This window comes from Rattus norvegicus, chromosome 9, assembly GCF_036323735.1.
Source record: "Rattus norvegicus strain BN/NHsdMcwi chromosome 9, GRCr8, whole genome shotgun sequence".
In the NCBI taxonomy this organism is placed as follows: domain Eukaryota; kingdom Metazoa; phylum Chordata; class Mammalia; order Rodentia; family Muridae; genus Rattus; species Rattus norvegicus.
Genome location: NC_086027.1, coordinates 21,563,150 through 21,705,122, shown reverse-complemented (window position 1 = coordinate 21,705,122; position 141,973 = coordinate 21,563,150). Strand labels below are relative to the sequence as shown.

At 48.6% G+C, this 141,973-nt stretch overlaps 4 protein-coding genes, 1 long non-coding RNA gene and 1 other non-coding gene across 12 annotated transcripts; 3 read left to right on the top strand and 3 right to left on the bottom strand.

Moving 5' to 3' along the window:
- Positions 1-1,386: 1,386 nt before the first annotated feature.
- On the bottom strand, positions 1,387-9,405 carry Rpl7l1 (ribosomal protein L7-like 1). The gene is made up of 7 exons (NM_001399334.1): positions 9,077-9,405; positions 8,263-8,371; positions 7,263-7,423; positions 6,361-6,498; positions 5,114-5,223; positions 4,758-4,977; positions 1,387-2,819 (listed from the first exon to the last, which is right to left on the bottom strand). The coding sequence occupies exons 1-6, from the start codon at positions 9,115-9,117 to the stop codon at positions 4,769-4,771; spliced, it is 768 nt and encodes a 255-aa protein (NP_001386263.1). The 5' UTR covers positions 9,118-9,405; the 3' UTR covers positions 1,387-2,819; positions 4,758-4,768.
- On the bottom strand, positions 3,902-4,032 carry LOC120093043 (small nucleolar RNA SNORA19). The gene has a single exon (XR_005489584.1). It is a non-coding gene; the product is annotated as a small nucleolar RNA SNORA19 (small nucleolar RNA).
- Positions 9,406-22,137: 12,732 nt separating the features above from the next.
- Positions 22,138-107,237, bottom strand: Bicral (BICRA like chromatin remodeling complex associated protein). Of its 7 annotated transcripts, none has more exons than XM_039083177.2 (14): positions 107,194-107,237; positions 85,128-85,223; positions 78,756-79,036; positions 52,101-52,146; positions 51,588-51,636; positions 51,440-51,508; positions 45,379-47,052; positions 35,796-35,913; positions 34,217-34,317; positions 32,198-32,256; positions 31,015-31,160; positions 29,908-30,002; positions 29,120-29,222; positions 22,138-25,808 (listed from the first exon to the last, which is right to left on the bottom strand). In XM_039083177.2, exons 4-14 carry the CDS (start codon positions 52,139-52,141, stop codon positions 25,027-25,029), a joined length of 3,237 nt encoding a protein of 1,078 aa, XP_038939105.1. In that variant the 5' UTR covers positions 52,142-52,146; positions 78,756-79,036; positions 85,128-85,223; positions 107,194-107,237; the 3' UTR covers positions 22,138-25,026. The 7 variants fall into 7 exon arrangements, with proteins under 7 accessions (XP_038939105.1, XP_038939106.1, XP_008765068.1 ...); XM_039083178.2 differs by lacking the exon at positions 107,194-107,237 and adding an exon at positions 107,143-107,161; XM_008766846.4 differs by lacking the exon at positions 78,756-79,036 and having other exon boundaries at positions 107,194-107,217.
- Positions 53,433-62,225, top strand: LOC134480555 (uncharacterized). The gene is made up of 2 exons (XR_010054935.1): positions 53,433-53,568; positions 56,158-62,225. It is a non-coding gene; the product is annotated as an uncharacterized LOC134480555 (long non-coding RNA).
- Positions 107,238-107,462: 225 nt separating the features above from the next.
- On the top strand, positions 107,463-108,651 carry Tbcc (tubulin folding cofactor C). The gene has a single exon (NM_001108200.3). It carries the CDS (start codon positions 107,485-107,487, stop codon positions 108,505-108,507), a length of 1,023 nt encoding a protein of 340 aa, NP_001101670.1. The 5' UTR covers positions 107,463-107,484; the 3' UTR covers positions 108,508-108,651.
- A 17,397-nt stretch (positions 108,652-126,048) lies between these two features.
- Positions 126,049-141,353, top strand: Prph2 (peripherin 2). Its single transcript, NM_013021.2, has 3 exons — positions 126,049-126,750; positions 137,502-137,748; positions 140,744-141,353. The coding sequence occupies exons 1-3, from the start codon at positions 126,170-126,172 to the stop codon at positions 140,954-140,956; spliced, it is 1,041 nt and encodes a 346-aa protein (NP_037153.1). The 5' UTR covers positions 126,049-126,169; the 3' UTR covers positions 140,957-141,353.
- The last annotated feature ends 620 nt before the right edge of the window (positions 141,354-141,973 follow it).

Below are 141,973 nucleotides of genomic sequence, written 5' to 3'. Positions count from 1 at the left end.
TGTGTGTGTGTGTGTGTGTGTGTGTGCGCGCGCGCGTGCGCGCAGGAAAGGGGTTAACACTTGAAATGTAAATAAAATAACCAATTAAAAAACTAGTAGTGGGGTTGGGGATTTAGCTCAGTGGTAGAACGCTTGCCTAGGAAGCGCAAGGCCCTGGGTTCGGTCCCCAGCTCCGAAAAAAAAGAACCAAAAAAAAAAAAAAAAAGAGAGCACTGGGGCTGGAGAGATGGCTCAGAGGTTAAGAGCTCTTCCAGAAGTCCTGAGTTTGATTCCCAGCAACCACATGGTGGCTCACAACCATCTGTAATGAGATCTGATGCCCTCTTCTGGTGTGTCTGAAGACAGAGACAGTGCACTTACATAAAATAAATCTTAAAAAAAAAAAAAAAAAAAAAGAGCACTGACTGCTTTTGCAGTTAAATTCCCAGCAAAACACATAACTCACAACCAGCTGTAAGAGGGATCTGATGCCCTCTTCTGGTGTCTGAGGACAGCTACAGTGTACTTCTACACATAAATCTTTTAAATCCTGATTGTTGGAACAGCTAAGTCAGGTAGTGCGAGCAGAGGCAATCTGAGAATTGGTGCCCCTTGTAGGCTTTCACCTCCCATCATGCACCAGACATCCCAGTTAAGCTCTGGTTTGGCCAGATGCCTTACCCACTGAGCCATCTCCAAGGCTGAAAAGAATTGTTTGGAATTAAACCCAGGATTTCTGAAGGAGCATCAGTGCTCTTAACCTGAGTCGCCCTTCCACTCCCCTACCCCAGAAGACTTGTGAAACCCTGTCAGATGCTTTGGGGCTGGGTGAACAGCTTTTAACCAAGAGCTGACCTTGGGCCCCCTAAAGTCTGATTTTGAGGGCAGTGTCTGATAGGCCTTTATTACATGGATCTGTGTCTGCCTCCACATTGACACCACACCAAGCTTCCCTGTAGTCTTTCAGACAGGCTCAGTGGCTGTTTCTCCATAGTCTATAAAACCCAAATGGCAGGCAGTATGCTAGCTGCGGGAATGCCTATCCATGTAGTTAAGTAGCTAGTACATCTGGCTGATAACCAGCAATATGGACAGCAGAACGTCTTGTTTTGGGGGTTTCAACTCATTGTTAGGGGGCAACACCACTTGTTTTTTTGACAGTCTATTTAACCCAAGCTACCTTTGAATTTGTGGTCCGCCTGGCAGGCATCACCAAGCTTAGAATAAACCACTTTACCTTTGGGGCCCGAAGGCACATGCTAAGAGGACTTGCTTCTGCAGAAGGCCTAGAATTGGCCCCAGCCCCCACAGGAACCTTCACTTGTCAGTATATCTAGCTCCAAGACATGGGGACAGTTTCTGGCTACTTTGGGACCCACACTGATGGCACATACTCACACACAAAAATAAATTTTAAAAATCATCTTTTACTATATAGAAAAAACCCTTGCTTTAAACTCTGAGCAACTAGAAATGGAAGACTTGGCTCAGCTCATCCAGGGGCTCTTACACAGCAGACAAGCACCACCAACACTGCAGTGCTCCCCAACTTAGTAAGATCCAGGACTCATTTCTCCAAGACTGCAATGCATTTTTGGTCACCTCATTTCCCAATGCCCTACAACAGTTACCACTGATATCCCAAGGCCCCATGAAGTCAGGGTTATAGGCAAGCCCAAGGGAAGCATGTGTTAGGAATGTGGACTCATGTGGGTTTTAAGGAAAGGCAAGACGGGAATCCTTAAGCCAAGGGCGAAGTTTAGGGGGCGTTTCCTGGGTATGGGAAGTTTAAAAACAATAGTCTTTCATATCATTGGTTTTTGTTGGTCTTTAATATTTTCTCTGTGTGTAGCCCTGGGTATCCTGGAACTCTGTAGAACAGGCTTGCCTGGCCTTGAACTCAGGAGATCTGCCTGCCTCTGCCTCTCAAGTGTTGTGACTAAAGGTGTGTGCCATCAGGCCCAGCTAAACACTATTTCGTAGTTGAAAACAAGTGGTTGAACTTCAGTCCCCTCCTGTAGCACAGAACAAGACTAACTTCACAGACCAATGTGCATAGAAAAACAGGCTGTCCTCACAAAAGACTTCCGTGTGCCAAGAGGGTGTGTGTCACCGTTGTGGAGTTCCAAGCACAGTGTATGGATTTATGCTTGTGTTTTTCTAAATCCTGAGCTACAGGAAAGGACTGTCACTGCAGGTCAGGGTACAAATGCTGTTACACTGATCAAGGGCAGCAAGCCCCAGAGGTCCCAAAGCGGTTGTAACATGGCCTCACATAAGACTGAGCACCACCATTGTTGCCTTTCTGCCTGAGGAACAAGCCCCCAGGCTTATACACCAACAGCTGGGGGTGGGCGTGGGTTTCAGGGCGGGGCGGAGGCAGGGCTGCTGTGGAGTTTAAGGCTAGCCAGGGCCACACAGGAAGACGTTGTATTGAACAAACCAACCATCTCTGACAAAAATAAAAAGTAAAACCAAGACCCTCTTCATCCAGATTCAAGTGTGCCCCTTGGTCTGCCCCACTGCTTTAAGAGTCTTGGAGGGCGTGGGAGGGATACTTGGGCTAGTCGCTCACCCAACATTAAACACCGAGATGGAAGGAAGGCAGGGCAGTTCTTTCCTCCACAGCTTGTGCGGATCTCAGAGACGGGCAGCCAACTGGAGAACAATCGCCCTGTTCCATGAACTGGTCCCTGCTAAATGTCTTCGATGCTCGCACACCCTACTGTGGTTCTCCTGGCCCTTTCCTTCAGTTTTTGAAGGCAGAAAATAATCTTCTCTGAAGATACTTGGTAATTTTATACAAACAAAAGCATTTCCAATTCATGCTTTTGGAAAACCTAAGGAAGGAAAACACAGTTGTGTCGACAAACCAATGGCAGTCTAGGACTGAGAGCAACAATAGCGGTATACTGCTCCAGGCTGACCCCTTCAACAAACCAGCTAACTGCTCTTCAGTCTTTCTGAAATCAGCTGATTGATTTCTTCTCCACTGGAGGCTAAATGTCCACAGCAACACAGACGGTTTCTAGCCTGTGACCTAGCAGTCAGAGCTGTATTAGGGTCTGTCCCAACAGGTCAACACGCGTGTTCCTGTCTTCCAAGGACTCTCAAATTCCAGCACACACAAGCTCTCTCCTTGCAGTACTAGGTCTACGAGCTTGCATCCTTAGCCAACTGTACCTCCAGCTCACAGGGACTTCTAGGTGACAGCACAGCCCACCAGAAGTCAGACACGGTGCTGACAAGATGGCTCATTAAGTAAGACTTCTTGCCATGAAGACTACCCAAATAAAGATTCTCAGAACCAATGAAGGAGAGTGCTGGGTCTGGCATGGCCTTGGTGGGGACAGAATGACATGGCTCCCGTCTTTGAGACAGAGCCAGCAGGTGTGGGCTTCCACAAGTGTGGTGGTCACTACTGGCGAAAGACCTGTTTGCATAAATGTCTGTATAATAATTTATACTTTTCAGGAACGTCCTCTCAGTTAACATTAATGATTCCATGGTAATCTGAGACAGCGTGAGTCTGGGAGGTGAAGGTGTGGTTAATGTCTCAGCAAAATGTCCTGATCTCGGGAGTTGGGGATTTAGCTCAGTGGTAGAGCGCTTGCCTAGGAAGCGCAAGGCCCTGGGTTCGGTCCCCAGCTCCGAAAAAAAAGAACCAAAAAAAAAAAAAAAAAAAAAAAAAGTCCTGATCTTCAGGACAGCCTGAAGGTTGTGGATAAGGACTCTAAATACATGGTTCAAATACATGTTAATTTAAGGCTGGAGAGATGGCTCAGCTGTTAAGAGCATTGACTGCTCTTCTAGAGGTCCTGAGTTCAATCCTCAGCAACCACACGGTGGCTCACAACCATCTGTAATGAGATCTGGTGCCCTCTTCTGGTGTGTCTAAGGATGGATATAGTATACTCTTTCTTTTTGTCTGAAGGGGACTGGCAGAATTACTATATGCAGTTACTCTGCTAATGAACCTTCAACTATTAGTATAGCACATAAGAATTAACACTGCTCCCACAGTCAAAGGAAAGCAGGTCAATGAATGTGCAGTAGTATACCCATAAAATAACAAATCTTTAAAAAAAACATAATTTCTCAAGAAGTAAAGATGCAGTATGAATTACAGGAGGGGCCTATCAAACCTAAGGGTACAAAAGCAGCTCTACTGTAAGCCAACTTGTGAGAAAGACAGTAAAGAAGGGGACAAATGTAGGGAGTGATGGTCACAGACCCCACCCAGCTAAGGTTTTGTTGTTGCCACTGTTTACGATGACAAAAGCTGACAGGTTCCTAAGTCCAGGGTCAGCTGGAGACAGAGCAAGGTTGGGCCCAGCAGTGGTTGAGATGGTGATGGGATCCCACCAGCTGGCTTATTGTATGTGCTTAACAGAGGTGGGCAGACCTCTGAACTCTTTTGCAAAGTAAAAAAAAAAAGCCATTTGCTGTCTCCTGAAAATTAAGGAGCTGGGGTTATGGGTGCTGACTCTGGAAACCTGGAGTCAACATCTGGACTGATATGTAAAATAGAGTTGTCCTTATCATCTGCAAGAGATGAGCTATCCAGTCAGTCTCAAGCAGAGAACAGAGCCACCTGGGGATCTTAGGAGAAGACGGAACAAAGAAAAAGGTGTCTAGAGTAGAGCAAGGCCACAGCTCCGACCCAGCACTGACTGTGAGCAGTCTGTTCCTCCGCTCCCACACACCCCGTCCGTAGCCCCTCTCAAAGTCTTTGGCAACAGGAGCACTGGCTGTACTGTGGCACACGCCGGTCTCACCTGCTCCTGCTCTAGTTGAGCTGCCGGATGAGCTGGTTGATGCGGTCACCCCGGTAGCCAGGCGAGCCCATCTCCTTGAGGAAGCCCACTCTATTCTTGGTAGCATGACGGGCCACAGAGAGGTGGAAAGGGCACAAGAATGAAGAGATCTGCTGGAAATGCTTCCCAGGGAAGGCAATTTCATGGATGAGGTCTTCCAGGCAAATGACACCAAACTGCCCTGAAAAACAAGAGGGTATCGATCCCCTTGTTCACTACTAGCCGGTACACAGGAAAAAAGCTGGGCCTGTAATGTGAGGAACAGACCCTGGGTCCAAATCCCAGCAGCCACCAAACCCCCATGCTGCAGCACTCACCCAAGTGCTCCTCAATCACTGTGTTGTCGGTCAGAGGGACAGTCTTATTGTTAATCTTTGCTTGTCCACGCTTCAAGATGAGTTCTCGGACAGACTTCAGATTTGGAAATCTACACAAGGCACAACAGAGACACTGGCCATTAAGAACAAGCTGAGAAGAGGTGTCAGCCTCTCGACCCGGACCTCCCACAGGCAGGGCGTGGACTACTGAGTGACAACTGAGAGGAAGAATGAAAAGCACAGTGGCTCAAGCCTGCAATTCCAGCACCTGAGACAGAGGCCGGAGGGTCGTGAGCTATCTATACAGGAGTCTGAAGTGAGCCAACTGAAAAGCCCAGCACAGGCTTAAGAATATAATTAGAGGGGTTGGGGATTTAGCTCAGTGGTAGAGCGCTTGCCTAGGAAGCGCAAGGCCCTGGGTTCGGTCCCCAGCTTCAAAAAAAAAAAAAAAAAAAAAAAAAAAAAAGAATATAATTAGAAACTTAGGCATTTTTTGAGATCAGGTCTTATGCTGGCCTCAAACTTGCAGCAATCCTCCTGCCTCAGAGGTTTTACACCAAGAGGTACACAGCTGTATTTGAGTGAGGACAGCTATGAAGCCTGCTAAGTGTGGACACGGCTTCCCAGCACCATACCTTGTACCTTCACAGGACATATGTCCATGAGCGATACTAAACTTCTTCATGTCTGTCCTTTGGTGTACAGGGATGGGAGGCCCAAGACACCATGCTCAGTTCTAAAATGTGTTTTTCTTTCTTTGAGAACATCTTGCAGCAGAATGGCTCAGGCTGGCCTGGGATCCACAGCAACCTCCCTGCCACAGACTCCAAGTGCTGGGATGTAGGTGTGAGCCACCACACTTGGCGACGATCACTATCACGGTGGCTTCAAGCACTAATCTCTGTGTCATTCATTTTACCTTCTCTCTCTCTCTCTCTCTTTTTTTTTGGTTCTTTTTTTCAGAGCTGGGGACCGAACCCAGGGCCTTGCGCTTCCTAGGTAAGCGCTCTACCACTGAGCTAAATCCCCAGCCCCCATTTTACCTTCTCTTAACCGACAGCCGAGTAAGTCCCAAACACTTGGGGCATTATCAGCATCACTGACCTTCCCAGGTTCTAAGGCTCTTTATTTCTGGTGACTGGCCACAGCAAAATGGCCAACACACAGCATGAACCTTGGAAGACAATACCCTGTGTGTCTTACACACTCAAAGAACGAGGTGATTCACGTGGGAAAACGGTACTTACCCCCAGGTCACATAAGGCTCCACTGTGCGCAGCATTCTCATACTCTGAGGGGTGACCTTGACAAAGACGCCACTGAACAACTTCTTCAGGCCAAGTTTCATGATGGTGCTCTTTACCAATAAACTCACTCCTTGAATCCTGAAACCAACAGGCAGGCGTCTGAGCTCAGTCTACGCTGGTCTGCTTGCAAGCAGCTCTGACACCAAGACTGCTAAATAGAATCCACCTCAGAGCTCAAGAGCAGTGGGAGGCAGGCTGGAAACAGACCTCGGCCCATTTTGTGGAGCAATCCCTGGGTGCTACAGGATACAGTTCCTGATGGACTGGGGGGTTGGGGGGGATGCTAGGCTATATGGTCAAGTATGTCTACCCGAGGAAGCCAGATTGCTTCAGTAGGTAGGCAGTAAAAGCAGGGAACATAGTCACAGCAGATCTGAGTCTGACATCAGAACCAGGGAAGCTTGAAGAGAGCAGAGCTCAGAGTTTTAAACACAGAGGTTTTACACCAAGAGGTGCACAGCTGTATTTGAGTGAGGACAGCTATGAAGCCTGCTAAGTGTGGACACGGCTTCCCAGCACCATACCTTGTACCTTCACAGGACATATGTCCATGAGTGATACTAAACTTCTTCATGTCTGTCCTCTCTCTGTGCTTCAGTGTTGGGGTTAAACCTGGCCTACTTTCCTGTCTTGTGTCAAGCTGTGGTTCCTACTTTAGAAAGGGTAAGAGCCCCACCTTCGCCCTGAGTGTCTGCGTCACTGAACTTATGTCACCTGTGGTCCTAACTCTGAATCCTACACAATCTACTGTAACAGGTTAGGCTTTATCTCCCTACAGAGACATCAAAGTTGAACCAAAAGCTCATCTGCCCCCGGGACCCTGAAACACACTGGTACTGTACCTTTCCATGCGTATAACGAAGGCCAAGGAGTGTTTATCAGGGACCTCCAAAGCGCGCGGCTTCACTTCTAGTCGCCGGACACGCACCTTGTCTCGTTGCTGCCGCCAGGAATCATGCACGAAAGATTCTAGTCGTCTAAACCGGAATTCTTTCCCTTTTCTCTAAGGTAGAGAAGACAAATATCACCATCTCTTGCCTTCCACAATCAACCCAGGAGCCATTAAAAAGAGAGCTCATCTCTCCCATGTTCTGCAAAGGGGGGCAAAACTCTACATAAGGGACACACGAGGAAGCCAAGGTGGAACTGAGAAAGCTTAAGACGTTATGAAGAAAACTTTGTGCTGTAAGTTTATATGCTGGTAACATTTACAACAAGTGTGTATGAAACCCAACACTAGATTAGGAATCATTAAATACAAGAGGGTTTTCTTCTCTTTTCATTCAAAAATCTTGTATATACTATGTGCAGAATCCACACATACACAGACTCTAAATAAACTTTAAAAATTGTTAAGATACTTTTGGTTTGAGACGGGTTCTCACTGTACAGCCAAACTCTCCATTCTCCTGTCTCAACCTTCCAGAATGCAGAAATTGCCACAGTTCAGTTGGCAGTTTAATCTCAGCATTGCAGAGGTCGAATTAGACTGATCTGTTAGTATTCCAAACCGTATATGCAGACCCTGTCTAAGAAGCAAACAAAAAAAAAAAAAAACAAAAAAAAACCCAAAAAAACAACAACAACAACAACAAAAAAAACCAAGAACTTTTTTCTCCCAAATTTGGTGTTTTACCACTTAATATGAATTTAGAAAATGTCTTCACTTTTCCCTTAAACGCCATTCTAGCATTTTGCTCACAGAAAGATGTAGGGTAAATCTTTGCTATATGGGAGAAACCAGTGAGGGATCTGCTAACAAATCTAGTTCAACAAACATCCTCTAGTAAAATCCATCCACCTCAAATCCTAATATCCCTCTTCCCTTGCTCCCAGATTTACCTCTCTCTTTGCCAAAAGAGCCTGCTTTGCCTGAGTGGCTTTGAGCGCTTGATAAGCCTTCCTCTTTTTCAGGAGATTTTCTGGAACCAAAGGGATCTTTTTTCTTTCCCTGATAAAGAAAAATTGACATCAACAAAAATTACTAAACCAACATTCAGGGCTTTCCAAACCAAGTCGAGATCCTGGTCTTCCTGGGACCTATGGTTTCTGATCAGTCTTCACCATGGACCTGTATTACTTGTCCCCAAAAACCTTTGGTCTCTGGGTTCGTTTTGGTCCATAGAGCTTTAACAACTATAGCCTGTCACAGTCACTAGCGGCAAGGAAACACTAGTAAAACCCGCAAAGGGTTGGGGCTGTTACAGATCCACCAAGAGAGTAGTTAGTCAAGCTAGGGTGAGGTGGGGGAGACACATGAAAGTAGGAGGGAGACTTGGGGAGAAAGAGCTTGGTGGAAGACAGGGGGTGGGGGGGGAAGAGATGGTAGGGGGAGGGGATAGGATCAAAATAACACTATGTGTACGAAACTGTGAAAACATATGGTAGCCAAGTTGAGCGAACCAAACTCTGGCACTCTCCAGCCACTCTCCCCTCAGTTCCTTTCCTCGCTGCATCAAAAGTCGCCCCAGATGTCCTATCCACCGTCGAGGAGCCCTACGGTATTTCAGTCCCCATCTTTATTGCGTAATATGGAGCCTTTTTCTTTCCTTTCCACAGCCCACAGTATCCTTTTGTAGCACCAAAGTACAAACAGAAGGGATGGCATCGGATTCTCAAAGCCCCACTAGAGAGATTCAAAGACCAACACACTCACCCTTCCTCCGCCATCTTCCCAGTGCTCCAGCTACTGCTCATGCGCAGTCTCACCAGGCAGGGTAGAGAGGCCCGCCTCTATGTCTCCTTGATCATAGAGACGGGACTCTCGCTCACGCTGGAGGACTCAGGCGGCCTGAGATTCCTTAGCGGCTGTGAGGTTCTGAGAAATGGTCTTGCTAGCCCTGATTCCAGCAAAAACTGGAGGAGTTTCCGTCACATTCCTTCTAGGTTTTCTAGAGTCTGACACCCGTCTAGATCCAGCCTTTTTCGGTTAGGAATGTAGCGCCTCGAACACGGCCGCCTGTCAACGAGTTAAAGGCTTCCCACAATGCATCTGCAGCTTCCACTACAGCGCCGATGACACACTTCCGGCACGGGCTCTACGGAAGTGGACAGCCTTGCTGCTGTGATGTTTTTAATCCCCGGAGTCTCGAGGGACCGTCTTGGCGCTCACACTTGGGTGGCGGTTATTTGTGGAGGATTTGGGGAAATAAAAATGTGTCTCCTACTCTGTGAGCCTTTGAATTTCTTACCTCGGGTTTCCTTATCAGTACAATTAATATATGGGCGTTCCCAGTAGCCGCTAGGAGGCGCTTTGAGATTTACAAAGTATTAGCACAAGTTGGGTAAACAGTCGAGCCTAGAAAGGGTTCATTTTTCATCTCAGCTATTTCACTTGTTTAAGTATCGCAGAATTTACTCACGTTGCCACATTCTTGCACAGTGCCTTTTTATGCTCTAGCCTAGGACAATGCCATTAACAGCACTTGAAGGAGTCGCCACCGCCTTTATCCTTCTACACCTTTGGCTTATGGGCAGGAGACTATTTCCTCTGTGTCTCTTCTACACATCACTACAGTGGGACTCTGCAAGGAATTGTTAAGTACCCGAGGATTGGTGCGTCATGTTGACACACATTAAGAAACTAGTCCACTCAGAACGCCAGCTGCTCATTACCAGATGAATGTCAACGAGGATTAAAGGCTTGAGAGATGGTTGAGCTATTAGAGGACCCATGGTTGGTTCCCAGCACCTACATAGTGGCTCCCAACCATATGTAACTCCAATTCTAAGGGATTCATGACCTCTTCTGCCTCGGGCACCAGACACACCGACATACATGCAGGCAAAAACATGCATACCATTCCCAGTGGGGAATTTTGCTGTTCATCTCATACTTTTTCTTTTTTTTTTTTTTGGTTCTTTTTTTCGGAGCTGGGGACCGAACCCAGGGCCTTGCGCTTCCTAGGTAAGCGCTCTACCACTGAGCTAAATCCCCAGCCCCATACTTTTTCATTTTTAAAGATTTAATTAATTTACTTTACTTATATATGAAAACACTGTAGCTGTCTTCAGATACACCAGAAGAGGGCATCAGATCCCTTTACAGATGGTTGTGAGCCACCATGTGGTTGCTGGAATTGAACTCAGGACCTCTGGAAGAGCATTCAGTGCTCTTGACTGCTGAGCCATCTTTCAAACCCTGGTTCTCTTGGGGTTTTTTTGGTTGTTGTTGTTTTTGTTTTTTGTTTTTTTTTGTTTTGTTTTGTTTTTTTGAGACAGGGTTTCTCTGTGTAGTCTTGTCTGTCCTGGAACTCTCTCTGCACACCATCTGGTCTCAAACTCAAAGGTCCTCCTACCTCTACCTCCTGAACACTGAGATTAAAGGTGTGAGTCACCACTTCCTGGATCACCTCATATTCTTTTGATTTTAGCTTAATGCTCTAAAATTTTTGTTCAAGTATAAATCTCATCTTCATATTTGTAAGATTATTGTGTAACTTTCAGTATCTCAAGATTTATAAGCATATTGGGTACAATTAAAAACCTGAAACAAAAGAGTTAGGGGTTGTAACAACCAGGTTGAGAGTAAAAAAAAAAAAATCTATATAGGTAATCTTAAAGGAAACGTGTGGCTTGTCACTGTCTTAGCTGATGTTCCTACGTAGGGACAGAGGCAGCCATCTTTGCTAGGGTTGGAAAGGTTGGATTTGGTCTCGTGACCTCATTACCACCTTTTCCAGTTTATATTTTGCTTTTTGGTTTTGAAGGCAGGCTATCTCCCTCTATCCCTGGCTGTCCTGGAACTCACTCTGTAGATCAGGCTGGCCTCGAACTCACAAGGTCCACCTGCCTCTGCCTCCCAAATGCTGGGATTAAAGGTGTGCACCACCACTGAGCTGCTCCCATCATGATTAAAAGTAACCAAGGGCAAAGCCAACCAAGAAACAGCTCCTTCTAGTGTAAGACTCAAAGTGAGCCTTAGCTGCCGGGAGACCCCCAAATGAGACTTGAGAATGAGGTTTGATGCAAAAGCAAGAGGTTTATTGTTCCAGCATGCTGGTGTCGTCCAGCACCCAAAGGAGAGGAGAGGGGACCCTTCTCTTTCATAAGCTTTGTATGCAAATTTTGAGGGCAGAGTCTAGCAACAGCAATTAGGCATGTAATGATTGGTGATCCTGGTGACTTTTACATTAATTGGCTGGGCAGGGAGGGGGACTCAGGGACCCTCGATAAGGCCCAGTGGGAAATTCCGAGTCAGGACTCTTTCTCAACCACATGGCATAAGCAACTTCTTCTAGCCATCACACTCAAACCAGAGATTTCTCCATTATTTTTGATCATGCTAACAAGCTTCCCCTTCTCTGCCCATCCCACAATCCCTTCTTTTCTGATCTGGCCTTTGCTGTCAGTCTCCTTATCTCAGCAATGGGTCACCCAAATCAATACCCTCAGGCACCTACTTTGAGCCCACTTGCAACCCTTAGTATCCCTGTTTCTCCATGCCACTCTGCCGTGGGAACCCCTTTACCTTCCCCTACCTGGTCTAACCCAACCATGGTTCTCTGTCTGGAGGAAGTCACCCAGGTGAATGGCTTGGTCTGAAGGCCTCTAGGGGCTTTCGCCAGCCTTACCCCCCACCCCACTCCGGGCAAGGCTAGGTTGAGTTCCAACTTCCTGCCTTAGGTCGAGCCTAGTTCCATTCTCCACCCACAGGAACATTCTTGAGTAGAAAATTCTCAGAATGTACCAACTAATGCTTGCTAGCCAGTAGATTTAAAGGTCAATATGCTTAGCCAATAAGTTTGAACTGTAACTGAAAGATCCCCATTTGATATTAGTGCAGCCATTTCTTAAAAATGAGAATCTTTTAAGGTGGCCCTTGCTTAGCCCCTAGACATTAGACAGTAGACCAGAAAGTACAGAAAGCACATTCCTACCCCTTCTCTAGGAAGCTGCCCGACCATAAGAACAGATGGTATAGATCGTATTCACTGCAGGGCAATTACAAGAGAGGAAACATCTCTGGGAAGCTGACTGACCACTATAGATTGTGCCCCAGGACAGGAAAACCTATATCAAGTTAGATGTCCTTGGTACTGACATAGCTATAGCCTTGTCCTGGGAACTCCAGAAGAGAAACATCTGCCAAGTCAGATATCCTTGGTCCTTGTCCTGGGAACCCCAGGATGGGAAAACATATATCAAGTCAAACATCCTTGGTACTGAAATGGCTGCGTTGATATGGTTGCGGCCTTGCCCGAATTCCAGGACGAGAAACATCTGCCTTGTCAGTTATCCTTGGCACTGAAATAGCTGAGCTAATGAAACTGTGTAATCTTAAATGAATATTTAAGCTGTACATTTCTGCTGTTTGAAGCTCTTCACATCCCTCCAGCGTGAGAACCGTGTCCAGCCCCAATGCATTGGTATCCCAAAGTAAACCTCTTGTTTTTACATCAAGACTGAGTCCTGCATGTTTGTGGGGTGGTGGGTGTCCTCAGGGTTGGAGCGAAGGTCTCCTCAATCTGAGGGTCTTTCATAACCTTGCTGAGGTAACTTGCACCCCTAGGAAGTATAAAAATTGCTTGTAATAGCTGTTCAGGGTCAACTTCAGGTCACCCCCCTCGAGGGACTAATTGAGGATTGACCTCGGTGCACTAGAAAATAAACCTCTTGCTTTTGCACAGATCTGTGCCTTTGTGTCTCAAAGGGGTGGGGGTGGGGTCTTAAAGTAAGTACCACTGACCAAGGGTTGGGGTCCTTTTTTTTAAAATTTTTTCGGAGCTAGGGACCGAACCCAGGGCCTCGCGCTTGTTAGGCAAGCGCTCTACCACTGAGCTAAATCCCCAACCCCAAGGGTTGGGGTCTTACAGTCAGTGTACACACATGCTCTACTCATTAAAAGAAAAATCTCAAAGAGAAAAGGGCCCATTGCAAGGGTCCATGATTTGCCAAAGAATGATACTAAACTCAATTAGTATGCAAAGGGGAAGAACATTTTATTCTATAGAAGCCCAGCATACTGGGGTCTACCTTCAGCGAGATGGAGATGCTCAAGTGAGCTCACAGGCCCAATTTAAAGCTCATTAGGGGAATTTCAGGGAGGGGTAGGTGACCTTTATCTTAATTGGTTGGTTCTCTATCTAGGAACATTCCAGAACCATTGCTGGGAGGTTTAAGGGGTTTTTGGGATTGGGACTGGAAACTTTCTGGGGAAGCCTGGAAACTGTTGCTGACCCATTGCCCTTGCCTCAGGCCAGGTGTGGGACAGCTACCGATGACAGGGCAGTTCCTGGTTGGGTGCCTGAAGCCTTGAGGCAGGGGGGTTGGTGGTGGTTAGGGGTGAGGGGGTGAGGGATGTTTCCAGTTATTGACTTGCCTAGTTCTTGGAAACAGGATCTAGGCCTAGTCTCCTGAACTGTCATTTTGCTGCCTGTCATGGCTCAGTCCTCTTACTATATATACCAATGTTGGGAGCGATGCCCTTGAAACCCTCCATTATTGATGTTATTATTATGGTTAGAATTAAGTATGACTAGGTTCATGGAAAATCCCCAGCCAGCTGCAGAAGACTAATACAAATCTGGTGGTTAAGATGAATAATGATGGGGCTGGAGAGATGGCTCAGCGGTTAAGAGCACTGACTGCTCTTCCAAAGGTCCTGAGTTCAAATCCCAGCAACCACATGGTGGCTCACAACCATCAGTAAAGAGCTCCGATGCCCTTTTCTGGTGTGTCTGAAGACAGCTACAGTGTACTTAATAAATTAATAAATCTTTTAAAAAAAGGATGAATAATGATATGATAAAGTTCTGACCTTGCTGAGAAATACATCTGATGTCAAGATGCCCAATGTGATGACCTGTAACCTTCTGAAAAACCAACATCTTGCTGACTAATAGATATGACAAACCCGTGACCTTTATAACATCGTGTTAACGCCAGTCAGTTGCCTGACCGCACGAATATTGTGTCCTTGGCCTGTGTAAATGTTTCACACTTCCCCCTGCCCTCTGTTACCCCTGTTATGGTATAAATTCAGCCTTGGGAAAAAATAAAATTGTCACATTGATCAGACTCTTGTCTTGGCGTCCTTCTTCGTGTCCCTTGTCCCCCATTCTCTTCCAGGAACCCTCTGCACCCTCGGTGACCTACCAATAGTTCTTCTGCGCTTTATTAAAGAATTACAGTAGAGGGCTGGGGATTTAGCTCAGTGGTAGAGCACTTACCTAGGAAGCGCAAGGCCCTGGGTTCAGTCCCCAGCTCCGAAAAAAAGAACCAAAAAAAAAAAAAAAAAGAATTACAGTAGATTACAAATATATTACCAATCTTACAACCTTACTTTCCAAGACGTTTATGATTCTTAGCAACAAGGTTCTTCCCCAGGATCGTAGTCTTCCAATGACTTTTGATGACAATCCAGTGACCTTCTCCCTTGAGGACCGACCTCAGGCAAGTCTGGGACCAGGTTAGAGCACATACAGGCAAGTCCAGACACCTTGCCTCTTGGTCTGTCTCTGTGAGCCTGCCCATAAAGAGCTACTTCTCCTGACATTATGGCCAAATTTAAACATCTAGAGAGAGGCCCCCAAAAACCAGACAGGGGCCAATCTGATACAACCCACAGCAGGGTCTTTATCCTAGCTCATCCCTCCCCCCAACACACTGCCATCATGCAGGATGGTTTTGGTGGCGGGAGAGCCCCGAATGTCTATGGACTGAGGCTTTATAGTAAGCAGCAAGCAGGGAGTACGTGTGCAAGCATCTAATTGGAAAGCTACTGTGGTCTTTAACATAATTGGCTGGTGCTGGGAGTCCTATCATAAACCTAATTTCTGCTTCCCTCTCTGTATGGGTGGTCCTTAGGGAGGGGGTAGGTTGTAACCTGGGGGTGCAGGTTTGTTGGGGGAATAACCTAGAAATACTGGTTTTGTTGAGGATTAGGCTAGAGACTGGAGCTAGGCTGAGGTTTTATTGGGGGTTAACTTGGAAACTAATGCTAGGTACCAGCCTGTTAGTTTACCTGAATTCAAACTTAGGTCAGGTTCTCTAAAATGGAGTCTGAACTTAAAAGATTTGGCCTTTCAGGATCCCTGAGTAGTCATCACAGTACCAGGGCAACACAGATCCCCCCTTCTAGGCAATGGTGTCATCTACTTGGTCCTGACAGATGTTTGGTGGAGAACAGCCTTATTAACCTCACCAAACCCCAGCACTTAATTATATCCTCTTATTGGGACAGGACCTCTTAGTCAAAGTGGGGGCCTTTATCTCCTTCGCTCCCCCAATCTGCTTGAGCGTAGGATCACCAATTATTCTTTTCCTTCTCCTCCAAGTTACACAGTCTGACACACCCTGTCCCCATCAGCTTTCCAGGTGGATCCCGGAGTACAGGACACCCAATCCCCATCCAGCCGAGCATAATCCTTCCCTCATCTAACTACAAAATCCTTCCACACCCACCCAGGGCAAAAGCAAATGTGTGCTCCCCCCGTCCTGGTTGTTGGAAGGTTTTGAGAGTGCCGATGGGTCGGCTGTGTCTCTAAGTCTTGGAGCGAGCATGGGAGTCAGATGAGAATGGGTCAGGCTCAGGGGGATGTGTGAACTGCTTACTTTGTTTCTGACCGGTCTTTGAACCTGTGAGCTTTTCTGTGCTCATTGGTTTTGTGTTTGTGTAAAGACCTGACTGAGACAGACAAAGGAGAACAAAAGGATTCGAAGGAACTTGCTTTGCCATGACGGCTCTCTCGGGAATGGTTAGATGGAGAACGCAAAACTAAGCTGGGCATAGTGGTCCATGCCTTTAATCCCAGCACTTGGGAGAAAGAAGCAGGTAGTTCAAGGCCAGCCTGGTCTACTAAGTGCTTTCCAGGACAGCCAGTACGACATAGTGAGACTGTCTCAAAACAAGCAACAAAACAAACAGGGTGGAGAGATGGCTCAGCAGTTGAGAGCACTGACTGCTCTTCCAGAGGACCCAGGTTCAAATCCCAGCACCCACGTGGCAGCTCCCATTGCCAGTAGCCCCGACACACAGAGATGCAGGCAAACACCAATGCACATTAAACAACAACAACAACAACAGCAGCAGCAACAACAACCCTTAAAGCAAGATTTGCAACTCTAAGAAGTGTCTAAGAATGTCACAGCTGGGTTTTAAGGTAAATGCAAATTGTAAGGGTATAAAAGAGTCATCTAAGGTAATAAAAAATGTTTCTGATTTCTTGCTCCCCTAGGCTTTTGTTATATTGATTGGAAAGGTTCAGGAAACCTATACTCCATGGTTTGGCCAGACCACTCACATGGTGCGGTCTGGCTTGGCCAAGGCAGGGACAGTATGGCATGGTTCCTGCCCCTGGGACAGAGCCAGCAGGGTGCGGGACCATGTGTGTCAATGGTCATGTGTGTAAGGCTTGTTGCTCCTCCTTCAGGAAATATTCTCCCCGACCAGGTTAATGACTCCATGATAATTAGAAATAACGAGAGTCAAGGGTGTGTCTACGTCTCTGCAAAACCGTAAACACCAAGACCTTCAGGACAGCCTTCAAGGCTGAGGGAAAGAACTCTGAAAACAGGAGTTCAAAACATATAATTTCTCAACTATGCAAAATATAAGGACACAATATGAATTGTGTAAAGAGCTTCACAGATGTAAAGGAGCAGAGGCGGCTGCACTCTGAGCCAGCCTGTCAGAAAGATACTAAGGAAGGAGATAAAGAGTTAGGGAGAGTTGGGGGTTGGGGATTTAGCTCAGTGGTAGAGCGCTTGCCTAGCAAGCGCAAGGCCCTGGGTTCGGTCCCCAGCTCCTAAAAAAAAAAAAAAAAAAAGAACAGAAGAGTTAGGGAGAGTCGATCCCAGGGTTGCAAAGACAGGCAGATTCCTGAGTTCAAGGTCAGCCTGGGACATGAGTTTAGGTCCTGGCCCACACCTGGCTTATTGTCTGTGATTACAAAGGTAGACAGATTGTGTTTGCTGTCTCTAAGAATCAAGGGGCTGGGGGCACGGAACGTTGATTTAGACGGTAATCAAAAGAGAACCTGGGGTAAGGACTGAATTGATATGTAAGTAAAGACTGGGCTTCTGGTTTGCATGAGATGAGCTCTCTAGAGAGGTCTTGGAATTTGCAAGAGAGCTGGGGAGAGAGAGAGAGAGAGAGAGAGAGAGAGAGAGAGAGAGAGAGAGAGAGAGATATCATGCTTTCTGGAAGGCTGTCTCAAAAGAACATAGCCTGTCAGCTTGTACCCCACATCCCCACATTTTGAGTTGCTCTCAGGCTACTCCCAAACACCTTTGCACTCAGGAACCCCCTTCCCAAGCAGGGCACTGAGGCTCCTCACCAGCATACTGCTGGAAGGAGATGCTTTTTCCTATAACATCTAGACATATGGAGACTCCTCTCATAGGAGATATGATGCATATTCAGTAAAGCATTTGTCTTAGGGTTTTATTGCTGTGAGGAGACACCATGACCAAACCAACGCCTATAAAAGAAAACATTTACTTGGGGCTGGCTTACAGTTTCAGAGGTTCAGTGCATTATCATCATGGCAGGAAACATGGCAGTGTTCAGGCAGACATGGTGCTGGAAAAGGAGCTGAGAGTTCTGCATCTTGATTCACAGACAGCAAAAGGAGACTATGTCACCGGGCTTAGATTTAAAATAGGAGACCTCAAAGTCTGCTTCTACAATGGCGCACTTCCTCCAACAACGAGGCCACACCTAGGACTACTCCCTCTGGCCACGCATTCAAACCCACAAGTCTATGGGGCCACGCCCATTCAAACCACCAAGGCACCCTACCTTTTATGAAGAATGGGGAATCTTTTATACCCTAATTAAGGACCCTTGACATCCCAGATGGGAGACAGGAGTCATTGGTAAACTTTGCTATAGAATATATAGACATGTTAGTAGTGGTCCAGTGCTCTTCAAAGGCGCTTGCCTCTCTAACATCACCCCTTAGACAATGTTGATCTACGATCCTGTCACACCATCTGGGTTCAAACCTTAACCTCCATGTATCAGCTACTGAATATCACTCTCCCTGAGCACTTTGCAGAATGTTGGTTGAGTGTCCCTCCTGGGTCAACTTTGCAACCATTTGTGGCCTCACCCGTTGTCTTGTTGCACTCTTCACCCTGATGCCCATTAATTGCTCTATGTCAAATATCACTACCACCCCCTTATCTGTCCCACATCTCTCTTTGGTATCACAGGCTTCTTTAACTCCTCGGGAACATGGTTTGTGGACACACTGGCTTCCGCGAACTGCAGTAATACCTCGGTACTACCACCCAAACTCTAGACCCAAACATTTGCAACGCCTCAGCTATCTTCGTGACTACATACAGCACTGCCTACTCACTAGGTAGTCAGAGACTTGTGCCCCGGTGCTCCTTTTTCCAAACCAAAAATGATCCAGTGACAAACCCTTGCTGCTGCTTCCTCTCACGGGATCCATAGAAGCAAAGCGTGACAAACCAGCAGTTCAGGTCATACCCTTTCTCCAAGTCCTGGGCATAACCCCTGGTATGGCCACAGGAGTGGCAGCACTGACTACCTCCCTAGCTTTTACCATTGTTTTCCTTTAAGTTCATTGGATCTCCAATTGGTGGGTCATTCTTACCATCCAGGGTCAAAGAGACACACTGCCCGCTGTAGTGCTACAAAATCAGCAAAGATTTACTAATGGCAGGGAGAGGTGGCTTTTGCTTCTGTGTCAAACCAGTCAGGTATAGTGAAAGTTAAGATCCAACACTCAAGATGGATCTCCAGAAAAACCATTAAAAACAGCTTGACGGGCTGGAGAGATGGCTCAGTGGTTACGAGCACGGGCTGCTCTTCCCTAGGTACTGAGTTCAAATCCCAGCAACCACGTGGTGGCTCACAACCATCTGTAATGGGATCTGATGCCCCCTTCTGGTGTGTCTCTAGACAGCAACAGTGTACTCACATACATAAAATACATAAAATCTTAAAAAAAAAAAGAAAAAGAAACGGCTTGATGTCTGGGGCCAGTGGATCACCAACAGTCCAATGTGGAAGTGGATACTGTCCTTCTGAACCCCCTTCTCCTTCTCTTAATCCTACTAGACACATTCTACTTTATAAACTTGTCTAGATTTCTTCAACAAGAGATCCAAACCAGACTTGGAAAAATCAGTTGCTATTACAAGATTACCAGCCCCTAACTGGAGCCAGAGGGCTATGACATTCCATTATATCCTGATGCTGAAGATCAAACTTCCCAAGGACTTCACCACCCTCATCCAGTAGGAAGCAATCTAACGACAACGTCACACACTTTTCCCAACTCCATCCCTCAAGGCACTGGAGTAGCCAGGCCTTCTAACTGATGGCGTCCATCCACCAAGCCCTGACCTCCAGGGCTGACTCTTACACTCTTCCCCAGCCCCTCAAGACACAGGCAGCCAAGCCCTGCTCTACACAGTCAAAAGCCCAAGGTCAGGACTTTGAAAACCCACAAATGCTCCAACCTGGAAAACTCTACCAAGAAACTATATACGACCTGCATCCTGTTCAGTTCCCTGCTGCTTCTTGCCCAAGCAGAGGCAGCCATACTCTTGTGCCTTTTTAAAAAATATTTAGTATATATTACAGATGGTTGTGAGCCACCATGTGGTTGCTGGGAATTGAACTCAGGACCTCTGGAAGAGCAATCAGTGCTCTTAACTTCCGAGCCATCTCTCCAGCCCCCATTAAATCTCATGTGAGGTTTGTTGTGCTGTGTGATTTTGTGGTATTGCTTGGCTCCTGAGTGCCAGGATACCTTTCCCCTCAGAGCTGCAACACTTAATCCGTGGCTGCTGCAAGGAACTGCTGCTTAAGCCTTCCCTCTTCAGCTGGGTACCAAAGATGTTCTGCCTCGAAGGGAAATCAGAGCTGAGGCACAGCCACGCTCTGGAGTCCTAGGCTACTCCCCACAGGACAACACAGTGTCCTGCCAGTGCAGTGCTGTGCCAGGGTCTCCAGCTACAGAGGAAGTTTCTATCTTTTTTTTTTTTTTTTTCGGAGCTGGGGACCGAACCCAGGGCCTTGCGCTTCCTAGGTAAGCGCTCTACCACTGAGCTAAATCCCCAGCCCCAGTTTCTATCTTTCTTGATGTTTCCCCCAATAGCCCACTGGCTGCTCTCTCTGAACCAGAACTACCAAGATGCCATTTTCTAAATGGTGACCGCCCTAAATCAAACTGGGGCTTTCACTAGCCTGACAGAAGCCTTGGGTCACCTCTGGGCATGCCAAGGGAATACAGGCACTTTATCCCTAACAGCAATCAGATGAGCCTTCCTTTAAAAAGATGTACCACATTATTATTATATTTTATTTATGTTCATGGGTGTGTTTTCTGTATGTATGTCTGTGTACCACTGCATGCCTAGTACCCTCAGGGGCCCTGTTACCCTAGTAACTGGAGTTACAATGGTTTTGAGCCATGTGGTTGCTGGGAATTAAACACGGCTCCTCTGAAAGTGCTTGTTTGGTGAGCCATCTCTCTTGTCCTTTTTTATTATTATTATTATATTATTATTATTATTACTATTATTATTTATTATTGAGACACGGTTGGCTTGTCATGTAGATAAATTTGATGGTCTCAAGCTCACAAGGGATCCGCCCGCTTCTGTGTTTGTCTGTCTCTATCGTGCCTGTAGCGGCTAGATGGCATCGGATCCCCTAGAGCTGAAGTCACAAGTCGTTCTGAGCTCCCCAACATGGTTGCTAGGAACTGAAGAGCAGCCAATGGCTGAGCCAGCTCTTGAGTTTCTACTCTTCCTATTTGAAGCTTCATTCCCGGGGTGATCAGTGCCCAAAGCAAAGGGCCTGAACAGGGGCCATAATGCGATGTTGGGTGCAGACTTACACTTGGCACTGAGAGAAACATGACCTCAGGGTAACACAGTAAAGGACACCAAAGGATCTGTGACATTGCAGCTTGTGCCAGGATGAGGAGACACTGCCCTGACGTCCACTGGTCCCCGCTGAGTCTAATCTACCTCACGGAGCACAGGACACCTTGAGTCAGCTGTGCGTGCAGCCGTGGATAAACTCGAACTCCTGCTTCTCTTGCCTTTGGCTTCAGTGTCATGGCCACAAGCAAGTATCCCTGCTTAGGTGTTTATGGATGGGATCAAAGGACTTCCGAGTGTGGCAGGTAAGCACTCTGCCTCCTGGGCTGCTGCTGAGGCTGAAGTGCCCGACCTTTGCTTACAGCCACCATTAGGGCAACTAATCCCCCAAGGGGCCCAAGTGTCAATTCTAAACCCCGAGGGGGAAACCAGTGGGTCTAATCCCATTCGTGAGGGGCGTCTTAGGGCTGACATTACACAGAGGATTCCATTACGCATGCTCACTACAATCTGGTTAATATGGGGATCAAAGAGAAAGGTGACCATTCTAGAGGAAGTGTTACATGAGATTAATCTTTTACCCCTTAGCTTTTTCCTTGTCCCTGGAAAACCAAATGAAACTACTGAAAAACTGAAACAAATGCAAACCTTCCCGCACAGGCTCCATGATGCCGTCCGGAACGATTCCCACTGTCCCTAAGGACCCAGGTGCCAGCAGGGAGGGAGGCCTGACACGTCCGAGAGACATTTCACTCAGCAAACTCGGCCTACCCTGTGACCGTGGGGAGGCTGGCCGGTTGGGATCCTGTCTTCCCAGTGAAGGCCGTTTCTGACTATGCCCACTGGACACTTACCCGATTCTGGTTGCAGGAACCGTTCCTGGTTGCAAAATGAAGACAATCACAGTTACATTTTCCCAAATCTTTGGCTGTATTGCAATGGTTGTTTCATTCTGTAATCTCCAACTGAACATTTCCTAACCATGGATTAACAATATAGGTACTGACTGGTTTAACAGTATTTATCCAACATAACAAAATAAACTGCAATTTCTTATACTTTTTTTTTACAAAACATTTTATAAATATTTTTACAAAATGTATACAAAGCAATTTCAAGTGAGACATACTATACAAATGAAGGTATTTAAGCAAATAAAGCCCACACCACACTGACAGTGAGTGACCGTCCTCGGAGCCGGCCAGCCTGTGAGGCCTCCCAATCTAACAGAGCCCACTAAATTCTCCAGAGCTAAAGGATTTCCTTATAGTAATTGCCACTTCAAAATTTGCTTCATCTTTAGGCAGTACTTAAGGACACAGAAAATCAATGCGTAATAACAAATTCATACTTTTCCACAACAACAAACAGATTAAAAACAAAGGGAAGGAAAAATGATTTTTGTTACTGAGCACGCGTTCTAAAACTCAACTGACTAATGACCCTGAACCACCAACCGTTGGCCACTGAGGCAGAGCATTTCCCTTCACCAGCGGGGGCTCGTGAGTGAGTTATGACCCATGTGGTGTAACCTGATCACAGGAGTAAAATACACTTTGTAATCTTCATTTGTCATTATCTAGAGTCTTTCCTCCATAGAAAGTAAACTTACATACAAGGACACAAAAATTTACAAGTTTCATTTTGGTACGGTAGGCTCTCGGTGTGTGGGACCAATGTCAGGGATGAGAAGCCCTGTGATTTGACAGACAGGAAAGAAAGCTGGGGCTGGAGCGGGAGGGAAGAGGTAAGGAATATACACGAGACTTCTTAAGAATTCCACTGATTTGCAATAATTAAAGTAATTCATCACTAGCCGTGTGCAGGCGGTCATGAGGCTATGAGAAGAGCCTGTGACGCCAGAGAGAGCAGGGCAGGCTGGTAACCCAGGGAAGCCCAGACAGAGTCCTAACTGGCACATAACTCATCTTTCTAATGTGTTACAATACAGGAAGGAAGTCAGCAACTTGGATATTGGCACAGAGAAGGAAGAAAAGGGCAACTCTAAGACAGCCCAGAGTTTTCTGTTTCGGTTGGCTGGGTTGTGGGTGGGAGAAGGTACATTGCTCTCAAAGGCTGTCTGTCTGTCTCGCAGAGTTTGTCTATGTAGTGGACACAGGGGTAGAAAGGGTCCACACACTCTGCTATTTCTCAGCTTTTTTTCTTGTTTGGCCTTGAACCTGTGACTCCTGCTTCAGTCACCTGACTGCTGGGATTACAGGTGTATGCCAACATGCCTAGATTGCTGCTGTGTTATTTGAAAAAAAGATCAAAGTCAAAATCAAAAGCCTTCCTTTCCACTGCAGGCCAATCTGGAAAAGAAACACTCCACATGATGACCGAAGGGACAACTGCGTTGGGGGATGACGAAGCAGAAATCAACGGGTACATTTACACAGCCAGAGGGATGGCCGGAGGGAACGAGCCCTCACAGTAACCAAAACGACCTCCGATCCCCGCTGACGGCTGGGGTGGAGGTGGTGGGGAGGCAGCAAACAGCAGCACCATGACCTGTTACTACGGCAGGAAGAGAGCCAGTAGCAACAGAAGCATCATGCCTGGTACAGGCCCACAGGAGCGGAAAACAGGGAACGCTCCCCGCAAAGAACATAAATAAAAAAGAGGAAGGCTCCACGGGTGAGCGAGGAGCACCCACGGCGAGGCGGGGCCAGGACATGCCCGTCTCCTGCCTCAGTTCCTTCCTTTAGTGGCCTGCTGGTTGTGACCTTTGGTTTACTGTGTTTGGGAATAAATGACACACTGCTGACTACTATTCTCACAAACGAGGCCAGCGAACCCTTCAAAAGCGTCAACTGAGAGAGCACAGCGTGATTTTCAAGTTGAAAGCCTTTTGATCCTTGGCTGTGGGCTGAGGGAGAGGAGACACAGAGGCTAAATGGAACGGAGTCAGCAACACTAAAGAACATAGGTTACGTTGCCTTTACCCGGTTATAAAACGCAAAACTCTTTAAGCTGCACGCACCAAGACCCTGGGGGCTCCAGCAGCCTCCCCAGCTTGCTGCCTTAGAACTGGCTCCCATTGTTCCCTACTGAGCTCGTGAGAATTTCAAGGCGTACACCTGGGGTTAAGAACAGAACATTGGCAGACAGAATTCAACATAAATATGCTTAAAAAAAAAAAAAAAACAACAAACCCAAAAGGCTTTGCTTCAGCAGCGTCACACAGCACTGGCAGTCTGAGGGTGCTCTGCGCTGTGCTACTGGCGTCTAAGGCCAGGCCTGTGGGGTTCCAGGCAGAGCACTGGCTGTCACTGCTCAGAGGGCCGAGCATGGAGGAGAGTCATGGGGTCTTCCCTACGCAAATACCCTCTCCCCCAAAACAGAACAAAAGCAAACCACTACTTTGGAGCTGCAGTGAGAGAGTCTTTAAAAAAGTGGCTTCTATCAGTCCTGTTTGATTTTTCTTTAATAAGTCTGTTCTTTTGAAATGACTTATGATTGTCAAAATGTTACCCAGGGCCAAGTGTACTGTGGTCTCGAGTGACAGTGCTAAGAAACAAACCACAAAACAAATTAACCAACAATGGCCATAAAACTTCCATGACACTTGAAATGTGGAGGGCCTATCGGACTGCTTTCTAGAGAGGGGGGTTTACTGAGGGTCTCTCTGCAGCCACGAAGACATGTATTGCTCTTCAAAAGAACAGGGTGGAGATTAGAAAGATAACCTGTGACGGAGGACCAAGCAGGCTGGGGACAGGAGACGTTTCCATTTGCTTTGCTGGGAGAGAATGTAACTGGTCCAGGGCAGGGTCTGGGGGAGGACGGCTGCTATTAACACTCTAGGATACTATTTACAGCTGCTTCTAAAATGGAGTCCGTTTCTACAACGCCTTCGCTGTGGTCCGGGATGAACTTTTCCAGGCAGTTTTCCTGCGAAGCCATTGGAGAAAAGCTGGGGAAGTCCAGGTCCACCGCGCCGCTGGCCGCTGGGTCGTTCTGCGGCCGCCCCGCATTCTTGAGTTCCAGGATGTTCTTAAAGGTTTTCTCTAGGCTCTTGGTGAGCTGGAGATCTGGCTGGGGTTCACCCGACCCTTTCATGATGTCTGTGTGTAAAACCTCATTCTTTGGGGAATTCCTCAGGGCTTTGTCCTGGAAGGAGTCGAGGCACGGCATCTCCATGTGCGAGCTGGCCAGGATACCCGGGAGCTTGCTCTCAGAGCCATGGTCTGGCCTGGGCAAAGTTTTGCGGTGGCCTTCAGGGCCTGGAGAGCACCCGCTGGCCTTGGCAGGGTCCCTCCGGCCGCCCTTGTCCTCAGGCGGACCCCGGTATTGGCCTAAGACCCCTTTGTCAAATTTCAGTGTTCTACTGTGGCCTTCTGACTTTTTAGAAATGTTTCCCTCTGCAGAGACCACTATGTGGTTAGGCACTAGATGAAACTGGTCATGATTCGTTGCTTCTGCCACGCCTGGCTTGGCTCGGTCTCTGCTTTGGGCCCTGGGCACCTGATGGAGCGAGCTGGTTTTGCTGCGATGCTGGTCACTCCTGTCAAGCGGTGTCTCAGGTGCAGCTTCGTCAAGTTTAAAGGAACAACAGAAATCGGCCTGAAAACCCTCTGGAAATGAGATCAGAAAGAGCTTTAGCGGTCACAGGATTAGCGCTGGGCAGTCTCTTGATTAAGGGCGGTCCTACAGTAGTGGCTAGCCCCACCCCCTGTCCTCTTCCCGCCCACTCCACCTGAGACCCGGCCCACAGAGACACAGAGATGATTGGAGTGTCTTCAAGTCCCAAGGCTCTGGGGCCAGCTTCTCCACAGGAAGCCGCACGCAAAGGAGGTACTCTCCCAAGTGAATTATTACAAGCCTACTGCCCCCAGTGTGTGAGAACTGACTGCTTTAAAATAAAAGTTCTGGCTGCAAGCTGCTTCCTTCCTGAGAGCAGTGGGCTTTGTGGCAGAAGGGGATTAACACAATCTGTCTCTGAGTGACCTTTGTTTACAGACAGGTGAGGATCATAAAACAAATGGCAAAAAGGCACAGTTATCTGCATGGAAGGACAGCAGGGCCAGGGCATAAAAGAATGGTGGTAAAAGAAGCATTTGTGAGGAGTTGAGGTAGAGAACACAGCAGCTATCGAGATAGGCCTGAGGAGTGTTAAGGAAGGAGCAGTTACATCTAGATAACCAGACAGGACGCAGAGCACCGATCACACCTCCAATCCCAAGCTACTGGGACAGAGGCTAAGACGTAAAGAGAGGAGTCCCATCTGGTTGACACTGGCTACACAGCTCTCACGAAGGGCATGACAAACTGACACAGTCATCACAAGCTATTTTACCAAAGACAGAGATTTCAGTTTCTCAGAAAAGGGATAGAAACAGATCTTCTAACATTGCCCGCCTGTGAGATTCCTGGTACATACCCAGTATTCCGTCCACATGCTACCATTCCTAGCACTGCTCAGTGTATTTATAAACGCCTTAGCCAAGGTCTAAACAGAATCTTTACATTTAACTGTCAGTGAAGAACAGCTAGGCATGGTGGCTCTTGTCTGTGTGCCAGCACTGAGGCAGGTGGATTACCTTGAGTTCAATACCAGTTCAATATCATGAATTGTGGCATAGCTTGAGCTTCAGAGTGAAATGTTATCTCAACAAACAACCAAAATGACAACCCAGACTAGAATACTGGGGGACAAAGGCCACGCAGCTGTCAGGGCACTGGCTGTCCTTGCAGAGGATGCAGTGTGGTCCCCGGCATTCACAGGGTGGCTCATGACCATTTGTGACTCCAATTCAAGGAATCTGATGCCCCCTTCTGGGCTCCGTGAGCATGTACGTGGTACACACACCCACACACCCACACCCACCCACACACACACACACACACACACACACACACACACACCCACACACAGGCAAAACAACCTTATACACAAAAGTTAAAAAAGCTAAGCACACACCTTTAATGTCACTTGGGAGGCAGAGGCAGGTGGATTTCTACCTGAGTTTGAGGCCAGCCTGATCTACGTAGTGAGTTCCAGAACAGCTAAGACAGAGAAACCGTGTCTCAAAAACAAACAAACAAACAGAACAAAAAAAGACAAGGTGTTGGAGGAAGGAGACTACAGCCAAGGAACACAGCAGTGCAGCCGTAGGGAGGAGCCCACTGAGCCCCCTGAGGTGTGAAGCAAATGCACTCAGACGTTACTGAGCAAGATAAGAACTGTAGGGATTCCATTGGTGTCTCAAAGGAGCACCTGCTGTTCTACCAGAAGACCTGAGGTCACGGCACCCGAGAGAGAGAGAGAGAGAGAGAGAGAGAGAGAGAGAGAGAGAGAGAGAGAGAGAGAGAGAGAGACAGAGAGAGAGACAGAGAGAGAGACAGAGAGAGAGACAGAGAGAGGCAAGAGCGCGTGTGAGAACGAGTGCGCTCACACAACTGAATGTAACTCAAATTCCAGGAATCTAAAGCTCTCTTCTGGCCTCTGAGGACCCCCATATGTGGCATTCAAACACACACAGACAAAAAGTATATCTATTATAATATATGTGTGCATATAAATAAACCTATAACACACATAAATCTATCACACACACACACACACACACACACACACACACACACCTACCTTAAACACCCAGTGTCTTAAGGAGCTTGCCACCCAGTCTGATGACTGCAGTCCAACCCCAGGACCCACAAGTTTGAAAGAGAGAGCCAACTCCCACAGGCTGTCTTCTGACACACACATGTATACTGACATTGTATCTTTCTCTCTCACCCATACATTTTTTAAATTAAAAAAAAAGTATAAATGCTAGGATGCTATTTAAAAAAACTCAGAATGTAAAATCCTATTAGCATGTGACTTCTAAAACCATTTGTTTTTTACATTTATTTATTTTATTTATGAGTACACTGTAGCTGTCTTCAGACACACCAGAAGAGGGCATCGGATCCCATTACAAATGGTTGTGAGCCACCATGTGGGTGCTAGGATTTGAACTCAGGACCTCTGGGAAAGCAGTCAGTGCTCTTAACCATTGAACCATCTCTCCAGCCCCACCTAAGACCATTTTTATAAATAAATCCACGTGAGGCCTAACATTCCATGAGATCAACCTGGGCAATATACCTAAGTGAGTGAGGCAGGAGCACCCACGTGTTAGAGCTCAGGCCTGTGAGGTGGCTCAGAGAGAGGAAGCTCCCTCTGCAGGCTGGAGAGATGGCTCAGAGGTCCTGAGTTCAATTCCCAGTAACCATGTGGTGGCTCACGACCATCTGTAATGAGATCTGATGCTCTCTTCTGGTGTGTGTGAAGACAGTGACAGTGTATTCACATATATTAAATTAACCAAGCAACCAATCAATAAATATATCATTTAAGAACTGAAATAGAAAAAGATTTAAAATAAGCATTTAAAAGGGCAGACTTGGAGCTGAGCGCTCACAACTTTCATCCCAGCACTTGGGAGGCCATGAGTTCAAGGATAGCCTGGGCTCCAAAGCCAGACCTTATGGGTGGGGAAAATTGAAAGTATGCAGGAGGTGGGACCCTGGTGGGATAAGGGAAAAGTACTTGGCTCATAATCAGGGACTTGCTTCCCTGATGTTTCTAACTGCGGCCTGCAAACAAGGGCTTTTCCTTATGTACTGAGAAGCTTCTGGCTTAATTTAGTTCTCAAAGACTAGAAAGACGGGATTTGAAGTTTAACGGGGGAAAACCAGACACTTAACTGAATGAAAATTCCAGTTTGGATTTTGTGGACTAGAATCATTCTTGGTATATTCACATATACTCAAGTGTGTCCCCAGAATTCACCTTCTACCTTTTGGACTCACCAAAGGTTGGTTCACACAACTTCCCACTCTGCTGGGGAACTGTCACAGCCTACCTGTACCCTACCTGTACCCTGATGATTCTTACCAGGATCTACGAGCGCCAGACGCTTGTCCCGTGACAGGGAAGCTCTTTCCTCCTGGTTGAACATCCTATCAATCATCACCATCTCTGCAGAGGGGTTGATCCTCTGAAAAGGAGAGGGGACAGTCACTTCAGAAGCTCTGACTGCGTGATTCAAAGCTCTGGGTTTGGGGACGGAATGGAGCAGGGTAAGTGAGAGGGAGCATGGCGTCCACATGCTCTCAAGCCCCCTGCTACCCGATGCTCTACACACCGAATACTATTATCACATTTGCTGTTGTTTTACAAGGGTCTCATGGAGCCTAGGCTGGCCTTCGACTTGTGGCCATCACGTGCGTCAGCTTCCTGACTGCTGGGATTGTGGGTATGGGCAGCCATGCCCAGCTGTGCTTGCGGAGCCCTTCTCAAACAACAGAGCTAATCTTTAGAGACAGGGTCTCACTATGTAATCTTGGCTACCCTCAAACTCACTACTATGCAAACCAGGCTGGCCTTGGATTCACAGAGCTCCATCTGCCTCTGTCTCCTGAGGGCTGGGATTACAAGTGTGTGCCACCATGCCTGGTGAGGGAGTCTCTTGTGATGGTTCAGAAATTCTGTATCAGAAATGGCCGTAAGTGACATTAACTGCTGTCCCTCACAGTGATGGCCAAGTGTGCAGTTTTCCTTCAACCTTAAACATTTCTGCTTTATAAACTGTGCCCCGGGTGTGAAGTCCTGGGCCTTTCCTTCTCAGTGCCTTGGGGCTGGCTGAGCTGCGCAGGCAGCCATGCTGGGAAGCACATGTTTACCATGGCGTCTTCGAGGAGCAGGGATCTGTATTTGTTCAGCATAGCGTGGGTCCTTTTGAGGAGCTGAGTGGCGACTTCTTCAAATTCACTGTCCACTTTAAAAAGAATGCAGGGAGAAAACAGTAAGGGAGAATCATCCATAGACTGGCTGGCCCTCTGTTCCCGAGACTGATACAGACTCACTCCAGCCAATGTGCAGCAAGCTTCCTTCTTAGAGAGGACTAGCACCTTGCGTAAGCCGCCTGCAGATGCCTGGGGTTCCTGCTCGGCATGTAGTAAGGGAACGCACTCTAACTGTTGAAGCTGCTATAGGGGGGCCGGGAAGAAAGAGCAATGGGCTCTACCCTCTGGCTGATGGGCTAGTTCCCGAAGCCTCTGTCCCTTCGCGGAAGCAGTGACAGGAAGAGTGGAAACGGTGAAGACTGGGCTGAGAACACACAAACCAGGCCACGACACCTGGCACGTCATGACCTCTCAGGAAAAGTTACAACTCCCCATCCACTCTTCCTAGAATCTTCCAAATATTTGCTGTTGAGTCTGGAGGCCACTCACCAGCCCTCCTAGGAAGCCCCAGTGTGTCAGGAAATCAGAGGTCCTGGGAGGATCAAGACCATGACAGTGGAGGAAGATGACATCATGGAGAGCTTGGCAGATGGGGGGAAAGCAGGGTAGCACCAAGTCCCTACTACTGGACTTATTCACAGAACAAACAGGTAAAGGGACTGGGGTGGGCGGGGTTCTCCGTGGTTCTTAACTTTCTTGTTGGTTTCCCAAAACTGTTGGTCCTCAGACATTCAGACTTGCTGGGGACCTCAGGGAGCTGCTAACCTGTGCAACAGCTAAGGTGGAGGTCATTTGCACTGCAAAGTCCCTGGTACAATGCCACACGACCTATATAGTCAGCAGCCTCAACTGTGCCTCCCAGTCACTGCTGCCCCTGTGCGAGCAAGGCACTGCCTTTGGAGATGCCGTTCTGGGACTGTTAGGAACAAGTCGCACCTTACCCTCGGGCTGGGGTATTGAGTAACAGAAGACAAGCCATGCCTGTGATGGGCAGACTCGTCCCAGGCAGGGTGCCGCACTGTGTTTCCGGACTGTGCTGCTCACCTTTGCTCAGGTCTTCCTCCGTGGGCATGGAGCCTTGGCACACGTGGTAGGAGAGCAGTCTCTGCACGGTGTCAGTCAGTGATCGGAACTGGCTTTTGTCGGGTGTCACAGCATGGGCTTGGTCCCTCTGTAACTGCTGGAGGATGCTTTAAGAGGGAAACAGTGAGTGTTCAGCTAAGGCCACGTTAGGAAACTCATAGGTCAAGATATTTATCAACGGTGCCGTTTCTGTAGTACGTTTTTATTCTGTATGTTGTTGAGCTATGACCCTGACCTCAAAACCAGTAGTTTTTCCACCAGGTCTCAGTGTGTGAGAGACCACGCAATGGCTGACCACTGGCTAGCAACTCTCAGGCCAACACCACTAATTTACATACAAACCGTCTCTCCAGAGAGCCTCTGCCTCTAAAGACAGGGACTCACTTCAAGAATAAAGGAAGATGGGGCTGGGGATTTAGCTCAGTGGTAGAGCGCTTACCTAGGAAGCGCAAGGCCCTGGGTTCGGTCCCCAGCTCCGAAAAAAAGAACCAAAAAAAAAAAAAAAAAAAAAAAAAAAAAAAAAAAAAAAGAATAAAGGAAGAGTGTACTTTATCTCATCTACGGGTCCTGGTGAAAGCAAACTATAGGAAAAGGTGTTGAAAGTGAATCAGTACCCCCGCCTCTTTTCCTGTGCGAGCATGTGTTAAGCCCCACAGCCCGCACACGTAGAGGCCAGAGAGCAGCCTGCAGGAGTCGGCTCTGTCCTTCTACCCTGTGGGCTGCACAATCTGAGCCACCTCTGGCTATCACTTGCTGGGCCATCTCGTGAGGACCCGATCACTGCCTTGTTTTTTGAAACAGGTTCTAAGTGGCCTGGACCTGGCTAACAGGCTCGGCCAGCCGAGATTCCCAGGGACCCACCTATGCTCGCCTCCCAGCCTGGGATTAGAGGAGCTGGCTGGCTGCTGTGCATGGCTTGTTTTCCATACGTCAGAGACTGAACTCTGGTCCGAATTTGCCAACTAAGCCATTGCCCAGCTCTCAAATTCCTTAAAAAGAAAAAAAAATTGTAGCCCTGGCTGGTCTGTCATTTGAAGTACATTTTTAAAAGGAGGAGAAACTCAAGCACTGTGAGTGAGGTGTGTAGTGTTTAGTGAACACAGCCCTGAGGTACTCTGAGGAAAAAGGAATGGAAACAACTCACAAAGCTCCTTTAGTCAGCTGTTTGGCAGCAGGCCTCTTCTGTCCTGAATGACTGTCCACCTAACGAAAACACAGGAAAAAATAATCACAAAATATACTTACAGGGAAAGGTTACTGTCCTCCAAGTGTTTCCCATTATCTGTCAACAAAGACTTCAAAATGCATCCTGCTAAAGACAGAGACCAGCAAGCACACCCACTTCCTAGTAACACAGAGAACCAGGTATGGCTACCGACAGCCGGGCAGCAACTTTAGTTTTTGTTTTCAAAGACAGGGCTTCTCTGTGTAGCCCTGGCTGTCCTGGAACTCAGAGATCTGCCTGCCTCTGCATCCCCAGTGCGGGGACTAAAGATGTGTGCCACCACTGCCCAGCTAGCAACTTTTATTAAGCTATTGATCAACAAATTTAGGGTAAGAAACTAAGGTCTTAGAGAGGTAAACACGAGGCGGCTTTCCTGCCTTTTTAAGACTAGCAGTCTGGAATGCCTTGAGATTTTACACAGTACAAAGTTGGGTCCAACAGCTACAGAAATGGCTTCTTTCGTGCATTCATGACTGGTCCTTATATAAAAACAAACAAAACCCCAACCCTCCCCTATCACCATGAACAGGCACACTTGTTTGTTTTTGAGTTAGCCTTGCCTTGCTGTGACCCCTGGCTGTCCTGGAGCTCATATAAGTCAGGTTGGTCCCGGTTTGTGGGACAGGAACCCCTCTGCCATGGCAACTGTTTTGATTTTCCTTTGTGGAGTGCCAGGGATCGAACCCTGGGACATGTGCTCACCAGGTAAGGGTTAATTACTGATTACACCTTGTGAGTGAGCGGAGAGCCACCGACTACAGGTGGCATCTTCCCATGGAGTGAACAAGGAGGTAAGTGGGCACTGCCACTTTCAGTTTCCTGGCTGAAGACACAACCCGGCCAGCTGCTTCCCACTGCGGCCATCAGCATGTCCCTGCCAGAGACCACCCTCTGCAACAGGGAGCCGGACCGAACCTTCCTTCCTTAATTGCTTTCGTCCAGGATTTTGCTTTCAAAGCTCTATAATCTGCAGCCTTAAGAGTGCAGTGTTTTAAGTGGCTAGCACATGCTGGCTACTGTTCTCTCTCTCTCTCTCTCTCTCTCTCTCTCTCTCTCTCTCTCTCTCTCTCTGTGTGTGTGTGTGTGTGTGTCCTGCACTCTTGGGACTCAATCCCAAGGGTGTAGAGTCTCGGCAAGTGCTTTCCCACTGAGCTATAGGTCTGTTGTTTCCTTTCTGCTGCTGTGGTAAGACTTCTGATCAAAAGCAAGTTTGGGGAGAAAAGCATTTCTTTGGCTTACAGTCTCAGGTTAAGGCCCATAGGTGGAGGAAGTCAGGGAAGAAACTAGCAGAGGCCGTGAAGAGACACTCCTTGCTGGTCTCTTCTTCAGTCGCAGGCTCAGACTTAGCTTTCTTAAACAGCCCAGGTTTACCTGCCCAGAAAATGGTGGCACTCATAGTGGGATGGACCCTCTGTCGACTATGACAGTTAAAGAGAGTTTCTTACAGACATGCTCACTTTACAGAGAGGAAACCTCATCTCTAGGCAATTCCTCAAGGCTTCTGTCTCAGATGACTCTAAGCTGTGCCAAATTGAGAAAACTAGCTAGAACAACTCATAATCAAGCAAGCACATCCATCTATCCATCTGTCCATCCATCTATCCATCCATCCATATGTCCATTTAATATATGTAGGGTACTGGTGTGCATGGCTAGGCATTAAACCCAGGGCCTTGCCCATACTAGGCAAGTGCTCTACATCGTAATCTATGATGGGTTCACAAGGCACCATAAACACATCAGGAACAGCTGTGAGAGATACATCCTGGAAAGGACGTGACCAGGCCTGGCCCGGGGAAGGTCTTCAGCATCCACACTGTGACAAGTGCTTGGAGGCAGACTGGTGGTGTGCACTGTGCTCGATACCAACCACCAAGCCTCCTGAGACCGCACACTCTGCCTACCAGTCAGGAATGGCGCCTGCAAACAGTTTCCTACCTGCACGGCTGTCTGGCTCGGGGAAGATCCAACTGAGTTTTCCTGCTGTGGCTGTGTGGTCCCCAAGGGTGCTGGCATAATTTTGCTTCCACAATCCTGTCCTGTTAGAATGAACACAGAAGACGGAAGTCAGATCCAGCATGTGTTCCGAAAGGCAGTTCTTTTTTTTCTTCTTTCCTTTTTTTTTTTTTTTTTTTTTTGATACGAGGTCTCACTTTTACCCCCATCTGGCCTGGAACTTGCTGAGCAGACCAGGCTGACTTTGAATTTACAGAGACCTGTCCTGCTTCTGCCTCCAGAGTGCAGAGATGAAAGGGCTAGATCACCACAACCAGTCTGAGAGAATTTCTGGATGAATACCTGTTGGGAGGACGGGAGTGGGGGACACCGGTCTCTCGGCTGTGGAGGCAGAGGTAGGCACTATTAAACTCTGGCTGGGTAATAGAACCAACTTAATCCCAGGTAGTGACAGAACTTCGTCTCCCTCTGACAGATACACGTCAGCCTGTATCTGTCATGTCATAACCCACCCAGGCACCACACTTTGTATCAAATGGCAGGGTAGGTGTGTCTCAGTGTTTTCACTTGCTCAAGGCTGTGCGGGCAGAGTCCAGTGATGGCAGGAAACTTGGTATTGTCATTTTTATGGCTCAGTAACTGTTTTCTATATGTAGAGGACAGTTCTTCCTCACCAGCCTAAAAGATGATTCCTGGAGACTACCACCACTTGAAAAAGCAAGCAGCAGGGATAAAGGTCACGCAGCCCAGACAGGCAAAGGGCGTGGACAGAGAAGGCCATCTGGCTGCTGACTGGTTCAGACTGGATGGATCAGGAGTGTGGTTTTTTTAAGACTAGATCAGAAGGCTGAGTCTGGGGCTGAATGACTGGGTTGACAAAGGAGGAAGAGAAGCAGGCAGGACAGAAGCAGAGTGGAACAGGGCAGGGAGGCAGGCAAGGTGGAGAGGCACAAAGCCAGATTAAGTTAGGGGCTGGCTAAGAGACTGCCCCAGCAAACAGGCCAACAGACTTATCCTGTACAGATGTTCTGGGTCTTAATTATTAAACCTCAAATGGGAGCCCAAAAATACACCTGCTGGAAGGGAGCTCTAGAGCCTTTTATTTAACCATGTGTCGAGCTGGTAAGAACAGTCAGTCGCTACACTCATCCTAGTCAAAAGGCTGCTTGTACTCAGTATGGATGGAGTCCAGCAGGTGGTAAGGGCCTTAAGACAGGATACAGCCTACAAACACACACACGCACGCATGCACGCACACGTGGGGATAGTCACAAAGCTGTGTGCCTTGCATAGCCAGGACTCATCCCTCCTCAGAGGCACATTTCTCTATGTAACTTACTGTCATAACTAATGGTACCCTGCAGCCACAGGGCCACACTCTATTCTCTGGGTGGGAAGGGAACAGAGGAAAGGAGTTATCAGGGAGAACTCAGTGATTAGGCAAGATTCAAACAGAACCACTGAAAACGGAGGTGGGCAGAGCGTGCTCCAGCGTGGGCAGAGTGTGCTCCAGCGTGGGAAGACGGGCAGACTGCAGGGTTATCTGCAGCAGGCTCCTCACCTGGCAGTGCTGTGCTCAAGAGCCCAGGGATCTGTGGTTGCCGCAGGCTGTCTGTGGTCTTGGACGTGGGAATGGGGGTGGGAATGGGGGCGGTCTGGTTCAAACACTTCTTCGGAGCCTGTAGAACAAAGAACCAAGAAGGATGTTAATGTATTGTTTTAAGTCCTAATAGATTACTTTTTAAAAGATTTATTTCACGTATATGAGTGATTTGCCCTTGTGTATGCACTGTGTAGGACCGACAACAAGCCCTCTGGCTCTGATTCGTTTAAAGACTATGGTGGTCTGAATGAGAACGGACCCCTAAAGGTCCACTTGGTCACCATGGAGAGCACGAGTATTTGATTTCAGACCTGGGACAAGGCCTGAGGTGCATATTTTACATATCAAAGCAGACTTCCCTCCAGGGGCTGGGCTTTTCCTCCCTGAGAAAGAATCCAGACCTTTGATTTCCTAGCCTTCTTGCTGTCTTCTCTCTTTGTGTGCAAACCCTTCTTTCTCTCTTCCCCACCCCCTTCTTCCCATGGTGATCCCCCCTCTGCCCCCCACCACCTTGGTCCTTGGGACCAGCTTCCCAATAAACCTGCATTTCATATAATCCAATCTGGCTCGAATTGGCTCATTCCACCAGTAGAGAAATAACTTCTCAGATGGGGCCTTGTTGGACATGTGTCACGGAGGTAGGCTTGGAGGTTCCAAAAAGCCCATTCCCTGCCTAAAATTTCTGTCTCTTCCCACTGCCTGTAGGTGCACCAGGCCTGCTGCATGGCACCAAACTTCCCCACCATGATGTCAGTGGACTGAATCTCAGTCCCGATTCCGCGCTTCTGCATTGCTATGATCATGTCTCTTCACAGCAATAAAACACTGATTAAGACAAATATTGTGACAGACCAGTGATACGGATCAGTTAATAAGAGCGCTTGCCTTATTAGAACCCTGGGTTCTGACTCCAGCAGTGCATAAACCCTAGAAAATGGCACACTGATTTTAGCCCTTGGGAGAAACAGGAGGATCATAAGTTCAAGGTCATCAGCTACTCAGCCAGCTCAAGACCAGCCTGAGATACTAGAGATCCTCCTAGAAATTTTGCAGTCCAGCCTGGGCTACAGAGTAAGACAGATACTGTTTTGTTTTTGTTTTTTTTTCTTTTTTCTTTTTTTCGGGGCTGGGGATTGAACCCAGGACCTTGCGCTTCCTAGGCAAGTGCTCTACCACTGAGCCAAATCCCCAGATACTGTTTTTAAAGCAAAAGCAAACAAAAGTTTCCCTGACTCCTGATCTTCACAGCTCCCACCCTGTCAGGAGCCTCTGTTTCTAAGTTGTCCATGCCTACGACCACACTTCCCCCCCCCTCTCTCTATAAATATATATTCATATATTATGTATGTATGAATGTGTGTATGTATGAATGTATGTATGAATGCATGCATGTATGTGTATTTTCCACATTTATTTATTTAAAAGTTGTATCTTATTTTAAATTATGTACATGTGCATCTTGCATATAAGTCAGTGTCCACCTAAGCCAGAGCTGTCAGACGGCCTGCAGTTGGGGTTATAGGTGGCTGTGAGCTGACCCCAGCTGAGTTGCTGGAAGGCAATCTCAGGTCCTCAGCAAGGGCGGTAGGGCTCTTTACTGAGTCATCTCTCCAGCCTGGTTCCCCTTTAAAAACTGTTGACTTATGCTAGGTGGTGGTGGCACACCTTTAATCCCAGCACTCAGGAGGCAGAAGCAGGCATTTCTGAGGTTGAGGCCAGCCTGGTCTACAGAGTGAGTTCCTGGACAGCCAGGGCTACACAGAGAAACCCTGTCTCAAGAAAATGAAAACAAACAACTAAAACAAACAAAAGCCAAACAACTAAAACAAACAAAAGCCCCACAAAATCAATTAGTGATACTGTGTGTGTGTGTTTGTGTGTGTGTTGTGTGTGTGTGTATGAGTGAGTCTGTGTGTATGCAAGTGCATGGTTGTGTACACATGGTGTGCATGTCTGTACATAAACTCAGAGGCCAGAAGAGGGTGGCAGGTGTCTTTCCTGTCACTCTTGGCCTGTTGCTCCAAGGCTGGAGTTCTCTGGGCTGCATCATAGCCATCCTGTAGTTTCCACCCCTCAATGTCAGCATGTGTTGGACTTTAGGCTCCCCACCTGGAGAGCCCAGCCCCCAGCCCTTGTGTTTACACAGCGAGTGCTCTTAACCACTGGGCCATCTCTCCAGCCCTTCTGTTTTTCTGAGAAAGGGCCTCATTGTAAAGCCCAGGCTGGCCTCAGTGTCCCAAGGTCTAGGTCTTCAGGAGCTCTACTCCTTCTCTACCTACAAAAAGAAGTTATTTCACCAGTGTCCCAAGTGTCTAGGTCTTCAGGAGCTCTACTTCTCTACCTACAAAACTCCCCGTTCATCCCCGTCACTATGACAGCCTCAATTATAGTGTACACACTGCTCCATCAATTCCTTTGCGTCCATACGTAGGCCCTCACTTTTATGGCTTGTTTAATACCAGCCGTCCTTTGGCTTCCTCAGGTTGAATGAGCACACCTGAGACTCAGGAACTTCTCTAGAAGTAAGAATGCTCTGTTCTCTCCCTCAGGGAACCTGAATGTCACTGTCAGGATCTGTGCCATCCTTGCTCCTCAACCACGCATGGTAGCCATGCGTGAGCTCTCACTCCACTGTTGGATTCCATGGACTTACCGCCATGTCCACCACTCCAAGGCTAGCACGGTCCTCACTACTTCATACTTAAGTTAATGTGTTGGCTTTTTTGGGATTTTTTGAGAAAGGTCTCACAAAGTCCACGGTGGCTTCAGACCTGCTTTGTAGCCAAGGCTAACCTTGAACTCCTGATCTGGTCTCTACCTGCCAATTCTTAAGAGCCAGGACTGCACACAGGTGTGTGTCCACACCTGGACTGCACACAGGTGTGTGTCCACACTTGGTCCATGACACTGGTTGTTTTGTTTGCTTTTGAGACAGGATCTCACTAGGTAGCCCTGGTTGTCCTATGTAGACCAGGCTGGTCTCAAACTCAACAACATCTGCCTGCATCTGCCTCCTGAGTGCTGGGATTGCATGCTCATCTGGCGTAACTCGGCTTTGACCTCTAAGACCCACAGGATAGGCACCTGACACACCTTTCCCACCCCACATCTTATCTCCTGGACTTGCTTTCCTTGCCCATCTTCTCTTCCTGGCTTTCACTTGTGATTTCTCCTTTCTGGACCAGTCCCCACCCAGACCCTCTGTCTTGTTGGCCTCTGCTGCCCTTTGGAAGGTCCCAGATCAGCAGCCAGCAAGAAGGCTCAGCAAGTGAGGGCTCCTGCCCTCAGGCTTGATAACCGGAGTGTGGTCCCTGGGTCCCTGGGGCTTGGGAGGGGAGAAGAGAACCGGCTCCTGCGAATGGTCCTCTGATCTGTATCCTCCCTGTGGCATGTGCGGCCGCACTCTCTCATAATAAACAGTGGACAGTCCCCGGCCAGTCAGCACTGTCTTCTTTGCTGTCCCATCCTAACACATGTCCATTTGGGACACAGTGTGTGTAGACTGGCTTCTCACTGATCCTGGAACAAGGCTTTATGTTCTAGTGCCTGACGTGTGGCAGTGCTCCGTGCTGAGTACAAAGTGGGGTCATGTGCTTAGTGGTCAGTACAAATGACAAGAACAACAGGTGAAGAGATTCCAGAGGAAAGGAAAACAGTCTCTGAACTCCCAGCGGGTCTCTGGGTGGGAGCACAGGGAGGAGGGCTGCTGAAGCAGGATGGGAAGCGGAAGATTGATACCAGAGCATAGGTTCACAAGCACCATGTGTCCCGTCTACTCAGAGGACCATAGGGGACCAGAGACCTTGAGTGTAGGCCAGCGATGTGTGTCTCCTCTTAGGAGTGGGTAGCTCCCAGAGGACCTGGCTCAGGTCACCAGGCAAAGGCTTTAGGAGGATTAGTGTTGTGGAATCGAGCTGTGAGGAAAGGCTGAAGGCACATCAATCACTCTGACAAGGAACACATCTATGTCTAATGAGGTGACACTAGGGCTGTGCCGACTGTGGGAATGGCTGGCCCTATGCCCTCCACCCGAGCTGCACTTTGGCATGTCTTGGGAGCTTCTGGAAAATGCTGGTGCCTGAAGTGCTTGCTTCAGGCTGTTGAAATCAGAATTTGTGGGGATAAGGGGGGCAGGAATGTCCCCCAGACGCCTCTACTGCACAGCTAAGCTCTGCTTTTCCTGACCTGAAGACAGGCTTAGCCACAGCTGCCTACTGACAGGGCATAGGCAAGGATGACTGGCTGGGCTTCCTCCCAAACGCCTACTTCCCCAGGAGGGCTACCTGCAGCCTGCTGCAGAGTGACTGTGGGAAGGGAGGGAGAGGGGAAGATACCTAGCGGCCCTCCTCCTCCTCTGTGCTGTGGGACTGTCACAGGGCTGCTTATGTGCAGCTTCGAGGAAAGGATTAAAAATAATCTGTTCAAGTCCCAGCACTGTCTTGGTTACTGTCAATATCTCTTCACTCATGGAGAGAATGTTTGAGAGATTTTCACAGAAGAGTCTCAAGCTGGACGTGGTAGTGTCTGTCAGCTGTGGGGAAGAGGAGGCAGGTGGATCTCTGTGAGTGTGAAGCCAGCCTGAGCTTATTAAAAGGGAGGAGAAAGCAAGTCCGTCTAGCTGGACATCTGCAGACACAGGAGGCAGGAGGGAGTAAGGATGGGAGAGAGGCAGGGCTGGAGACCAGGACAGAACTCAGGTCGCTCGCACCTGCACCCTCACACCCAAGGCCATGAGAGTGGGTGCATGCTGGCTCATGGGTCTTGAGGAATTTTAGATCTACTAAATCTTTTGGAGCTCTGAAAAGGTTTGGCCCTATCATAGTTTTGGCTTGGTCACTGACATTTTGATCCAGTCAGAAGACAGCGTAAAGGCTTCGGCTCAAGGGGCTCATGGAGGATGACTGGGTCTCAGTTTGAGGCAAGGCATTCCCAACCAAGCCTTCAGCAGGGAGAAGTGCTTAGTGCAGTAGGAAACCTGTCAGGGTGGAGGGCCTGTGTGAGGGGCCCCAGCGGCTCACCCCTTGGGGCAACTGGAGCATCGAGGGGAAGGAAAGAAGGATATTGGAGGTGTGCACCTGACTGTCTGGACTGGGACAGAGTTGGGAGGCACAGATGAACAGTCGGGGCCAGGAGCTCCTCTGGGCCACACCCAATCACTGGCTCAAGATTCAGGCTTATTACGCTGGTTTATCTACTTTGTCCAAATATTTATTTTTACATTTGTGGGGTATGGGGAGGACATGCTACACGTGTGTGGTGGTCAGAGGGACAACTTCTGGGACTAGGCTCTCTCTTTCCAATGTGTGAATTCCAGAGATTGTACCGTTACCTACTGAGCTACCGTGCAGGACCTCAAGTCTTTTCAAAAATGCTGATTTGGGGGGGGGGGTGAAGTGGGGCTGAATATGGTATATGACTTAAAATTAATCCTAGCACTCAGGAGGCAGAGGCAGGCAGATCTCTGAGTTCAAGGCCAGCCTTTTTTTTTTTTTTTCTCGGAGCTGGGGACCGAACCCAGGGCCTTGCGCTTGCCTAGCAAGCGCTCTACCACTGAGCCAAATCCCCAACCCAAGGCCAGCCTTGTCTATAGAGTGGGTTCCAGGGTAGAAACGTCAGAGCCCCCCCCTGGAACTGGAGTTATAAACAGTTGTGAGCTGTCCCAGGGGGGTGCTGGGAATCGAACTCTGTAAGAGCAGCAAGTGCTCTTAACCACTGGGTTGAAGGTATAAACCACCAATGAGCAAACAACATCTGAATTCTGGGTGGAAATCTATTGTAAAGTGTATTAATGTCTTTACTCAAAGAAATCTAACATTATTTGACTTAGCGCTAAATCTCTTGGGGCAGTAACAACACGAAAGTCAGGAAGCCCCTGTTCTCAGAGGGTGCTGAAGAAGTTACAGGCACAGTCAGTGTTTATAAAGGACTGAGGCGGTGCAGAGGAAAATGTGTTTGTTCTTGTGCACACCATACAGGCACGCAGACCCTTAGTACAAGTAACACAGACACTGCAGAGTCTGGGCTGTGGGAAACAGCAGGGGAACAGTTTCCTGTTGCCTTCCAGTTTCTGTGGCTCTGCAGTCTCTGCATTCTAGAGAGTGGGAAGCAGACTCAGCCCAGGCTCCAGGCTCTGTTAAGCAAGTGGTGGCTGGAAAGCAGGGGAGTGAACATCCTGTTCTCTGTGAGCGTCTGGAGCAGGCTAAGGACCTACCCACACTGATCCAACACCAAGAAATGCAGTCCTCTTGGGTGTTAACAATTAAAAGTATATGACTATTACGTGTGTGCACGTGTGGGCTGGTGTGCATGTGTGCCAGTGTGCATGTGTGAGGTAAGAGGACATCTTTGTGGAATGGCCCTCCCCTCCTTCTACCTTTGCATGGGTTTCAGGGATCAGTTCAGGTAGCTAGGCTTGCTTAGCCATTACTTAACTGTTGAGCTCTCTCACTGGTCCATACTATTAACCATATATGTTATTAAGTGCTGGATGATGAGACTGGAGAGCTGGCTCAGTAGTTTAGGGCACTGACTGCTCTTGCAGAGGGCCAGAGTTCAGTTCCCAGCATCCACCTCGTTGGCTCACAACTGCCTGCAACTCTAGCTCCAGGGGACGGGCATCTCCAGCTACCTCAGGCACCCGTGCTCATATACCTATCCCTACACAAGCACACACATCAACAAGTTAAAAGTAATAAGGCAAATCTTTAAAAAACATTTGCTAAGTTAAAACTTTAACAAACATACACAGTACATACTTCTGATAATGGCGGGGTTTTTTTTGTTTGTTTTGTTTTGTTTGTTTTGTTTTGTTTTGTTTTGTTCATTACAATAGTCTGGGATTTCTATAGAAAATTACGCAGCAATTCTCAAGTGGAGTCACTCTTGGTGCCATGGATTTAACGGCTGGTGACCTAGTTATTGCCCTGCAGTGCGTGCTGCCCCCAAAGCTCTGCCCGCATCCCTTCACTGCAGGACGGAGTTCCCAAAACCTCCAGAGGAACACCCTGGACAAGATACCAACGACCTACTCCCCTCATCCTGAGAAAGTCACAAAAAACTATTCTGAAGCTTCTAGGAGAGGCTTCTTGTTAGCTTCATATACAAGGAATTGGGGAGTCAGCCATATGCTCCCCCCACTTGGGGGGGAGGGGAAATGGCGAAGCTATAGGTGAAGATAATCAATTATAATAAAAATAAAGCAGATCATATGTACTATCTCAAGTTGCATAATGGAGTGCAGTGTCCACAGTGCTTCAGAGAACAGCCTGTGTAGCCATGTCACGTTAAGTACAGAGGCTGTGTCACAGGGAATCTAAAGGTCTAGCAAGAATGGGGCCTGGGGGGCTGGAGAGATGGCTCAGCAGTTAAGAGCACCCGACTGCTCTTCCAGAGGTCATGAGTTCAATTCCCAGCAACCACATGGTGGCTCACAACCATCTGTAAAGAGTTCCGATGCCCTCTTCTGGTGTATCTGAAGACAGCTACAGTGTACTTAAATATAATAAATAAATAAATCTTTAAAAAAAAAAAAAAAAAAAGAATGGGGCCTGGGGAGATGGGGACCGGCAGACTGGTGATGAGCGCGTGACTATTTGGTACCAATCTGTATTTTATCGTCGTACAGACTATGTTTGAGTCAGGGTCTGTAACTCTTGGCCCAGGCTGCATAGAACTTATGACAATCCTTCTCAGCCTCCTGTGTGCTGGAACACACACCAAGGATCCATGGATATAAATGATACCAGAGGAGAAGGGAAACCACCGGAAAACACGATCAGTACAGAACAGCTATGGAAAAGTCCCCACCTGCGGACACTGTGGTAGTGACAGCCACACCTGGGGACACTCTAGTGACAGTCACACCTGGGACACAGTAGTGACAGCCAGGAGTGGCCGCGGAAGGCTAGACTAGTGTAGTCCATCTGAGGGAAATCTGTGTATCTGCAGAGTCTCAAGCATTACTATATTGTAAAAAACTGGGTCTCAGGTAGCCCAGGGTAGCCTCGAGTTCACTATGAAGCCAAGGCTAGTTTTGACTCCTGATGGTCTTTCTTGCTTCCATCTCCCAAGTGCTGGATCACGGGTGTCCCCCCTCCCCCCAGCAGAAGGAAGCACAGGGCGAGACCTGGCAGACAGCCAGTGCTCAGAGTTAACAGTTTCAGGACAAGACCAATCACATGGAGTCTTGAGGACTCAACATCTGAGAGCCCTGAAAATTATAAAATTATCCCCTGAGTTCACTCACAGTAACCCAACCCAGGGACACCATAAAAAATAACAGCTTTGTATTTTTCCAAAACTTGAGGACAAAGAATGACTAGGGAGCACGCATGCGTACATACGTACACACACACACACACACACACACACACACACACACACACACACACACACGGGCTGGCGATATCTCATGATATCTTAGACAGTCAGGGGGCTTGCTGCCAGGTCTGAGCTGAGTCTACTTCCTGGGGCCCAGGCATGGTGAGGAGAGGCCCCATCAGCTCTCCTATGACCCCCACAGTGCTCATGGCATGAGTGTATACCATCCCTCCCTCCAAAATAAATAAGTAGTTGTGCTAAGAAACAAACAAGTAAAAGCAGCAGCAGCAGTCAGGAGAGCCGCTGGAGGCTCTGGAGCTCGGCGCCGAAGAAGAAACAGCCGTGACCACACACACCAGATGCAAGGGCCCTCCTCCTCCTGCAGCCCAGTGCAGACTATAGTAGTTAATATTTGTGAAGTCAACAAAAGCTGAGTCACCTGAGAAGAGAGAGTCCCAGTTCAGGAACCGCTTCCATGAGACGACTGGCCTGTAGGCAAGTCTGTGGGACATTGTCTCACCATTGATGTTGGAGGGCCCAGCCCACTGTGGGCAGTGTCATTCCCTAGGCAGGTGGTTAAGAAACTAGCTGAGGAGTGGGGCCTAGTGGTGCACACCTTTAATCCCAGCACATGGGAGGCAGAGGCAGGGGGATCTCAGTAAGTTTGAGGCCAGCCTGGTCTACAGAGCAAGTTACAGGACAGCCAGAGCTACACAGAGAAACTCTGTCTTGAAACAAAACAAAACAAAAACTAGCTGAGCAAGCCATAGTAAGTAAGCCAGGAAGCAGTGCTTCTCCGCCCTATGCACTGAGCCTGTCTCCAGGGATCCACTCTGAATTACCACACTGGCTTCCCTCATTATGGACTCTGGCGTGAAGTGTAACCCGCTCCTCCTCACGGCGCTCTTGGTCCTAGTGTGTCATCTCAGTGGTAAGACGGTAAGCTAATACAGCAGCCCTGCACAGCTTGTGTGTCAATGTCAGAGGGCCACCGAGGGGCAGCAGCTGTCTTCTACCATGTGGGCCCCAGGGGTCAGACTCAGGTCACCTCACTGGCCCCAAATCCAATTTGATTCCAGATTTTCACTGTAGAGTGGCTAAGGAAGAATGGCCAACCATAAAGCAAAGACCCTAAGTTCTAAGTACATGTCCTCTAAGGTGACAACCGTATTTGAGCAAATGCAACAGGAACTCCCCTGTCACACATGTGCCTGGCACTGACCTGACAGAAGAACTGCTGCTGAGTCCCCGGGGTGCTGCTCAAGGTGCTGGGAGATTTGGAAGCAGAGACTGGAAGACGGTGGGACACACTGACGGGTACCGGAGTTCTGTTTGCCTGTGTCAGCTGGTCTCCCGTAAAGTTTGATCCTGATGCCCCAGACTGTACTGCAGGCCCAAGAGTAGGGTGGGCAGTACTAGCTGAGCTGACGGCGGGGAACCGAGCAGGTCCTGACATGCTGCTCACCGAGGCCATGGTGGCGAAGCCTGGCCTTCCTTGGGAAACACTGCTCTGCCCAGGCGACAGGTGTAGCACAGTTGGTGAGGCCTGCTGCAAGGGCATCTGTCCTCCCACGATCTGAGGAGAGGCATGGTTGACGATCACTGGGCTTCCAGAGGTGGCAAAAGTCTGCCCAGACACCAGCTGGACAGCGGCACTCTGGTTGTTGAGCATCTGTCCGGCATATGGTTGGTTGGTCCTGAGCATGTTAGAAGAATTCCTATTCAACATGACATGCTCTGAGGCCACTTGGCCAGAGATGAGCTGGGAGGGCTGAGTCTGAACAAGTTGCCCATTTATAGTCTGGACATGGTGGACCGAGTTGGAGCTGACAGAAAGGCTTGTGGGTATAAGGAACTGACTTTGGGGTGTGTGAGGCTGGCCCATGGGGGAGTGAATAACAATGCTGCCCCCTGCGCTGCTCACCGCCTGTGAGGTGACAGGCTTCCTCGCGTTCTGTTGGTTGACAATGTTCACAGACATGTGTGGACCAACCACGGAGCCCTGGGGCGAGCTTGCAGAGGCGAAGGAGATCCCTTGCTGGACGTGGTGCTGCTGGAGTCCAAGGCTGTTCACATTGTATGTACTCTGCTGACCCATCTGGATCGGCTTTGGCTGGATATTAATTGGGACTTTATTTGAATTTGGTGCGAGACCCCTTTGAATAATGATGTTATGCACAGGTAGAGATGCTTGAAAATTTGTGCTGTTAAATGGGACGGTGACAGGCTGTGCTCCGGGGCTGGAAGTGGGGTTCCCAAACAAAGAGTTGCCGTTAGGAGTCTGTCTGTGAACCAGAAGCCCCCCACTCACACTGGACGGGGCTTGCTGCCCACTGCCTTTCAATATGATTTGAGAGCCATCTAGGTTATTAATAGTCATCATGGAAGGCTGATTACCAAAGGACCCGATTAACTGAATCTGACCGGAGCCACTGATCTGGCTGCTATTGGGCAAATGCTGGCTGGGAACACTGATCCCCACGTGTTGCATAAAGCCATGCTGTACACCCACTGTATTGCTTGCAAACGATGCTCCGACAGGCACGTGAGTCACCCCGATAGGCTGCAGTGTCTGACCTGAGTAATTAGAAACATTAGAAGCCTGAGTAAAGGATGCTGATGAAGAAGGATGAAGCTGGGCTTGTGCAAACTGTTGGCTCGAGCCTATACTGGCATCCAGATATGCCTCTTCTGCCAGCGTCTGTTCAGTGATATTAGCCTCCTGCAAGGATTTCTGAAGAATGTCAAAGGGTTGGTCCTCACTGAGATCAGGGAGAGGAGAAGACTCAAGTTCATCTTCAAGAAACTGAAGGCTGCTTGCAAGCGGCAGCCCGTCACTGGGCCCTTCTCCGAGCTGGTTACTTACACCTTTGAGGGATGACTTAGGGTCAGCGTTCTAAAAAGCAGAAACAGTGTGTTACAAGGCACATCTAACCTTCAGAAAAGACACTCATAAATCCCACTGCTGAATAAATAAATGTGAATACAAAGTTTAATGATAAGGTTTCAGGGCATGCTGATTTTATAATTGCTGTTATGTTGAAACAAGGTCCTGCTCAGGCTGGTCTGGAACCTGCAGTCCTCCTGGAAAATACAGCTTTCTCCAAACCACTTACTTTCTTTCTCCTGTCTTATTTCTTTAGTTATACTGACTAGTCTGTATGGCTATTGCTTTGACAGATGATTTTATAGGGAACATACAAAAACCTAGCTGAGGTGAGGCTCACGTGTGCTATCTCAGCGCGGACGCTCAGTAGGGATGACCAGGAATTTGAGGTCAGCTTGGGCTGACACGCAGGGTGAGGCCAATCTGAGCCACATTGTGAGACTCTGTCCCACACATAAAGACAAGCTAGACATGCTGGCGCAGGCCTTTAAACCCAGCACTCTGGAGGCAGGAGAGCTCCGTGAGTTAACACCACCACCACCCACCCCTGCCCCCCAAAAAGGAAAAAAAGCATGACCCAGTAGCTCAGAGATAAGAAGTAGATCTCTAGATGCCCTTAGTCATGTCATGTGCCTGTCTACATCTAGTTTCTTGTTTTGTTTTTGAGGCAAGTCTTACGCTGTAGCCCTGGCGTCCTGGAACTCACTATGTAGACTAGGCTGGCCTTGAACTCACAGAGATCCATCCGCCTGCCTATTTCCTGAGCGCTGGGATTAAAGGTGTGTACCACCAGTGCCAGCTAGCCTTCCTTTTTGAGGGGGTGAGTGGGGGTGCTAAGGATTGAACCTGCAACCCCAGCGGTGATATGAATTCCCAGAAATACTTTTTCAGGTTGTTTCCAAGGTTTTATTGGGATTCAGCCCAGGGGGTATATATCCAGACCACCGTACACCAAGGAGTCAAAATGGGTTTGAGGAGCCCTGGGTATCACTCTACTAGATGTCCAAGAAGGTATCTCTACAGTCCCCAGAAGACCAGAGCAGACCAAAGTGAGTCCCATGTAAAATGAATGCCCTTCTGACTTCCTATAAACATTTACTTATTAACACTCTAGTAGTTGGGAAAACTATCTCAAACTAAAAACAAACTCGGGTAATTCCAAAGGAAAAGCCACCCCTTCCCAGATATGCATGTGTGTGTTAGTTATGTCCTGAAGGAACCCCCAGGGAACAGACAATGCATTGGAGGCCACAGTGCAGACCCAGGCGGGGAAGCTGAAGAGAGTAATAGGAGCTAAGACACCTGCAGGGCCCTGCCATCCTCTGTGGCACGGACAGGAAAAGGGTTTTTTAAAGATTTATCTACTTATTTATTTTATTTATATGAGTACACTGTGGCTGTCTTCAGACACACCAGAAGAGGGCATCGGATCTCATTACAGATGGTTGTGAGCCACCATGTGGTTGCTGGGAATTGAACTCAGGACCTCTGGGAGAGCAGTCAGTGCTCTTAACCACTGAGCCATCTCTCCAGGCCTAGAAAAAAGTTTTAACTTGCTGTTCTGGAAAAGGAACCAAAGACATCATGCACGATGAAGGCAAGCTCTATCTACCACAAGCCCCCTCATCCCTCAGGAGTGATTCTGCTCTGTGTACTATACTATAGTCAAAAAGAAACAAAAAGAAAAGGAAAATTAAAAACAGACTGACCAAGCATTCTAGTCCAGTGGTGGTGGCGGTGGCAGTGGCAGACACCTTTAAATATCAACACTTGGGAGTCAGGGGCAGGTGGATCTCTGAGTTCAGGGCCAGCCTGGTGTATAGAGTGAGTTCTAAGACAACCAGGGCTACACAGAGAAACCCTGTCTCAAACAAAACAAAAGAAATGAAATAAATGAAAGAACGAACGAGTATTCTTGTGTGTGGTGGCACACACCTTTAGATCCCAACACTCAGGAGGCAGAGGCAAGCAGATCTCTGTGAGTTTGAAGCCAGCTTATAGGTCTATAGGGCTATAGAGAAAGACCCTGTCTCAAAAAAAAAAGAAGGAAGAAGAAAGAAAGAAAGAAAAAAGCCTTCTGATTTGCAAAACTCTGCGCAGTTCTGAGTCTTCAGCTGGTTGAGTATCAATGGCTGGATGATTAGACAGAAGAGCCAAGGCTGGGCTACCTCACGGCAGGTCTGAAAGAACCATTTGAGAGGTAGTGGGAAGAGCAATTGAGGGGCTGGAGAGAGGGCCCAGTGGTTAAGAGCACTCAGTGAAGGAACCCCTGGGGAACTTATATGTAATGAGTACATCTTTAAAAAGAAAAGCAAAGCAACTGAGAGCCAGGCGGTTATGATCTCTGGAGCAGTGTCAAGGCAGAAGAGAGGCAGGGCGGCCGGCACCCACAACTAGCATGTAGAAGGTCAAGCCTGGGAACTGCTGAGAGTTGGGGGTCATAATGGACTTAGAATGAGCCCAGCCTTAAAAGAGAAGACAGGACGGTGGTGGAGCACCTTTAGTGCTAGCATTTGCGAGGCAGAGGCAGGCGGTGTCTAAGTTCCAGGCCAGCCTGGTCTGCACAGAGAGACACCATCTCACGAGGCTGGGGGTGGGGTTTGGGGATGCAGCTCAGTAGGTAGAGCACTTGCCCAGCATGCATGACGGCTGGAAATGGGTGCCCAGCTCCAAGACAAATAAAAAGGCCACTGAGTCACAAGACTTCCAGGACATCAGCACTGAGGCTTTGAAGCCACCAAAACAGGTCAAGGTTCGTTACATGATGTGATCAGATAATACCACTGAAATACTCGAAAGACTTGAGCATGTCCACAGACTGTGTAAGCCATCGAGGTCCCCAGATGAGGGACACAAGGCTGTAAGGGATGATGCTGAGTCCGTGTTTGGTGACTACATAGCCAAGTGGTCTCTATGAACCGCTGTAAGGTAGTTTGTTATTGTGTTTTCCTACTGAGAAAATAGAATATCATTGAGATTTACAAACCTACCTATGATCAGCATAACTCGTGAGTGTCAGAAGGACAAAGGTTTGGGCAGTCCCATAGCAGACCGTCACGTGTAGAAGAGGAACGCAATGGAAAAGATTAAGGTCATGTAAGTTTAAAGAGCAGCTCTTCATTGTGTGTGCATGGTGTATGTGTGCATATATGGTGTGTGTGTGTGTGTGTGTGTGTGTGTGTGTGTGTGTGTGTGTGTGTGTGTATGTGCATGGTCTATGTGCATGGTGTATGTGTCATGATGTATGCATGATGTATGCATGTGTGGGCCTAGGTGTGCATGGACAGGGACCTAGGTGTCCTGCTGCCTGCCACATGCTGTCTGACTTCGGTGAGCCAGGGCCTCTCACTGAAGCCGCAGCTGGGCTGGCTCCTGTCATGACCCTCAGCCCTGCGGTGGACGCACTTCCGCAGCTAGAAGTTTTATGTGGGTCCTGGGGATTTGAACTCAGGTCCTTCTTCTGGCCCAGCAAGTGCTCCCACCTTGAGGCCTTTCCCCAGCCCCTAAACACAGGGATCTGAAAGAGTCTCCAAGTAAGACTCTAAACTTTCCCATCTTGTCTACATGCCTAGAGCTTAATAGTCTGTGCTGTAGAGGCTGGGGCCTGAGTCAGAATCCTAGCGCTGCACCTCTTGGCTGTGTAAAAATCTCTCTGGGCCTTGGTTTCCTTGTCTATAAGACCGAGTTAATGGTAAAACCACTTCGTGCAAGTACTGTGAGTATCAAATGCAGTCTGTACGAGCAAGTGGTGGTCAGCACCTTTATCTTGGTTTTAAGATTAACATTATTTGTAAGTAACTATAATTAAAATGTCTCCTTAAAGCAAGATTCTAAACATTCTCATGCGCCTTCCTCACATCACAACACTGTCATTTCAGGAGGTTAAGGCCTTAAAAAGCTGGCAGTGCAGGGCTGGAGGGACAGCTCCGTAGGCGAAGGCTCATCACAAGGTCTGAAGGCTTGAAAGTGATCCCTGGGACCCACTGGGTGGAATGAGGCAACCAGCTCAAGGTTGTCTGTCCTCCTCCTGACTGCTGCACACACACATGGGCCCATACGTAAGCCCTCCTACACACATACACAACATAAATGTTAAAAACAAGAAGAAACTGGCAAGGTATGTGTCTTTTTTTTTTTCTTTTCTTTTCTTTTTTTCGGAGCTGGGGACCGAACCCAGGGGCAAGCGCCCTACCACTGAACTAAATCCCCAACCCCTAAGGTATGTGTCTTGAAAGCCTGATCCTATAACAAGAAGAACACTGACATATGGGTTTTTCCTCTCCTGTCAATTACAAGGTGAGGTAATGATTCTTAGCACTCTACGGAGGCAATTAAAGTCTCTCCTGTTAGGTTTCCTTGAGAGAGAAAGGCTGCAGGTTCTGTTTTCAACACTCACCGTGGAGTTGGCGAAAATTGAATTAGAATTGGCTGCAGAATACCCTGCGTTCGTCACGTCATCGCCGCTCTGCAAAGTGGGAATTCAATATGGCAGTTACTGCAGGGTGTGGAGAAACGAAAGCCAAGCCTGAGACATTGTCACTCACCGATTTACTGCTAGGTCCGTGCAGAAAATAGTTCAATGCTTGTGGGTCTCTAGAAAGAAAGAAAAGAGAGGGAAAACAAGTAAATATTGCTACTTCTATTTAAATATGTCGCTGATATTTCAGTAAGGCAAAAAGAGAACGACGTACTAGCCTGAGTAAAATCTCCCCATTCTGACCATTTCTACAGCTCTGCCTCCTGAAAGCACCTACTGTTTCAGTCCCGGGCATTGAACTCAGGATCTTGCTCAGGTGAGAATGCTAAAACTAAGCCACACCCTGGCCCTGGGTCCTTCCTGAGACTTACTAAAAGATAACAAGTAAAACCAAAAGGAATGGATTGCTGTGTTATGGCCCGTGTGTAAAACTAACTGCCTGTCTGTCCCAGAGCTGTGGCCACGGTAAATGATTATCTTTTATTTTAAGAGCCCAGATGCTTCAGAGAGCTACTGAGTTCGTTTTGTTCCTCACACCTCACACAAGTGGTCCACCCCAGGTTCCGCAAGAGCATCTTACCCAATAAGATCGAGGAGACAGGAGTCATCGTCATCATCCATGACAACTGCAAGGAAAGAGGACAGTGAGTCTGAGCAGAGCGACTGGCAGTGTGGACGCAGCGGGGCTGCTGCGCGCTGAGCCTCCTTCTGCAGAGGAACTGTCATCATGGGAGCTTCCTCTAGTCGCCTGTCAAGTTTGCCATTTGCAAAACGTTGTGGCTGTTGGGCACAGTCATTTGCCAGAAGTCCTGGCTACTCAATTAGGACTGAGAAGGGAAGGGAACTTGAGTCTAAGAGTTCAAGGCCAGCCTGGGCAACAGCAAGATCCCCAGTTCATAAATAGTAAACACCAAATACCAAATACAACCGAGCAAGCCAGGTATGCTGGCAAACACCTGTGATCCCAGGAGTTGGAAGGCAGAGACAGGAGGATCAGGAAGTGAAGGCTATCCTTGCCTACATGACAAGGTTAAGGCCAGCCTGGGCTACATGAGATCCCATGTCAAAAACAAAGTTAATCAAAATAAAGGTAGAAACTATAAAATTAAGTTACTTGGATACGTTTTTGACTTAAAGGTGTTTTCACTGTAAGTCAGTTTTCAACTTAGAGGTCCAGAGGCTCACACACATCTAAGACAGCTGTAGCCACCTCCCATGTGCAGACTCCCGAGAGGACCATGAAGGACGGAGTGACGCCATCAAATGGAGAATGAGCACGGGCAGAGAACAAATTTTGGTTTAGAAAAGCTCTCAGACTCTTAAGTCTTTCAGTGTTGTAACTGGATACTTCTAAACACTGAGAGCAATTCCGATTTCTCAACATATTTTGATGATCTCTAGGAAGGCAAAAAGCGGGTTCTCTCCACATCTGGAGACAGACCAGGAGGCCGTGTGGTGCAGGCCATACGGGCTCCAGGAGCGGGGCCTGAGTGCTTCCCAGTGCAGCAATACTGTCTAAGTTCAATGCTGAATAGTCCATAGCTGGACCAGGAATGTTTAAAGTAGAAACTGCAGCCCAAGCTCGCCCCACTGCAGCTTGGAGCTCCCTCTCCCTGCCCGCAGCAGCCACACGCACAGCCAGCATAGCTCTGGCCCAGACTGTAACAACTGAACAAATTCCAGGAGTGGTTCTCCCCGAGAGCCAGTCAACTTACACTAGTGATCGACACCTGGCAACCCTGCTTCTCACCCATTTCAAGCCATGCGTGGAATAATTTACATCACAGAACGCCAGGGCCAAGAGTTCTGGAGCAGTTGGAAAGGGCAGTTGTGAACGGCAGTTGGACGGAGGAATGAAATCCTGTAGAGATGCCCAGAGGAGGGGCATGCCCAGGGATGGCAGAGGGAAGGACGAGTCAGACGGAGAGATTTTTCTCTGTTCAAACTCCCTGCTCCCATTAGTTCCCCCAAACCAATCACAGGGCTAACAGATGTGGAATTCCCTCCTGCCGGGAAGGGCGCTTTCTCTGCTCTAGAAGAGTGGAAGGGTAAGTTTCCCCGAAGTGGGACCCTCCTGGGGGTGCTGGATTGGCAGGGTTGCTGAGTGGCCAGGCTGATTTCAATCCACCGAGCAGAGCGCAGGGTGAGGAGAGAGGATGGGTGAGGGAGATGGAGATGGGAGAAGTGAAGCAGAAGAGGCTGCTGGCCACTGAGGCTAAGAGCAGTCAGCCATGAGAAACGGGCTCTTTAGGACCCAGGCTGAGTCATTTGAGGTCATACTGGCACCGATGTTCCTGCACACATGACTTCTGGAAACAAGACTGGGAGGGAAACAGGAAAACTATCATCAAATGGATATGTGATCTGTTACACAAGCCAGGCATGGTGACATGATGACATCTGTGTTCTTAGCCCTTGGGAGGCAGAGGCAGAGGCAGAGGCAGAGGCAGAGGCAGAGGCAGAGGCAGAGGCAGAGGCAGAGGCAGAGGCAGAGGCAGAGGCAGAGGCAGAGGCCTGATGCACGTTTAAGGACAGCCTGGTGGTCTACCTAATGAGTACCAGGACAGCCTAGGCCACATACAAACCTGCCTCAAACAAACGCCACTAAAGAGAAGACATGTCCTGATAACAGGCAGGCATTAGCCATAGCTCGTGTCATTGTAAACCCCGCCTCCACCCCAGACGTCACAATCACACGGAATAAACTGTCCAATTATGATGTATCTTTTGGCCTATAAAGAATATGTTATTTCCTTACTTTGACATGGCTATTCAAATGAAGGATCCCTGTATCCTCATAAAGTTTTTTCTTTTTTCTTTTACTTGAGACTGAGCTTCACTATGTATCCCTGGCTAATTTGGAATTCACTGTGAAGACGCCCCTGGCCTTGGCCTGAGAATGCTGGGATTACGAGCATGCGTGATCATGCCTGCTCCTTCTGAACTTAATTTTTAAAATCGAAGCTCAGACTCGGTAGCCCAGCACACATGAAGCCTAGGTGTGATCTTTCCAATCACAAAACCACAGCATCTAAGGCTCTAGTACACAAGGACTGAGAATACTGTGAATGTTACTTAGGAAACGGCTCATTGGGTAAAGAGTTTTATTCTTAGCACCCAGATATGGTGGCACACATGGTGATCCCAATCCTGGGGTGCACAGAGGCAGGAGGATACCTGGCACTCGCTGACTTGCATCGAAGCATAACTGACAAGCTCCAGATCCTGTCTTAAAAATAAAGTGGGTTCCCCAGCTCCGAAAAAAAGAACCAAAAAAAAAAAAAAAAAATGAAGTGGGTTACTCCTGGGGGCTGACACTCAAAGTGGACTCCAGCCTACACACACACACACACACCCACACACACACACCACGCACACCACACACACACATACAGTACACACACACTACACACCACGTACACTCTATACACATACACTTTACACACCACACACACAGTACACGCTCTACACACACTACACACCACACACACACAGAAAAACGTGTGAAAACTCTCCCTCCCCCCACAAAATATGTGCACACCCTCCCTGCTGACACCCTTACCTAGCTCCTCTATTTGACAGATTCTGTGAGGGGAACTCAAGCCTTTGCAAAGGGCTAACCACATGGTCTCTCCCGATAGCATTCCAAGGTCGAGGTTGTAGAGTGTGAAGTGAAGGGCTGCTCATTAAGTGGTCCTAATAGAACAATTAGACATACAGATTTGATAATTGGGGGTGAAGCCAGGGTACGCAGTGAGCATTCTGTCCCCACGTAAACAAGTGTATACTATATGACGAACTTAAGTTGGGATACAGTCTCCTCTACTGAACCACTGTCACTTGTCAAACACTTGATCTGAAAGACAGCCCAACCAAGGCTGGCAGCCTTCTTGATCTGTGTGTAGAAAGCTATCAGCTTTCATAGTCAGGGGACCCTGAGAATTCTACTTTTTAAAGGGCCACAGCTGGCAGTGGTGGTAGACGCTTGCACTCCCAGCACTCTCCAGGGAGACTTAGGTGGATCTCTGTGAGTTCAAGGCCAACCTAAGCTACATAGAGATCCTATCTCAAACAACAACAGACGGGCCTGGGAGAGGTCTCAGTGGGTTGAAGCATCTGCCACACAAGCCTGGTAACCCGAGCTTCACCCACATAGCACACACGGGGTAGAGAGGAAAAACCAGCTCCATAAAGGTGTCCTCTACCCACTACACGTGCACTCCCCACAAGAAAAACAGAACAAAAAAGGTTCCCCAATTTAAATCGATTTATTTTCATTTTGTGTGCATGAGTGTTTGCCTGCAAGTACGTCTGTGCACTGCATGTGTGCCTGGGGTCCGAGGAGGAGGCCAGAGAGAGTGCTGAACCCCTTGGCACTGGAGTTCCAGATGATCTGCCAAGTAGGTGCTGAGAGTTGAACCTGCGTCCTCTGAAAGGGCAGCAAAGCACTCTGGAGCCTTCTCTCTAGCTCCCCAACTGAAATGATAAATTAGCTTGTTTAGTGTGTGTTGTGTGCATGTCATGGCCCATGTGTGGACAATGGAGTCAGCTTGGGCCTCCTACCATGTGGGAGCCATCCCTGGGCCCTCTGAGATCCGTGCTCTGTGGAATCTTCCTGGTTTTGTTGTTTGTTTTAGGTTTTTTCAAGGGTGGTGTAAGGGGCTGAGGAGAAGCAATGGAAGCCTTGGAAGGTAATAAGACAGAACTTCAACTTCTTTACCAGGGGAACTTTGCAATCTAAAGGTTAGTGGAACTATTCCCCTCCCTTATTTTGCCCTGTCTGGTTTTGGTTTTTCTTGTTTGTTTCGTTTGTAGTTGTTTTGTTTTGGGTGGGGCAGGGGAATCACATTTAGTACCCAGTGTCACATCTTTTGTAGCGTCTCATCTGCTAGATTTACCCAGATTTCTCATTTACTTCCTTCCCTCTCCTTCCTTCTCTCTTTGCGATAAGAGTGTCCTGTAGACCAGGCTGGACCCAAATCCAATCTGAAACCCAAGATGACCTCGACCTCCTGATTCTGCTTTGCCTTCTGGAGAGCTGGGATTGCAGGTGTGCACTCCCACCTCTGGCTGCTCGAGAGGTACCAGGGAGGTACCCCATTAGAGCAAGCAGACGGGCAGGCAGGCATTCTACCAGCTCGGCTACAGTCCAGCCCTGGCCTGCTGTGTTTTTATTTTCAAACACTGTTTTCATATCTAGAAGGTTAGAACTGTGTGAGGGCACTCTCTAGGGTGTGTGTGGGCAGAGGATAAGCTTAGGTGTTGTCTCAGATGCTGTCCTAAGGCTGGTTGAGTACTTAGGCTGGCTGTCCAAAAAGGCGGGATGTGTCTGTCTGTTTTTCTAGGGCTGCGACTACAGGTGTGAGGCGCTGAGCTTGGCTTTTTGGGATGTTCAAGGATGGAACTCGGGTCTGTGCTAACACTGGGTCTTTTTTTAACCTTCATTTACTGTATTTCATTTCCCCTCTGTGGTCTTGGCCCTTTCTGTGGTGCTGCAGATAGAAACCAAGACCTCAGGCTCGCTATGCATGCGCTGTCACTGAGCGCTATCCCAGGCCTCTCCTCTAAGGTTTTAAGCTTATGTAAAGTAGTGGTAACCATTTCCCTCCACAAAGTCCGGCCGCCATTTACTGCCTGCTCATTATGAGTGGCATTTCTTGCTGCTTTGATCTCTTTTCAGTCTTGACTGAATGCCAGGCAAATATCTCTTTTTTTTTTTTTTTTTTTTTTTTTTTTTGGTTTTTCAAGACAGTTTCTCAGTGTAGCCTTGGCTGTCCTGGAACTCTGTGGACCAGAGTGGCCTTGAACTGACAGAAATCCTCCTGCCTCAGCTTCCTAAGTAGCTGGGACCACAGACAAGGGTGGACATAGTAGGCCTCACATCTGTGTATGTTAAATTTATATTACCAGGTGCTGAGTATTTTTTTTAATAAAAAACTATTTTTGTGTATGGGGCTTTTCCTGAATTATTTTGCCTGTTATGAGTACCTAGTACTTCGATCTGGTCCTTGGAAATTGTGAGCCATCATGTGGGTGCTGAGAACTAAACCTGGGTCCTCTGCAAGAGCAGCCAGTGAGTGCTCCTTAAGAAGCCGCCTCTCCACCTAGGTGCGGGGCATTCTTATGTCCATATAGATACCTTTCTGGTTTAGGATGCAGTGGAAAAAAAAACCATTTTTCTCCTTCTAAATCTTGTGGGTTTCTTGTTTGTTTTTGTCTTTTAAGACAGGGTCCTGGAATTCACTATGTAGATCAGGCTGGTCTTGAACTCACAGAGATCTGCTTATCTCTTTACTAGAGTGCTAGGATTAAAGGCATCCACCACCATGCCTGCCTGCTTTTAAATTTTGTTTGTTTTTGTTTTTTTGAGACAGGGTTTCTCTGGAACTCCAGCTGTTCTGGAACTCATTGTGTAGACCAGGCTGGCCTCAACTCAGAGATCCTCCCGGCTCTGTCTCCTGAGTTCTGAGTGGGAACTTCGATGAAGCTTAGGATGATTTTTGAACTGATCTTTCTATGCACCGCCACCTCTGGGTTACATGGTTCTGGGGAACTTTCCCGGAGCCTAGTGTACTAGTCAATGCCTCTCCTGGGCCACAGTCCCAGTCCACGCTTCTTAATTTTACTTTATTAGTATTTATCTTATTACCCTTATTAATATTTATTAATATATGTTAAATTTCAGTAGGGGACGGCTTGTGAAAGTCCACTGTCTTCTCTACTGTGTGGGTCCTGGGGATTGGAAGCAGGAAGCTCGACCTGCTGAGCCATCTTACCAGCCCCTCGTTAATTTTCAATAGAGGGTTAATTTAATTCCAGTCTAGACTGAGGCCCTTCTGCGTACTTAACTTGATGCCCCAGGAACTACATGAGTTAGGAGGGAGCTTCGTGTGCAGCTGGCTGTGGTCCTTTTGGCTGGTTCCTAAGACCTGTGGGTCACTAACGCTAGGGACTGAGTAGAGCATTTGCCTAGAATGAATGCATCAGGTAGGAGCTAAGGAGGGTCACGTCCAGTCCCCAGGAACTTCCTCTCCACCCCCACACCCTTAACTACCAGAAGAAAGAGGCAGTGCAAGTTTTCAGAGTGTGTTCTCTGTGCAGCACTTTCCTGCTGCCCCACTGTGTGCCAAGGCCTCACAGGAAGCTGGGCACTTAAAGGCTCATCACTAACTTCCCCTCTCAGGGGTCAGAACTTTGTGCTGCCTCAGACCTAGTGGCTAAAGTCTACTGTTTCATGTATTATGTTCAAAGAGGAAGAGCATTACATTAATTAATTTGTGCATGCATGTGTGCACGTGTGCGCAGCTATGTGCATGCCACACAAAGCAAAGGTCAGAGGACAGCTTCGGGGCGTCAGTTATTTTTGTTCCATGAGACAGAGGAGACAGAGCTCCCGTCTTCAGCTTGGCAGCCTATACTGAGCTGCTATGCTAGCTTTCCAAGCTTTAATTGTTTCTTGTGTAGGTAGATAAAGCCACCACCGCTCTGCAGTGTTTTAAATGTGTTTAGTTTCTTATCTATCTTTGTGGGTGTGAGCATGGGGGCCTGCATTCCTGTGCCCAGAAACTAGGACAGCGGCTCTCTGCCGTTCCCACATCCCATCATATTTGAGATGGGCTCTCGCACTAGAACTAGTTTGCCATTTCAGCTGGGATGCCTGGCCAGAGAGCTTCTGCACTGCCTTGGCCTCTCTCTGCCTCAGGAGCTTCTAGATCTGCCTGCCTCCTCCCTGGCATCCTTGGGGTTACAGGAACACATAGCTACGCCCAGCATTTTACTCCGCTGGTTTCATCTAGACCTTCATGTTTACACAGTAAGTGCTAGAACCGCTGGGCTATCTCCTTAGCCCTCCTACCCCTGAGGTTTCAGTTAAAGAATAAAATCACTTTAAGGGAGCTAGATGTGATGATGTGTGCTCCTGTCTATAATGTCAGCCAGAGGGAGGCTGAGGCAGGAGACTTGTCTAGAATTTGAGGCCAGCCAGGGCTACCTAGTAAGTTTTAGTCCAGCTTGGACTGAGAATAAGAGTTTGTCTTAACAGGAGCCAGTGGCCTCTGAGCCTTGGCTGCCACTCTGGAACTTCCTTGGTGGGAGGAGGGAGCTGATTTCTCCTAACCACCAAATCCCAATCGTGGTGTACCGAGTTCCAGCATATTCACACAAGGTAAATGTACCCGAAACTCTGAAAAGTCAGGGAGCATGGACTGAAATCAGACTGTCCCCAAGAGTGAGGACGGGGCACTTCCTCTTTGACTGTGATGGAGCTTGGGAAACGCAAGGCTTCTTGTAACGTGGTCAGTAATCATGTTCAGGGCTATAAGAAGATCCAACTCCTACTGTTAGCCAGGTACTATATGAGGGGCCTGGACATCAAAGTAGGACGCCATGACATGTAATGAAGGCAGAAAGCTAGCAGGGTTTTGTGGCACAAGCCACTGGTCACAGCACTCCAGAGGGAGAGGGTGGGAGGCTCTCTGAGTTAGAGGCCGGCCTCGTCTGCACAGCAAGCTCTAGGCCAGACAGGGCTCTATACAGCCTAAGAATCTGCTTGAAGGGAAAGGTAAACACAATGCATGTTTTATAGGACTGAGAACTTTACCCACTGTATAAGGAACTGTTTCCAAAGGGCACCCAGAGCTTGTTAGGCAATGCCCACTACTCACAGAATAACTCATTTTTTTTATTTTGTTATTTTGAGCAGGGTCTCTCCACATAGCCCTGGCTGTCCTGGAACTCACTATGTGGATCAGGTTGGTCTTGAACTCACAGAGATCTGCCTGCCTCTGTCTCCAAAGCAGTATGATCAAGGGCGTGCAGCACGGGGCCAGCGTCAGGATGAGTTGTACTTTACTGTCATTTAGGATGGTGCTGGGCTGGCAGGTCTGTAGCTACAGGATGTCACCCACTAGGGTGTCTGCTGCCTCTAGGGAGCTCATTGCCTTTTGAAGGAGGTACATGGAAGCTGGCAGGATGGCCCAGTGGGTAAAGGTGCTTGCCACACAAGCCTGGCAACCTGAACTCAATCACCAGCGCCAACTGCACGGAGCTGTCGTGTCTCCAGGCGTGCACTGCAGCTGGTTCGCCCCTTCCCCGTCCCGGAACACTCTCCTCGGCCTGATTTCCCTGACTTTTCCAGGTGAGCTGACGAGAATCTTCCTGGACTGACACCGGTAGCAGGGGTGGAAGAGAGGAGCTGTCTCCAGTGGATGGAAGTCAGAACAGCTCCGAGGACACGGAGCAGGCAAGACTGTAGGTCACCCAGGCGGCAGGCACGGGCTGGTAAGCAGGACGACTCATTGTCTCACTGTCCCTCCAGGTTAATTCTGTTCCAGGGAGCGAGGGATACCAGGCTTGGCCAACAGGGTACAAGCAGCGCTGTCCGCGGACCACTAAGGACATCAATACTCCATATCTAGTAGCTGGTCTTTCCCACCTCGTTCTACCTCAAGCACCAGATTTCTTATGAAATATGACCCCGTGAGTTAGAAAAGAACATGACTGTGTGTTCAGTTGTAGTCTGTGGGAGAAGACAAACTAAACTGAAGTTGTCAGGGCAGGAGACAGGACTGGCAGGTGTGACGGTTTGAAGAATGGCCCCACAGGCTCACCAGGGAGTGGCACTATTTGAAAAATGATAAGGATCAGGAGGGGTGGCCTTGTTTGAGGAAGTGTGTCACTGGGGTGGCCTGTGGACTGGGATGTATCTCAGCTCCGGCTCCAGCATCACGTGGGCTGCAATGCTCCTAGCCAAGATGATAATGGACTAAGCCTCTGAAATTGTAAGCAAGAAACTAAATGCTTTCTTTAATCCCATGCAGCAGGGAGTCAGGCAGTGGCCAGCAGATCGCTGAGTTCAAGACCAGCCTGGTTCATAGAGTAAGTTCAAGGTCAGTCAGGGTTACACAGAGAAACCCTGCCGGGGGGCTCAGGTCGCCTTGGTTGGAGTTCTCACTGATGGAACAGTGACAAGAGAGCAGGTGAAGTGCTTACCTACAGGACTAATATCCTGAGACTCAACCCACAGCTCTCAAGAAACTAGACAGAGCTGTGCACATCTAGACTCCCACTGTCTCCCTGGGGAATGGCCAGAAGTTCATGGCCAGCCAGTGAACTGAAAGAGACACTGTCTAAAACACAATGCAAGTCAAGGCCTGACACCCAAGGTTATCCTCTGGGACACATATTCAAAGACACATATGCATCACACACACAAGGAGGAGGAGTCAGACTCAATATGCTTGCCTCCGGCTTTGCAGTTACTGTTCAGTTAAAGACATACATGTTCACTGTGTCACCAGCTAATGGCCCAGCAGAAGGGGAACGTAGAAAAGGCTAAGACGGTGACTCTAACAGTGGGCAGGCAGAAACCTCTAATGCCGTGTGGTTTGCAGGCCTTTTAAATTACGTCTTGACCAGGCGTGGTGGCACACACACTAATCCCAGTACCTGAGAGGCGGAGGCAGGAGGGCCACAGTAAGTTTCAGGCCAGCCTGGCCTGCATAGTGAGTTCCGGGTTAGACAGGGATCTATAATGAAACCTTGCCTCAAAAACAATTTAGGCCCTCTGTGGTGACATGCGCCTTTAATCCCAGCTCTTAGGAAGCAGGCAGACCTCTGTGAGTTCACAGAGAGTTCCAGGGTAGCCAGGGCTACACAAAGACCCTGTCTTAAAAACAAATAACAAAATTAATTTTAAAAAGCAAAAGGAAATCCTGTCTGAAATGAAGAGGGAGAGTAATAAGGCTAATATACTAAGCACCACGTCAGCAAAACCAAATGCACCCCACGTGGGCAGCAGAGAGGCCTCGCAGTCTAAGGAGCTATAGGAGCAGGATTGTGCAGAGGATGGGGACCTACAGGAGACGGGGCTCATTTGTTTTGGAGAATGCTTTAAATATAATAAAGGCAATAAATCTTACCTGCTACCATGTCTAAGTTTTTCTATTATGTTTACTTTGTGTGTGTGTGTGTGTGTGTGTGTGTGTGTGTGTGTGTGTGTGTGTGTGGTGCATACATGGGCGTCAGAAGACAGCCTGAGGGAATCAGTTCTCTCCTTACCTGGTCCTGGGTAAGGAACCAAGTTGGCAGGCTTGGCAGCAGACGCCGTTCCTAACTGAGTTATCACATTAGCTCCTGTTTTTTTTCTACTTAAAAAAAAAAAAAAAAAAAAAGACACTGTTACGTGCTGTCAGGGAGGCGAGCTGCCCCACCCAAGCCTAAAGTTCACTGAACACATCAAAACTAATGAGGCAGCTCCAGGGTTGGGGGGTGGCTCAGTATGTAAGGGACTTGCTGCCTAAGCAATGGTGATTGAGGTCAGATCTCTGGGACCCATGGAAAACAAAAACTAAACCAGACACAGGTAGACACTGAGCGTGCCTAAAAAAACACGAGGAAGGGTAAGAGAGAAGTCCGTGTGACAGTAGCCCCAGATCTCTGCACACCCACACATATGTGTGGCATACACTACATGCACACACACCCAAAATTAATTAGGGGCTGGAGAGAAAGAGCACCAGCTGCTCCCGTAGAGGACTCTGATTCAGTCTGCAGCACTGACATGGCAGCTGACCGCCATCTGCACTCCAGCCCCAGGATCTGCAGCTCTGTGGATACTGTATGGGCATGGTACACAGACACTGTATGGACACGGTGCACAGACACTGTATGGACACGGTGCACAGACACTGTATGGACGCGGTGCACAGATACTGTAGGGACACGGTACACAGACACTGTATGGACACGGTGCACAGACACTGTATGGACACGGTGCACAGACACTGTATGGACACGGTACACAGAAATATATGCAAGCAAAACATCCACATATATCAAATAAAATGGGAAAAAATTAATTAAAAAGATTTCATTCTAACACTTGGGAGGTAGAGGCAGGAGGATCAGGAGTTGGAGGCCAGTCTGGGCTGGACACCCAGCCTCGGAGGGGAGAAGGCCAGAGATGGAGCAGTTCTAAACAACAGTGCTTTCTGTGGTGAAGCCCTGACTGGTTACGCTCGCTCTTCAATCCCACTGCTCTGTCAATGAGTACCATGTAAAATGTCTTGGCTTTGCAGCATGTTCCAAGGAAAACAGCCCTATGGAAACAACCAACAGACAGAGGAGTTGCTGAGGATTCCCCTTCCTAAGGGCACCTCAAGGAGAATGTGTGGCAAAATCAAGTTTTAAAGGAGAAACATGAGAGGACTTTTAAACAAAAGTTTAAAATGATTTAGCTTGTAATGTAGCAGGACAGAGGCCAAGGAAGGGTTCTGAGTTCAAGACTGGCCTGGGTCACGAAGTAATCATCTTCCATAAACAAAGTAGTAACAGGCTGAGCCTGCTGGCTACACCTTTAATCCCAGCACTCGGGAGGCTGAGGCACCACTGAGAGTTCAAGGCTAGCCTGGACCACATGGGGAGTGCCAGTCCACCCACGGCTATAGTCCTTGCTTTCACACATAAGCACTCAGGGAGTTGGGCATGTTAAATACACAGGCTTGCTCCATTAAAGGAAGGGATGTAAAACCTGCTTCCACGCAGAAGGCCAGGAGCAGACGTGCTTAATGAATGAATGGCCTAGTAACCACTGCACTATGTGGCTGCGAGCACAGCAGACCCCTCCCAGGCCCTTGTCATGAGCCTGTCCATCTACAGAGCCCACCTTTATGGAAGATGTCACATGTGCCACATCTCACTACACTACACGTAGGGCTAAGTTCATTACCACCGGGAAAAGTCTCATGCTTTAATATGCCTCAAGTAAACTGCTCGGCCAGGCTCTCACAACACACACACACACACACACACACACACACACACACACACACACACACACACACACACACACATGGCCGCAGAGTGAGACCCTACCTCAAAATAAGCAAAGAAATCTAAAAGCCACAGGACAGTGAGTGGCTCAGCAGACAGAGGTGCTTATGACAAGCTTGACTGTGATGCCCAAGACCTCCATGGTAGGTAGAGGTCTCCTACCTGTTATCCTCCCTTCTCTAGTATGTGCAGCAAATAAATGTATTAAAATATTTGAAAATAAAAGTATAATTAAACAATCTCTAAGTATAATGAGGATAGTAAAGTCAGCATTTCAAACCTCGGAGGAAAAGGAGCATTATCAATCAGAGTTCCTAGCATGTGCTTGCCGAAGGCACGGAGTCTAACCTGAGGAAGACTAGGGGGGAACCGCGTCTTTCTTTGTTGAGATGGGGTTTTGCTCAAGTGACCTCCCTGGCAGGCTCCTCAGTAGCTGGACTACAGGTAGATGCCAGCACACCAGGAACAGATACCTTATGAACCAAACAGCAGCGGTCCCACTGGAGAGACGCTGCCTGTGCACCACAGGCCTCTCTGGGCCTCCTCTCTGTGGTAATTTACAAGGTAAATTGCCCATCTGCTGGATGAAAGTCGCTTCCCACGGAGCCTGCCTTCTTCCCCAACTCCTTTTCCTGACTTAGCAGCTCCCAGAAGGCCAAGCGTGGCTGTCCTTTCCAACACAAAGGTTACAGGGAGAGCTACTGAAAGTGTGAATTTTCTAGCAGCAAGTGTGTGGGGGCTGGGGGTCACCCAGGACTTGACACATGCCCAGGTACACAGCCTGCTCTGGGCTGCCTCCTAGAGCCCCACTTTAAAATCTCTTGAGGGAGGGAAGGGGAGGTAAGTGTGTGTGCTCTCACACGGGCATGCGTGCGGACATCATGCTTGTGTGTGAAGTCAGAGGACAGCTTTTTGGAGCTAGGAGGCTCTCTGGCTAGCTGCTGCACTGCAGACCCAGGTCACCTGGGATGAGGCACTCTCCTGTCTCCACTTCCCACCTTACCTCTGGAGTGCTAAGATTACATGTGCACCCCCACATCTGCCTTTTCACAGGGTGCAGGCAGTAAGCCCAGGACTTCAGACTCCCGGGCAAGTGGATTTACACTCTGAGCCACTTCCCTGATTCAGTGCCCCAAATTTCTAAAAGTATAATTATAAGTAGCCCAGCATATCTAAGATATTAATTAGAACATGTAGTTAAGGGGTTGGGGATTTAGCTCAGTGGTAGAGCACTTGCCTAGCAAGTGCAAGGCCCTAGGTTCGGTCCCCAGCTCCAAAAAAAAGAAAAAGAAAAAAAAAAAAAAAGAACATGTAGTTAATATACTTACAAGATACTTTACATTTTTTCAAGACAGGGTTTCAAGACAGGCATGCAAATTTACGAGATCCTGGTCTACAGAGAGAGTTCCAGGACATCTAGGGCTATACAGAGAAACCCTGTCTCAAAACAAACCACACACACACACACACACACACAGAGAAACCCTGTCTCAAAACAAACCACACACACACACACACACACACACACACACACACACACCCCAAACCCAAAAACCAAAACACAAAAACCAAAAACAAAGACCAAAAATTTTTTTTGAAGAATTGAGCTGAGCATGGTGACACAGGCCTGCAATATGGGAGGCTCACAATGGAGAAAGGCTCAAGACTAGCCTGAGCTACATACACGCAGTGAGACCACTGCCTCACCGAGAGGAGGGGACGTGGGGAGGCCTGGAGAGGCTCAGTGGTTCGAACCAGTTGCCCCTGCAGAGGTTTCCTTTGGTTCCCAGCCACTCAGAGCTCACAACTTTCTGTAACTCCAGATCCAAAGGATCTGACACCCTCTACTGGCCTCCGTGGTCACCAGTCATGAGTGATGCCACACACAAAACCAATCTAAAATAAAGCAGGGGGAGCGGCAGGGAGGGGGGACTTGTTAGAAGGATATGAGTAAGGCTGGTGGACCTCAAGGTCATAAGACCCTGGGTTCCACCTTTCAACTGCAGAGAAGTAAAGAGTGGACAATATCCACCCCGAGTACCCCTACTTGCTTCTGCAGATTGAACCCAAGGCCTCGTGTATGCTAATAATGCTCTCCACTGAAATGCATCTGGAGCTAGGTCAGGGGTGAGGACCGTTCAGTCATCACAGAAGTAACATCTGAGTTTGCCCAACTTGGAAAGCGGTGCGGCCTTGTCTACCCTGTACCGCTTGAAGGCTCCCGTGAACTGGCCTTAGCTTAGAGTCCTCCTACCTCCTCTTCCCGGGCACGGAGATGACGGGTGTGCACCACCACACCCAATTAATGTCACGCTGGGACCAGAGTTACTCAGGAAGGCCTGCGTGTCTGCTGTGTGTGTATGGTGGGTCTGTATGGCCGCAAGTGTGAGTGCATGTGTATGTGCATCTGTAGGCATGCAAGTGTGGAGGTCTGAGGTGGTTACCAGACCCCTTCCAAGATTAATTTCCATTTTTATTTATTGAGGCAGTGTCCTTCAACTGAACCTAGAGTTTGCCAGTGGCGAGACTAGCTAGCCAGCTTGCCTTGGCGTGTACATCTCTGACTCCTGGGTTCTGGGATTACAGGTCACTGCCAGCCCAGTCCACATGGCTCTTGTTTTGGGGGCTGGTGACCCAGAGTCCAGTCCCCATGCTTGCACACAAATGCTGTCATCTCATTTGCTGGGAACTGGATTTTTTGGTGGGTGAAGTGAATGAAGTCTACAATGTTTCCCACCTAACACACCACTCTGCAGGAAGCTCGGGAAGGACAAGGAGGGAAAACCTGAGGCAGATTTCTTCAGGGAGGTGGGGAGAACACATGTCTGTCTGGTCCCAATGCGGTTAGCTACGGTGATTTCTGGTTATGCTTCCAAGTGACTGGCTTGCTTGAGAACCGATTTTGTGACGTGCAAGTAAAAGCTTTTAACTGTTGGGCCTTCTGTTTAGTGCGCAGCCCAGCCTTCTCTCCTGCGTACACTCTTTCCTTCCACTCAAAGCTGTCCCCTCACAGCTGCCTCTCTCAGTCAATCCCTTTGTGTGCCATTACACTGGGGTGCCCACTGAAAAGGCCCTGCAGCGCTTGAGGGGAGAAATGCTCCTGCAGCGCTTGAGGGGTGCCCGTGCACATTAAGGAGCAGCCACACTGACAGGACGGGGAAAAGCTACTCCATCTCTCAGGTGAGGACAGACAGAGGTCCCTCTGCCTCTGCTTTTTCTTAAAATGTGTCCCCTGTCCCACAGAGAGTACCCCTTTAAAACAAGCTCCTCTCGGAGAAACTCCACTCCCATTACTGTAAAGGCCAACTCCCTCTTTCCTGCTCTTCTTACACAACTGAAATGGCCTGCACCGGCTCTTTGTGTGCCTGGTTCCCAGCCCTGTGGAGCCACAAGTGCAGGGCTCACCACTCATGCATGCTCTGTGCTCAGCTTGCACTCCACTGTCTGCTGGCACATCTTTCCTCCAGAGCCGCATGCTTGCCTGCTACCTCGTCCAGATCTCTTCCTACCTATCACAGCCACATACACTTCCATCACCCCTCGGCACGCTATGAACCTTACTCAGCTCCTCTGCTTGTCCTGAGGAAGGTGTAGGTTAGGATTCACGGGAACACCCTGAATACTCCCAAGAGGACCTGATAGACCTGCTTACTGCTTGCTGAGTGAATGAACGAATGACGGCTGCTCCCATGCCACCCTAACGAAGGCTTTCTCTGTCCTGACTGTACTTCCACTTAGCCACAGATCACAGAGTCATCCTCCAAGATACATGTACCCCCAAATGCTCTTTCAAGTGCTGTGCACACACACACACACAATTAATACTTAGTATTTAATGGGGAAGAAGGGCTCAGGAGATGATCAGGAGTAAAGGTGTATCCAAGCCTGATAACTTGAATCCCATCTCTAGAATTCAAAAGGTAGGAGAATCAACTCTCACGAGTTGTCCTCTGACCTCCACTCTGGAACTGTTGCTACATACATATACACACATACATACAAATATACATACGTACATGTAATTTTAAAATTGCAAATCAATATCGGATGGGGCTGGGGTTATAGCTTGGTAACACATTTTCCTGGCATGGCTTCATCCCCAGTACCAAACCAACCAACCAACCTATCAACCAAACCAACCAACCAACCAATCAACCAACCAACCAACCAACCTATCAACCAAACTAACCAACCAACCAACCAACCAACCTATCAACCAACCAACCAACCAACCAGCCACTTATCAACCAACCTACCTACCAACCAACCAACCAGCCAACCAACCTATCAACCAACCAACCAACCAAACAACCAACCAACCTACCAACCAACCTATCAACCAACCAACCAACCAATCAACCAATCAACCTACCTACCAACCAACCAACCAACCAACCAACCAAACAACCAACCAACCATCCAACCAACCAACCTACCTACCTACCAACCAACCTACCAACCAACCTATCAACCAACCAACCATCCAACCAATCAACCAACCTATCAACTAACCTACCAACCATCCAACCAACCAACCAACCTACCTACCAACCAACCAACCAACCTACCTACCAACCAACCAACCAACCAACCAACCAACCAGCCAACCCACCAACCAACCTATCAACCAACCAATCAACCAACCAAACTATCAACCTATCAACCAACCTATCAACCAACCAATCGATCTATTAACCAAGAGAGCGAACCCCATAGAACAATGGAAGAAAATTTGGGTTATTTAAAACTGAACGTAAAGACAAGGCAGTCTCATTGTGTAGAACAGGCTGGCCTTGAACTCAGACATCCTGCTGCATCTGCCTCCAAGTGCTGAGGTTACTATGCCTGACAAGAATGGAAAATGCTTTGAAGATGAATATATACAATCTCAAATTCATTGTGGTCAGGATGACCTGGAGCCTCTGGTCTTGCTTCCCAAGTCCTAATATTTCAGACGTGTACCACCACGCCTGGTTTATGCTGAGCTGGAGACTGAATCCAGACCGTTGCTGGACTGCTATGGCAGCTCACTGGACTACATCCTCAGTCCCTTCCTGTGCACACCTCTAGACAACTTATCCCAAATACAGTGTAGCTCTCATATTGTACTAAGAGATGATGAGTCTAGGGGTTTTCTCTGAGTATTTCCCCCTGGTGGTTAGTTGAATCCATAGGGGTGGATCTGGACAAGCTGATTGCATTTCTCATGTGTGTAGTGTGCATGTGTGCCTGCATGTTATGTGTGTAGATATGTGGCACTGCAGTCTTGCTGCTCTCCATCTTATCCTTTGGGGCAGGGTCTCAACTGAGCTCCCTAGTGTCCCAGTCTAGCCAGCCAGCCTGCTTTGAGAACTTTACCTTCCAACGTCTAGAATTACAGGGGGGCCCGCCCAGCATTTGACCGGGTTCTGGCTGACCCAATTGTGAGGCAAGCAGCTGATCCACAGAAGGCACCATCTCTACAGCCTGAGAGAGGGATATTTTTTTTTTTTTTAGATTTATTTATTTATTATATATAAGTACACTATAGCTGTCTTCAGATACACCAGAAGAGGGCATCAGATCTCTTTACAGATGGTTGTGAGCCACCATGTGGTTGCTGGGAATCGAACTCATGACCTCTGGAAGAGCGGTCGGGCGCTCTTAACCGCTGAGCCATCTCTCCAGCCCGAGAGAGGGATATTTTAAGGGCATTAAATAATCACTAAGGTACCTGACGCTATTTTACAATTTTACATTCAGGTAAGCTCTCTAGGCCCTCTGTTTCAAACATTGCCTGTTACACTGTTTCAAGTCCACCATGTACACCACATATGCGACAGATGTTTCTGCTGTTTTAGACAAGGGTCTATGTGGCTTGGTTGTTCTGAAGGTGGTCATGCCTGGAGTTCCAGAGTTCTGACTCCCTCTGCCTGCTAAGTGATTATAGGGGTGTGACATCACACTTGGACAAAGGTCCTACTTGTAAAGAGAAGCAGACTCTGAAGTAAAATAGCTATTAAAAAAAGGGGCTATCTGGAAAGCCAAATACAGTGACTTCTGTTGTAGTCCCAGGACTTAGGGCTAAGGCAGGGCTGCCAATAGTTCAAGGCCAGCCTGGGCTGGATAGCTCATGAAGGAAAAAAGGGGGGAAGGGGGTTAAAGAGCAGATGTGGCTCTAAACACAGTGGCAAGGCTTCTATTTTTCTTTGTGTGTGATCTCACCTAGAGGAACCCCGGGCAGACTTCTGCAGTTTTTAATGTCAAATGTTCACAGATCAGAATACAAACAGGAGTAAGGATTAGCCTACTTCTAGAATACTTACTTGCACTCCTAGGAAATCTGAGTTTTATAAAGAAAAGATGGCTTGCTTCTTTTATATTAAAAGTTAAAAGTAAGGCTGGGTGGTGGTGGTGGGTGGCTCATGCCTTTAATCCCAGCACAGGCAGAGGCAGGCGGATCTTTGTGTCTGAGGTCAGTCTGGTCTATAGAGAGAGTTCCAAGGCAGTGAGGACTACACTGAGAAACCCTTTCTCAAAAACAAAAAAAGCAAGCTAAAACAAACTTCAAATCAAAACCACAAAACTGTGGTAGCAATCAAAGGCGTGTAACTTTAGTTCCAAAGGATCTTTGAGGCCCTCTTCTGGCCTCCCCCAAGGGCTGTATGCATGTGGTGTACATACACAAATGCAGGCAAAACATCCATACATGTGAAATAAAAATATGATCTCAAAACCACAAAAACAAAATATACTTTCTTTCGGAGCTGGGGACCGAACCCAGGGCCTTGCATTTGCTAGGCAAGCGCTCTATCACTGAGCTAAATCCCCAACCCCCAAAATATACTTTTAATCAGGCACAAATGTGATTCCAGGATTCAGGATGCTGAGGCAGGAGGACTTTTTTGAGGCCAGTCTCTTGGGTGAAATAAGTTCTAGGCCAGCCAGAGCATCAAATGGTCCTTGTCTCAAAACAAAACAGGTTGGGAATGAATGTGACAGGCAAGCCTGAAGCCCTGGGCTTGATCACCAGTAAACACCCAGATAAGCTGTCAGCTCAGGCCTATAATGAGACCATCTCCAAAACTACCTTACTGCCGAGACCCACTGGATATTAAATTAGTCATGATTATGGGAGTCTACTGTGGTATGTGTGTAGAGGTTGGAATTTGGGGTTGGGGATTTAGCTCAGTGGTAGAGCGCTTGCCTAGCAAGCGCAAGGCCCTGGGTTCGGTCCCCAGCTCCAGAAAAAAAAAAAAAAAGAGGTTGGAATTTGAGTCTCTCCTTCCACCCCGGGACACACAGGTGTCAGATTCATGGCAACTGGTTTTTACTACTAACCGTCTCATCTCAGCAGCCTTGATTTTATTAAAAACACACACACACAAAACAGCACCACAGGGACCTGGCTAAGGTCAACTTTACCTTGTTCGACCGCAGAGTTCTCAGGTGTCTATAGTGTGCTGGTTGTAGATTAAAGTTTAATAGGAATGGTGAAATGAGATTCACGGACTCCCTGCAGCGACCTTAGGCAAGTCGGTTGCTTTCATAATACAGAAATTAGGGATAGAGTCCAATTCTTCTGAGACTTCAGCAGTATGCTTTTGAGACAGGCTCTCACCATGTAGCCTTGTGTGGCCTAGAACCCAGTGTAGACCACGCTGGACTCAAACTTAAGAGATACTCCTGCTTCTGCCTCCCTGAGAGTTGGTGTGCGCCACTGTACCAACTTTAACATCTATTAAATGGCCATCGGGGTGTGAGGCAGAATAAAAGTCTGACAAATAGTATTTGTGAAATGCTCACATTCTAGCCAGAGACAGAGTTGAACTCCTGATGATTGAAGCAGCTGGACTTGGTGGACCGGAAATAAGCACTTGGAGAGGGAACACCTGTCCTGACTTATGGATTCAAAGGTTCTGCTAATGCAATGTTTAATGTGTTTGTAGCTAGTGAGCCAAAGAAGCCACAAGAACAGAAGTGTCCAATTTACAACTTTATTAAGAAAATTATAATTAAACAAGTCACGACCTTTTAAGAATGTGGTTAGGACTAAGGGAGATCTCAGGACTTTCCCTGAATAGAAACACACATGGGTAGAGAGAGCAGTAAAGACCCAGTGGACCCTCCCAGCCCCAGGGCCCTCTTCTCCCACCTTCCCTAAGAGCCTGGGTGGGCACTACGAATGCTCAGTCTGGCCAGCACAGCCTCACCCTGCACTCCAATTCCAACCAGCCATGTACACGGTAGCCCATCCTAAGGCTTTCCTTTAAGCATCTTTTCTGCCCCTCGATGGACACCACCCACTTTATCAACATTACTCATCTGGAGAGGTCTGTTCCAGACATGCTGCTGCTCAGTGGCTATTTCTTTTACCCACTATTTCCATCAGACTAGGACACTTTCCACAAATGCGTCCTTTCTCCTTATATTCAGGCCTTTTTAACCTCCATCCCTAACAAATGATTCTGAATCTTCTAAGATGGCAGGAATCTGTTTTGAAACCCCCCCCCACCCCCAATTTCCCTCTACTGTTACTTTGTAGCCAGTTCAGAGGACAGGAAACTGAGGAAAAAGTAACACCAGCTGCTTCAAAGACAAAGTAGCCGGTTAAGGGTTTATACATTTCCACTGGCATCCTTTGGATACTTTCTTCCCTCCACTCCTCCCTCCTCCAATGGAACTGTGCAAAGATCAGAAAGTCAGCACACTTAGTGGTCAGACTCGGGACTCCAGCCAGCAGCCAGCACGTTTCTTAGGTCCCACTTGCCCTGCAGCCCAGATGACCAATTTCCTTCTGAAACCAGTCACCACCTGTTCTTCCTAAAGCAGGCTGGCTGTGCTTTGGGTTTACACACCACAGCCTTCCTCCCGCTCCCTTCCCCCTCTCCCACAGTTACACTCCCTTTAATCTGCGCTCACTTTGTCTGCCTTCACTCCACTCTCCTCCCACCCTGACAGACCTTGTTCTTAGATCTGAAATTCTCTGTCACTTTCTCAAGAATCCTGCCCCTTTATCAGACTTCCTGTTTTATTAATCTCTCCCTCTTTGGTAGACACTCTCAGCTCAAGTGAAAATGAATTTCTGGGATGGGAAAACGGCTCAGGAGGTAAAGCACTTGCTGTCCAAGCCTTGGGCTTGATCCCCAGAGCCATTTGAAGATGGAAGACCTGACGGCCTCCACACACACAGCTCTCCTCACTACGTACACAGAATGAGAATGCAATCATTCGCCCATACACATTCTTTGAGCCCACTTCCCCCAAGCACTGCTGGACTTACACTGCAACACCCTGCAGCAGCCCTTCTACCCACACAGCAGAGAAGCTACTTGTCAGGGTGGTCAGCCTAACTTTCACACTACTGTCCTTTCACAGCTTGTTCCTAGCTGCTCCTGTGATCACAAATGGCCTGGCCGCTCCCAGGACACACCTCCCATCTACAGCCCAGTGAGTGACTTCCAGCAGCCCAACCTCAGTACCCACAGGTACCATATGCATTCCAGTGACCATCCCTTCCAGCTAGCCCTCTTTTGCTCTTTTCTCCAATTGTAAGTGGCACCATCAGCCATTCAGGGCTTGGTCCATAAATGAGAAGGCATTCTTAAGATTCCTTCTGTCTTGCAGAGCCAGCCTACCGTGCACACCTCTCTCATCCCTACCTTGTACCCTGCAGCCATATTGTCTATAAAAAATATGAGCATCGGGGCTGGAGAGATGGCTCAGCGGTTAAGAGCACTGACTGTTCTTCCGGAGGTCCTGAGTTCAAATCCCAGCAACCACATGGTGGCTCACAACCATCTGTAAAAGAGATCCGATGCCCTCTTCTGGTGTGTCTGAAGACAGCTACAGTGTACTCATGTATCATAAATAAATACATTTAAAAAAAAAAATGAGCATCTTTGCACCGGCTGTCCTAGGACTCAGGAAGCTGAGGCAGGAGGATCACATGAACACAGTACGTGAGACCAAAGTTTCCGCAGTGGAATGCTCCTTGGCAGGCACTCAGCCCTGATTTCAAATCCCCACCCCTCTCCCTTGGGCCCCTGCTTCAACTCTGCATGGCTTCTCACTGCAATTAGGACAAAAATCTAAAATCTCCCTAACTGGCCTAATCAAAGCAGCCCCAGAGAAGAGCTGCAACAACCTCTTCCTTCCAGTCTGCACCCTACACAGGCTCGGAATGTCAAACTCTGCTGAGATGTCTAACACAAGTTTATTCAAGTTTCAGCTCACGACATCTCAACAAGACTTACTAGCCAAAAAGGGTTATTCCCTTTATAACTTCCTGCTTACGTTTTCTCCCACTGCCTGTAAATTCCATGAGTTTAGACATCTTATTTTAAATTCCACTCAACATTATTCTTTCCCTATATGCTAGATTATTTTAGAGAAACCATTGTTTTAAAAGCTTTTTTGGATTTTTGCCAGACAAGTCACTTTAAAACAAATGTTTACAAACTTTGGGCTTTTTGTTTGCATGTATGTGTAAACCTATTTTTTTTTTTTAAAAAAAGATTTATTGGGGTTGGGGATTTAGCTCAGTGGTAGAGCGCTTGCCTAGGAAGCGCAAGGCCCTGGGTTCGGTCCCCAGCTCCGAAAAAAAGAACCAAAAAAAAAAAAAGATCTATTTATTTTATGTATGTAAGTACACAGTCACTTTCTTCAGACACCAGAAGGCGGCATCAGATCTCATTACAGACGGTTGTGAGCAACCATATGGTTGCTGGGAATTGAACTCAGGACCTCTGCAAGAGCAGTAGGGGCTCTTAACTGCTGAGCCATCTCTCCAGCCCATAAACCTATTTTTTAAGTTGCATGGCTGCCCTGCCTACTTGGCCTGGCTGGACTTGAAGGCGGGCAGTTATTGGCCTAACTCACTCTCTGTTTACTTCTTTTTTTTTCCCCACTCCCACTCCCCTCTGTTTACTTCTTAATCTTTCCTCTTGAGTCACCTTGAATTCTAGGAACAAGCAGGACTGATAAACATCCCTGTGGCATGGGCCTCAGGGACAATGTGCCTGCCTGAAGGGGTGCCCAAACCCAGTCACTATGGTGGTGGGGTGACTGGTTGGAGCAGAAGCAACTTGTAGCTTCAGAACCAGATTACACCTGAACCGGATCTCCTGCATTCCACCCCCACCTCATGCTTTCCTGAATAACATCAAAACCAGCTGGGGATGGAACTCTGGATAATGTCAACACCTGGAAGGTGGGTTCCAGGTCACTGAGTCCCTTGACTGTCCCTGTCTCAATGAGTAAGCTTTTCACTATTTACTTGCCTTTTAATGGCGTAACGGAATGGGCATGGAGGGGTCTAGCCTATTGGTACTGCCAGAGCCAGGCTTTTGCCCTAAGTACTCCAGTAATTGGGCCACAAAAATGGCCCAGGGAAAAGGTGATCTGCCACAGACTAATGCCCCAAGTTTAATCCTCAGGATCCACGTGGTAGAAAGGAAATGCAGTTTAAAAAACCCTCCACTAACGTTCAAACTCAGTACTAATATTTTAAAATCTCAAGATATCTAAATTTTCTACAAGAAAATGTTTTAAATGACTTTAATACATGGCAGGAAGGGGAAAATAATGAGCAGTCACACAAACCAAAATATGGACCTCAAATCTGATGTTTCAATCCCCCACCCCAAAATGTACAGTCTAGTTCTATATCGGCACTTACTAGCTTTCCCTGAGGGCTCTCAAACAATGGACTCTCATTCTGACTTCTCCCCGGTGGGGCTGGAATTTCAGTCCTGAGGAAGAATGCCAAGCTAAAACTGAACACAGCCTCTCTTGGTAAACAATGGAGATGACAATCTGGTTTTTAAAAACATCTCCCAGTTCATTTTGATGGTCAGATTAAAAAATTAAGTATGGAGCTTTTGGGGGGAACGCAATTTTTGCTGCTTAAAATGATACCACCCTCAACTAGATTAATAAAAACAGTATCTCAGGATGATAGAATAAACCTCAAGTATTTAAAGCACTAAACACTTTCTGGAATAAAAGTGCTCAATGTGTGGCCGGATGACAAAGTCCCTAACACCCACTGCCTACTGCTGTACTCAGAACACAAAGAGCAAAGCCACTGCTACTTCTGCCCACCAGAAACTTAACTATTTCCATCTCGGGGTGACTCCTTAGCTTTTCAAGCTGCTCTCTTTTCCTTTAACATTCTAAGATCTCTACACACCTAGCTGTATTTATGTACATAAGAAAACTTGTTTTTTACAAAGTGAAAAAAGTGCATTTTTAAGCTTATCTTAACTTCTTCACATCAGAGATTTTAAAAAGTCTTATTTTTGAAGTACCCTGAAGGCCCAAACCAGAAGTCACTTGCAACCATCTCGTCCCCGCATTCTGAGGACCAGATCCGGGTCTGTTTTACGATACAACCGACTGAACATAACCGGATTAAATGAATACTTGGGCCACTGGGTTACCGGAAGGCAGACCGACCCTGTTCTTGGCTTTGTTAGCTGGGGCTCTAACCCCCAATAAACAAGAAAACGAAGGGTCCCAAGTCCTGCCCTCGGCCGGGCCTGAAAGACCAAACCGTCCAGCCCAAGATCAAAGGAGAAAACACGGGGGAATGCGGGGAGACAGGGAGGGAAGCCATCAACCAAGGACCCCGACCGCATCCCACTATTTTCGGCCTGAGACAAATGACAGAAAGCAAACCGCCGCCAACTCAGCCCCTTCAAGCCCCAACCCAGCGAGCCAGCCTTTTGGGTCAGGGGTCGTGGTGGTCGCACGGGTCTCCGCGGCCTCGGCTCCATCCTCCGGACCCGGCGGTCCGCTCCTGGCTCCGGGGCTCCCCGGCTCCGCGGCTCCTGGCATAGGCCGAGCTTCCACACCGGGCGCCGCCCGCGCCACGAGGGAAGATGGCGGCCGCCGAGGAACTGCGCCACCAGCCCTGGCCACAGGCCAGGCCCAGCGCCATCTTAGCGTCCTCCAGTCCGCCGTCCCCACCCCGAGAAGCCGCTTTCGGGGCGACTCGGGAAGGGGGACCCTGAGAAGCCCTCTGGGTCGAAAAAAAAAAAAAAAAGCAAAAAGAAAACCAAAACAAACAAAAAAATCACCAAAACACAAAAAGCGCTCCCCGCCACAGTCCTCGGTCTCCCGGCCCGCCGGCTGACACGGGCCTCGCAGGCGGCCTCCCCACGGCCGAGCGGAGCGTGCAGCGGCCTGGGCCGCGTCCTCCGCAGGGCCTCGCGGCCGGCCGACAACCGCTACGGCAGGCCGGGCTTGCGCCACGACCCAGGCCCGGATGAGGCCCAGGGAGCCCGCGAACCCGGCACTGCCTCGGCCCCGGCCTCCCCCACGGCCCCGGCCTCTCTCCGCGGACGGGTGCGGCGGGAAAGAGGGAACCGCCCGGGTGCAAATGGAAGCGGGCTCTCGGGCCGGCCCCGCCGCCTCCCTCCCCTCTCCTCCGCCGACTCCATTTTTTTTTCCTTCCCCGAGAAGCAAGAAAACGCGACTCCCCACCCCAGAGCCTCGGAGGAGGCGAGTGGGAGAGAAGGACCGAGGGGGTGTGCGGAGCCGCGAGGGGAGGAGATTGGGAGAAACTGATTTTTCTCGCTCGGCCGCCGTCACTCCAGGCCCTCCCTCGCCCCCTGCTCGCGGCCCCGCCGCGCCGCCGTCCTCCCCTCGCCGAGCCCCGCTCCCTCCTCCGCGGCTCCCCGGGCGGCTCCGGGGGGCGGAATACACACACTCGCGCACACACACTCGGCGCACACAACTAATTTGAAAGCGGCTCAATCAATGAGTCATTAAAAGGCTTCCCTCCCCTCCTCCCCTCCCCAGCGCCAACCGCCACGCCGCCACCTCCCCTCCTTTTTTATCCCACAACCCCCCCCCTTCCCGGGCTCTCCCACTCCCCGCTCCAGAAATTTGCATCCGCGGATGGGGGGGGAGAAGGAAGAAAAAGGAAGGGGGGGAAAAAGGCAGGCGCCAGGCCCCCCACGCGGCCGCGGCGCCCCCCGGCCCGGCGCCGCCGCCCCCGGGCCGCCCGCGCCCCCGCCCGAGACACTGAACTTGGTCTTCCCAGGGCCCCGGCGGCGCCGGGAGAGGCATCCACACTAGATTCCCCTTTTCTCCGTGTCCATTAAACATCCACCCACCACCATCACCCACCCACAAACCCACCCCCCCCCCCAAAAAAAAACACAGCCTTAGCCAATAGCTCTCTGGGCTGAAACCTAATATCCTGGTTTTGGCAACTCGGTGTTTAATTTGCTCCTCTTTCTTTTCTGTCTGGCTGGAGATCTATCTCCAGCTCTCCTCCTCTCCACCCCCCCCTTCTCCTTCCCTCACTTCTCCCCTCCCCGAAGGAAAAAAGAGGCAGAGGAAGGAGGTTGTGTTTTTTTTTTTTCTCCTTGAAATTTTTATCACAAAATTATAATACACTCAAAGGGAAACTCACCGTCATGAAAAAGCAGTGCCTTGTCAACGGGGTTTCTGCGCCATCGCACCAGGGGCGGCGGCGGCGGCGGCGGCGGCGGCGGCGGCGGCGGCGGGCGCGGGGCGCGGGGCGCGGGCGCGGGAGCTCCAGGCCGAGCGGCGCCGGCCACACGCGCTCCGCTCTCTCTCTCGCTCACCCCCGCGCCGGGCGGCGGGCGCCCGCTCCCCGCGCCCGCCCGGCCTTCATGCTCTGCGCCCGGGCAAACGGCTCGCCTGCTCGTCTACCTCAAACTTCGGTCTTGCCTAGTTTTAAAAAAAAAAAAAAAAAAAAAAAAAAAAAAAAAAGGAGCAGCAGAAAGATTAGGATTTCTTTAATTAAAATTAAAAAAAAATTTTTTTTCAAAAGAAGACCAAGCTCATGGCGTGTTGATTTCTGTTTCTTTTGAGAAAAAAAAAATGGGAGTAGGGGGACTTTGAAATGTACTGGGGTCGATTCAAGAAACAGGTTTGTTTGTGTATCCACCCTCCCCCATCTACAAGATGTGAGTTGATTCTCCTTAGGGGCCCTGTACACACACACACACACACACACACACACACACACACACACACCAGTTTTAGCTTAAATTGGAGGAGGGATAAGCAAAAAATGGTTGAGAAACTCCAAATAGAACCATAAGAAATTTTTTTGCATATTTATTTAAAAACTAACGCATCCATTGACTTTAACTTGGCAGATACTGGGTTAGCCTTAAGTTTCTCATGTGCTACTACTAAACTTTACAATATCCCTTTCCACTCCGAAATGCTGTGCAATCTTATCTGTGAAATCTTAAGATTAAAAGGGAAAATAAAACTAATGACTAAGGAGAGACGCTAAGTATTCCCTGGCCTTCTCTATTTAGACTATCGTTTGTAGTCATGTTTGTGGGGTTTGCATTAAATAACTTCCATTCTTAAAAAACGAAGCTACAAAACCCTTTAGCACCCTTTGGTCCAACCATAATTACCACCTGTTTTAAATTTCAAATTGTTGACACTTCTTAAACCGCCTAGTAGTACGCAAAACATAAGTGTTCATTACCAGAGTTCTGTGTAGCCTAACCACTAATGCCCAAATGCCCACGAAATATAGCAAGGGGTGGGGGGCCTGTTGTCACTTGTTTTAAACAAATAACAGAAATAGGCAACATGTGAGTTGTACAAGAATGTAATTCAGGTTTTAAGATACAGATTTAAGCCTTAATTTTTTTTTCCTGATATTATTTAAAGTTAGCTGATGAGGTCTTTTTTGTTGATAAACATATATCGGGTAAGTTCTAAATAAAATTATCCCCAGATCTAAGTTCCTTTTTTTTTTTTTTTTTTTTTTTGGTTCTTTTTTTCGGAGCTGGGGACCGAACCCCGGGCCTTGCGCTTCCTAGGTAAGCGCTCTACCACTGAGCTAAATCCCCAGCCCCCAGATTTAAGTTCTTTAAAATACTGTTTGGATTCTATATCCTTTCCTAGGAATCAAAACCAAAGCTTCAGGGCAAAGGTGGAGGTGATATCCAGTGAGTGGTAGAGCGTAAGCACGTTCTGCCTGTGGGACATCCTGGCTCCAGCCCCAGCACATGCACAAGTGCTTTATGCACCTTGCTTACTTATGTGAGCATAACATCACACTACAGTTTGTCAAAGCTGCTACGGTATGCTGCTTCATTCAACTTCTTTTTCAAAAGCAAACCACCTCACGTTTCAGTGACTGGCACTCCATCATTCTACATAATGTGGGCTTGGTATTTAGACCTGATGATAGATAGATACATAGTATCTATCATTGAGGGTTTTTTCTTAGAAGCCTTGTATGTATGTATGTATGTATGTATGTATGTATGTATGTAGTTAACTAATTAATTTGCTTTGAATTCAGCAAATGCTTCCCTGGACCTTGCATATATTAGCATTTCTTTACACTTGATGGTTGGACCAACCAGTTTTCTAATTGGCTTGGGAACCTTTAAAACATGTTTTAAAGTGCCTTTGGATTGGTAGGAATTTAATTAGAATGCCCATGAAGTGTGCGTTGCGATCTGGGCAGAGTAAGCGGTACAGCTGGTGTTCCAGGTTGCCAATGAAACATTAATGGGTTTCAGGAAGATAGCCTTCCTCATTGGCCAAAATCCCAAGCAAACCAGAAGTCTCGCTTTAAATCTGACCTACCACTGCCCAGATTTGATCATTGGACAATGTGTGTGTATATTCCATGTAAACATTTTGCACCTCATAAATATGCATTATATAAAAAAAAGCTATTACATAGCTTTCGAGAACAAAATTAATTTTTAAAAAGATGACCTAGGGCACTGCAGCCTTTTTAGTGTAAGAACAGTGGTGTGTGCTGAGTGGGTACTCGAGGCACTTTGCTATCATTCCCGTCATCTGTCTGTCCAGGTCATCTGTCTGTCCCAGTCACCTGTCTGTCTCAGTCACCTGTCTGTCCCGAAAACTTGCCCTGGAATCTAAGGAACCTAAGTTTTAATGACTCTGGCTTTGCAGATCGGCTCTCAGCACTTTCACGGATTTGTATGAAGTCACTAACCTACTAAGGACTGACGGGAGAAGCCCCACCTGCTGGTTCCAGAACTTACCCCTCTCTCAGGTCTGACAAGTATCTTGGAAAAGTGTAGCCTTGCCGTGTCGATGTCATACCAGTCCAGGGGAGAGGCACAGGCTGAGGGGCAACCCTTAATTAGTCCAGACCTACTCAGAGATGGCCAGTTGTCAAATCTAATTTAAGTCTGGGGGAGGGGTTTGCAAAATACTGGGACAGCAGAGGGGTGGGCCTCAGCCTCCAGACATGCTTACATTTGTAGGCATGCCCTAATTCTGTGGACTCACGGGACTAGAACAGCAGTTTAAACAGGGAACATGCTTAAATTTGCTTGTAACATTTCAAACTCTGTTGTAAGGGTTTTGGAATCTAAGTTAAAACTAAGAAACTTTTTAAGAGGACGTGTTTTTCCTCCAAAGAGGACCATTCTTTTTCTTAAAAAAAAAAAAAAGAAACAACATTGTTTCATTTTCTATATACAGGAGTTTTGTTTGCATGCTTGTCTAGACCACGTGAGAGCCTCAAGCTCATGGAAGCCACAAGAACTGCAGGGACAGATGGCTGTGAGCCTCCATGACAATGCCGGGAGTCAAACCGGCTCCCTCTGCAAGAGCAGCTGGTGCCTTTACCCCCCAAGCCATCTCCCCATCCCAGGACTCTTTTTTGGGTTTTTTTTTTTTTTTTTTTTGTTTTGTTTTTTTTAAAGACAGGGTAGACCAGGCTGGCCTCGAACTCACAGGGATCCACCTGCCTCTGTCTCCTAAGTGCTGGGATCAAAGGCGTGCGCCACCACCGCTTGGCTCAATTCTTCAACTTTATGAGAGATTTTCTCATTATTTTATAAGGAACAACAAGGGAGTTAATGCCTAAGCCAAGATTCTCTTAAACTAAATTCTCTGGAAGTCTCTAGACCACCCACTGCCTGTCACCTGGACCATTCTCAAAATGGCTGTCCTACATGTAAATGAGCGTGACTGTACACGCAACGACTTGATCTACAAGTATTCCTTTCTGCGCAAGAGACCGAGAACAAGGAAAGTCAGACACGCATTTTGAAACAAACAAACAAACAAAAATGATTGTTTCCAAATGTTCTAGGATGTGCTTGGACCTTCAAATAAATAGGGCCCAAGTTCACATAACTTAAGAGTGAATGTGGGGTGGAGGAGACAGCTCAGCCCAGTACAATCCCCACCACTAGGGCAATAGAGAACATGAACCCTAACTCGGTTGGACTTTCTTAGAAGAGATGCAGGCCAGAGAGATGGCTCGGCTGGTAGCTGTGTCAGCCACAGAGTCTCGGAACCTAAATTAGATTTCTGGGACCCACATGGTGGAGGTCAAAAACCGGAAATGACTCTGACTTCACACAAGTATCACGGCATGCTAACACACATGCGCGCACGCACACACACACACACACACACACACACACACACACACACACACACACACTCACTCACAAATAAATAATAAATAAAACAGAATTTAAAAAGCAAGATTCGGTGGTACAGGAGGTAGCTTTGTGCGTGTGTGCACACCAGCCAGAGGAACCCACTGTGGAGGTAACAGGAGAGCCATCAAATGAGGTAGCAATGTGCGAGACACGTTCTACATTCTCAGGTGGGCAGCTGGCTGAGTGGGCAGACACTCGCCATCATCCTTGCTGACATGACCTCCCATAGTGGAGGGAGAGAGCTGACTCCCACAAGCTGTCCTGTGGCCTTCACAAGTGTTCGTGGTACGTATGTACATACAATGTGCACACAGAAACACTAAAAGAATGTGACAAAACAAAATTATTCTAACTCTCACCGTCTATCCATGACGTTTTTATCTTTATATCTTTGCTTCTACATAATCTAGAGCTCTGGGATCAGTCTACGTGGGTTCAAATTCCACCTGTGTCACTCCCAAGGTGGTGGCACTCCCCCGTTGGAGCCTCAACTCTCTCATCTATAAAATGAGGCTAATTATAGTATTCACCTCTGAGAGTTATTTTAAGGCATTGGGAACTAGTGCACGGAGGACGTTTTAGCAGGGCACTAAGAACCAGATGAGCTTGTGGACTCTTCCAGAGTGAGCAGCCAGTGGTAGCCTTCTGTGTGACTTGGGTGTACTATATTTGTTTGAAACAGGATCTCATTGTGCATCCATTGCTCTCCTAGGACCCTCTATGAAGACCAGGCTGGGCTCTTGACCTATAAGATCTGTTTGCCTCTGCCTCCTGAGTGCCCAGATTAAGTATATGGGCCACCATAAAGGCCACTGTGACTTTTTATACATGTGACTTTAAGGGGGACATGGGACAGGGATTGAAACAGGCTCTCTCCGTGTAGCTCAGGTTGGCACATAACTTGCTCTATAAACCAGGTTAGCCTGGAACTTATAGAGTCCTGCCTGTCTCTGCCTCCAGAATGCTCGTATTAAAGGTATATGCCACCTCGGCCTACCTTTTTGACATCTTAGTGTGTGTGTGTGTGTGTGTGTGTGTGTGTGTGTGTGTGTGTGTGCGCGCGCGCACGCAGGCACACACCACTCAGGTCAGTAAGCTTGGCAGCAAGCCCTTTACCCGCTGAGCTGGCTGGTCAATCCTTTAGCCTGCCTTTTAAATGTCTCTCCGTTTCCTGTTTGTAAAAAAGGGGGCAAGCAATACATGTGTCTGAGGTTGGTGTGTGAGCTAAGGGACACTCGTGACAGGAAACCCCTTGCTCGGTGCCAGGTAAACAGTGGACATTCAACAAAAGTTGCCATTATTCTTGTGACTCCTCCTGCTAAAAGTAATGTGTACGTGGAGAGACAGCTCAGCAGTTAAGAGAGCTTGCTGTTCTTAGGACCAGAGTTTGATTCTAGTACCCAGAGTAGGTGGCCTACAACCACCTGTAATGGAACCGTAGGAGAGCTGGTTCTGGCCCCCCACAGACACCCACCCATACAAACACACACAAAGAAAATTAAAATACATCTTTTAAAAGGGGAGGGGGAGGTTGGCTGGGCAGAGTGGTACAGGTCTTTAATCCTAGCGCTCAGGAGGCAGAGGCAAGTTGATCTCTTTGAATTCAAGGCCAGCCTGGTCTACGAAGAGAGCTCCAAGCCAGCCAGAGGACTGCATAGTAACACGGCCCCAAGTGTAGAGGCACTCAGGGGGCTGAGTGAGGCAGGAGGCTTACAAGTTGGTGGCTAGCCAGTGTAATAGAAACACAGTGAGGCCTTATTTCAATAAAGTAATAAGTGACTGAATAATTAAATGAATGAAAAGGACAACTACAGTGAAAGGTTTGTGGTGTGGCTAAGTGACAGCCACCCACTCAGCAAGCTGGAGGTCCAGGGTCCAATTCCCAGACCCCTCCCCTCAAAAGAAAGCCTGAAATTGGCTTCAAAGGGATAGCTACCCAATGTATTGGACCGATGCCACTGCTCTCACTATCTTGTCTACACTGTTACTTTGTTTGACAGTGGCTATGAACACTTTAGAACACCCCTCTTGATGCCAAGGCTATTTAAGTCATGACGTGGTTTCTGGGCTGGTCATTTTCCTTGACAGACTTTTTAAAAACTCTGAAGTCCTACAAGCTTCTAGCCCCGAGACAAGGAGTTGATACAACACCTCCGAGATGTTTGTTTTCAGAGGCAGCCAGCACTCCCACTGGCCGTCAGTCTCACACACCCAGCCTGTTTCCCCACAGGGAACAAGTGGAGGAGGACAGCCACTGGGTTAGGAGGTATCAGTCTTGGCTGGAAGACAGCTAGGGGGCTGGGCTGGGACACCTCCCTGTGCTCAGGGGGCCCCCAGTGCCCTACCTGTCTTAGGCAGATCCTTCCACTCCAGGCACCCAGAAGGACGGGGGATGGTACAAGGCAAGAAGTCAGTCACGTGATCATCCAGGCAGTAGACTGCTGTTTTGGAGGGGGAAAAAAAAAAGTCATTTTCAGCCAGGTTTGGTGGCACACAAATGAAATCCTTGCACTCGGGACATTAGGAGCTAGGGGCAGAAAGCCACACAGTGAGCCCAGCTCTCTGGAAAGTTCGAGGACGGCCTGGGCTGCACATGCCAAGGAACTTGCTTCATCATTGCGCTCTCCTGAAAATGAACTTAGTAAGCTGACGAAGATGAGTGTGCCCGTGATCCTAGAGGTGGAGGCGGCGAGAGGCTGCTGCAAGCCTGAGACAAGCCCGGGCCCACTGCAAGACCCTAACTCAAAATCTAAAACAAGGGGCTGGAGAGATGGCTCAGAGGTTAAGATCAAAGGATCTAGCTTCTTTTTCCAGAACCATCGTGGCAGCTCACAACGGCATCTAACTCTAGCTCCAGAGGGTCTAATACCCTCCTCTGGCCTCTACAAGCACCAGGCACATATCTGGCATATACGAACATAAATATACAAAACACAATATAAAATGGAAAAAAAAAACCAAAAAAGCAAAAAACGTGTACTAAGCCAGTCAGATGTGCTCAGCTCAGCGCTTGGGAGTCTAAGGCCGGAGGATCTCTGACCAGCCTGGTCTACAGAGTGAGTTCCGGGCCAGCCAGGGCTACATAGTGAGACCCCATCTCAAAACAGAACAAATAAGGGGTTGGGGATTTAGCTCAGTGGTAGAGCGCTTGCCTAGCAAGCGCAAGGCCCTGGGTTCGGTCCCCAGCTCCGAAAAAAAGAAAAAAAAAAAAAAAAAAAACAGAACAAATAAGAAAACACAAAATAAACAAGACGTCTGAAGAAGGGGTTGATGTAATGGTCACTTATTAATGAGATGGGGGAGAGAGAGAAGCAGGTATTAAGCAGGCCTCTAAGATGTATTCTCCACACTCACGGAACACTGAGGAGGGCAGGAGAGACGGCTCAGTCAGTAAAGACACTGCTGCACAAACATGAGGACCTGAGTTCAGCCCCAGAAGCCATGATAAAGAGCCGGGTGTTGATGGCAGGAGCTTGTAGCCCTAGCACTAGGGAGGCAGGAAGGGAAGGCCAGAGGGCAGCGAGGAGGGCCTCTCTGATGAGTTCCAGGCCAGAGAGAGCCTGACTCCAAAACAAGGTAGGTAACTTCTGACAAATGACACCCCAGGTTGTCCTGCCTCCACAGGCACATGCACACACACGTGTGCACACACATGTGAACATACACACACACACACACACAAAGTAAAAAGAGGGAAAGCAAGGAGAAGGGACACTGTGGGACTGACATCTGGGACCATTCTGGTCATTCAAGGGCCACATGGTTTAAAGGCGCATGGTTCTTGGAACACCAAAGGGTTAACCAGGTGTCGACGGAGGACGCCCTGTGCAAAGGTACAAACACTCACTCTCACGTTGCACGCACCATGTTCGCACGTTGACTGGTGATGAATCACACCAGTCAAATACCAGTTGGGTACAAGAGTCATCTCCTTGTGAGTTAACATGAGTCATATCTGACACAACCAGGAGGTTGTTCAGAAACTGAGAGTCAAGAGCGAGGGGCACGGGTGTTCAGGAGGAACAGAACACAAGGGCCTGGCATGGAAGCCTTATGAGTTCATCTTACCCACAGAAAGCAGGACGCACGGAGAGTCACGTGACCATTTCTTCTAACTGTTCTTTCTAGTCTCCACATTTGTGACTCAAACCTTTCCCCTCAGCCACGCCCTGGACACTGTAGAGTTCTGCTTCCTCATTCTTTCCTTCAAAGCACAGAGCCCACACATGAGCCTCCCCTAAAGCCAGCCCTTCTCCTCCACAGACATTCAGGCTTCATCTCTTGCTTGGCCCCCCATCAATCTCCTCCAGATGCAGAGGCATCTCTCTAAAGCAGAAATGCACCCCAGCTCCATCTGCACCTCACTGACTGGGGAGTTGCTCAAAACACAAGCTCCCCAGCTGGGGCAACGCTCAGTACAGGCCCATGCTGGGCCTCAACCCTGGCCACTCTGTAATGAACTAAGATACAGACCCCTAAACCGAAGGCCCGGAGCTTAGGCTCCTGCCTGTAACCTCATCTTTAACTATATGCAAAGTCTTGGGTCAGCCTGGGCTGTGTCTCAAACAAAAGCTGGAATCTAGGGACGTGGCTCAGTGGTTACAGCACTGCCGGAATCTAGGGACGTGGCTCAGTGGTTACAGCACTGCCGGTGTAGGGGACCTGAGCTCACATCAGGGGACTCACAAACATCTGCAACTCCAGCTTGAGCGTAACTGACGCCACCTCTAGCCTCCTCCTCACCTGCATTCACTTGCACATATAGCCATGTGTGGACACGTATGGCTACGCATAATTAAAGATAATAAGATAAAATTTGGAAACGGGCTGTGGGCATGGCTCTCACTAGAGTTCTGGCCTTGCCTAGGGTCCCGAGCTCCCCCTCCATCGAGCATGGTGGCTCATAGCCGTAATCCTAGCATTTTGGAAGGTGAAGCCAGGAGGATCAGGAGTGCCAGGTCATCCTTAACACAGTGAGTTTCAGGCCAGCCTGGGCTACATGAGCCTGTAGCTAAATTGTAATGGGAAAAAAACTCGAAACAAAGAACAAACAACAACAAAAAACAGATTGTCTTACGGAAATCACGTCAGAGGACACAACTGGGAAGGACCAAGGTTTGGCTCGGACTTTCTTATCTTACTACAGATTGAACCCAGAACCTCATGAAGGTTACTTATTCTCTACCACTGAGCTACGTCCCCAGCCCAGGAACCAACTGTTCCTTATCTCCTCCAGCTTCCCTGGATACAGACATCATCGTCATCGTCATCGTAATGGTCAACGTCAACGTCATTGTCATTTTATTTATTTTGTGTTTTTCAGGGGGCATGTGTGTGGGGGTCAGAGGACAACTTTTGGGAATCAGTTCTCTCCTATAACCACATGAAGCCCAGGGATCAAACTCCGGTCTCTCCCCACAGAGCCCTCTGCTCAGCAAGCCTCTCCTATGCCCCACACTCTGACTGTGGTGACTCCTAGCCCTGGGACAACAAACGATTTGCCTAGACCCCTCCCTTCGTCCTTATTCTGAGGCAATCTACCACAGTCAAAGTCACTTCTCAAAACGCCACCTTGCCTTCTGTGTCCACAACAGCAGCTTTCAGACTCTGACTGAGACCCAGTCTCAAGACCTGTGTTTCACATTAGAATGCCATGGGAATGGAGATTTTTTTCAAAAAAGGCCTCCAAGCTTATTGAAAGAATGTCTGAGCCAGGCGTGGCGACACACACCTGTAATCCCAGCATTCTGGGGCAGAGGCAGGCAGACCTCTGAGTTTGAGGGCAGCCTGGTCTACAAATCAAGTTGCAGGACAGCCAGGGCTACGGAGAGAAACCCTGTCTCGAAAGACAAACAAAAATGCGACCAACTAACACACAGAATGACGAAAATCAGCAAATGACTTTTCTGCGCACATCTGACAGGCACATACCATGGCTACGGCAATAATCCATTACACCTGTCTACACAGTTCCCCAGGATCTGCCCCATAATCAAGTGTACACAGCCCTTACACACTACTGACAACTCCAGGAGGGAGACTCTGAAGAAAGATTCTTTAACTGTTTCCACTTACATGAAGTATGTGTGCATGTGTGTTTAGGAGTGTATGAATGTATGTATGAGTTTATTTTTTCCTGGTTACAGTTCACAGCATACTGAGGTTCCCAATCGCTTGGGAATTATGTTAGATTAGGCCCTAAAGTTAACAGTAACTTTTATTAATTAATTAATTAAATGTACACGAGTACACTGTAACTATCTTCAGACACATGAGGGCATCGGATCCCATTACAATGGTTGGGAGTCACCATGTGGTTGCTAGGAATTGAACCAGGGTCCTCTGCAGGAACAGCACTGAGCCATCTCTCCAGCCCATTAAGCACAGTTTCACCAAGGTGTAAATCCTTCTCCACTTTAAAAGTAAAAACCACACACAAAACCAACCAGAAAGCATCTTCTCAGGTTGCTAGCTTGCCAAGATATCACAAATGTGGGCAAGCAAATCTCTCGCTCAGATACTCAGAAGCAATACTCACAAACCTCAAAACCTCCTTCCTGCCACTTCAGAAAGGAAACCCCCTTGGGTGGGTGCAGCCAAGGCCTCTCTACTGTGGTAACGGTAGATCCACTGTCACTATGCTGTCCCCATCGCCACAGACAAATAAGAAAAGTGGAGAAAGTAAAGAAGAAACAAGAGCAGTCCATACGGACAGCAGCAGTGAAGCTTGCGGACAAGTACCTGGGATGTATGGATGGATGGACGGACGGACAGATGGGTAGCTGGGTGGGAGGATGGATGGGTGGGTGGATGGGTGTGGTCTCAGGGAGGGAGGGAACCCTGTATCAAAGAGAGAGAGAGAGAGAGAGAGAGAGAGAGAGAGAGAGAGAGAGAGAAAAGTTGGAGAGCAACTGAAGAACACACACCAGATGTTGACCTCTGGACACAGGCACACAAGAGCACACAAAACTAAAGGTCAAAGCCACCATTTCAGAGCAGAGGTAAGCACAGCCGGGGAGAGGCAGATTCCCACTGAGGGAGGGGAAGAGACTGCGAGGTGATGGGCTAGGCTCTCAGAGGCCTGCCTGCCCCAAAACGTCCTTTACCCCTGTGCATCCGACCCACTCTGAGCCCCCGCTCTGCTTGCTTATCATCATTTATTTTTATCTCACAAGCAACTGGCCTGCATCTAGGCATGTGTGCCTCGTGTATGCTCGGCACTGGAGGAGACCAGAGAGTGTCAGGTCCTCTGGAACTGGAGTTACAACCCAGTGAGCCCCCATGTGGGTGCTGGGAATCAAACCTAGGTTCTCCACAAGAGCAGCCAGTGCTCTTAACTGCTGGGCCGCCGTCCCTCATGCCTTGCCTTACTTTTAGGTTTTTTTCTTGGTCACTCTTCAGAACTTATTAGTGGCCTGATTATATTTTTTAAAAGATTTATTCATTTATTATGTATACAGCGGTCTGCCTGCATGTACACCTGCAGGCCAGCAGAGGGCCTCAGCTCTCACTACAGATGGCTGTGAGCCACCATGTGGTTGCTGGGATTTGAACTCAGGACCTCTAGAAGGACAGACAGTGCTCTTAACCTCTGAGCCATCTCTCCAGCCCTTGCCTTACTTTTTTTTTTTTTTTTTTTCTTTTTTCTTTCTTTCGGAGCTGGGGACCAAACTCAGGGCCTTGTGCTTGCTAGGCAAGCACTCTACCACTGAGCTAAATCCCCAACCCCTTGCCTTACTTTTTAAAAATACTTTTTAAAAATATACTTTTTTTATATTTTACTCTTCGATGACAATAGGGTCTCACTATACAGCCCAGGCTGGTCTTGAACTTGTAGCAATCCTCCTGCCTCCACTTCCCAAGCACTGGAATTGCAGGCTTGCACTATCGCACACAGCAAATTCTAGTTTTAATAACAGAAGTTTGACAGATAGCCTCTCTCCAGGGCAGGGCAAAGCAGCAGGCTCCCGCTGTGGCCAGTCAGTCTCTGCGGGGGAGTTTAACAGCTCGCTGGAGACTAGCTTTATTTGTAGGTCTGTGGAAACGCCGTGGATTGAGTAAAAAGCCCTTCTGGACCACACAACTCCTTTTGTACCTTAAATCCTTGTCCTGAGCAATCCTTTGGTTGGTTTCAACACCAGGCACAGACATTGGGTAAGTATGTGCCTACTTTATAAATTCAGACTGGCTGGGCATGGTGGCACAAGCCTTTGATCCCAGAGCTGGGAGTTCAAGTCCAACCTGGTCCACAAAGTGATTTCCAGTACACCCAGGACTGTTATAAGGAGGAACCTTCTCTTGAAAAACCGAAAACCAAACCAAACAAACATAAAAATAAAATACCTGGGGTTGGGGATTTGGCTCAGTGGTAGAGCGCTTGCCTAGGAAGTGCAAGGTCCTGGGTTCGGTCCCCAGCCCCGAAAAAAAAGAGAAAAAAAAATACCTAACGGATTCACACTTTGGCCTCGGAGCACAAATCATTCTTGGGTGATCTCCATCTCCTTCCCACTGCTTCTGTTTGGCCCCATTGGCTTTTCCAGGGAACCACTGCAACGGCCTTAACACTGCCCTCCCAGTTCCAACCCATTCTCTTCACCTTCCCATCCTGAACGACCCAGATGCCAGGAGTTCTGATGTTCTCCAGAAACCCCAGGATGCCTGCCAGTCAGTTCTGTTCCTGTCCCCCCTTTCCGGGGACACTCATTTCCTCTGGCTCCTGTCCTTACCCTCGCTCCTCTCTCCTTTGTACTTCCAAACAACTTCCTTTCCCTTGATAACACACACCACATCGAGTGACTCATAGTCACTCTGGAGCCTGGACTCCGAGGCTCCAAGAGACGAGGACCAGGCTTTGTCTATTTTTATACCTCCCCATCTCCCCTGGGCAGCTGTGGCATCCTGCATCAGGACACTAAGTGACCACTTCTTGAGTCTCTGTTGTGTCAAGGCACCTGGCTGCTGCTGGAGGTAGCAGATGCTTCACAAAGGCTAGTGACTTGTCCCCACCAACAGTGTTCTCCAGACTTAGGACGTTCAGCCAAGACGTCCTCCTCAGCATGGCTGTGTGGAACTGAGACAGCCGTTAGGCTCCTGGGTAGTGGTAGTTGTTTTTATCCCTTCCCTCATGGGAAGGACAATGGTTGAAGTAGAGAGAAGAGAGGGTTGCCACCAGACCTATAGACTTGAGCTTGATCCCTGGAACCCGGAAAGTAAGAGACAATAAGAGGCTTCCACAGTAGCTCTCACAAGCTTGCTCTGACGTGTATACCCACACGCATACAGAAAACACACAGATGACTGCTTTTAACAGAGTCACGTCTTATATCCCAACTAACATGCTTCTCTTTTTTTCCTCATATAATTGCTTTAAAAACAAATAAAACAAACAAGCAAAAAAAAAAAAAAAAAAAAAAAGGAGGGGGCTGAAGAGATGGCTCAGTGGTTAAGAGCACTGGCTGTTCTTCCAGAGGTCCTGAGTTCAAATCCCAGCAACCACATGGTGGCTCACAACCATCTGTAATGAGATCCAATGCCCTCTTCTGGTGTGTCTTAAGACAGCTACAATGTACTTATATGTAATAAATAAATAAATCTTAAAAAAAAAAAAAGAGGGTCTCTGTAAGCTCAGGCTGGTCTCAAACTCTAAATCCTCCTGCCTCAGCCTCCAAAATACTGGAATTACAGGCGTGACCCACCACCCGGCCTCCTGTAGGTGGGAAGGAGAGATAATTCTGAGTGTTCCTCAGGCACCATGCACCTTGGTTATTTTGTAACTGTACAGGTGTGTGTGTGTGTGTGTGTGTGTGTGTGTGGACTTGCTTGAACATGTATGCTTGTCCTCACGCGTGCTCCACTGTGTCTGTAAGTATTCAAACGTGTGGAGGCCAGAGGACATGTTCAAGTGTTCTTTCTTACCGGCTCTCTACCTTGTTCTTTGAGATGGGATTTCCCGCAGGAGGGGACTCAGCGGGTAGGCTAGGCTGGCCAGCCAGCAAGGTCTAGGAATCCTCTAGCCATGCCTTCGCAGAGGTGGGACTGTAAGTGTGGACTACCATGTCCAGCCTTTTCTTAAATGTTGGTTCTAGAAGTCGAACTCACATCTCGATGCTTGCAATAGCAAACGCTCTGCTGACTAAGCTCTCCTAACTCCAACACACACTTATGAATAAATAAATGTGATAGCAATTTTAAAGCACGGGGCTGGAGAGACGGCTCAGTGGTTAAGAGCACTGACTGCTCTTCCAGAGGTCCAGAGTTCAATTCCCACCAACCACATGGGGGCTCACAACCGTCTGTAATGAGATCTGGTGCCCTCTTCTGGCCTGCAGATGTACACACAGGCAGAATGCTGTATGCTTAATAAATCAAAATAAAGATTTTTATAAAAAAAAGATTTAAACACAAAAAGGAAGCTATGACGGCTGTTGTTTGCAACCTGACTACACATGGAATTAACTAAAACCTGAGAAGCTAGGCACACCTGTGAAGGTTTTTTCTTTTTTTAAAGAAGTATTAAAATTTATTTATTTATTTTATGTGAGCGTGCTATCTGCATATACACCCGCATGCCAAAAGAAGGCATCAGATCCCATTACAGATGGTTGTGAGCCACCATGTGGTTGCTGGGAATTGAACTCAGGACCTCTGGAAGAGCGGTCAGTGCTCTTAACCGCTGAGCTGTCTCTCCAACTCCCAGGGGATTTTTTTTCTTAATTAAATCATTTGAGGTGGGAAGATACATTTTTTTTTTTTGGTTCTTTTTTTCGGAGCTGGGGACCGAACCCAGGGCCTTGCGCTTCCTAGGTAAGCGCTCTACCACTGAGCTAAATCCCCAGTCCCGGAAGATACATTTTTAATCCAGATATTTTGAGGTGAGAAGAGTCGCCCTCGATCTGCGCCACACCTTCTGCAGGCGGCCACTTTAAGGACATGGAGAAGGAAGCTCTCTCTCTGCCTGCTTGTTCTCCCTAGCAAGTCCATTGCTTTAGTCGTTACAGCCTAAATGTTCAGGATTCCGGCTATACTGACCAACTGAGACAAGCACCTTTGTGGACTGAATAGCTACTGGATTTTTGGACCTTCCATTCATAGGCAGTCAGCATTGCAATAAATCTCTCCTCCCTCCCTCCTCTCTCTACATACATACATACATACATACATACATACATACATATATATATATATATATATATATATATATATATATGCTTCCCATGGAGGCGTCGCTGACAGAGTTATGCCTCAGAATTCTAGGAAGGGTATCAGGCTCCTAGAAATGTGCTCCATGTGTTCTCTCCAAGCAGCCGTCCCTTACGACATTTGGTTTTGCCTCCTTTTCACTGAACCATTTATTCACTGTGTGTGCATGTGCGTGCCTTCGTGTGCTGTGGAGGTCAGGGGGCAACTGTCAGGAACCAGTTCTAGCTCTCACCTTTCTCTGTGTGGCTCTAAGGACTGACCTCATGTCCTCAAGCTTGACGACGAGCTTCCTTACCCACGAGCCACCTCACCAGCCCTGTTTCTGCTTCTTGTTAAGGAAAGGAAGGTTCATACACACCACACCTACGTCTCGCATACGCCATGCAATGATTCAATACTGCCTCGAATCAGCGCCAACTCTCGCATGTTCTAAAAATACAGGAAAGACTATGATATGGCAGGGCTCACCTTAACCCTTGTGCTTCGGAGGCAAACTCAGGAGGAGTACCAATTAAAGGCCAGGCTGAGCGACACAGGGAGAACCTGCCTCAAAAACAAACGAGCAAAATGGGGTGGATGGGAGACAGTAATGTGCTCACCGCGCAAGCATGAGGACTTGGGTTCAATCCCCAGCACCCACAGAAAAAGCCAAGTATGGTAGGGGATGCTTAAAGTCTCAGTGCTGACAGGTGGTTAAGAGATTCCCGGGGCTCACTGGCCAGCCTAATGAACAGGCCTTAGGTCCCAGTGAGAGAGACTGTTTCTAGGGACATGGTAGGGGTCTGGAAGACAGCTCAGGGAGCAAAAGCTAGCCAAGAGGCAGGACTGACTTTGATCTCCAGGAACAATGTAAAAAGCCCAGTATGGAGGCAAACATCTATAAACCTAGCATTCCAACAGACAGGTGGGAGGCAGAGGGTAGAGGACAGGGGGCAGAGGGCAGAGGGCAGAGGCAGGAGAATTACCTGGAAGTTCAGCTCCTGGGCCAGCTAGCCTGCAGTAGTCGGCAACAGAAAGTAAGGGATATCACCTCAATGAGGTGGGGTCGGAACTGACTCCTGAAAGTTGTTGTCCTCTGACCTCTGCATGAGTGCTCCCCCCCCCCCAAGGGAGGGAGAGAGGAAAGGGCTGGAGAGGTGGCTCTTGTAGAAGACCTGAGTTCAGTTCCCAACACCTATGTCAACTCCCTGTGATCACAGCTCCTTCAGGGAGCTCTCTTACAGCCTCCCTGTGCCCTCACATGGTCATACACACATACGCATGATCAAAACATGTGATGGTTTGAAGAAGCTTGGTCCATGATAAGTGGCACTCTTAGGAGGTGTGGCCTTATTGGAGGTATAGCGTTGATAGAGGAAGTGTGTCACTGAAGGGGTGGGGCTTTGAGGTTCCTATGTGTAGGGTCTGCCCAGTGGGAAAGAGACCACCCCTCCCCTTCACCCCGCTCCTGGGAGCCTGTGGAAGACAGTCTCCTCGTGGCTGCCTTCGGATCAAGATGTGTAGAACTCTCGGAACTTCTAGCACCATATCTGCCTGCACACTGCCGTGCTTCCCGTCATGAGGATAACAGACAAAACCTCTGAAACCGTGAGCCAGCCCCAGTTCAATGTTCCCCGTTATAAGAGTGTCCTGTGATCATGGTGTCTCTTTGCAGCAAGGAAACCCTAAGACAAAACATAAATTCTTAGGGGAGAAATAAATAAGAACAAGGTGGATGGCTCCTGTGGGTTCCAGGCCGGCCTGGCCTACATTGTGAGTTCTGGGACAGCCAAGGCTACTCAGAGAAATCCTGTCTGAACCACCCCCTCAAAAAAACCCCTTTCACCCTAGGTTCCTTCTGCTTCACAGCTGCTCCTCAGACACAAATGAAGTCTTTGTCACTTGAGTTAAGCTTAAGGCAATGAGCAGGAAGAACAGCACGCAATGCTCACACAGTCACCGGAGTAACGCTCACACTCGGAATGCAGTCAGGAGGACTGGGAGTGCAAGGCTAACCTCAGCTATACGGTGACTCTGGAGCCGACTGGGCCACACGAGACCCTGTCACAAACACACAAACATGCGTGCGAAAGATGTCAGTCACTAAATGATGCTCCTCCCCCACAAACCACCACGGAGATGCTTGTACCTCTGTCTAGGCAAGTCAAGAGTCACCGGTCACCATAGACGCTGGGGCCTCCTAGAAAAGAGAAACCTCGGGCCGGCTACACACACCCTTTACCTACACGTGGGTGTCGCTGTCCCCCGAAAACCGGCAACTTTTAAAAGTACGCATCGGCAAGCTTTAGTTAAGTTGCAAACTAAAGGAGGAGGCAGTCTCTCGGCACGAGCGGGTCCCCCTTGACAGGACACTCAATAGTGCTACCTCAGCATATCCGTGACTGACACACGGGCTCTCTCTTATCCTCTCAGTCAGACCTTCTGCACATTACTACACACAAGGCCGACACAGCTGCTTTCAAGCCCTCCCTCACTCACCTCGCCCCCTTCTCTCTTCCAGTGTTATGACTTGAACTAAGTACCAAAAAAAAAAAAAAAAAAAAAAAAAAGATCTAGTCTACTGCTAAGCTTTAGACACAGACTTTTTTCATATGACAACCTATAAAGAGAAACCGAGGGCTGGCAAGATAGCTCAGCGGGTAAAGATGACAACCTGAGTTGGATCCCCCCAAGACGCACGTGGTAGACAGATCCAATTCCCACTGGTCCCTATGACTCTTAAAAACTGTCGCTGCTTCAGATCATTCGCTTTGGGGGCTTATGCATAGTAAGTATCACTACAGGGGCTGGTGAGGTGGCTCAGGGGAGAGAGGCACTTGGTGCTAAGCCTGGCCACCTAGGTTCGAACTCACGAGATGAAAAGAGAGAACCAACTCTCTCAAGAGCCCCTCTGACCTCCACACACATGCTCTTACACAAACAAGTACAGAATAAATATCACTGCAATCCCGCCTCTAGACTGAGTGTTTACTCCCTGAACGAGTAACTGTCCAGAGTCTACTCTGACAGGCACTGCTTTTGTACTGGATCACGGTATAGCATTTTGACTCTGTGCTGACAGTTCCCTAAAGGCCTTGTGTTGAAGGATTGATGTCATCCATTGGCTTTAAGAGACAGAGTCTAGAGGGAGGAAATAACTCACTGGTGACAAGCTTTCAGAGGGGATTCAGGATACACCTCTTCCTCTCCTACCTCCAAGGGACAATACGGTGAACAGGCCTCCAACTGAAGCTTCTGCCATGGGCCCGAAGCATACAGGGCCAACTGACACAGACTGAAACCTCGGAGGCCATGAGTCAAATACACATTCCCTTCTTGCAGGCTACTTATCTAACCTGTTTATCCCGTCGTGACAATGAAAAGCTAAGTAACGCAGGCATGAAGATACCAGATATAGGCCAGGAATGGAGGTACACGGATCTCTTCGTGTCTGAGGCCCAGCCGGGTCTACATTGTGACACCGTGTCTCAAATAACAAAGAAGACACAGTCACGGTCCTTACAGAGCTTAGAGTCACACAGGGACTCAGCAATTGTCGCATGTTCTAACCTAATCTCGAGGCATGTGCTTATTGATATCAGTTAGGAGAGGTGGGGTTAGATTAACATTCCCCAACATAGAAGATTATAAACAGTAAAGTTTACACAAAAGAATCATAATGCCTGGGTCTGGTGACGCCTGGGTCTGGTGATGCATGCCTACAACCCCAGCAATAAGGAGATCCCGAGTTCAAAGCTTGCCTGGCCTCAGAGTGAGTCTGAGGCTGGGATATGACAGAGAGCTTGCCTAGCATGTTCAAGGCCTGATGTTTAGTCCTAAGTAATGCAAGGACAGGACAGGACAGGACAGGGGGGTGGGGGGCAGAGAGAGCTGAGTGGTTAAGAGCTCTTCCAGAGGACCTAGGTTCGATTCCCAGCACCTACATAATGCAGCTTATAAATGCCTGTAACTCTAGTTCCAAGGGATCTGATGACCTTTTCTAGCCTCCACGGCCTGCCTTCCTGCCCACGCACGCACACACATACACACATTCTTCTAATTAAAAATAAATCATTACGGGGGCTGGAGAGATGGCTCAGTGGTTAAGAGCACCAACTGCTCTCCCAGAGGTCCTGAGTTCAAATCCCAGCAACCACATGGTGGCTCACAACCATCTGTAATGAGATCTGATGCCCTCTTCTGGTGTGTCTGAAGACAGCTACAGTGTACTCATATACAATAAATAAAATCTTTTAAAAAAAAATCATTACAAAGGTTCTGAAAGACTTACATGTCCTAACATGAAAAGAAGCCGAAACTATATGTAAATGGTAATGCGATCCAGCTACCAGGGAGGCTGAGGCAGGAGCGTGACAAGTTCAAGGACTGCCTGATGTAATGGGGTGTGTTTACGTCAGCCCGACCAACTTAGTGACCCTGTCTCAAAACCAAAAAGGGCCAGCAACGTAGCTCAGTCATGGAGCACTTGCCTGGCATGGGAGCGTCCGAAAATGAGTCCCCAGCACCGCTCCCATGCAGAGAATAGACAACTCACAGTTATCACTCCATCTCAAGACCCCATGAACTAGACCCCGCTCCTCATCAGCTCAGTACATTCTCTCTGGGCCTGGACCCCTTCTATCGTTAGCCAGAAGTGAGAACAGGCTCAGGTCCCCCTTGTCACACTTCTAAGGGAAGGTCACAGAGTGCTGGGCGGGCACACCAGCCTGCTCGTTATTCCAGAGCTCAAACTGGTGCCGGCAATTCCCAGGACAAGCTGCCTAACCAGACCAGCCCCTCTGCGATTTCTGGGTTCAACTGAGAGACCCTGTGTCAAAGAATAAGGTGGAGAGTCATCCAGGAAGACTCCTGATGCCCGCTTCCAAATCTAAGTACATACGCAGCCACGCCAATTCGAACACGCGTCCACGCAAGCCTGCACACCGCACACGTTATATGGGGGGAAAGAGAGGCAGACAGTGGCCTCACCGCTCACACACACCAGTGATGGAGAACACAGCCCAGAGAGGAGGGGCGTGACTGACAGGTCATGTAGGAAGCAAGTGTTTGGTCACATGGAGAGGATAACGCATGCTGTACTAGGGAGAGGGATAACACAGACCTGCTGGCTCTCTCAAAGCCTGTGCCTCCTGGCTCACAGCCTCGAGCATCACGGTTCCCCAGGTTCCACAGCCTCGGCTCCCCAGGTGGAAGTTTCCCGTTATCACTAAGTCCTGTCTCGTCCCTTCTAGCTCTCTCTGACACTTCCCCATCCCTCCTCTCCCTTGCTCCCAACTCTAGTTGTTGGTGACTCCAACCACTCCCTCCGGCTCCTGCAAGCTGCTGAACTGACAACCGTTTGACAGCCTTGGCTCGACTCTGAATCATGCTGCCTGGGGCTTCCAGGCTGACCCTGGGTTAGAATGGGAGGGGGCGGGAGGGTTAGCACGACACTGTTATTATCCAGCTTGTATCCCCTAGGAGATGTGAAGGTGCCTTCAAGATGAAGTGTAAAGTTTCTGCCATGATTTATAAGGACCCATGGTGGTGGGACTCAGCTCACCTCCCAATCCCGTCTCTGATCTCTGTTTTGGGGCAGGGGATTCAGAATCCCAGGAAGGCTGGGTGTGGTGGTACACACGAAATACCAGGATAAGGAATTCGCAGCCAGCCTGGGCTGTACAGCAAGTTTGAAGCCAGCTTGGGCTATACGAGGTCTTGTCTCAAAAAACCATTGAACATCAGGTGTGATTTCTCCGGAGATCATCAGAGGGAACCAGAACAGAGAGGAAGAGAGACAGGGACGTGCTATGCTGGCATCACAATGTCATTACGTCCCCACGTGACACAGCAGGGCTGATACTGCTGATCTGGTCAGACTAGTCTTTCCCACAGATCTGGGTTGCCTGCACCTGCTTTGTTGCTAGGCGTACTGGAGCCACGAAACCAGACCTCGTTACCTCTCTCTCCTGTCCACTGCTGAACTCCGGGCACCCAGCACCTGAATGAAACATTTGCCAAAAGAAACGGAGTAGAAGAGTAAATGTCCCTGTCACCTAGTTAGCCTGCCTCACACCATGCTGATTACATTTCTCTCTCAGCCCACACGCTCTGCAGGAGCCCTGCTTTACGAGCCCCCGCCACACTTGCATGTCTAGCAGGGTGGCCAGCCTAAGGTAGCCCGACTTTAAAAAGTGCAGCAGGACACATGGAAAAACAGGACACATGGAAGTACGTGAATGTCCTGTGCTGGGCAAAGTGGGGATTCAGGGTGGCTACAGAGGCGATGGTGGCAGACGGGGCTGGGAGGCACAACGCTGCTAACAGCTTTGTGACCTTGTGGCCACCCGAGGAGGCAGAGGCGGAACTCTTTGAACAATACGTCAGCAGACGTTTTACACAGAGTGACTCTATCAGCTTTAACTAGCACAGGGGGCTACGGGCATTCAGGGAAGCAGAATAGAGAGGAAGAGAGAGGCAGAGATGTGTTCTAGATGATCCTGACGTCGGTGTGGAAGACTGTGGCTGGAGCACAATTAGATGTGGCGTCGGGGTCAGACGATGCGGCAGCTTGGATGCGGGAGCCAGACTGCCTTGATTCAAATCTCAGTGTGTGAACAGGGCTTCGGGAAATGGGAAAGTCAGACAGATAAGAAGGGAGAACAGAACAGAGAGTGAAACTCTGCCTGGCGGATGAAGGAAGGGAGAGGAAGTCTGTGAAGAAGACAAGAGGTAGTGATCAGGGGGAGCAAAGAACCGAACCGAGAGAAGCACAGCGGTAGAATACTTTCCGTTACAAGCAGCTACGGGGTGGGAGTGGGGGGCAGCGAGGAGGTAAAGGCGCTTGCCATACACGACTGGTAACATGAGTTCAAACCCTGAAGACCACAAAAAGCCAGATATGGTGGCTCACATCTGTAATTCTGGCACTCCTAAGGTGATGTATAAGGTGGGGACAGGAACTGGAAGCTCTGGGCTTCTTGTCTGGAACACCGGCCCCAAAACAAGATGACACTGGTGAACCAGAACCCATATGGGGGAGTCAAGAACTGATTTCTGATTTCTACAAGATGTCCTCTGACCTCCACATGTACACACACACACACACACACACACACACACACACACACACACACACAAGCACAAAATGTAAAACCAAAGTGGGGGTTAGAGAGATGGCTCAGCGATTAAGAGTATTTGCTGATCTTCCAGAATTCACTTTCTGCACTTCAAGAATATCCACACACACTCACGGCACACACAAACACACATTCGGACGCATGCATCAGACATAAATTTTAAAAACTAAAGCTAAGAGGTGGTGGTCCACCTTTAGTCCCAACACTCAGGAGACAGAGACAGGAGGATCCCTGAGTTCAAGGTCAACCTGGTCTACAAAGCAATTTCCAGGACAGCCAGGGCTAAACAGAGAAAACCTGTCTACAAAACCAAAATAAATAAATAAATAGATTAATTAATTAATTAATTAAAAAAAAAAACCACCACAGTGCTAGAAAGATGTCTCAGTGGTTAAGAGCACACACTGCTCTCACAGAGAACCCAGTCATATTTTTTTCTTTCCCTGAGACAGGGTTTCTCTGTGTAGCCCTGGCTTCCTGGAACTCACTATGTCGATCAGGCTGGCCTTGAATTCAGGGATCCTCCTGACTGTGCCTCCTGAGTGCTGGGACTACACACCTATACCACCGCCTCCTGGTGAGGACCTGGGTTTTTTTTCTCAGCATCCACACAGAAGCTCAAGGCTATCTGTAACTCCAGTTCTAAAGGATCTAACTCCCTCTTCTGGCTAGTGCAGGAACGGCACGTATGTAGTGCACATACGTAAATGCAGGCAAAATCATTTTAAAAAGTAATTTAAGGAATTAAAACCAAACCTGATTGCAGCCAGGAAGCATCCTTTCTCCCATCCAAAGGGAACCTGTGCCTGGCCTCACCCCCTCCAGCCTTCGAGGATGGCCTAGGTCTTATCTCCCTTCTAGGTTTTTTCCTCTCCGCTGAATCTTTCCCTCTGGCCTACAGACATACATAATCAAAACAGAACAAAGCACCTCACTGGCTTCTATTCCTTCTCTTTCTCCTCCCCAGTCAAGGAGTTGCCAGCTGACACTTGTCCTAAATCTGTGTGATTATTTCCTAAGCTTTTGGCTTCCAGGTATATATCTGTTGTTTTTTATTTATGTGTACGTACACACACACACACACACACACACACACACACACACACCACACACACACACCACACACACTCGAGTGCAGGCCAGAAATGAGCATCGGACCCCCTGGAACCAGAGTCACAGGTGGTTACGGGCCACCTGACAAGAGTGCTGGAAAATGAACTCTGAGCCTCTGGAAGAGCGGCAGGCTCTCTACTGAGCCACCTCTCCAGCCCCACTGAGTGTGCATCTCTGTAACTTTAGCAGCCCCAGGGTCTCCCTGGCATAGCTCCTTTTGCTTTTGATGTGTGTCTTGTGTGAGGGTCAGAGGGCTTCTTCCCTTCCTCTGTTCCGTTGGTTTCTGAGATCCAAGGCGGGTCCATCCCATCGGGCTTGCTTGGTCAGTGCTCTCCACACGGAGCCATCTCACCACCCTAGCACAGTTAGTTCTGACTGGCAGATAGGAACCTGAGCGGCCTCTGCCTGAGGCACAATTGTGTTGAGGGGGAGGTGACAGCCAGGAGTGGAGGCCGAGGGGAGCAGCTGCCGCACATGCTCCAGATAAGGATGGAGCCCTTTAAAGAACGGGACAAGTCTTCACAGCTGTCTTTCGTTGTCTCTGTGCCAGGAACGTTGGCATTCGTGGTGGGAAGACCGGCCTACTCTCCGATAAGAGAGGACCAGGTCTCCTCAGCCACAGCCCAGGGGCGTTCCTAGCTTGCTTGCCGAGGGGCGAACAGGTGAATGTCTCCCCCTTTGGCCATCAACCACTAGAAAGCAGGGCTTGGATCTGCCTTGCTTCGGCTGGCGTCTGCCATCTGCCCAACAACTCTGATAAATCCCACTGAACAGCAAGGGGCCTCCGTCCAGAGCTGTCCAGGAACAGACCAAGGCTTCCTTCGTTTAAATGCTTTTGCCATTTACTGATTTCCTAGGGCATATGATTACAAACACAAGCTTTTTCTTCTTTAAAAGACAGGATCTTGCTGTGTACCCTAAGCTGGCCTGGAATTCTTGACCCTCCCCCTTCAGATTCCTGAGTGCTGGGATTACAAGCTGTGGTGGTTTGCCCTGAAGTTATCTGTATTTTGATGCTAATTCCACTGCCCCAAGGACAGCTACCTAGTCAGTACTCAGAAGTCGGATGACTTCACCAGAACCACCTCCCCATAGAATTTGTAAAAAAAACAGGTGAGGGGCAGGTACAGGAGAGAAGGAAGCCTGTCATTGGAGGAGAAAGAAGGATGGGCGGAAGAGAAGTTTGAAGGAGGAGGAGGAGACTAGGAAAGAGAGGAAGAGACAGGACACTGAAGAGAGAGAGCGTGAGAAGCCATGGCAGGTGATGTTAAGATTCTGCTCTGTGTATTTACAGGTTGTTATTAATGTTCTCAAGGGATGGATGGTACCGGGCTTTGTATGTTTAAGTGGGCAATTATATCTTGTCAATTGCATCTAAGATTATTGTGTTGTGTGTTCTTTTATGTGAGGGTTTGAGTGTAGGAAAGTGTGCGGCTGGGATGTGTGTCCGCCAAGATATCTAGCAGATATCATGGGGCACCGAGGTGTAGACCCAGCGGGGAAAAGACCAACAATACTTTTTATTTTTATATTTTTACAACAACAACAAGCACGAACCACCAAAGCCTGGTTTAAGACTCACTTTTAAGGGGGTTGGGGATTTAGCTCAGGGGTAGAGCGCTTAAGGCCCTGGGTTCGGTCCCCAGCTCCGAAAAAAAGAAAAGGAAAAAAAAAAAGAACACTGGCTGCTCTTCCAGAGGACCCAGGTTCAATTCCCAGCACCCACATGGCAGCTCCTAACTGTCTGTAACCCCAGTCGTAGGGAATAAGACACCCTCACATAGACGCACATGTTGCAAATCACCAATGCACATAAAAATTATAAAAACGCAAGGTCCTGGGTTCAGTCCTCAGCTCAAAAAAAAAAAAATTCAAGCTCAACACAGAGAACCATAAAATATACAAACCATTGTTAAAGGTTGGACAGACCGGAGTGCCGAATTGGTCAAGTGTTTACCTAAAGCCCGAGCCCACATAAACATACAAAAAGAGAAACTCCTGGAAGGTATCCTCTGACCTCCACATCCACGGCGTGGTGTGTCTATATCCCCCTCCCCCAGTAAATAAAATAAAATAAAACATTAAAATTCATAGCTCTGCTATGTCCTTTCACTTCGAAAGTTGTCTGCGGGCTGGGGATTTAGCTCAGTGGTAGAGCGCTTACCAAGGAAGCGCAAGGCCCTGGGTTCGGTCCCCAGCTCCGAAAAAAAAGAACCAAAAAAAAAAAAAAAAAAAAAAAAAAAAAAAAAAAAAAAGAAAGTTGTCTGCAAGATCCAGCACCCCCCACCCCACCCCTGCTGCAGAATTAATGCTTCTTGCCTTCTGCAACCCTCTGCTTCCTTCTGCATGCCTCCCCGCTCTCTCCTTCCACCAGGGTGGGTACTTACCTTTGAGGAGCCAGGATCATCTTGTCAAGGACGCATTCGCAACTCACTGCCCTCCCCCAAATGTTAGGAAGAGGGTGTAATGTGTCTGGCAAATGGCCAGCATTTAGCAACCTTCCTGTGGTTTCTAACTCAGAAACCAGACACATAGCTTGACACCTGCCTTGGCCGCCTACTCCAGCCTGGGGACGACAATCACCCCAGTGCACCAAGGCTGCCTCAAAGCCACCTCTCTCAGGCCTCACACTTGGTTTTTTTTTTTTTTTTTTAAGGTCCCCAACACACAGTCGATTGCAGGACCCTCCATCTATGTCCTCCAATGCTTAAACGTTAGGTTAAACAACAGATAATTTTTAGCACCTTCAAGTCAAGCAGACACTGCAAAAAGCTCTCCCTAGGCAGAAATGCAATCTTGAAAGGGTTGGTAACACCAACTTCTACCTTGCATACAGTTTATACTTAAAACCACTGATAGATTCGTCACAGCTGACAGTCAAGCTCAAGAAACCTTTTACCAACTAACTTTCTTTGGGGGGGGGAAAGGGGGAGTTGAAGCATTTCTTTGTGTAGCCCTGAGTGTCCTGGTTCTCGATCTGCAGACCAGGTTATCCTTGAACTCACAGAGATCCTCCTGTCCTGGGATTAAAGGCATGCACCTCCATACCCTGCAGCTTTCTTAATTAGAATGGGATAGGCTCTGATACAGGAAGACTAAAGCGAAGCCAATCAGGGGTGTTGCTATTTCCCATAGCAAATCAGTCTCCTTTTAATCTTCATAGGTCAAATCTATCTTTCATCTGGAGAGATGGCTCGATGGCTAAGTGCACTTGTGCTCTTTTATGAGACCTAGATTCCTCTCCCAGCACCCACACAGTAGTTCACAACCACCTGTTAACTCCAATTCCAGGGATCTGACACCCTCTTCTGGTCTCCACAAACACTGCACACTCTCGTGGGCACACATACACCAACGCACGCAAAACACCTCTATATACATAAAATACGAATAAATAAATCTAAAAGAACCTATCCTTCATGAAAGAAAGCAGCTATTACATTCCTTTAGGTAACCTGAACCGTCATCAGCCATATTTCAGTAGTCCAAAATTCATATTTTGTGAAATAAAAGTGCTTTTTAAAAGGAGAAAACGAGAGCCTCATCTATCTTGCCCAAGAAACAAAACTAACAAAAATATGGTGCCTGAATAAGTGACCACCGCCCCTCCCCCTACCGGCGCTGTTACATCAGGTATACACACAGGAACACAAGAACATGTGATTTCCCCCTCCGACCCTCCACCTAGGAAAGAATTTGCCACCCAGTGACACCTGTCTTGATTTAGTAGTGCAATGCTCTCTCTTCAATCAAGTATTTGTGCTTGAGGTTTATATAATATATATTATATATTATATATATATATTTTTAAATGGTTCAGAAAGGAGACAGATGGGATGTGAGGATTGAAACTCAAGTCTTAATTCCACCTTAATTGAATGGCTTTCATTTCCTCCCATCTTTATCTGCAGGAAAACGCAGGCATATGGGTAAAATTTCAAATGAATATTTTGGGCAGTTTTTTTTTTTTTTTTAAATCCCAATTAAAAGAACAAAAATGGAGGTTGACAACCAGGGTGGAGATGGGGCTGAAACCGAGGGCCGCCGGAGTCTAGAAGGCACGGTGGCTGAAGGCAGCATGCGAGGATGCCACCCGACTCCTCCGCGGCCGCCGCCTTGGGCTTCTGCCAGAGACTGCACGGTCTTGGCTGCCCACTCGCACCTCGGGTTGGTCCGGACTTTAGGCTAGGCTCGTTCACTTCCGGTGACAAATCCCTCCCACCACCTCTAGAAATAATGTACCGTTTCCCCATCGCCTTCCTAAAGACAGTCGGCCCTATAGGGAGAGGCGAGGCGCTCGGGCTGGGGGTCTTAGCCCCGCGCGGCCAGAGGTTGCCAGCTGCGCAGGGAGTGGCTGCCACCGCGTCAGGGAGCAAGACGGTGGGGGTGGCATGTCATCCTCCCCCGCTCCCCCCTCCGACTGCAGCAATTGGCCATTAAAGAAATAATCTGTTTTTAGACTCCCCCAGGAACCCCAGAGCCCGCTCCAGCGAGGAACCAAGTCTCTCCCTTAGCGGTGCCTCGCGCCTTCTTCCCGCCCCAGTAACTGCCCACGGGGACCCAGACGCCCCCAGGCCGCGCCGAGCTGCAGTGGATGGGGGAGGGCAGGAAGGATGAGGGTTACCGGGGCGGCAGGGACCAGTGGAGCAAAAAGGTGATGGAAGGGAAAAGGGAAAGAAAAAAAAAAAGAGAGAAAGAAAAAAAAAAACCCAGAGGCATGCAAGCGGCTCCCTGGCCAGCTGTTCCAGCTGCAGCTTCCTCCGGCGCGGCCCGGGAGGTGCAATAACCCCCCCTCCATCTTTCTCGCACTACCTGTCCCCCACAACACCACAAGCACAGATTCCTCCCCACCACCCTGCAGCAGATCTCCGGCCTGTAAGGGGGTAGCAGGGAGGAGCTGGGGGGAGGGGGAGGCCTGCGAGTTTCTAACCTTGTTCTTATAAACAAACCCACATGTGCAGCTGCCGCTGCTGCAACTCACCCCACAATCCCGGATATAAGTCCTGCCCCTTTAAGAAGGAAAAAAAAAAAAAAAAGCTTCACCCGCCTGCCTCCCACCCCACCCATCCACCAGGACCTTTGTCTCCCCACCCCCTCCTGTCAGTCAGCCCCGCCCTCCTCCCCGCCCCTCTAACGCGAAGAAACCAATAGGCGAAGAGAATATGGCGGGATCTGACGTCACCACAGCCGGCCAATCACAGCGCGCGTTGGTGGGAGGCCTTGCGGAGAGCGCTCGGAGGAAAGGCGGTGGGGGAGGAAGGTTGGAGTCAAGATGGAGGGAGTGGACTGCTCGGTGGCTCTGGCGGACGCTGCCGCCGGGTCCCCGCGGGACCTGAGCCTGGTACCCGAGCGACTTCAGAGGCGCGAGCAGGAGCGACAGATGGAGGTGGAGAGGCGCAAGCAGAAGCGGCAGGACCAGGAGGTGGAGGAGGAGAAGAGCGGCTTCTTCGCCGCCGCCTTCGCCCGGGAGCGCGCGGCAGCGGAGGAGCTGCTGCAGGGCGAGGCGTCGGCCGAGCGGCTGGAAGAGGCGGCCAACCGGCTCCAGGCGCTGCGGAAACTCTTGAACGACTCGGTTCTGTTCCTCGCTGCCTACGACCTGCGGCAGGGCCAGGCGGCGCTGGCGCAGCTGCAGTCGGTCCTAACGGAACGGCGCCAGGAGCTGCAGCCCAAGAAGCGCTTCGCCTTCAAGGCTCGAAAGAAGGATGCTGCCGGGACTGCCCAGGTAGATGCCGCACCCGTCACCTCGGCGGCCCCTTCTCCTCCCTTGACCGAGGAGGAGGGAGCTCCCGGGGCCAGCTGGGCCTGTGGCTTCTCCAACCTGGAATCCCAAGATCTGGAGAAGAGAGCGGAGGAGCTGCACCAGCGTGACATTCTTTTGAGCGACCTGACCAACTGCACTGTCAGACTGCGTGGCAATCCCAACACCTTGCGGTTGGCAAAGGCCCGAGGCTGCAAGGTGCTCTGCGGCCCAGTGACCACCTCTGTGTTCCTGGAGGACTGTCGAGATTGCATCCTGGCTGTGGCTTGCCAGCAGCTCCGCGTACACACTACCAAAGACACCCGCATCTTCTTGCAGGTGACCAGCAGGGCCATCGTGGAGGACTGCAGCGGCATCCAGTTTGCTCCTTACACCTGGAGCTACCCTGGGATCGACAAGGACTTCCAGGACTCCGGTTTAGATAGGAGCAAAAATAACTGGAACCAGGTTGACGATTTCAATTGGCTAGCCCAAAATGTGCCCTCCCCAAATTGGAGTATTCTTCCTGAGGAGGATCGAGACATCCAGTGGGACTGAGCACTGGCCACGCTCAGTGACATCCCAATCGGTTTACCTGATATTGTTCTGTTTATGTTTGGAGTAGTAGGGGCTTGAAATTGTTGAAACTCCCCTCCTTGTGAGTCCTATTAAATTTCATAACAGAGTAATGGGTTTTTGCTACTTTGATGACGTTTTCCTGCCTCCCTTTGAGTATGACAGCTTGAAGAATTAGGGGAAGGATGGAGGAGCTTTGAGGGATTTGCTGCTTTTACAGTTAGTCACAGAGCGATAAAGCAGGTCTTCAATAAATAATAAGGATGTTAGGAGAACTCCATTAGCCGACAGTTTAAGTGGAAGTAGCAAGCCCATAAAAGCTCTATTAAGGGCTATTTTTTCCCCCCACTAAAGGTTTGTTCTGTGTATTTTTCAGCAAGGCTATGAAGACTCCTTCCTGGACCTCTGGACCAGTGTTGTGTTAGGTCTCAAGTTTTGAATGGGCTCAAGAGGTGTACCAACTACCTTCCTTTCGTCTTTCTTGTTGATACAGGGTTTCTCTGTGCAGCTCTGGAAGTGGAACTCACAGAGATGCCCCTGTCTCTGAGACCTCTGAGTGTTTGCACCCACCCTAATCACATATTGTTTGTACACTTACATTATTATCAGAACACTGGTGGCATGAGATCACCGCTCATGTGATATGCTGCGGGAATCTGAAATCAGGTGAGGACTCATCTTTTTTTTTTTTTTTAAAGTAAGCTCCATGCTAACCTGGAACTTACTCTGTAGGCTCTGAACTCATGCTGATCCTCCCACTCAACCTCCCGAATGCTAGATTTGGAGCCTGAGGCTTCACTCCCAGTGGGATCCCCATCTTTACCACACATGCTGATTGTGAGCACTGAGCATGGGGTTGGGAGGAAAGCTAAACACAGGCCAAATTAAATGTGGGTCATAGTTATGCTGCTAGCTGTGAATGGAGTCAACGTGCTGAGTGAAGTTTCCCAGTCTTCTTGTTCCAACACCCTGTTACCACCTTGTTCCACTCTGAAAACCACTGTCCAGCATTATCAGTTGCAAAATTTACGTTTATTCTGTTTGATTTGCTTTTGAGATTGGTCTCACTGTGCAGCCCCCAGCTCTGGCACTTGTCCACAAAGATGCCCTCTGTGCTGAGATTAAACGTGCGAATCACTGTACCTAGCCTGGGAGTTAATTTTAGGACATGATTTTTTAGATTTTAATATGGCTTAATACCTCAAGGATTACTACGATATTTGACATGACTTTTACACGCTTATGTATGAAAAGTATTCATTCTGCCTCCAGAAGAGGATTTAAAGTAGCTCCTTGGGAAAATGGAATCTGACAGGGTGACAAAAGGAAGGGGCCTGGGCGTCCTCAGACGACAGAGACAATTCCTGAGTAGGAAGTGAGCAGTTTCTTCCCCTTACCCACTAGCCAAGAAAGGGAATGCTAATAGTTCCAGGGTATGCAGCATCTACTAAGGAGAAGTCAGTTACTTAGGAAGAAACACTCCTAGTGGTAACAGGAGAGATGGGTAGAATAATTGTGTGCGTCATGGTCATTCAGTCACAGGCTGAGCCACCGCAGGAAGCAACACCAGCGGCGGACACTAATGATCTTGCTACTAAACTTCACTACATTTAGAAAAATTCTGGCATTAGATCTCCATTACCAGCAAGAGGGAGGAAAAAAAAAAAAAACAAGAATAAAAGTAAAGTATCAGGAGCCGTCAGTGGTGGCATGAAACTCTAACCCCAGTGCTTGGGAGACAGAGGCATGTGGATCTCCGAATTTGAGGCCAGCCTGGTCTACAGAGCTAGTTCTAGGCCATCCAGGGCTACACAGAGAAATCTTGTCTTGAAAAAAGAAAAGAGGACAGAAAATGCTGTGACTGGGAGGTGGCTCAGCGGTTGCCGAGGACCAGCCCCAGTCATTTCATGGATCGGCACAAACTCAGTCTCAGGCAGGGGTGCAGGTGCAAGCGACCGGTGACTCCTTCTGAAGCTGAGCTCAGAGGCAGCTTTAACGCTTTTCTCCGAGTGCACCCCAATCTTTTATTGGCTACACACTTCCTTGTTAAAGAATAATATATAATCAAAAGCCTTTCATCTTCCTCAAACCCATTATTTTTTCCCCAAAAGCCCCATGTAACTATGTCACCAAAAAACACAATGCACACATAAAGTCACAATTGAGTGTCTGCAAAAGCAAGTTACACACTAACTTTTGACTCTCAGGAAAACCTCTGAGTTGCAGGTCATCCAGGCATGAACTTGTGGTCACAACATTAGCGTGAGCACAGAAAGGTGCTAAGCAGGTCAGCTTGTCTTAATTCACAGAATCTCTTCCTCTGCTCTGTTGAGCTCATCCAAACGTCTCTCTCTCTCTCTCTTTTTTTTCTTTTTCTTTTTTTCGGAGCTGGGGACCTAACCCAGGGCCTTGCGCTTCCTAGGCAAGCGCTCTACCACTGAGCTAAATCCCCAACCCTTTTTTTTTTTTTAAGATTTTATTTATATGAGTACACTAGCTGTCTTCAGACACACCAGAAGAGGGCATCGGATCCCATTACAGATGGTTGTGAGCCACCATGTGGTTGCTGGGAATTGAACTCAGGACCTCTGGAAGGGCAGCCAGTGCTCTTAACCTCTGAGCCATCTGTCCAGCCCCAAATGTCTATTTCTACAGTGCTTTTCAAACTCTCCCATATGCAATATTAGTTTCCCTTGCAGCTGCCTCCGCTCCCCAGGAGGCTCCCTCACAAGCCTGAATCTATCTCACAGGACGTGTACCCTAATTTCCTTAGGCAGGCAATGCCAGGGGGGTCAGGTCAGTATGCTCAAATCTCTCCAGGAAGTTCAGTTCACTAATCCGACAGAACCCTCACGAGGTCCAAACTCTTCTACCCACCCTTTTGTGTTTTTATTATACATATATCTTCCAATTTTGCCCAATAATATTTCTGGATCAAACTATTATTAGAGATCTCCCCTCATGGGGGCCTCCCCATTGCTCACTGGTCCAGTGCACCCAGCTATTCCTTCCTCTGTCTTGTCCCTTGTGTTTTCTGTGACCATCCCATAGTGTCCTTAGTGACCCAGGCCCAGTGTTCCCTTTCCTTGGCATCTTCATTTCTCTTAACTACTAAAGCTTCAGGCTTCTCAAAACATTTCCTGCTTTAAATATTTCCTGGCATAACTTAATCATCATGAGTTGGCTAAAATTTCCCAGAGAACAATTAAGCTTCCACATCCAGAACCCCTTGTCCTTTTATGCCTGAGTTGACTGCTTCAATGGCCAGGGCCAGAGCAGTTTGTTTCTATAGACATCAGAGCTATTCTCTAATAATGCCCTCAATCCCTTTCCCAGAACATTTTTACCAGAGTTGTATTTAAGGACAAATGTGGTATAGAAAAAAGCCAAACATAAGCATACAAGAAAGAGCAAGACCGGGCTGGAGATTTAGCTCAGTGGTAGAGCGCTTACCTAGGAAGCGCTAGGCCCTGGGTTCAGTCCCCAGCTCCGAAAAAAAGAACCAAAAAAAAAAAAAAAAAGGAAGAGCAAGACCAACTGTGTACTAGAAAGCCAGAGCTGCCTTATCTATTCAGGTCGACAGTGCTCTGGCAGCATAAACTCAGCCGAGTTCACAACCAGATTGCACCTGACAAGTGGTGAGAGCACTTGTGCAAGCTTCACCTGAGTCGGCGGGAGAATCAAGGTCACTGAACCCCCAGTCTCCAGGTCCCATGAGAGACCCTAGCCAAAGAAACAAAGGTCAAAAGGGGAATGTACCTCTGGCCTTAACACAGGCGGGCAGATGCGAGCTCCCACCGAATCCCCTAAGTAGATATAAAACGCCTTGAAATCCCTTAGATCTCAGAAATCTATCATTTGGTTTTTCGTTTATTTGTCCTTCAGACAGGGTTGCACATAGCCCAGGCTAGGCTGGAGCTCTTCATCTCCCTGCCTCAACTTCCCTTCACTTGGCCACAAAGCAGCACATTGTAATAGACAGAGAGACCGTTTGAACCGTCATCTGTGCTGGCTGTCTTAGTTTTCCCTGCTGGTCAGGGCCCTCTGTTCCTCCCTAAGTCATCATGTCACCTGTGACTCGGTGGGCAAAGCTCACTGTCAACATCCTTCGCAGCACCCACATGGCGGTTAACAACCTCCTCACTCCAGTCGCTGGCCGGATGGACCTCCTCTTGTGGCCTCCCTGGGCACTGCCTGTAAGTGTGCACAGGCCCACTGGCAGGAAAAAATGCCCATATACATACAGGAAAAGGGGGAAGGGAATACAAGAGGATTAGTATACAATCAGTTTCCCTTCCTGCTTGACCCTGGGCCTTTGTGTGTTTGAGGACAAGTCACTTTCAGTACCAGTTTTTTTCCTGTCTATACATTATAAACATTATTCTGAATACCCTTTTCTTCCTCCCAATAGAAGCATGTATACTATCCTGTCCCTTCCCAATGGGTACATTAAACAGCAAGTGACATCTTGTTCTTTAACCAGTGTTCACACAGGGAACCTATGATTCACTTAATCACCATCTAAGGAACATTAAAGTCCATAAGCTGTGTGTGACCAGCACTCTTAGGCAGAGGCAGGCTGATCTGAGTTGGAGGCCAGCCTGGTCCACAGAGCAAGTTCCAGGACACCCAGGGCTACACAGAGAAACTCTGGTCTCAGAAAAGTTATCAGGGAATATCTTTGTGTAGAGATGACTCAGCGATGTGCCATTCTAGCCGTAGGCCAAGACCTAGGACTGAAATCCCTGCCTGGACTGGCTATGAGCGTCCAGGAGGTTGACATCGGTGGTGTTCCTAAGAGGTTTGTTAATTCACAGTTGCTCTGAGTGCTGTCTTCCCGTCTCTGACACAGCCAGCTGCGAACTGGTTCAGCTCTGGATCTCTGCCAGTTTGATAACAACTGTTATCTTCTTTTTTTTTTTTTTTTTCTTTTTTTCGGAGCTGGGGACCGAACCCAGGGCCTTGCGCTTGCTAGGCAAGCGCTCTACCACTGAGCTAAATCCCCAACCCCAACTGTTATCTTCTTATAGTCTAACTATAATTGTCTCCCCTTCTCCGTTGTTTAAACCATTTTGTATGCTGCCACCAAACTGGTCTTTTTAAAGTATGTCTCTCTTGGTCTACACCTCTCCTAGGCTCCCCTTCTCCCCGGGACTGGCTCCTGGTCAGCGAAGAGAAGCCTTCCCTTCAGCTGTTCCTCTAGTTGTACCACTTCCTCAGACGTGGCACACTCATCTGAACTCACAGTCATCACACACAAACACACACACACACACACACACACACACACACACACACACACACACACACACACGGCACTAGTCAGGGACCTGGTGGGAGACAGAGGGCTCATGAAGAAACTCAGGGCAGTCCGTGAAGAGCTTAACATAGGAGCCGTTTACAGAGGTGCAGCAGAGTTTAGGAAAAGCAATGAGATGGCCGGAGACCTGACCTTCCCTAGGGCTGAAGCTGGTACTGGACGAGAGGGACACCGTTCAAGCATTGTAGGTTTCAGCGGAAGAACACAACCAACCCTGAGAGTGGAGGCAACTGGGGGCCAGTCCCACGTGGGTACTGAGTCTCCTATTGCCCGTCACTGGCTGAACCCAACTGGACGTGTCAGAGCAGTGTAGACTGTTGGTACAGCCATACATTAATCAACCTCCAGGACACTGGTCAGGGTGGGAAAAATGAAGACAGGCTCTAGAGAAGCAAATGGAAGACTGTTTGGTCACAAACATTTTTCTTCCAAACTTCCTGGGCTCTGTTTCATCAGATTCCACACAGTTTGGGTGGGTCTGTGTACACTGGCCAAAGTTTTGTATAACTCAAATGTCACTTCCTCTGGGGTTTTTCTCAGTCTCTGTAAATGAAGCACAATGTGTACACACACACACACTCTCTCTCTGACACACACACTTTGGGCAGTACTAAGGATGATTTACAGTCTGCAGTGCAGTTAACCCAGCGGTGGGCAGCTGTGACTGGGAGGCTGCTCGGTCCCAGGAGGCTGAGTGTTCCAGCTGCCTTTCTGTATGAGCTGGAATCCTGAAGAAGTAGGTGCCAACAGATGTGCTGGCAAGCAAGTGCAAGCAGGTGAAGAACAGAGTCTTCCCTCTTCCACTGTCCTTATGTAGACCTCATTTGTCCAGATTAAAGGTGTGCACCATGACGCTGCCTGGACCTAAGCTGTTCTTTACTTGGAGCTTGCTCTGTCCCAGGCTAGCCTTGAACTCAGAGATCCGCTTGCTTCTGTCTCCTGGGATTAAAGATTTGTACTACCTTGCCTGGGCCTAAGCTTTTCATAGCCACTATGTCTCAAGATCTGGATCAAAAGCCTGTGTCTCCCAGCCTCAAGATCTGGATCACAGGTGTGCCCTCCATCTCTGGATTGTAGTTCAGGCCAGATTAAAAGTCCAAATGAAAACAATGACCAACAGCAGTAATGCCTAACATGATATGACTATCCTTTGTTCGACTGCAAATGCATAAACCATAAGCTATGCTGGGTGGGATCGTGCCGGGCGATCTGAAGTCCATTTAATACCCTTGAACACAGGATTCAGCTCTCTTTTCCTTCCCCTTTATTATTACTTCAATACATTTTTGTATTTTCCCTTTTTGAGCTTGCTATGCTTGATCAAAACTCTCTTCATGAGACTAAACCAGAGGACAAAGTCTATGCTGGGCTTTTCTGAGACTTCCTTTGTCAAAGCAATTAACATAAATCTCTCTGCCTCAGCCTCAGGTAGACTCTTCAGATGAGAGCGAAAAGCAGTCATATTCTTCAACAAGATATCACAAGAAGTCTCTAGGCCACATACTCTTCTCCGTTGAAACCTCTTGGGTAAGGTCTGCAGGCCAAATCCTCCTCGGTACTAATGTTTTCCATATTCCTGCTAGAATGGTCCACATTCCACTGCTTTGCAAATTCAAAGTCCCCAAGTCCACATTCCTCCAAACAAAAGACCTATCACAACAATTCTCCAGTCCCTGGCACCAACTTCTGTCTTAGTTAGGGTTTGACTGCTGTGAACAGACACCATGACCAAAGCAACTCTTTCTTTTTTTTTTTTCCTTTTTTTTTTTCTTTTTTTTTTTTCAGAGCTGGGGACCGAACCCAGGGCCATGCGCTCGCTAGGCAAGCGCTCTACCGCTGAGCTAAATTCCCAACCCCAAGGCAACTCTTATAAGGACAACATTTAACTGGGGCTGGCTTACAGGTTCAGAGGTTCAGTCCATTATCATCAAGGTGGGAGCATGTCAATTAAATATACTCCTTTATTTATAAGAGTTGCCGGGGTTGGGGATTTGGCTCAGTGGTAGAGTGCTTGCCTAGCAAGCGCAAGGCCCTGGGTTCGGTCCCCAGCTCTGAAAAAAAAAAAAAAAAAAAAAAAAAAAGAGTTGCCTTGGTCATGGCGTCTCTGCACAGCAATGGAATCTTGACTAAGAGAGATGGAATCCAGGGTCTTAGCACACTTTAGGCAAGCGCTCTACCACTTAACTATGTTACTGGCAGAATGGTTTTTCTTTTGTTTGTTTTTTTTTTTTTTTTTTTGCTTTTAAGAAGTGTCTCACTGGGCTGGAGAGATGGCTCAGCGATTAAGAACACCGGCTGCTCTTCCAGACGTTCTAAGTTCAAATCCTAGCAACCACATGGTGGCTCACAACCATCTGTAATGAAATCTGGTGCCCGAAGACAGCTACAGTGTACTCATATAAATATAAGTTAATAAATTAAAATGTGTGTGCGTGTGTGTGTGTGTGTGTGTGTGTGTGTGTGTGTGTGTGAGACTGCATAGCTCTGACTGGCCTTGAACTCACAGAGATCTGCCTGCCTCTGGCCCAAGAGTGCTGAGGTCATAGTTGTGAGTCACCACGCTCAGCTCAGAGTCATTCCTTATATTCTGAGACAATAGGAACAAAACAAGGACTGTGAAGGAGCTTGTCTCTGAGGGCAAGTTGTCAGATTTTCCAGTAGCTACATTTTTTTTTTTTAAAGATCTTTGAGACAGGGTCTCATGTAGCTCAGGCTGGCCTCAGACTTGCTGTGTAGCCAAGGATAGCATTGAAGGATGCTTCCTGAGTGCTGGGAGTAGAGCCGCATGCCCTTACGCCTGGTTTGTGCAGTACTGAGGATCAAGCCCAGGTTATTTCTCCATGCTGGGTTAGTGTTCTCCCCACAGAGCCCCATCTCTAGTCCATTCGTTTGACGTTTGTTTAAGATACAGATTCTCACCATGTCTTCCTGGATGGTTTCCATCTTTTGATCCTCCTGTTGGAACCTTCAGACAGGTAGTGTGCACTGCCCACTCAGTACAGCAGACTTGATGTCAGAGGGGAAAACCGCTGGGGAATGTGAACCACACAGGCCAACTCAGTCAATACTTCCTAGACCCCATGGTCTCCGAGCCAGTCAGGCCCGCTGGCGCCTGATTTCAGCAAAGGTGCTGTTTCTCTTGAAGCACTCGAGATAAGGTGAGACATCAGAGGAAAGACCCTAAGGGAGATCACTACAGGAGGACAAAAGAAACAGTTCTTGCCTCTAAGGAATAAAAGGCCAAGTGCCTGTGGTCTAGGAACATAGAGTTAGGTCTCCTCAAATACTGTGTTCTGACATGGGAGCGACTTCCTGAACTTTTTATAGTAAGAGAGCGAGAAAGTCAGATTCCAGTTACAGCAAAGCAGGAGTGACTGCTACCGGCCTGGGATGTCGGCTGTCAGCATTCCGAGACCTTTGACTGGTGGAAACCAGGGCTCTGTTCACCCACACCAAAGAATTTACCTCGAGGTCACAAAAAATCAGCGACAGAGAAAGGCAGTGGGTGGCTATTAAGGGGCCAATGATGTCCAAGAAAATGTGGCTCTGGACCTGCAATAGTTCAACCTCCTCGTGTCACTGACATACTAATCAGTCAATCGGTCTTTCCTTCTAAGGACCAGCCTCCTTCTAAGGATTCTAGTTTACAATGGGAAGAAGTGAGGAAGACTTCAGTGTTAACTGTGATCTCGGAGGAAATGAAAAAGGGAAAGAAACTGCTTCTTCCTAGCTTGGGTTACTGAAGTCCTTGAGGGAAGGGGCATTTGTTCATGTCCTATCATAATGACAATTTCCAAAAGAGATGACAAGATTGTTGACTGACTCAGCTTCCAAAGAACTAGGAGTTAGACAGTCCCCTGAGAGACAGACTGATAAAAGGGCCCGGATATATAATGAAGATGGCGAACTCTGATTTCGTCCTCACCCCCTGACATGAGACAAATGCCTGGTGGGCTTTCTCTCCTGCCAATAGCCAGCACTTCCAGCTAACTAGTCTAGGCTGGCCAGATATGGTCAAGGGTGGCCTTGAACCTGTCTACCCAAACCCATGGGCCTGTCAGTCTCTGTTTCTTTGCTTAGAATTGGGAAAGGGGTCCCACCTCAGGCCACCAACAACACTTGAACCTCAAGAGGAAAAGTGAATTTCAGTCAGCTCTGTGCTCTGCAGGGATCTTTCTGTGAGCACTGCTCTTCGTGAGCTGTGCATGAGTATAAATGTGCAAATGTGTGTGTGTGCATCTCCTGTATGCTACTTGCTGTGTGTGAGATTTTTTTCTACCTTTTAGTTATGTTTTTTGATACAGGGTTTCTCTGTGTAGCCCCTGGCTGTCTTGGAGCTCACTGTGTAGACCAAGCTGGCCTTGAACTCACAGAGAGTCTCCTGCCTCTGCCTCCTGAGTTCTAGGGTTAAAGGTGTGCACCACCATTGCCAGACTCCAAGAGTTCCCCCTACTTAAAAAAAAAAGACTTATTTATTTTATATATGTGAGTACACTGTCATTGTCTCAGACACACCAGAAAAGGGCATCTCATCCCATTACAGATGGTTGTGAGCCACCATGTGGGTGCTGGGAATTGAACTCAGGACCTCTGGAAGGGCAGCCAGTGCTCTTAACCGCTGAGCCATTTCTCTAGCCCAAGATTCTACTCTTTACTGTTCCCTTCCTGAAGAGTCCATCCTTTTCTCTTGTTTCTCCTCTTCCTTCTCCCCCTCCTCCTCCTTCTAGTCCTCTCTCTCTCTGCATCTCCATTTCCCAAATTAGCTAACTTCCACTTAGAGCCGTGTTTCTTGATTTTTTTTCACTATTACATCCTTAAGGAGCCTTTAATTTTTTTCAAAATAGAAGTTTATTTCTTTCATGGTGTTTTGCCTGCATGTGTGTCTGTGTGAGGGTGTTGGATTCATGGAATAGGAGTTACAGACGGTTGTGAGCTGCCATGTGGGTGCTGGGAATTGAACACCTGGTCCTTTGGAAGAGTAGCCAGTGCTCTTAACTGCTGAGCCACCTCTCCAGCCCAGGAACCCTTTAATTTGACCTAGTTTATGTATTTGTCCTTTTGAGATAGGGTCTCATGTATCTCAGCCTGTCTCTGACCTCCCTGCGTTCCCTTTTACAGAGAAAGTGTGCCATGGAAAGTGGAATTCTCAACCACTGGTGGCTTTGCCTTTCTGAGGATCCTTGACAATGATGCATTTCTCCTTGCCACAGTTGGGCTACAGTGAGCAGTGAGAAGCAGCCACGGATTCTGAAAGTAACCTGTAATATACTGAGTATCCCTCCATAACAGAAAACTATCTGGTCCAAATGAAAATTCAGTTCACACACAAAGAGATGGCAGTTAGGGGCATGGCTGTCACTATTTACGACAGCAACTGGAAAACCCTGGAACAGTTCCAAAGCATCGAGAGACAAACAAAATGTAACCTATAATAACATAATAATACTGTGTGGTTAGAAGGTTTCAAGTCAGACTTGGTGGCACATGTCATTAACTCCAGCACTCAGGCAGAGGCAGGCAGATCTCTGAAAATTTAAGGCCAGTCTGGTCTGTAGAGTGATTTCCGGGTCAGCCGGGGATCCATAGCGAGGCTTCCCTATCAAAAGCAAAACTAACTCAATTTCATACTAAAATTTATAGATATGTTCAGAAACAATAAAATCTAACAGCTTCCTGGAGTGCTGACTCATGCCTTGGTTCTTGTGAGGAGAGGCAGGCATATCAAGGTGAGTTCTAGGTCAGCCTGATCTATACACAGTGAGTTCGAGGCTAACCAGGGCCACACAGAGAGCCACGAACTCAAAAACAACAAAAAGCAAAACGAACAAGTAAAATTAAAAAACCAAGATCCCTAAACATAATTTCAACAAACAGAATCCGATACTCAGACAAGCCTGGCGTCCTATGTGGTTCTGGGTATCAATCAAGCTCGGGTGCCGGAAATTGGGGCTTCAGTGCCTGTGACGGCGGAATCATTTGGCCAGCTCTCCATTCCATATTTTAAATATAACATAGGAAACATTTACGGAGATTTAATTATAGCGTAATTTCCTGATGAAAGTGAAACGTTTTCCTCTCGTGGGCCCATTTCTAGTTTGCTTTTGCCTTCCACGATAATTTGACCCCAGGGATGCTGGCGAATGACCTCACCGTCATCCATTGAAGCCATTCCTTTCATGACCACCAGGGGGCGCGCATGGGCTCAGAATAACCTCTGCCCGGTCCCTAGGCGATTTACTATCCACAGACCAGGAGAAAGGTGCGTGGCTAATTCCATCGTCTTTGCAGCTATTTTTACACGCTCATTTCTGGCTTCTGCTCAGCCCTTCCTTCCTGTTTTTCTCTCATCCACAAACGTGCCCTAAGGGCTTCCCACAGCCATGTAAACCCCGTTTCTGGGAAGCTTCCGCATGCTTGTGTGAGAAAGGCAGGAGTGTCCGCACCAAAGCGATGCAACTCCAGCCAGAGAAGTTCGTCCTTTCCGATGTCTCTGGTGGCAAAAAGGTGAAATGTTTTGAAAATCCGAAGATGTGAAGAGCCGGGCGACAGCACACCTTTAATCTAGTTACCCTGTTGAGGCGCGGCAGGTCGATTTCTGTTGGTTCGAGGCCAGCCTGGTCTTTAGGGCCAGTTCCCAGACAGCCAGGAGTATATTGTGAAACCCTGTTTGGACACACGCCCCACCCCTAAAAACAAACAAACAAACAAACAAACAAAAACAAACAAAAACCCCCACAGTAGATAAAATGAAACAAATCCGAGACCTTGGGTAATATTTTTTGGTCTGTTTGTTTTAAGCAACGGTGTATGACAGTAATAAAAGAAAACTGTTTTCTATATGTCCCCGATTTGCCTGTGGCTATCCGTCAAGAGGCTTTGCTTCAGCAAAGCAGTCAGTGCTGTTTTCCAAGGTGACTGACTGTGATGGAGGAAAAACAACCTTTCTTTCGTGGCTTTGTTCTCATGCCTCTTCTCTCTAATGTGCATTTTGGTTTGATTTTACTTAGAGATCTGGAAACAAAGATTTTGGAGACAGGGTCTTGCTATGCCTGGTGTGGAAATTACAGTCCTCTATAGTACTGGGATTGCAGGCATGTACCATAGCACCCAGGTTACCTGGAAATTATTTAAAAAAAAAAACAAAAAACAAAAAACCAAAACCTTCTTGTATTTAGTGTGTGTGTGTGTGTGTGTGTGTGTGTGTGTGTGTGTCTGTCTGTCTGTCTGTCTGCCTGCCTGCCCATCTATTTCTGCCACAACATGTGAGTGGAAGCCATAGGAGAACTTGTTGGTTTAAAGTGCACATTTCTGTGGCTGGAGAGATGGCCCAGTGGTTAAGAGGGCTTGCTGCTCTTGCAGAGGACCCTAGTTTGGTTCTGAACACCTACATGACCCCAGCTCTGGAGGATCTGATGTTCTCTCTGGCCTGCTTAGGCTTGTGCGCTCTCTCTCTCTCTCTCTCTCTCTCTCTCTCTCTCTCTCTCTCTCTCTCCCCTCTCCCCTCCCCCTCCCCCTCTCCCCCTCCCCTCCCCCTCTCCCTCTCCCCTCCTCCCTCTCCCCTTTTCCCCTCTCCTCTCTCCTCTCTCGAGTCCTGGCTGTTCTGGAATTCACTCTGTAGACCAGGCTGACCCTGAACTCAGAGATCCTCCTGCCTCTGCTTGCCAAGTGCTGGGACTAATGACATGTGCTACCACACCTGGCTGACCTGGAAGGCTAAAAGGGAGGCATGCAAACAGAACTGATGTGTGAGGGGAGGGAGGGGGACTCTGACCTGAAGGCCTGACCTACCTGCCGGGCTCTTATCCTAGTCATAAACGCTTCAGTTTTAGATGGGCAGGAATGTGAAGAAATGATTGGTTTGTTCATGTCATTCCTCCCCTTTATTCATAGGCTGTTCTGAGAAATGGCATTACTGCTGGGAATGTAACTTGAAAGAGTTACTTCTTTTTATTTCTATTTCTGTTTCTCTGTGTGTGTGCCAAAGTAGGGCAGAGGATCTCCAGAGCTGGGGTCATGTAGGTGTTCGGAACCAAACTTGGGTCCTCTGCAAGAGCAGCAAGCCCTCTTAACCACCGCACCATCTCTCCAGCCCCAGAAATGTGCACTTTAAACTTTAACAGGTGGATCTAGACTCCTTATCAAACAGCCTGTACAAATGTATGTTCTAAAGGAAAGGCATCTGTGTGATTCTTGCTGTGTCGAAAGAATAGAAAGTCTTGTGGGGTTGAAGCTGGTGGGCCAATTCACCGTCCTCAGCTATATAGAGGGCTTAAAGCCAGCCTGGGATTTGTGTGTGCTGCCTCACAAGTAAATAAACAAACACATACATGAACAGAAAACATAGACCCTCTATTAACTGATGGGCAAACGGACAGCACTTCCGTGGTGTGGAGCAGTTTCTCTTCACTTTGTACCTACACTCTGTCTACAACTGCTTTTTTTTTTTTTTTTTTTTTGGTTCCTTTTTTCGGAGCTGGGGACCGAACCCAGGACCTTGCGCTTCCTAGGCAAGCGCTCTGCCACTGAGCCACATCCCCAGCCCCTACAACTGCTTTTAAAGCATTGATTCCAAACCCAGACAATATTGTGGATGCCAAGAAGTGCATGCTGACAGGAGCCTGCCATAGTTGTCTGCTGAGAGGCTCTGCCAGAGCCTGGCAAATACAGAGGTGGATGAGTGCAGACAACCATTGAACTAAGAACGGGGTCCCCGTTGAAGGAGTTAGAGAAAGGACTGAAGGAGCTGAAGGGGTTTGCAACCTCATAAGAAGAACAACAATAGGGGTTGGGGATTTGGCTCAGTGGTAGAGCGCTTGCCTAGCAAGCGCAAGGCCCTGGGTTCAGTCCCCAGCTCCAAAAAAAAAAAAAAAAAAGAAGAACAACAACAATATCAGCCGACCAGACCCCACCAGAGCTCCCAGGGACTAAACCACCATCCCAAGAGTAAACATGGAGTGACCCATGGCTCCATCCGCATATGTAGCAGAGGATGGCCTTGTCAGGCATCAATGGGAGGAGAGGTCCTTGGTTCTGTCAAGGCTTGCTGCCCCAGTATAGGGGAATCTCAGGGCAGGGAGGTGGGAGGGAGAGGGTGGGTGGGTAGGGGAGCATCCTCATAGAAGCAGGGTAGGAGAATGGGTTTCTGGAGGGGAAACCAGGAAATGATAACATTTAAAATGTAAATAAAAATGCAATTTAAAAAAGGAAAAAAAGGCACTGATTCCTCCTTTAGCGTGATCCCATAGCTTAGAAATGACTTAATTTTTTTATTTAGGTATTTTATATGTATGACTGCTCTCTTTGCAATATACCCACATGCCAGAAGAGGACATCAGATTCCATTATAGATTGTTATGAGCTGCCATGTGGGTGCCGGGAATTGAACCCAGGTCCTTAGGAAGAATAACCAGTGCAGTATAGGCTATTTGATAAGGAATCTAGATACACCTGTTAAAGTTTAAAGTGCACATTTCTGGGGCTGGAGAGATGGCTCGGTGGTTAAGAGGGATCAAAGGTGTGCACTACCCCCACCTGGCTTGGATTTAGCATTTTTATTTAAGTATTTTTGTTCTTTGGTTTGGTGGGGTGGGCTGTTTCCTATGAGAGGAAGGGTGGGCTTGAGAGGACTGGGAAGTGAATGGAACTGGGGTACCTTATGCGAAATTTCTAAATAATCAATAAAAACATGAAGTCAAAAAAATCAGTGGATTAAAAAAGTAATTTCAAACAGACACTTCATCAAAAAAGGTACCCGTGATAAATAGGTGGGGAAAAGATGGTCTGGGGCTGGAGAGATGGCTCAGTGAGTAAAGACCTGGCCTAGCAAGTGTGAGGACCTGAGTTATGTCCCTGGCGCCCATGGGAAAGGCTGGCATCGTGGCTCATTCCCATAACCCCTGCTCTAGGAGTACTGCGTGACCTGGGTACCTGGGCGCCAGGGCGCCAGTGTAGCCAGGGGGAGACTGTAGAGAGAGACACCAACACCTCTGTCCCTACCCCATGCAGAAGTACTGACACACGTACCTGAGCACACATGTACACACATGATCCTCAGCATCGATGTGAGACAATAGCAGTGTGCTACCACCACACACACTTAGGAATGGTGGAGATCATCAGGCATGGTGTTGCACACCTTTAATGCCAGTGCTTGAGAGGCGGAGGTTGGGGGAATCTTTGAGAGCTTGAGAGGTCTGCCTGGTCTACATAGTAAGTTCCAGAACAGCCTGGGACTACTTAGAGAGACCCTGTCTGAAAAAGACAGAGACAGAGACAGAGACAGAGACAGAGAGACAGAGAGAGACAGAGAGACACAGAGAGACACAGAGAGACAGAGAGAGACACAGAGAGACACAGAGAGGCAGAGAGACACAGAGAGACACCGAGAGAGACAGAAAGACACAGAGAGACAGAGAGACAGAGAGACAGAGAGACACAGAGAAACAGAAAGACAGAGAGAGACACAGAGAGACAGAGAGAGAGAGAGAGAGAGAGAGAGAGAGAGACAGAGAGAGACAGAGTGGTGGGGGGATTGGGGCAGGAGAGGTGTCCTTTGTTGCTCTTGCTCTTATAGACAACTGGTGTTTGGTCCCAGCCCTTCAAAACCAGGCTGCTCACAGCTGCCTGTAACTTCAGCTGCAGGGAAGTTCTTCTGGCCTTGGTGAGCTCCTGCACCCATGTGTACATCTCCCTCTCTGCTCCCTCTGCCCACATATATATGTAACTAAAAAGAAAATCTTTTTAAAAATGTATACTCCAGCAGTTGAGACAGAAAGGGGGGTAATTCAAGATGAGCCTGGGCTACATGGCAAAATACTGTCTCAAACAAAACAATATGAAACATAACAAGAGTCAGGCAATCTAGGACTGGTCAGGATGTTTGGGGATGGTAACTCTGTATTTTCTATTCAAAATTTTCGCAAGTCTAAAATTGCTTTTAAAATATCTACTAATTAGAAATGACAATGAACTGGCTTGGTGGTGCTGAGATTGGAAGATCCCTTCAATTTCGAGGCCAGCCTGGGCTATATAGTGATATGAGGGCTATAGGGAACTTGTCAGAACAATGGAAAAACCAGGACAGAAAAACCAACCGCAAACAGCAACAAGAAGCAGCAGACCCACTCAGGAAGGCTTCCTGTGCCTCTTTGCTTGTGACCATGGTGACAGATGTTTAATGCAGTCACTGCTTTGGTTGACAATTTATTTGTTGGTTTGAGATAGACCCTCAAGTAGCTCACACTGGCCTTGAATTTGCTACATGTAGCCATTTGTCGTACTGAACTCCTTTAGTCTGGGCACTCAGGATGTAGAGGCAGTTGGACCTCTGTGCATTTGAGACAATCTGGTATACACAGTGAATTCCAGACCAGCCAGAGCTACATAGTAAGACCCTGTCTAAAATAAAAACAAAGCCGCAAACACCCAACCACCAAGACGGACGGGGTGGAATCTGGAATTATTTGTGATTTTTAGTTTGAGACAGGGTTTCTCTGTGTAGCCCTGACTGTCTTGGAACTCCCTTTGTAGACCAGACTGACCTCAAACTCAGAGATCTGCCTGCCTCTGCTTCCCTAGTGTGGGATTGACCGTAGGCACCACGGCTGCCTTGTTTATTGTCTTAACACATGTGAGTGGTCGTTTTGCCTGCATGTATGTCTGTGCACCACTTACGTGTCTGGGGCTCATGGACGCCAGAATCGGGCGTCAGATCCCCTGGAAGTGAATTACAGATGGGTGTGAGCCACTGTGCGTGCTGGGAATCAAGCCTGAGTTCTCTGCAAGAGCACTCAGTGTTCTTAATCATGGAGCCCTCTCTCCAGCCCCGAGAGTTAAATCTCTCTTGTCTCAGACTCATAGACCCATGAGAACCTCGCTGTGGCTTGCAGGAGCTGCCCAGCCTATTTTTCTAGCCAGACTCTATTCTTTTGGCTCTGGAGTTTTGGGCTGAGCTGGGTCCAGCATGTACATACACGGAGGCTCCTCCTGGCCATGTTTTGAATTGGCATAGCTTTGTCTAATGGGATGACCGGGCTAAAGAGATTAGCGACTGCATTATGGATCCCACTTTTAATCCGCACTTTTCGGACTGACTGTCCCTCCTTGGCTGGGAAGGACTCTGCAGAGAAGGTGGCCTAGACTAGCTCCGGCTACCGTTACTGAATTAACGGGGATCCCAGGCTAGGGAGGCCCCAGAATGGGCAACTCCCTGCAGCTTGGGCCCATGGTGCTCTTCCCAAGACCCTGAGTGGTCCAGCCCCTAAGCTCATTCGGGCTTGGAGTGGAAGCTGAACTAGGGGAGGCTGCTGAACCCCCTCGGTAAGCATGGCGCTGCTCAAAGTCAAGTTTGACCAGAAGAAGCGGGTCAAGTTGGCCCAGGGGCTATGGCTTATGAACTGGCTATCCGTGTTGGCCGGCATCGTCCTCTTCAGCCTGGGGCTGTTCCTGAAGATTGAACTCCGCAAGAGGAGTGACGTGATGGATAACTCCGAGAGCCACTTTGTGCCCAACTCCCTGATTGGGGTGGGGGTCCTGTCCTGTGTCTTCAACTCTCTGGCTGGGAAGATCTGCTATGACGCCCTGGACCCTGCCAAGTACGCCAAGTGGAAGCCCTGGCTGAAGCTGTACCTGGCCGTCTGCGTCTTCTTTAACGTCATCCTCTTCCTGGTGGCGCTCTGCTGCTTTCTGCTGCGAGGCTCCCTGGAGAGCACCCTGGCGTACGGGCTCAAGAACGGGATGAAGTACTATCGGGACACGGACACGCCAGGCCGGTGCTTCATGAAAAAGACCATCGACATGCTCCAGATCGAGTTCAAGTGCTGTGGGAACAACGGCTTCCGGGACTGGTTCGAGATTCAGTGGATCAGCAATCGCTATCTGGACTTTTCCTCCAAGGAGGTCAAAGAGTGAGTAGCCACCACTCCCACCCAGGTCGTCGATTTCCCCAGCCTACCCGGTCCCCTTCCCCCTGGATTGGGTACGGAGCGGGTATCTGTGTGAGGGGCATTACGCTGGACCAGGTGACATTGCGGGCAGCGTGGTCCATCTGGCCCTCAACGAGGGCAACCTCATCTGGTTCAGCTTACATAGACTTACATTTCCTGGTTTGCACCTCAGGTTCCCAAGCTTTTGGTGAGGCCAAAGGTTTCTACCCACCTTTCAAGGAAAGATACTGGGATGTGTAACCGGAGAGTGCTTTACTATGCCTGGTACACAGCAGGTGTTAGTTAAATGCCTGCTTATTCTGGTTTTTCTCTTCCTTTTTTTTTTGACTCAGGGTCATATGTAGTTTGGCTGCCTAGAATTCCTCATGTAGACTAGACTGGTCTTGAACTCCGAGGGATCCTTTTATTTCTGCCTTTCAAGTGCTGGGATTAAAGGCATGTGCCACCATGCCTGGCACGGTGGGTGTATACAGTGTGGCACAGCGTGTTCAGAGGGCAGGGGGCAGTGGTAGGGAGTTCGGTCTTTCTTGGCATGGTGGCCTCGTGGTACTTCCTCTCAGGTTGGCAGGCATGCACAGCATGGCAAAGCCCTTTTACCCACAGAGCTGTTTTGTTTGCTGGCATGGCACAGTTAACGTATTCCCAAGGTACCCTTGGTATGTGTGAAGATGAAGTGCTATGGTGGGGAGGTTTCAGGGAGAATCAACCTCAGTCTCAGCTCCTCCCCAGAGGATGCTCTCTAGGAGGGACACACTCTGTGACCTAACGAGGCTGACACCCCACGGCAGTGGTCCATCCAGGTTTTGTTTGTTTGTTTTTCCTTCCTTTGAGTAACTGGCAAACCCCGCGGGTCTTGAACTGACGGGCAGCCCAGCAGCAGGATGCACTTGAAGCCCAGAGGCTCCTGGGAGGCTGGCATCTAGCTTAGACAAGGCTTTGCTCCTTGGGTGGAGGGAAGCCAGTGAAGGTCACTGCTGGGATGTCATTTTCTCTGTGGAAGGAGATTAGAGCCACAAATCCCCAGGCAAGGAGAGGATTGTGACTAGCGATGCCCTTCCAGATGCTTGCTTCAGGGACAGGGCAGGAGGGTGGGATTTGCATAAGTTACCGAAGAGGAAGTGAAGCCAGGGACAAGTAGAACTCTTGGACATCAGAGAGGCCAGTGCTAAAGTGGATTCTGGATGATGGGAACCTTTTCTTTTTTCTCCTTTTCAAATTGACTGAGTTTCACATGTGTCTAATGTATTTTTTTTTTCTATTCTTTTTTTCGGAGCTGGGGACCGAACCCAGGGCCTTACACTTCCTAGGCAAGTGCTCTACCACTGAGCCAAATCCCCAACCCCATGTCTAATGTATTTTAATTCCATCCCATGCCCTTCTAACTCCCCGGCCCACCCTCCTTACTCCCTCCCAGTTTCAAGTTCTTTTTCTCTGTCTTTCTCTCTCTCTCTCTCTCTCTCTCTCTCTCTCTCTCTCTCTCTCTCTCTCCCTACCTCCTCCTCCCTCCCTCTCCCCCCCCCCAAATAGTTAGTGTTATCTGTATGTGCCTGAATGTCTGTCCCCGTTTGGGCGCCAGTTGCCCCATCCTACAGTGCAGTCGACCAGGGTCTGGGGTCCACCTAGGAGAGAATGGGGGACAAGAGACACAAAGAACAGACAGCAAGTCAAGAGGTCTGATCAAGCTGACAATTTTTAATTTTTCTCAGGCAGAAGATATACTGGTAGAAACAGGATGTGGGGAGGGGTTAGGTAACCACAAAGAAATGAGCCTGACTCAATGACCAGGATATTTGCTGGGTAAATTGGTCAGCGGGAGGAACAGTACAGGGTGGGTTGCTTAGTGACCTGACCACCAGTGCTAAGCAACCTGACAACAAGATTTATTCTATTTATTAAGTTCAAGCAGAACTGCAGGTGCAGGCTTAGGTATGGCTGCTTTGATCTAACATGGAGGTTGCTCCCAACATCATCTACTGAGCATGGATACAGTTTCTCAGGGCCCACATCCCTGAGGAAAATTGTTCCCTCCCCAACTCCCAGCAGCCATTAGTGGCCAATAACCCCTCAGTGATTGGGGTCCTGTCCGTACCCATGCTGGGACGTTTTCTGGCTTGATTTCTTGCAGGTCTCATGCATGCTCACAGTTCATAGATGCCATCGCTCTGCTGTGTCTGGAAAGCACAGGGTCTTACAGGCTTTCTGCTGCCTTCTCCTGGGACGATCCCTGAGCTTGGGGTGTGATAGAAATGTCCCGTTTAGGGCGGAGCATTCTGCAGTCGTACGTTTTCTGCACTTGGCCAGTCGTGAGCCTCTGTACTCACAGAGTCTACGGTCAGGAGCTGCCCTACTGGAGGTTGGGAGCCCTCATCGGCAGTGTAATAAGTCGTTAGGAGTTGGTTTAATGCTATGGTCACTTAGCAGAACAGCAGTAAGTTCTTCCCTTTCCCCACTCAGAGCTAGGGATCTACTTAACCTAGGGCCTTGGGCATGCTAAGCAACTGCTTTACCATTGATCCACCTTCTCAACAGCTGTCCTCCTGCCTGCTTCCCTCCCTCCCTCCATCTCTCCTCATCCCTCTCCCTTCTCCCCCACTCCTTCCTTCCCACTCTCTCCCCTCTCCCTTCTTCCTCCCTCCTTCCCTCTTCCCTCTTCCCCTGTCCCTTCCCCTCCTTCCCCTCTTCTTCCTTTCATAGAGGAGGCAGGAGCCGTCCCTTTCAGCCGTTGCTTCCCCCACTTCTCTCTGTCAGGGTCTTGTCTCCCCCTTAGAGCCTGTCTCTGAAGAACAATATGAAACTGTCTTTGTAATTGCAAATTCCTTTTGCTTTGAGAGTGGAGAAATGACTCAGGTCACTCTACTCTCAATGACCAGGGGACCCAAATTTCCAAGTGGACATTTAACTCTGTCAGAACTACTTCAGTGGGACTAGGAAGCTGACACTGGTGAAGGTTCTCGCTGCTGAGTCTGACAGTGTGACTTTGATGCCACAGGACGAGAGAACTCTCTCTAGCAAGTGTTCCCTGACCTCCTCACAAACGCTGTGGCATGCTTCGGCCCCCGCCACAATAAATAGTATGTTTTAAAAATCCTTTTAAATTTACCTCTGGGGGGGTTGGGGATTTGGCTCAGTGGCAGAGCGCTTACCTAGGAAGCGCAAGGTCCTGGGTTCGGTCCCCAGCCCCGAAAAAAAAAAAGAAAAAAAAATTTACCTCTGGGTACTATACCAACTCTCTGGGATGCAATTGAAAAGTTCCGTTGTCCTGGAGGAAAATTTTGCTACTGTACACACTGAAAATATGACTGACCACAGTAAGAGGCTTGACACTAGAAAGAGAAGCAGGCACATCTCTGAGGTCAAGGTCAGTTGGGTCTATAGAGCAAGCCTGACAGCCAGGGCTACATGGAGAAATCCTGTCTCTAAAAACGAAATAAATAGGGCTGGAGAGATGGCTCAGTGGTTAAGAGCACTGACTGCTCTTCCAGAAGTCCTGAGTTCAATTCCCAGCAACCACATGGTGGCTCACAACCATCTGTAATGGGATCCGATGCCCTCTTCTGGTGTGTCTGAAGATAGTGACAGTGTACTCACATACATAAAGTAAATAAATATTAAAAAAAACTAAATAAATAATTAGAAAAACATAGAAGAGATTCTGGACAGATTCTCGTCCACAGCTGACAGGAGTTTTACATCTTCTCCATTTTCATCTAGTATTGCTCACACTGTAATCACCACAGGTGACTACGGAATCCTGCGAGTACAGTCTGATCATGTGACTTGTGCATATCTTCACCATGACCTTTTTAAACTGCCACATACTATCCCCCTGAAGTACACACACACACACACACACACACACACACACACACACCACATATATACTCATACCACACACCACACACACATACATATACTCACACTACACACCACACACACACCACACATATCAGACACACACACACCACACACCACACACACCAGAGACACACACACACACCACAAATCACACACACACACCACACATATATACTCATACCACACACCACACACACATACATATACTCACACTACACACCATACACACACCACACATACCAGACACACACACACCACACACCACACACCACACACACCAGAGACACACACACCCCACAAATCACACACACACACCACAAATCACACATACACACACCACAAATCACACATACACACACCACAAATCACACATACACACACCACACACATATATACTCATACCACACACCACACACACATATATATACTCACACTACATACCACACACACACCACATATACCAGATACACACACACCACACACCACACACACCAGACACACACACACACACCACAAATCACACACATACACACATACTACAAACCAACACATAACACACATACCACACCCCCACACACACCACACCACACACACACACACATACACACCACACACACACATATACTCATACCACACACCACACACACATACATATACTCACACTATACACCACACACACCACACATACCAGACACACACACACCACACACACCAGACACACACACACACACCACAAATCACACACACACACACACCACACACACACATACACACCACACACACACATATACTCATACCACACACCACACACACATACATATACTCACACTATACACCACACACACCACACATACCAGACACACACACACCACACACACCAGACACACACACACACCACAAATCACACACACACACACACACACACCACACACACACATACACACCACACCACACACACACACACACACACACCACACATGCATACTACACATACACACACACTACAAACCACACACATAACACACACACCACACCCCCACCCCCACACCCCCCACACGCAGGTAGGCACATGAGTGTTCTCATTTCTGCTGTTGTAACATTGGAGCAGTCCTATCCCAGTCTTTTTTTCTCACTGCCCTTTGGCCAGATTTGGTTTTCCTTTGCACAAAGTTGGTCTTAGAGTGATTAAGAGTACAATCAGTCCTGAGTTCAAATCCCAGTAACCACAAGGTGGCTCAAAACCATCTGTAATGGGATCTGATGCCCTCTTCTGGTGTGTCTGAAGACAGTTACAATGTACTTATATACATAAATCTAATAAAACAACAACAACAAACAAACAAAAAACAAAAAAAGCCCTCTGGAACCAGGTGATAGCACACGCCTTTAATCCCAGCATTTAGGAGACAGAGGCAGGCAGCTCTCTGTGAATTTGAAGTCAGTCTGGGCTACTGAGCGAGTTCTAGGACAGGCAGAGCTACACAGAGAAACCTTGTCTTGAAAACAAAACAAAAAATAATCATACTAACAAAAAAAAAGGAAGAGGAAATTCTGACGTTTGTAAAGTTTATTTATTTGTATTTTGAGACCTCAAGTCCTGAGAAGTAGTCTGCATTTATTTTTTGGATTCTGGATTAGGGTAAGATTCTGACGGCAGGGACCAGGCTAGAAAAGTGTGTGTGTGTGTGTGTGTGTGTGTGTGTGTGTGTGTGTGTGTCTCACATGACCAGTCACAAAAAGCTTTAAAAAGAAATTTAAAATAACGTATTTATTTATTAAATTTTTTGTTTATTTACTGTGGTGCAAGAACCACAGTTCGTAGAGATCAGAGGACAACGTGAGTTTTGGTGCTTCTATGTCAGTAGAGAGCAAAGAGGTGCCCTCCCAAACCAGAACTACCCCCCTTAACCTTCCCTCCGTATCCAGGTTCTGCATGCAGCCCTGCAGGCTGTAACTGTGCCTTAGCATCCCTCCTCGGCCGGCCGGGGGTCCTGGATGGACCTGGAAGCAGGGACTTACTGCCTTTCACCACCTGACATCTGCAGAGGGAGGGGCCAAGGCCAGGAATGACCCCAGGTCTCAGGGACGCGTGTCTGTCCCCAGTCAGTACTTCTTTTCTCTCATTTTAGGACTGAGCCTCTTTCATCGGACTGGGGTGTTGGGTCCCGAAGAAGGACCCCCGATTTAGCACAGGGGAGGAAGGGCCAAGCTCCAGGTGGGACTTCCCTGGGCCCTCCCAGCACGCGCATGCTCGGCACAGCTCTGCCCTCATCCTGGAATCACCTTGTTTACTTAGGGCCTGCTTTCTTTCCGCCGGCAGATTAGGGCCCCACCCCCCTCCTAAGACAGGGCCAGGTCAGTGTGAGCTTCTTAGGGGTGAGCTGGCTATTTATAGCGGCGCAGTTCCCAGGTTATAAAAGTTCTCTGCTGTGGGGAGGGGGAAGGGTAGATTGTGGGGATGGGAGAGGGGGGGAGGGTCGGGTCGGGTCAGTGGGTCTCCAGCCTGTGCTCCGGGCTCCACCCCGCATCCAGGGCAGTCTCAAGGCAGCCCGCAGAGTCTCCTGGAGAAACGTGGGATTTAGTGGGTGACCTGCTATATCAATAGGGAAAGAGTGAGGTGGGATTCAGGCATCCAGCGATGTAATCCTACTCAAGGGGCAGAGGGACAGCTGGGAAGTCGGGGTCATCCCCTTGACCTCTGACCTTCGGTAACCCATCTAAACAGTGAGAATGGAAGAAACTGTGGTGGAGAGTTGCCCCGGGAGTCTGTTTAGAGAGGGGTGGGGGTATATAAGGGATTGGCGTCCTGCTCTCCCCCCTCCTCTCTGCTTGCTTTTTCACCCCACTTCCGGTGGTGAGGAGCTATAGAGGGAATTGAGGCTGTGCTGAGGGAGTCCCAGTCTGAAGGAGACCAGCAGGGTGTCTTGCTCCCTGAAGGTTAGGAAGGGGAGATGGGGAGTTGGGGACACTCAGGAGTCTCTGCTGGCCCAATGACCTCAGGCACACCTGTAGCATGTGTGAGGCAGGTGGGCAGGCTTTAGTCCATCTTGGGGGTACCTGGGGCGGGTGTAGGGACAAGGATGGAGCTAGGCAGTGGATCCTGAGGTGCAGGGTGAGTAAGAGGGTCATGTTTCTTTCTTACTTAACTGTCTCGAGGTAGCAGCCCCAGAGAAGTGGGCGTGGGCTGGAACTTGGTCGAATGTGTACCTAGCATGACGTGCCTTTGAGATCTATCTCCGTCTCCATGTATACGGGGTGTGGTGACGAATGCCTGTGCTCTTAGCACTTGTGGGGGTGAAGGCAGGAGGATAGGAAGTTCAAGTTCATCCTCAGTGACCAAGGAAGTTCAAGGCCAAGGTAGGAGAGAGACCCATGTGGTCTTAGATGAGACTGTCCTCCTCAGGGTCCCACTGGCTTCTCAATGGAATCATCTGGTGGGTTTTCAAGGTCCTCTTCAGAGGGCTTTAGGTGGAGAGGAGCCAAGATTTTCTGAAGGCTTGGCCAGAGGTGTTCCTTGTATGACCTGTGGGCTTCTGAGGTGACGGGCTCACAGCCATCCGACACATGTCCAGAAAGGATCAGCATCTCGGAACAAGTGGCACTGTAGTCTGTTCTCTGACAAACCCCGCCTGTGCCTGGGGATACTAGAAACGGCTTCTGGAGGGTCAAGGCAGGCTCCAGGACAGCCTGCGAAGTCAGCAGCACATCTGAGTGTGGGGCCCCTCAGCTTTGAATAAAGCCACTCGAGGGTCCTGGGTGCTCGGAGGGAAGAAACGTGTCAGAGACTAAGTTCTGCTCGGTGTGGCCAGGGTCACCGACCTTCGAGAGGGGAGGGGTGGAGGGAGATGGGAGCCTCTGCCGGCCTCAGCCTCAGGACTACTGAGGCTCATTTCAGATATCCTTGGGGTAGACTTGAGAGGCAGGTACAGGCTTCACCTCATCTTAAGGACACCGGAAGGCCCTGCCAACACCCCTCTAGCCTGCCTTCCTGCCCTGTCCCACTAGGGCACCGTCATCAGCATTGGCCTAGTACTGTATGGGCCACGCAGTGAACTCAAGCTTCAGGGACTTGGCAGAAGCCAGGCAAGATCTGGCTTATCTGCCGCGCGCGCACCAAGGCATCACCAGGGATCCTGATAGCCCCTTCCGAAGCCAAAGCTTAAGCAGCCCCAGCCTCCCACCGAGCATTGCGCCTGCGCATTCCTGCCTTGCAGAGACTCGTGCCCTGCAGGTGCCCTCAAAGGCCAAGAACAACAGTTACTAACTCACAAGTGACCCTGTCCCTGTGATGTCTGTCCTCCAGTCTGTTCATTTCCTAACCCGATGTGGGCTCCCAGTCCCCGGGATGGCTCTTGCTGGACCACTGTCTGGTGAGGCACCCTTTGCGCATGCGCTGACCCTTACTTTGTATTTCACGTGCGCCATGCTCTCTTCAAGCATTTGTACCTGTCTCTTCACATAATCCTCACGGCACAAGGAAGCCGAGGCAGTCCAGGGTTAAGGGATTTGTCTGGAGGGAAGAAGCTGGTCTGTACAGGACAAGAGTCAAAGCCAGTGGTTGGTCCTCTTTTACCCGTCCCATGCCTGTGCTACCTAGTGCCACCTATTAGGTAATGCACCCTGCCCATGAGTAATGTCAGGACTGAAGGACATGTGGACATACTGCGTAACCCACGCCACCGTAAGCAGCCTTCTTAGAGCCCTAACTTATCCCAGTGAGTGGGAAAGCAGCAGGCAGCTCATAGACATGGCCCACAGGTGGACCCTATGGCAAAGGCTCTTGGAAGGAGAGAAGTGTAAGTTCAGGTGAGTTGAAGGGAGCAAGTGGGATGCTTCAGCTCCTTCAAGTTGTCCTCTGACTTCTACATGGCATCAAGATACAGGCGTGTGCACACAGTAACAAATGTAAGAGACATTTACCTTCTGAAGTAAGACACTAATTGATTCTCTTAATGATGATGATGATGATGATGATGATGACGACGACGACGACGCTGATGATGATGATAATAATAATTCCATAAAACTCCGAGCTACTCATTCATCTACTTGGTCTGCAGAGATCAGAGCTTGGACTTATATGGTACAGGTTGTCTCTCCCATGGCTGGCTCCATAGATGACAGAGGTCTCTGAAGGGGTCACCCACAGACACAGGGCACTCATTTGGATTCACCGTCTATATTTCCCTTGAGGAAACCTATGGACCACGTGGGCCACCCCCACAGCAGCCACAGATGTTGCTCGATGAAATAAAAAATAAAAAAATTGCGGACACTCTTCATTGTTGGATGAGGAAAGATCTCTAAGGTTTAAGGCCAGCACGCAAGGCAGCTGTGTGGGCTTTCCAGTTATTAAAAACAATTAACTATAATCATCATCATCATCACCACCATCATCATCATCGTGAGTCTGTGGTGTGTGTCTGCAGGTGTGCATAATCTGCAACATGCCTCTGGAGGTCAGAAGACAACTTGTGGAAACTGGTTTTCCCTTTCTACCATATGGTCTTGGTGATCAGACGCAGGCCACAAAGCTCAGCCCCTTTACCCACTGAGCCATCTTGCCAGCCCAACGTGGGCTCTTTCAGATGAGGGCTCAGAGACAGTCTTTATTTTATATGTGTGTCTGAGGGTGTGTGGGCATTCATGCAAGAGAACACATGGGTGTGTGGGAAGTGTTGAGGACAACCTCAGGTGACCTCAGGGGCTGTCCCCCCCATCCTTCTCCTCCTCTTCTTCTTACAACAGAGTCTCTCCCTGGCCTGGAACTTGCCAAGTAGGCTATCCTAGCTAGCCGATGAGTTCCAGAAATCCATCTGTCTGAGTCCCTAAGCCACCATATCAGCAGACTGAAGTCCGCTCCACTCCTCCTGCTTGCACTGTCTAGCTCTTTACCAAGAGGGCTGTCTCCTTAGCTACTTTTATTTATGTATTTATCTCCGGAGACAACCTTTTGTAATCTGAGCTGGCCCTGAATGCACTGTGTAGCTGAGGATAGCTTTAAACTGATCAATCCTCCTGCCTCCACCTCCCTAGAGCTGGGAGTATAGGGTGCCCCACCACACCCAGCCAAGTACACACATCAATGCCTTCAGACACACCAGAAAAGGGCATCAGATCCCATTACAGATGGCTGTGAGCCACCATGTGGTTGCTGGGGATTTGAACTCATGACCTCTGGAAGAGCAGTCAGTGCTCTTCACCGCTGAGCCATCGCTCCGGGCCCCCATAAGTACACACATCTTAAGTATGCTGCTGGAAGAATTTTTGCCAAGCCCTGGTCAGGCAGCGTGAACAGTCTGTGGGGGTGGGAGGGACTTTTCACCGTAAAGATGCCTCTGAGGCTGTGGGTCACTGTGGGTCACTGTGGGTCACTGTGGGTCACTGTGGGTCACTGTGGAAGCATAGCAGACCCTAACGGAATATGAACGAATCCAGACGTGCAGAGTTGCTGGGAGTCTTTCCTGGCAGTGTAGAGAGTAGAGGACACAGCCTTGTCTTTCAAAGGGAGTAAGGGGATTCTGCTGCTACTGTGGAGTTTACAGGTGAGGCCTGTGCCTGTCCCCAGCCTCCACATACTGCCTCTGCACAGGCCCGGAGCCAGAGCAAGTGATCTGTGAAGGGGAGAGATGGTTGGTGAAGGGAGAGGGTTTAAATCCTGCTCCCGCCTTCTAGAACACCCGCTCCAGGAGGCTGGGATGGGTTCACTGTCCTATGTGTAGTTCCTAGCACAGAGGCTGGCATGTGGTGGACGTTCACGGGCAGTGCACAATGACAATTCAGGTTCTTGGTGCACGGGAGGACCTGCTGCTTGGTGAGTTGTCCCCGGAGGCTGAACCAGGCTGTTTCTCTTCCAGCCGCATCAAGAGTAATGTGGATGGGAGGTACCTGGTGGACGGCGTCCCCTTCAGCTGCTGCAACCCCAGCTCCCCGCGGCCCTGTATTCAGTACCAGCTCACCAACAACTCTGCGCACTACAGCTATGACCACCAGACCGAGGAGCTCAACCTCTGGCTGCGGGGTTGCAGGGCTGCCCTGCTGAATTACTACAGCAGCCTCATGAACTCCATGGGCGTTGTCACGCTTCTCATCTGGCTCTTTGAGGTAGGTCCACAGAGGACAGGGAAAGGGAGCCCGCCAAACTTGGGTTTAACATGGTGAGGCCAGACCTGGTGAGCAAACCTACAGGGTCTCATGCGATCTAGGCTGGCCTTAAGCTTGATACGTAGCCAAGGCTAGCCCTGAATTCCTTATCCTTCCAAGTGCCAGGAAACAGGTGTTCATCCCCATGCCTGGCATCTTTCTGTGGTTGAGACATACTCTCATTATGTTGCCCATGCTGCCCTCAAATTCACGATCTTCTGCCTCAGCATCCCCGGAAAGCTGGGACCACAGAAGTGCCATCGCGCCTGGCATCATTACTTACAAAAATACTTAGTTAAAAATCAACATAAAATTGACTTTTTTTCTTCCTTTATTTTTGAGATAGAGTCTTTCTATATATAGACCCGGCTATTCTGGAACTCTCCATGTAGACCAGGCTGGCCCCAAACCCACAGAGATCTGCCTGCCTCCACCTACTAAGCCCTGAGATTAAAGGCGTGCGCGAAACGAAGCCGTTTATTTTATCTATAGTGGCACGCATCCACCATTGAGCTAGTCCTAAAGCACTTCATTCACCCTCCCCAAGCAACTTTACACTCACTAAACAGCAACGCTCAGCACCCCAGCCCACGGCAGCTACCCATTTGCAACTGTGGCCGTGCCTGTACCTGTTCTGGACACCTGGTGTACATGAACCTTTCTGCCGCACGACCTCTTGCCTGGCTCTTCGCTTAGCCAGCACTTTGCCTGCTTGTTTCTGAGGCCTTGGATGATTACATTACCTGTTACATGGGACAGCGGCATTATCTCGGGACGACTGGGAGTCTCCGTGTGCAGTGATGGGTAGGTTGGGTCTTCAGGCAAGAGAGTCTGTAAGGATTTGTACTGTGGAAGAGTCTAGATGGTGTGTACCTTCTAGTCTTCCTTATGCCATCTGTAAGGCGCAGTTCCCTTTTCTGCAGTTTCGTGAAACTCAGCACCCCCCTCCCCTGTATCCATGATCTTTCCTTGTCCAAGTAATCCTTGGACGGAAATGCTAACGAGCGATGCTGGGAGCTGTTCTAGGTGCTGAACGGGCCACAAACTCGTCGAGGGTGACGACGAGAAAATCTATCCTCCAATACCAAAATGTAGCAAGACAGAAACATTAGCTGAGGCAGTTTCTTTCTATCAGAGAAGATTTCTTGGCTCTGTCTTGTCTCCCACGGACAAGGACAGGGCGTATCTACACATTTCTTCTAAGCCACCATAGGTGGCTGGACCGCATGCGAAAGCTTTTGATATCAAGGCAAAGGCAGCATGTCATGACCTTTTATTGGTTCCATGACACCTTGAGGCAGTCTTGGGAATGAGTGTCACCAGGGGAGCAGCTAAACACCAGCCTGGCAGTCACCACCCAAGATCCATGACAAGATGCCGGCCCCGTAAGACTGCCATGGAGCACCCCATCTCCTTCCAGCTCGCTGTTGTTGGAACCCAGCCCCCAGGGACCAGGTCACAGGGAACACCCCCAACTTCTAGAGACCAGAGCTGCCTCAGGCAGTAGACTGCTGGCGCTGAGGGCAACGTTGTAACCTTAGCCTTGACCTCTTGTGCATCCCAGTCCAGTCAGGAGATGATCAACCATAGTCAAAAGGGCAGACCACCACCAAGTGCGGAGTCCATAGTGCAGCAGGTTTCCTCCAGCTTTTCTTAGGAAACAGCCAGAAGCTGCACAGGAAACTTGAGCTTGCGTAGGGGGAAGCAGTGAATGGAATACAAAATGAAAGGAAAAAAATGGTACCTGCCGTGCCAATCGGCTGACAGGTCTACTGGCCTGTTGGGTGCACAAAAGGTGTGCTCTGCACATGCAGGTCCCACGCCATCCAGGGGGGCCACTTACATGCAGGCCGGTAGCCAATCCAGATGCTTTAGGACCCAGAGTCTGCACCGTGGCTGCTGGTGCCTGCATCCACTCATTACCACAGGGATAAGAGATCATCCCGCACCAGGGTGTGCAGAAGAGGAGATGAATTTTCATCTTCTCAGATCTATTTTATGTTAAGTGTCTCGTCTGCCTGTATGCGTGTGTATCACGAGCTCACCTGGTGTCAGTGGAGGTCAGCGGGGGGGGGGTCACATCCCAGGGAACCGGAGTGACAGGTGGTTCTGAACTGCCCTGTGGGTGCTGGGAACCGAACCTGCGTCCTGTGCGAGAGCAGGCGCTCTTGACTGCTGAGCCATCTCCCCGCCCCAGAAGTGACTCTTTTGTTGTTTTGAGACAGGATCTCTCTTCACAGTTCTGGCTGTCCTAGATCTCTATGTAGACCAGGCTGGCCTCAAACTCATAGAAATCTACCAGCCTCTGCCCCCTGAGTGCTGGGATTAAGGGCATGCACGCACTACCATGCTTGGCCTGGCAGTGAGTTTTAAAAAAGATTACATTTGTTTGTTTGTGTGTGTGTATACATGTTTGGGCATATGTGTGCCGTGGGACACTTGTGGAGGTCAGAGGACAACTTGCAGGAGTCAGCTGTCTCTTTCCACTATGGGGAAATCCAAAGTGGATTCTTGGCAGCAAGTCTCTACCCATCAAGCCGGAAGCCACCTTGCCAGCCCTGGAAGTGAGTGTGTGATCCCATCCAGTAAAGCGGCCAACCTTCTTACGGACAAAGAAATTCACTGTGACAGGGCGGGACACAGTGTGAAGGGCTGGTGTGTTCAGCCTGCTGTGGGGAAGGGCAGGAAGAAGGGGAGGGGTAGACACAGCACAGGTCACTTAGGGTTAACTCTGGATTCACAGGCAAGTCAGGAGCCATGATGATCTATGCAGAGAACATCAAATGTTCTGAACACCTTCAGGGGGCTGGAAGGGAGGCCAGGGTGCAACGGGTCGCAATGTGGATCAGTTCAAGTCCCACACCCAGGGAGCTGGGAGCTGCCCCGGCTCACATCGCCCTGACAGCCCCCCTACCTGTGCCCCACGTCTGTTCTAAGTCTCTGTTCTCCCCACCAGGTGAGCATCACTGCCGGACTCCGCTTCCTCCACACAGCGCTGGAGAGCGTGTCCAACCCGGAGGACCCTGAGTGTGAGAGCGAGGGCTGGTTGCTGGAGAATAGCGTGTCCGAGACCTGGAAGGCCTTTCTGGAGAGCTTTAAAAAACTGGGCAAGAGCAATCAGGTGGAGGCTGAAGCTGCAGACGCAGGCCAGGCCCCAGAGGCTGGCTGACGGCCTGGGGCGTCTCCCTTCCTCACCACTTAGTGGACTCCAGGGAATGTGGATACCCCTTGTCCAGCTGAAGGTCCAAATTTCCCAAGAAAGCTGGTCACCTACTGACTCTCCTTGACGTGGGCCTTGAAGTTCAGAGTCCTTAGGGCACACTATGCTACAAACATCGGTGAAATGGCTGCCTGCAAATGTGAGTGACTGAACACACTCCCAGTGGATGCCTGTCTCACAGGACTGGCTAGTCCAGGGCTCTGACCAAGTGTGAGCCCAGTTCTCCCATAGGTGACTGGCCACACCAAGGGCCTCCCCCTCCTTAGTAGTTAGTGTCTGCCTCTTTTAAGCTCTAAGTTTCTGCATCCCAACCATTATTTGACACATAAAATCAAGGTGAAAAAACAAAACCCTTCGGGCCATGTTGTCTCTTCCTTAATGGTAGGGTTAACTGCTGGTCACTGTTTGCTTAGCGGCACACAATGGGGGAGAAGCAGTTATGTTTTTATAAGAGTAATGGACTCCCCTAGAGGGTCATAGACACTCACAGATGGTGCAGGGATTGAACACTTTCCCTTACCAAAACCCATACCTGCCCCCGTCCCGGACCCTCAGTTACTCCAGCTGGCTTACCCAGCATCCCCTCCACTCACAAAGAGCTGGGTGAGTCACCGCTTGTGGCATGTCTGAGAAAGCCCCAGGTGAGTTTGTTGTCCTGTAGGAGAGAGACGAGATGATCAATTAACAGTCCACCACTTGGGACTCTTACCTCCTGGGTGGGCTTGGGGACATGGTCTCAGATGGCTTCAGCAGTCCTTGTGGACTGCACAGTCAGGAGGAGGGCAAGGACCTCTGGGAGCTTCTGTTTTCCCTCCCACAAAACACTATGGGGATGCTGCTGTACTGGGGAAGATTCTGGGAGACAGGCTATCTTTCCGAGCTAGCGCGTGTGGAAGCGGCGGTTTCTTCTGGGAATGACAGGCAAGCTCTTAGGGGAAGCAAAAGATGATTTTGGTGGCACCCAGA

What these genes read in the sequence shown, in the direction of transcription:
- Bicral (XM_063266846.1), bottom strand. An exon ending in ACGGACCTAGCAGTAAATCG is followed by an intron (nt 51,509 to 51,587) that starts GTGAGTGACAAT and finishes CCCACTTTGCAG; the next exon opens with AGCGGCGATGACGTGACGAA. An exon ending in AGCAGCAGTTCTTCTGTCAG is followed by an intron (nt 35,914 to 45,378) that starts GTCAGTGCCAGG and finishes TTTGTTCTACAG; the next exon opens with GCTCCGAAGAAGTGTTTGAA.
- Tbcc (NM_001108200.3), top strand. Translation starts at nt 107,485, where the DNA reads ATGGAGGGAGTGGACTGCTCGGTGGCTCTGGCGGACGCTGCCGCCGGG.
- Prph2 (NM_013021.2), top strand. Translation starts at nt 126,170, where the DNA reads ATGGCGCTGCTCAAAGTCAAGTTTGACCAGAAGAAGCGGGTCAAGTTG. An exon ending in TCCTCCAAGGAGGTCAAAGA is followed by an intron (nt 126,751 to 137,501) that starts GTGAGTAGCCAC and finishes TTTCTCTTCCAG; the next exon opens with CCGCATCAAGAGTAATGTGG. An exon ending in TTCTCATCTGGCTCTTTGAG is followed by an intron (nt 137,749 to 140,743) that starts GTAGGTCCACAG and finishes TCTCCCCACCAG; the next exon opens with GTGAGCATCACTGCCGGACT.
- Rpl7l1 (NM_001399334.1), bottom strand. Translation starts at nt 9,117, where the DNA reads ATGAGCAGTAGCTGGAGCACTGGGAAGATGGCGGAGGAAGG. An exon ending in GGGAAGATGGCGGAGGAAGG is followed by an intron (nt 8,372 to 9,076) that starts GTGAGTGTGTTG and finishes TTTCTTTATCAG; the next exon opens with GGAAAGAAAAAAGATCCCTT. An exon ending in AGTGATTGAGGAGCACTTGG is followed by an intron (nt 4,978 to 5,113) that starts GTGAGTGCTGCA and finishes CTTGTTTTTCAG; the next exon opens with GGCAGTTTGGTGTCATTTGC.